This window comes from Cheilinus undulatus, linkage group 8 (assembly GCF_018320785.1).
Source record: "Cheilinus undulatus linkage group 8, ASM1832078v1, whole genome shotgun sequence".
Taxonomy (NCBI): domain Eukaryota; kingdom Metazoa; phylum Chordata; class Actinopteri; order Labriformes; family Labridae; genus Cheilinus; species Cheilinus undulatus.
Window position 1 is genome coordinate 43,977,821 of NC_054872.1, and position 144,179 is coordinate 44,121,999.

The following is a 144,179-nucleotide window of genomic DNA, read 5'->3' on the forward strand; positions in this document are numbered from 1 at the left end:
ACTTCTCTCTACTAGCCTCGGCATAGGTTTTATCCAACAACAAGCTGCATCATTGGTTGACTCTGACAGTTTCATACTGCTGAGCTTACATTATTTACCAGATCAGCACAAAGCAGGAATTCTGGGGTGGTAGTTAGTTTGTGCCCCATGTAGGGTTCAAAAACCATGGCACGTAGACTTTTTCATGTATTCATTGTATGGATGTATTTAAAAATCTCCCATAGAAAGCTTTTAGGAAAGGCAGGACTTATTAATAAATTCTCCAAAGGTGATTGGAGGAACGTTCTGTCACGTTCTGTCACGTTCATGATGGGCCAATCAAAGAGGCAAGACAAAAAGAGACTGAAGATATGCATAGATATCCAGCAGAAGCCTGAGCGATATAGATTAGTGCTACACCAGTGTTTGAGATGTGACGCATGCCAGTGGTCAAAATTCATGCCAAGCCCTAACAGGAGGCATTCAAAAACATCTCTGCTAAGAGCAGCTTTTAAAGTGCCACTTTGGCTCTTTTTCATCATTTTCTTATCTATTTTGGCCGAGAGACAAGCGCAGCTTGCAGAAAAAATAGGCAAGCCTTCTTTCTATTCTATTCAGATTGAGTCACAAGTATCATGCATATGAGATATAATGCTTTCTGAAAGCTCTGACTCGTCAACATGCAAGCTGAAATGAAAATTCAGCTGTGATGATGCTAGAAGTGACCACCACACAAAGTCTGGCACAGATCTTGCAGAAAAAATGTACGAAACTATATGTACTGTCATATTGCAAACCTTGTTTACACTATGTTGCTTTACCTCAGAACAAATGGAAAAAAATCCTTGTTAATCTTTTTTTGAGAGGCATCTGGCTGCAGACCTCTATGGTGGGCCATTTAGGGCTCATCTGTTGCAGGCCTGGGCGCAGGGGTTAGCACTGTTGCCTTCCCTTTCCGGTGAGGGCCTTCTGTACAGAGTTTGCATGTTTTCTCCATGCATGTGTGGGTTCTCTCTGTGTACTCCGGCTTCCTCCCACCACCAAGAACATGCTCGTTAGGTTAATTGGCGACTCTAAATAGGCCGTAGGTGTGAGTCTGAGCGCGCCTGGTTATCTGTCTCTTTATGTACTCCACCTCTCACCAAAATGACAGCTGGGACAGGCTCCAGTCCCCCTTGGCCCCCAACAGGATAAGCGGTATAGAAAATGGATGGATGTTGCAGACCTCTACAATGGGGCAACTGCAACTGTGGGGTGGAATGTGGTGCACTAACCCTTGTTGGGTTTTTCCTTAGCTTGTGGAGTGCTATTTTCAATTTTATCCCCCTTATGCCCCAACCTTTAGGGTCTGGGTGCCTAACCCTCTTTGGGTTTTCCTTACGTTGGGGTGTGTTAAATTTAAATTCATTCCCTTCGATGAATTTTGAATTTATAAAATTCTGCTGTTGTGAAAAATAGCCACTTACAGTAACTTCTGACAGGGAGCAGAAAATATATGCATGTATGTCACTTCCTGCCCCACGGTCAAGGTCGCCCCACTGAGGCAATGATAGGTTGTGTACAGGTACAAAACTTAATCCAAAGGAGACACTTTGCTGTGTTTATGTGAGGTTTAGGGATAGGGATAAACTGCCCTTTATTGTCTAGCCTCTCAGGATACCCCGTATCAGTTTTGCATTTACCCCATGCAAATCATTCAACTATTTTTCTTAGTTTTAAGAACGTACATTTCAGGTTTGGGTCAGGCCTATAGCTCTTTCACTGAATGTCATCTCCATTCTCTCATCCCTGTTTCCAACTCTATTCAGTGTCCTGTATTGACAATAAAGAAAAAAAGGTCTAAAATATATATTTTTTTAAATGCAGGAAAATCAAAATTCATACTGCTTTTAATGTAGGACTGTCTGATTAGTCTGTGATTGGCCTGTGGTGTTGGAAGGCAGTTCGCTCTATAACTTCACATGCTCTGGAAACGCTAAGCAAAACTTTTATTATTTTCAGACCCCTGAAACGCCACTGTCATGTAAATGGACAGCCAAAACTCCACTAAAGTTACCTTTTTAGGCTGAAATCATTTTCATGTAAACATGGCCTACAGCTCCTCTCAGACATTTTCCTGACCATGCAATATTTCACCTCCATACCCTTTAACAAGGAACAACACATCACAACCAACATCTCTACAACAGCCTGCTCTATTACCCAGAGTTCCCTCCTCCTCCCCCCTCCACCCCTCCCCTCCCTCTGGGTGTGCGTGCCACGCCAGAGTCCGGGCTGGCATCTGGGAGGCTGTGATTGAGAAGTGTAAATAAATAATAATCCCTGGAAAGGAGACCGGCACATCAGCATCTGTCGACTCCCCAGCTAATAGTTTTTATTGTGGTGCCATCAATTTAGCACTCTTTGTTTCCTCCATTCCCCCGCCCGCACCGGAGCAGATAGCTCGCTGTTTTTTAATTGAACTGAACAGATTTTTGTTTAAGGATCTCTTCCTCCTGTTTGTGGTGTTTCGGAATAAAATCCAGGCGATATACTGTTGATGATTTTTACACAGAAGCTGTTGCAGAGGGAAATCATGGGCAGTTTGTTTGTTATTCTGGCATGCATGCTCGCTTGTGCAGCAGTGCGTGTGTGCAGAGGAGCATGCACTTTAATGTAGAGTGCACGTGTTGGTTGAGGACATGATTTTGTGCAAAGTATAAAAAGAGCATCATTTTTAACACAAATTTAAAACTGTGAGGAGAGTTTTATAGCGGCTACCTCTCCCTAAAAGAACTCTGAATGTGTTTCTGCCTTGTTAGACTTCAACTGAAGATGATCACGTCCAAACTGGGAATGTTTCGCTGATTGTCCAACAATCCCAGACGACAGAAACAGCGCTCACACTGAAGAAAGCAGCGCTCTCTCTGTGTTTGCGGCTGTGCTGTGTGTGAGTTTAAAAGGTAGAAATATGCTGGTGTTTTGTGGACATGGGAAGCAGGCTGATGGGTGCATAAATAAGGCATGTTGGAACATCTGGTCTTTGTTGTGCGTTCAGCTTTTTAATGTCTTCAAAGAGCAACTCTGACGCATCGCTGACTACCACTCCTTGCTCCTGCTTCATTTTAGCATGGAATAATAAACCATCTTTGGGGAATTGAGTCCCTCTGTCTCTCTCTCTTCATTTGGATATGCCATTGCAACCCCCTCCTCTCTCCTCCTCCACCCCATTTAAGGCAACTTTCTTTTTTACTCAGTTGATTTTAAATTTTTATACCTTAGGGAACGCTGGTGTATGTCACTGCAGTCGCCGGCTGTGTTTCTGCAAGCACAATTAAAATTCACGCACACTTTCCTCGTCCCCATTCCCCGGCATGCTCAGACGCTTCGTCTTTGGACTGAGATGGAAAAGTTGTAAATTTCTGATTATATGCAGAATAGATTTAGTCTGAAGGCCCCTCTCAACACAATTAAGCACCCGTTGCCCATAAATTAAACACATATAGGGCTTCACATCCCAATGATTTTCCTGTTGACCATGAGAGCCCTGCTCAGCTTGTACTTTCATTACGACTGTGTTCAACCAGAGCTCGGCTACTCCGCACAAATCAACCAGCGACACGATACATTAGGAAATGTTCCTACCACACCAACGCTGAAAAAGTTACTCCAAAGAGACAAAAACACTCTCACAGTGTGTCATGTTCCTATTTTAACTAATCCACTTTGGCTGACGGTAATTGAGAGATGACGGCAGGCTGAACTCCCTGAGAAAATGATAATTCACCAGTGGTTTCAATGGGAGGAAGTGCTGAGGAACAAAAGGCATTTTTTACGACCAGTGCAGTGGTGTTTTGGGATCTGAATGCTGTGAAAACTGGTAGGGGTCAGGCCTGTTTTAGTGTTGGATTGCTCTCACGAGAGACTCACAAATACTATGAAGGAAAAACTCAAGAGTCAATGTTGAAACCTGTGCTGCAGTTTGAATCAAACTGATGGTTTGACTGAAACTTAGATGCCACAATAAGGAATATCACTCAGTTTTTAATTTGAAAATTAGCCAGTTCAAAAGAAGCATTCTGAGAACCAGATTAAAGCGACCTCTAGATGATGAATTCAGTAACTTTTCTCGGTTCATCTATTAAACTCCAGGAGTCTTATTTATGCTACATACATAGAAAATGGGACCTGAAGTAAAGACAGTCTGGCTGCAGACCACTTATCGTTTACCTCTGACGGCCATTCTCACAGACCACACATCTGAGACCCTGTGCATCTCAGAACAGAAATACACGCTAAAACTTCCAAAAATAAAATTGGTTTAAACTTCCACTGTAAATCTACTACTGTCAGAGCTGAAATAACACAAACCTTTCCAAATAAAACCAGATTACACTTCCATAGTAAGCGTTTCAGCTGTACATAATTCTTTGGTTACCAGTATTTAGCTTCCGTCTGAGACATGCGGCATCTCACGTAAGCGGTCTGCTGGACGGCCATTTGAGATCGACAGTCTGCAGACAGACCCCTCTCCCTGAAGCTGTTGAACGCCACTTCCCATGCAAAGTGTGTGATCTACATAAAACAGACCCAATGGTAATACTGTGTTTGCACCGAACGTGAACAACTGCCTATTCGTACAAATCTGATCGTATGAATATAGTGAGTCTACTCAAATTCTGGTTGAATGAACATCCTCACCCCCAGGATGGCCTCCTCTGGTGACATATCTCTATACTGATTGGCTGTAGTATTGCTAAGTCTTAAGTAAGGAAAGTGGCCATTGGCTGTCCTAAAAGTCACTGAATGATGTCATCAACTAATTTGCATAATTGTCGGTATGCATTTAATTGCAAAGGACGCTGTTGGAGAGAGGTAAAACACCATGAGAGACACAAAGTAAGTAAAAAGACCCTTAATATGTGTAGAACTACAAATGAACTTCCTTCTGTCGATTCTTGTTTCTATAGCATCACAATTCTAACCCTCCTCCTTTATCTGGGCTTGGGACAGGCAAAAATGACTCAAGAGATACTCTGGCAGAGTTAGTTTAATTCTTATTTTTAGTTTATTATTCTATTTATTATTCTATTTTCTTATAAGTTTTGTTTTCTTATATTTGGTTTAGTTTTATCCCTTATGGTCCACTTAAAAGCCTACAACAAATCCCAGTGAAACATAAACATTTTTAACCATAACACATATCTATCTATCTATCTATCTATCTATCTATCTATCTATCTATCTGTCTGTCTGTCTGTCTGTCTGTCTGTCTGTCTGTCTAGCTATCTATCTTATCTCTTAACAAATTTATTAGACCACCACCCAAAGTAAGGTTTATGCCACAGCTGCCCTAAATTAACAGCATTGGTAATTACCAAAATCTTTTTTTATGTCGCTGCAATGGTTAATACACCAATATGTAGAAGCTCTTTAACCCAAATGATATTTTTAATGCTAAAATGTAATTATTATTGTTATCCATGAATTTTTTAAATTTACTGATTTACAAAAAAACTGAAAAAATAGTGAAGCACATTATTATTTCTTGATTAATATGTCAAATTGTAGTTATTTACTTGCATTCCTGAACAGAAAAATGAGTTTGAGTGGTTGAATGTTATGCTTGATTCATTTCTGACTTCTCAGAGAAGCCCAGTGAGCCAGCTCAAATTTGGGTTTAAAAAGGTGAATTCAGTTTGAAATTCCTCATTCCTGTTTAAAATGGTAAAACGTGGAGAGCTCACTGAAAATGAAAAAGTCCACATTAAAGCACTTCATGATGCTGATGGTCTTTGAGACAAATATGATAGGTGGTCTAATAAATTTGTTAAGCACTGTATATATATTGTATACAGTCTTCATTAACAATCTAAAAAGAGACCATAGAAAAAACTGTCAAGGCACCTTCACAGCACAGTTCATTTGCAGCCTGGACATGAAGGCGTGAACGTCTCCTGCTCTGACTGCAGCTGAGACGGACTGCTATGCGAGGACTGGGCTGCCTGTGAGTGCTTTGGGACGGGGAGGGGCCCTCAGCAGCAATCGCTGCTCACTGAGAGGAGCAACAATGATATGTGCTTTCACGTCAGTGTCTCCAAAAGTCTTCAAGTAACACCAGAAAAAGTCGCTAGATTTGTCGATAGTCGCTTTTTTGAAAAAATGTGTAAACAACCTGCCATGCATTTCATTCTCATAGTCTCACCTCCCTTCCTTCGACCTGAGTGTTGGGGGCAAAACCATAGCTTAGTTTGGTGAAGATATCCAAACACCAAGAAGCATGAAACACTGCATACTACAGCAAAATCACTTATTTTAAATATGTTCCTTTTTATCACAAAGAGTAATTTTTTCAGTTTAGTTTTTTAGTTGTACTCTCGCACAGAGTAAAATGAGACGCGTGGTGTCTACTCCAAACGGATTCATCTTTGCCCTCTTTTCACCTACTGCAGTTTTATCACCAGCATGTATTTAATCATAATTGAGCTAAGTGTTTGAATGAAGCCTGGACAGCTCTCACATAATCATAATACAGTGCCTTCAAAGTGTTCACCCACTTGGATATTTCAACCTTTTATTAATTTAAAAATCAATCATGGTCAATATCATTTGGCTTCTTTGGAAAAAAACAAACAAACAAAAAAAAGAATTTAATGTCAAAGTGAAAACAGATTTCTAAAAAGAGAAATCAATCAAATAAAATATGTAATGTAAAATAAGTGACTGCTTAAATAAAGTGACTGACCTAATTCAACAGAGGTCCAGTCTATTGGTGCTATAGTCTCACAATCAGTGAAATGGGAATCACCTGAGTGCAGTGAATGTGTCTCAAGTGATTGTAGTATAAAGATACCTGTGTCTGTCAGGTCCAGTCATTGGCTAATCAGTATTCCTGGCTACCATTACACCATGAAAACAAAGGAACACTCCAAGCAACTCAGAGAAAAGGTCACTGAAAAGTGTAAGTGAAAGGATGGATATAAAAAAAAATGTCCAAAGCTCTGAACATCCCCCAGAGTTCAGTTAAATCCATCATCAAGAAATAGAAGGAATATGGCACATGTGTAGATCAGGCCGTCCTCACAAACTGAGTGACTGTGCAAGCAGGAGACTAGTGAGACAAAACACATCTGGCTACTCTGAAGGAGTTACAAGCTTCAGCTTGAGATGGGGGAGACTCTGCAGACAACAACTGTTGCCCAGGAACTTCACCAGTCAAAGCTTTATGGGGGAGTGGCAAAAAGAAAGCCACTGTTGGAGAAAACTCAGGGAATCTCAACTAGAGCTCACAAAAAGGTATGTGGCAGACTCCATGGTCAAGCGGAGGAAAGTTGTTTGGTCTGATGAGACCAAAATGGTGCTTTTTGGCCATCAGACGGACACCAAACGCACCATCCCCACTGTGAAACACAGTCTTGTTTCACAGTGGGGATGGAGAACAATCTTAATAAAGGGGAAATATTATGCAAAAATCACTTTTTCAAGCCACAGAAACAGAAACTGCTTGTACTGAGAAGAGATAAAACAGAGGGGATTTTAGATATACAAAAATCCAGTACTAGAGTGTTTTTTTCAACAACCGACTTCACAGGCATGTTTTGGGGACCTCTGAAACCAATATAAACTTGTCTTCAAAGGGTAAAATATGTCCCCTTTAAGCCAAATTATTTTGACCATGGTTGATTGATAAATTAGTAAAAGGGTAAAACATTTGTATTAAAATGCTCACTAAAAACCCCCACAAAATTTCCACCTTAGAATTTTTTTCAAAAGTTAAACATCACCATAGGTCATGACAAATCTCCCCCATTTTTCACATGTTAAGTCTTCTTCTCTGTTTGTAGCCTAGCTAGATGTGGGCAAAAACACTTTAAAGGCACTAAGAGGGAATATTTGTTTGAGTTCTACAATTTCTTAATAGTCAGGCATGAAATTCTAAATGAAGGGGGCCATAGCTGGATTGTTTAGGAGCCTAGGCATTTACATTGGCTGGCCTGGTCCTCTCAATGGGCCTCAGACCCCAGCTTGGAAACCAAGGGCCTATGGTATAAAATATGCCTCTGGTTCCTAAAGTAATGCTTTTAGAAATTTCAAGTAAATTTGAGTTTCGTAACAGAAAAAACAATCAATACAATGGACTCTCACTGATTTGGCAGATTTGTTGCCCTCTGATTGTGTTGCAACCACACCACCTGTTTTAAGCTTGTTTCATAAACTTTTGACCTTTAATTAATTTACTTTTAAAACTTAAATTTGATTAAAAAGAACAGAACAACCCTCCTGCAGAGTTTTCATGACTGTAAAAGAAGAGTGATATAAGGCTTTTTCTGTGTCATCAAACTTTGTGGCAGCCTCTCTTGGTTGCTGTGTTGTATCCTGACTTTATTCACTTGATCCCTCCCTCCACAGATCGCTGCAGGTCCTCAGTCATCTGGTGATTTGATTAGATGAAACAAAAGATAAGCCAGATCCACTCAAAATCAGACATGTCACTGTGGAACCAAACAATGTGCCTGTTCATTCGGTGACGTAAAACTTGAAAGTGGACGTAAATTAAATCACACAGTAACCTTTGATGCTGGGTCAACTCCTAGCAGAGGCTACAAAGTTTGCTAGTGTAACTGTAAATTACGCCATCAGATCAGAGCTGTCACAATGGAAACACAATGTACTCTAGAGGAACATTGCCTGAAAGATTTACACAAAAGGACTTACAGATATCAGCTCGCTGGGTCCAAGATTTTACAATGTCACATGTCCTAGTATTATTGATAATAAAAAAGGAAAATACAGACACACGTACATAAGAAACCACTTTTCTCACAGACCACAGCTTCATATTCAATCCTGAGCTTCAAGCTGAATACACATTTAGATAATTTTACAAAGAGTGCCATCAAGACCTAACCTGACACACTAGATGGATTTGTTTCACACATCCATCTGGAAAACCTTCAATAAACAGCGTTTAGAAAAGGGCAGAGCCTTTGAAAAAAACTCAAAGGGTGATTGGATGAACATTCTGTCTGTCACATCTTTACAGGCCAATAAGAGCAACAAAACACGTGACATCGCCGCAGCTACCAAGGAATAACACAAACCATGGCAACTGTAGACATGTCAGTGCACGACTTTTGTCGTTTTTGGAAAGAAAACAACTCACTGCTGTTCTTTGTTCTTCTTTTAGTGAAGAAATGTCGTCAAGTTCTGATAAAACTGGCGCTTTAGCAGCACACATGATGCCATAACGGCACCAGCCTCTTGTCGCTGCATTCTTACGCCACGACTCCGCCGCGCCCGAAAGTACCTCCCCTTGTCGCTGATTGGTCCTGTCACTTTCTAACAGGGCCCAAATGATTCTGACAGGAGCTTTGCAAGATGGAGTCACCAGTGAGAAACAAGGAAACTGGTGTATTCATCTGCTTCGCAAGATTAATCCAGACCTGCTCTTTGTGTGAAGTTATGCATCAGCTGTATAAAAATAATGAGTGATTAACTGAATAATAAATCTTATTTGTTTAACCATATAATTGTTCTTAAATGAATTTACTGAGTGTTTGATTTCTTCATTTCTAACTTTTTTTATACATAATAAAAAAGACACACACAAAAAAAGACATAGCGGTTGATCTCAAGTGTAAACCTAACCTTGGAAGCACAAATTTATTAGAGCTGGTGGCATTAATGTATTAATAATGATGAGATTCAGGTCTAAAATGAATGCCTTCATTTTTAAAGTCCCAATAACTGAATGCTTTTTTGTCCTTTTAGATCTACCATAGTTACGTTTCTGTAAAAGATCTACAGCTGGTTACAACCCACCATAGCATCCTTGTGTTCTCACAGTGATGGAAAATAAGGACATCTCTACTTCATTGAAGGTCTAATTTCACTTTAACCTTTTTTAATGTGTTTCTCGTCTGGACTTATTGTCTTACAAAGCTTGTCAAATCAACCCTGTGGTGCACAGTCAAGTTCTAAACAGCCTTTTCTTCAGGACAGCCTGAATTTTAAGAATATGTGTGTTGTAGTAATGCCACTTAGATTTTTAAAAAGTTATGGGACTATAAAGACAAATAGTCAACACAATAAACAGTAAACATTAATGACTAAGGGTTTTTGCACAAACTTGTTCTCCTATCTCTTTGGACTAAAGAATTAAAAAAATAATCATTCTGTGACAAAAATCCTTCAAAATATTCACATTTTAAAAAAGAAGAGTCCTTGTGCTTTTGGAAATTTGAGTTATTATTCAAAGTACAGTGACTGAAAGACACGTCACAGCCTCTCTGTGTCTATTTCTCTCTGTTATAAGTCATTCAGGCTCTTTTCTACAGTTTAAAGTGTGTACAAATGCGCTGTTAAGCAAAACATGACGTGATGACAGAACAACCTGCCATTGGTTGTCACAGCCCAGTCGTAGTGCATTCTGGGATACAATTAGACACTATGGTGGCAGGCTAACTGCAGAAATGATCAAAAATGGATTATAAATTGATGAAAAGAAGTTCAATACTAGAGTTACTGTGTGGATTTAATCTTTAAAGACCCTGGAGAGCCAAGTTCCAGGTTAGAAAACATTCAGTAAGAGCTACAAAGGTGTGGACAACGTCGTTAGAACAGCACAACAGAGGGCTTTCAGAGGATAAACAAGTGGATACAATTTATGGTTCAAAAGTTATTTAACTCTGAATAACATGTGTCTCTTCTTGTTGCATACAACTACGCCGCCCTGAAAGGGTTAAAAATCTCACAGATTAGTCGCTGGACAAGTCAAGAGTAATCTGCACAGGTCAGGTATGGGAGCATATGCCGGTTTGGCACTTCGCCTTGTCAACCTTGGCTCTGTACTCCTCTGGCCTCCTGATGACCAGTGGTTGGCAAGTTACTGAAAAATAGTAACTAGTTACAGTTACTAGTTACTGCTTGCAAAAAGTAACTGAGTTAGTAACTGAGTTACTGCTTTGTAAAGGTAGTTACTTTGAAAAGTAACTCAGGCATTACTTTTTTTGCTTCAGTCCTCATTATTTTACACATCACATTCATTTGTGTTGTGGCAGTGTGAGAGGAAATGTCATATAATATTGTAGTCATTACTATTATGTTGGAAAGTGGTGAAACAATAGAACTCAGTAGAAATTTTTCTCGACTTTTGACACTGTTAAAACATTTTTAAACTGTTGAAGAAGTCTGAAATAGCTGTACTCTACTGACAGAGTACAGATTAAATCCTAGCTGCTCTCTAAATGTCTGCATTATGGTCCTATCTCTCGCCTTGTGTCTTTTTTTCTCGTTATTTCTCTGAAGGCAGCGACTCTACAGCTTATATCAGAAGCGTGTCTTTAACAACATACCTTGCTATCAGTCTGTTTGGTTCTTCCTTAGTGACACGCTGTGCAGTTGGCAGTAATTTAAAATCCAGCCTCATTGTTTACATGGAGTGGCTCCTCCTTGGTCTGTCGGGCTAACGTGAGCTGTACCTGGGTTAGCGGTGTTTGTAGCATCCTGCTCTCTGGAAACTAGCTTAGCTGTAGCATGTTGTTAAACTCAGTACTTCGTGAGGTTGGAATATTCCAAGGAGGGAAAGTAATGCTCGTATTTCCAAGACAGAGAGCTCACGCTCGAGTGCTCAGCGATGATGTGTGTGCGCGCTTCAGTACCTGTGTTTGTTTGTGTGTTGCAGACGTGCTTACGATCCCGTCACGTCTTCCGCCGAACTGGATGTTTACTAACCTTCATCAACAAGTTGTTGGTTGTAAAAGTAACGAGTAACGTGTGATTTAAAATGTCAGTGACTGTGGCGCGCCGGTAGTCGAGTGGTTAAGGCGCATGCCATATACGCAGGCGACCCAGGTTCGAATCCGGCCTGTGGCACTATTTCCTGCATGTCTCTCCCCGCTCTCTCCCCTGTTTCCGACTCTATCCACTGTCCTATCAAAAAAAGGCCAAAAATAAATCTTTAAAAAAAAAAATCTCAGTGACTGTAACAATGTCAATGATTTAAAAAATAAACGCAGTACACTACTAGTTATCATAAAAAGTAATGGAGTTATTGTAATGCGTTACACTGCTGATGACCATCCTGCAAGCCTGCGCCAGGCCCATACCTCATCTCACCAGGTGTCTTTCCAGCTGCCTCTTCTACGGTGAACACGGACAGCCCAATGTCTGGACTAGCCCACTGGAACCGGGGCACCCAGTGAGTAGTGAGCTGGATCAGGCCCGTAAAAGCACAGCTGTCATTTCCATATCAGGCGGCTGACCCTTCCCATCCCTGCTTTCCTGAGCACGTCAGCATTGGACACACTGTCTTGCCAGTTATACCCAAAAATGCCAGGAGAAGTTACAGTTGAAGGCCACCAGCTACCAGCTCTTTCTTTAAATTGCTAAGTTTGACCGCTACGTACTTCAATGGTTACATTGCCAAAGGAGAGTGGGGGTACAAATCCTGGTCAGTGCACAATGAGCATCCAGTGTAGGCCCCTGGGTAAGGATGCCTGTCCCAAATGTACGTCACTCTGGATAAAAGCATCTGCTAAATGATAATGTAAAGGAGTCCAGTCGGCGCCTCTGGTCATTGGTTGACATCCAGATTCACAAGAGTAATAGTAAGAGCGTCTGCATACTCAGAAACTGGGAACATGACACTGTCTTGCTCAGCAAACACATCACCCCAAGTCTTCTGTTGAGCTCAGCCACACAGTCAGAAGATAGATGGATTATGCTGCCAAGGTAGGTGAACAACCCTAAAATACACACTTCATACTCCATGCCTTTTGCCCTGCAGCCGATCCGTACATTAAGGTAATCTATCAGTTTTTGATTGTACAGGTCCAGTTCATATTAAAGCTCTTATGTCTGATATATTTTACAGCCAAATATCCAATCAGTGCGATCAGCAAAGAACATTTTTAAAAAGTGGTGGTACTTGAACATGCCCTTGTGTTTTTTAAATGATTTTTTTTTTCTTGTTTATAAAGATTGACCTGGAAAAACCTCAAACTTCCATCAATCATGAGAATGCAGAGTCAGAGGTAGCTGCTCTTTTCTGCAACACTTTTCAAAAAGGTAAAGTACCGGAGGATTAAACTTCTTTTCCCCTGAAATCAGCCATTAATTAACAATAAACAATTTCTCTTCACTATCTAATTGGCATCACATTTGTCAAGATACAGTTAAAGAGACGGCTTAATTAATTAAACATGAAATAACACCTTCCTAGAGTGTTTGAGAATACAGATGTAGCTCTGGAGTTTTTTTTCTCCTTAGACACCAACACCTCCACCACCCCACCCTGTAAAAAAACTCCAGCTCAGGATTTGATAAGATTTGTTCTCTTTATCACTTTAATTAGCACCTCCCTCCTGCCCCCCCCCCCCGCAAATGAGGGGTAGGTGGTTGAGTTTGTGGTGGGGGGGGGTTAGGATTTGATGACTTAAAATGCACACGGCTAACGAGTTATTCATACCCTGCACAGCTGTTAAAGCAATTTAACTGCTTCTTCTCCGTCTTCTCTTTTCTCTCTTGATGCTTACTCGTCAAGGTGGCACTAGGCCTCGAGACTGCTCCATTATCTTCGCAAAGAAGCCGTCTGATTCAAAAACGGCCACAATTTCCATCATTCACCTGTAACAAAGAAGATTTACAACTATTCATGCCTGAAAGTTGCACCTTTCCAAGAACTTATGGCCATTTTATGCAACTCTGTCCTGCCAAAGAAGAAGAAGAAGGTGTTTGTTAGCTAAGCAAGGTGTCAGAATAAAACCCCACACCTGACTGCTTTAAAGCTGTTTCTCTTCTGAGCTATGAGCACATTTCTATGCATGCTGTATACTTGCGCGCTCCACCATTGCCCATCTGTCGCTGTGCAATTATGATCAGAGGAAAAGAAGTGCCTGAATGAAATATCCACACCTCAGCTCCCCGTGCAGATTGGCGACCAGGACGTGTCAACTTCTCCTGGATCAGCATCCCCATGATTGGAAGATCACAACTCACATCTACAAACACTGACACAGATGCAAGAGCGCTTTGCTTTAAGCCGTCGCATTAAGTTCAATAAGGTTCAAATATTGCAAAGGTTCTTCTTGGTTTAAGGACATTTAGGAATATCAAAGACTAAGACTGAATAGGATTTTTCTCCTTCTTGTTTGGGAGTTTTATTGGAACGGCCTCAGCGTGCAAACCTCTGAGGAGCAGTTTGTGAAAAAGTCGAAATCTGCAGAAGTTTGTGAAAACGCACACACCTTAAATCCACCAGTTTATCCGCTGAGCTGCTTTCAGCTCTCTGCTTTTAAAAACCTGAATATATTAAACACAATTGAGACTGATAAGTGGCGAGGCACTTTGACGAAACCAGCGGCCTGGAAAATGTGTGATGCAACTTTCACTGTTGAGTCTGTTTTGGTCAATGCATAAGTGGAACCATTGTGACAAGTGGCGTCCGCTGAGTGGTGTTGTTCATCGATGAGTTATTGCTTTAAAATGAAAGTGGTAAGACAGGTTTGGAAAAGGAAAATGGGTTCAATTAGTACTTCAAATAACAAGAGGCCACTTCAGCTAAATTCCTCGAAAATGAACAACAGGCCGCAGACTCGATAAATAGAGATGAGTTGATTTTCTCTCTCCTCTCACTACAGGCTCGACAGCGTGTTTTATTTCACAAAAAGGCCACAAAACCAACAAGTATTAATGTTCCTGGAGTTTCTTTACTTTTACCATCACTAACTTTCAATGCAAGGACTTTGTTTAAGTGAAGGGCAATTCAGTTTGCTGTTTTTTACATCCAAACAAAGCTGGGACAAAATATAAAATATGGATAAGAACAGAGTACACTTGTTTTGTTCACCCTATTCCATTGGTTCCCAACCTGGTATTTAGCACAGAAGACCTCAGCGAGGCTTTATTTACTTGGACGTTGTTAAAATTTGTCGCTTTTGTAAGAAGAATCTTTTAAGTCTATTTTGATGTGACTTTATCAAGAAAATACCTCCAGTTGTTTAATTTTACCATCGCAAGTTCTTTGTTTTTGCTGTGGATAGAGCTGGAATCAGGGATGAGAGAGTGAGGAATGATATAAAGGAAAGGAGCCACAGGCAAGACCTTAACCTGAGCCACCTGCGTACATGGCGTGACTACTCCATCAACACCCATAGATTCTCAACATTTTTAAGGTGTTTGATATGTAAATATATGTTTGCAGTTTTTATATTGTACTAAATGGCTAACATAGAGTTCAACTAAAAGAACTTCCAATAAAACCAGGACGTCATTCTTAACCTGTCCGAGTCTAGTCCTGGTGCCTAAAGCTACCCAGACTTAAAGGTCATTTTTACCTGATAGTCTAGGTCACTCGGTCCGTTTCAGAACCGAAATTTGAACACTGTTGCACTTTCTTTTGGTTTGGATCGCTTTCACACTACTCTTGGTCAAATGGAACCAAACCACCTGAACACCTACAACCTCTGCCTGTTAGGGGCGCTGTTGTCACAAACAGTGACCAAGAAGAAAAGTTGGCATGGAAGAAGATGAAAACAGAGATCCATCTCCTTCCACTGGTCTTTGTTTCCACATAAACAATGGAAAAAAAACTGAATTTACACTGTCTTGGGGTTTCTGCTTTTGCATTGGGGCAGCCAGCGAGGCGGTCTTTCTTTACATGAGACGAATAAATCAGCACCGACTACGACGTGTTGCTATGGCTACACGGACGCCAAGCGAGGTACTGACATGTATTTGAGCATATTAAATCACATATAAATCCGTTAATCATTAGGCTTTATGCCAGTTCCTTACTTTGGTTCACACCTCAAACGAACCGCACCAGGGTTTGTTACAAAGCAAACCGAGACCCCCTGTTTTCAAGCGGACCAGAGTTCACTTGTTTGGTCTGCACCAGACTTCATATGAGCTTTCACACCGCTCCAGATGAACCGGACTATCTGGGAAAATGGACCAGAGTTCATTTAAAGCAGACCAAACAGCTCTGGTGTCAACGCGCCCTAAGAGTCATGTCAGAAAAGCCTCTTCTTTCCCAGCATGCCTTGCATTGTTTCTTTGGTGCCAACATAAAAATCTGAAGTCAAAACTGGCCATCTTTTTTACTGGAAGTCCAGTGTTTGTTTTGACTCCTAAATCCCCCCCCATTGTCACCCCAACCACAGTCTCTTTCTTTGTACTCTTTAGAGCCCTCACTGGTTTTCTCTTGGCATTGTTTCCATGATTCTGGAATTTTCTTTAAACACATATTTCTCCAACCACATAAAATTTAGTCAAAAGGTTGAGGTCAGCCACTGTTTCAGTGATTTCAGGTTGCTTCTTTAAGAGCTCCAACAAAAATAAAGTAAAAAAATAAAGTTGATTTTTGATAAGAAAGTCCATTCCTGTGTTTGAAAAACACACAGCTGGGAGAATAGATCGAAGTCTTTGGCACATACTTTGTAGATAAAGGAATTCTTTGGAGTTTCAGTAGATCCATCTGTCCATTTCACAACATTATGCTTGAAAAGTTTGAGCTGTAAACAGAGGTGGAAGGTCTGAGCGCCATGGAGCCTCAGCTGAGATGTTGAGTCTGCTCCCAAACTTCAAACAAAAGCTGTTATGTCTAAGAGCGAATAAAAGGGCGGACAGAGGTGTCAGCCCTGAATGCACTTATAAGCACTGGAATGTAATACGCTAGAGTTCACAAATGGGCTGAAACAAGGAAATCTACAAAGTTTTGGCAAAAATACTTAAAGTAAGAGTCCTAATAATTAAAATGAGACAAGGGCAAGAGCCAGTTTGGTCATATATCCGTATGAATATTCATCTGAGCGAGATGTTGTTGAATTAATGCAATCAGAAGGACGGTTTGAGTCCCCTCTGAGTTGGTTCATGTTTAATCTTGTCTCCTCAAAACCAGAAGGCAAAGAGGAGCCTGGAAAGCAACTCACTGATTAATGTTATTAATTTCCACACCTCTAACCTTCTGTTTCCGCCTCTCCACATTCGGATGTGGAGAAATCATGTTTTTTTTATGTGAAAATGTTGGGATTTCACTTTGCTGCTCAGCGGAGAAGAAGGGGAAGGGCTAAGGTGGAGGTTGGATTTGCGTGGTAGGAGATCCCGCAGAGATTGCAATCATTAGAATAACTTTATTAGGCTTTCTGCTGCATTTCCTGTTTGATTTACTGCGCAGTCCCAGGGGCTTCTGGGTAGCCACTGAGGACTCCCCTCCATGAGTCAGACCTGCCGATGTCTGGTTCCTATTAATCTGGAGCTCAACGTAGCAGAAACAGAACTGAGGTGCTGCCCAATGAATCTCTGTCAGACCTCTTCATGCTCAGCGGTGTTTCCCTGTTTCTGTTAGAGAAGGGAGAACAACTGGTGTAGTCTTACAAATAGTGTTGTCACCTTACAAGTACTTTAATTAATTTCTGATGGCTGGGGTATTTCTGACAGAAGCCCTGAGAGGGCATGTATCAATGTCTGTTAATTTCACCCCATTTTCACACGCTAAAATGACAAATTCTAGTTGATTTCTTGGAATCCTGAGAAATGTACTCATTATCATGGGTGCACCAGTGCCATTTTTCTGATATGAATGACCCAAATGAGTTGGGATGTTTAAAAAACAACTCAAAATTCCATGTTATCAAGGGAAATGGGGGTAGATTCAAGTATAAGACTGTATGTCTGCTTAGGGCTCCTGTAGTTTTCTCAGCATTTGTGGGAAAAACAAAAAAGGGAAGTCCAGAAGTTTCAACATCCTGCCAAAATTACTGCCGGAATCAAATAGAAAACAGTTTTGACCTTAAATCTTGCACATTTGGATTTTTTACTTACGCTACTGTTTTTAAAAATTGCCTCAATGCATGGTTTTCAGGTCATATGAGGGTAAAAAGATTCATGAACAAAGCCAGCCACCACTGAACACTACGTGGAGCTGCAGCGCCTTTGTTTCTCCATCTCTTCAGAGTAATCTATGCTTACATCTAGGGTTGGGTTTAGGTTTTTTTTTTGTTTTTTTCCTGATATAGGTGCTAAATTGATACTTTTCATATGGTCCTGGGCCCTAATCAGTGCCTGAATTGATACTTTTGAGAGAAAAAAGTGTGATGAAAGTTGGTGGGAGAATGAAAGATGTTTGGGTAACATAAATGATTTTCAGGAGTATCTTTCAACGATGCAATTGGAACATGGGATAAGAAAAGTGTTGAGTGTACCTTTCATCTGGGGTGAGAGGGAGTCCCATTGGGGTGGCGGGGTATCGAAATGAAGTATCAATATCTGTGTTGTAATTTGGTCCAGTAGGTACCAGTTGTGTTGGTACCAGTACCATGTTAGTACCAGATTTTGATACTCATCCTTAATAATTTAAACTGCATGTTTTTGCCACTTTATACAGTACCTTTGATAAAAATGTACAGAGCAAAAAACAGAAAAGTCCAAGCCAGAACTTTTCTTCAGTGGTATTTTCCTAAATATTATCCTTCCTGTTACACAGCCACCAAAATAAAAGTCTGCCAAAGTATGAACAGTTTAATGCATTTACAATGTGTGGGTCCATAAAGCTGCGGTTTGTGTCATACTATGTATGTTGTTGGGAGGGGGTTGAACCTATTTTCATCTGAGCCTGGGTGGAAAGCTTTGGGGTTTTTTGGGATTGGGTTCTTTAGAAGTAGAACTGGTGATTGGTTCCTCACTGGTTAGTGCAGTGGTTCCCAAAGTGGACCGTGGGCAAGACAAGGCTAAGCAACACCGACCGATGACTTCAGACTGACACCTGACGTCACATCAGACTGAACAATTTGATCGCAGTTGAAGTCCAAGACATTGCCAGCATTTTGGATTGGAGTGGAAAAGGAGTGCCCACTGCTGGGCAGTAGAGCCCTGGCTGCAATCCAGTTGTTTTGCAACATCCTACCTGGGTGAGATAGGTGTTCCTACTGCTACCTCAATTAAGACAAAAAAACAAAAAATCAAGCTGGACATCAAAAATGAACTGAGAACAGATCTGTTTCACCACATAATCCCATGGTAGCACTGTAATTATTGCAGGATTGGGAGGATAAATCATGAAGATGTTCACTAGATTTCATTGTCAAGGGATTGTTAATATTCTCAAAGCTATGAATAAGGGCCTTAGTCAATACACTGTGCTTTTTGTGCAGGTGGCACCCATTATTTCATCCATACATCCATCTATCTTCTTCTGCTCATCCGGTTTTGGGTCGCGGTGGCAAGCTGGTGAAGCAAGTCACCCAATACGTCCTTCTCCCCAGCAATGTTTTCCAGTTCCTCCTGAGGGATTCTGAGGCACTCCCAGGCTAGATGGGATGTTTAATTCCTCCAACAAGTTCAGGGTCTGCCTTGGGGTCTCCTCCCAGTTGGACGAGAAGGCCCCCAGGAGGAATCCTGATCAGAAGCCCAAACCACCTCAACTGGCTCCTTTCGACGTGAAGGAGCAGCGGCTCTACTCTATATCCTTCCAGATGTCCGAGCTTTGGTAGTTTTGATGTGACATCTTACACTCATGGACCTGCACCTTACTGCTGCGCACTAAGAGTTGTTGATGGTCCTGGTTGCTACCTACGTGTTTTAGGCAGTTTTTTCTTTGTTGTTGTGAAAAGATGAAAAATAAAATGCCCCATCCTTATCTCCATGCAGTGGTAGCTGCTACAGTCCTAAACTCCTTTTGCCCTCTGGACTATTAAGCTGGACAAGTCACTGAAAGCTTTGAATTATTATGATACAAAAGTTCTGCCACAAATCTCATATATCACGGGATGTTTTGAATCAGACATCGAGGGTCTGAGCCAAGTTGAGATCTTTCCCCTTCCTGGTTTCCCAAACACTCAGATCTTCAGCAGTCAGTCAAAGTTACGGGGTTTCAGACCATATTCTACCAAGCTGTTGATGTACAGAGCATGCAGTGAAAAACACAAATATGATGCTCAATCTAAATCTGCATTTATAAGACTCAAAGTGGTGTCTCTCCAGGATTCCTCTGAGCAGTCTATGAAGTGTTAATGTGCTCTGTTGATTGACATCTTGATGAGGACTCTGGGGCTTTGTGTTCAATGGAGCATGTATGTGTTATTTAAATGTGTCCATCCTGCAGATGTGCATCCAAACAAAACTCACGTCACCAGAATAACTTCAACCTAGTTAACTCATAGTTTATGTATTTCATTATTGCTGTTGTGGTTTGAAAGGTCATGTACGGACCGTTTCATCAGCCTTCTTAAAGTGTTGGAGTTAAACTCAGTATTTACCCTTGTGCTTCTGAAAAAATGAGTATTTCTATTCAATGCTACTTTATCCTCTATGGTTTTTAAAGTTATATAAAGGTATATTTACTATAAAATGCATGTTAAATCAACAAGAACTTTTTCATCTAAAATAGTAGTTTTAAAGTTGATCTTCTGGTACACAACTTTGAACATAATGCTCTGGTCACCTGCTTTTAACATGTTGTAACTTTGCCAGCTGTGGTTCTCTCACCGGAAGTGTGTCAATCCACACGAGACAAAGGAAGACAAGATGGACAAGACTTAAAAAAAAAAAAAAAAAAATGAGAGTGGCTGCATAAGATGCATCAGTTTAATAACAGACTTTTAAACCCTGGGGATCTTATTCGTAATGAACATGGAAGTTGTGAAGCAGTTCACAATGCCATGGCAGTGCAATCTATCGAACCACCACCTGCAAGGTTGAGATCAACTGAAGACTTGGCCTCGCACATGGGCAATTGTTGTGGCATTTCCAAAATCTGAGCATGTGGACATAAGCCAGAGTCTTTCAGTCCTTCCGATCTTACTATACTCCCGGGAGGCCTGGATGCTGACTGATTGCCAGAGGATCCAGACGGGCAACAACTTCTCTTGGATGCATTTTTGGGTATTGTTGGCAGAACCGTGCGCCTAATGCTGACATGCTCAGGAGAGCAAGGATGGGAAGGGTCAGCTGCTCTTCTACAAGCACCTGGTGGACTTTCCTGGGCCTTATCCAGCTTATTGCAAACTGTGTGACCAGGACCTGGTGGGCTGGACCTGATGTCGACCCCGGCTGTGGAGAGGTCAGCTGGTAGGATACCTGGAGAGATGGGGCATGGGCCAAAGCAGGCCTGGACAATGTCCACCAAGAACCGGCATATGCTCTCAAACCTGACCTGGCTTAGGCTGTATCATCACTGGTGTCACTGTTATCTCGTGTTTAGCAGCTTTACTGAGAGCAGAACATCATCTAACCTAAATTATGTCTCATGTTTGCATTCAAACAAGTAAATAATCCCATACTATGCTGGTGGGTTCTCTCTCTCTTTGATGATCTTCAGGATAGTTACAGACTGTAGACAACAGTTGAATACACTCAGACATACTTCATTAACAGTCTCACAGGTTTTAGAGGCTACCAGGGTCATTTTTGTATAAAATCTGTTATGTTACCACACACTGCCATTTGATCTGGGGGAAACATCGGTGCTGTTGCTCTCAAAGACCTTTGCTGGATGCCAAAATGTACCAACCCAAGTTCCTACAAATTGTTGCTTTAAGTTAGTGAATATAATTTAAACTTAATTTATCCCCAATAGTACAAACATTGAGGACAAGCGCCACTAAGACCTGCTAGAACACTGGCTTTTCAAATTATTTATAATGCAATAATATACAGTAATAATTAAATAACTAATTTCATTGCATTATTAATACTTCTATTACATTTTGTTCATGCTACTAATACACTTAAAAGAACATTTTGAATATAAATATAAACCTATGATAAGACTTTTTTTTTCTTGCAGTATTGCTCAACAAGGCCTCCTACACAAAAGATACATCAGGAATGATATATAGTACATTTCTGTATAATGGTTTTTGTATTGAATAAAGGGGGGACTGGGCAGCAGGTTTTAAGTTTCTAGTTCCTTATGTACTGCCGTTGAAAACAAGCTGTCATGCAGTTGTAGTTTAGGAAACAACTCTATTTTTTGTATAATTCTACTATTTATTCATTTAAGTTATATGTGTATTGTGTGTTTTATGGCTTTAGCTGGCTGTAAAGTAAATTTCCCCTTTGAGATAACAGAATTAAAGAGCCTTTGCCAGGACTTTTTTTTATCTTAAAGGTTTTCAAGAATGAAACACAAAAAATGTATCCAATGTGTTTTTTTTTTTTTTTTAGTTGTTGTTGTTTTGTTTTTTTGTTTTTTTTGCTTTTTTTGCTTGCCTACATGCTTTCTGGCTATTTAAAATTGCAAATACTTAAAAAACAACCCTGTGAGTGTTGGAAATGAACACCACAAAAGAGTTAAAATATCAACACTTATCAAAGTGTAAAGGCAGGTGAGCGAATACTTTTGGCAATATATTGTATATTTGCTTGTTTGATGTTTTTCTAGCATGTCTGGTTGTAACTTTGTCAGATGTGCTGATGCCTGTCTTGGCCAGGACACTCTGGAAAAAGAGATCCTTAATCTCAGTGGTTCAGTAGAAATAATAAATATTAAAGGTCCAGGCCATTTTTCTTCAGAGCATGACTGAAAAGTTACTTTCTCCTGAAAGTAGTGTACAGATAAATAGAGAGGAGTAGTCACCATCTTTTAGTAGACATATATGTCCACATACAGTAGGTAGAATATGTTTGTGTTTCTAAGGGTGGCCTGGCACTTTTACAAAGCTTGAAATGGATTTACATCAACCAAAACGTTTATCTATTTCATAAAACAGAATTCCATTAGAAAAACACTTTCACAAATTACAAACCAAATTTACATTTAACAGTACAAATGTACAAAATAGCCAGTCCATACAAGTACTGAAGAGCGTAGGGGCTCAGACGCACCCCTGCTTCACCCCAGAATCAACGGGGGAGAAGTCAGAGATGGAACCACTACACAGCACCCTCTATACCAGACATCAGCTGGATCAGTGAATGTGGGATCCTGCAGAGTTCCAGGATCCTCCAGAGGGCATCTCTACTCAGCAAGTCGAACGCCTTCTGGAAGTAGGCTGTAAGCAACCCTCTGTTGAAATTCTGAAAGCACTTAGTGAGGACCTGAAGTGCTGGGGTGCGGTCTACCGTAGACCTCTTAGGTGTAAAGCCTGAATGTTCAGGCCACTGGTGTTGGAGCAGCGAATCACAGATCCCGTTCATGTCAGGTGGTACAGCTAAGGTAAAACAGCAACATTTTATCTTATTAGAAATTTTTCATTTCATTCAACATGTATACTTTCTAAATAGAACAGAAGTAACCACATGTGCCAAGGTATTTACCTGTTTGGTTTTAAATAATTAGCAAATGTCAGACAGCACAACTGCAGTGAATGAAGCCTACTGACCCGTATCCCTCGTCCACCCTGATTGCAATCAGGTGTGCTGCAGCCAGAGGAAGGAGTGAGGCCAAAGACACAAGGAGAGAGAAAACAGGTCAGTAATAACACTACCTACTACTTGCCTTGCCACATAAATGGATATGCAATGCACATCATCTATTTTTGCACAGTCATGCTTCCTGAATGTTTTAAAATGCCATCTGAGGGTTAAAAAGACGTTTATTTCCCTGTTTGACCTCAGAGACTCCACCATGTACAGCCACACCTTGTGCGTCAGCTTCAACTTTAATGTGGTTTCTGTTTATTTGCTACAACTTTCTGCAAATATCACAAGAAGATACTGTATCTGCTCTGGCCTTTTTTTTTTTCCATAAGTGGTGCACCACAGCATGAGGTGGAATCATCTATGAATGCTTCCTGGAAAACTCATCTAGTGTAGCCTGCTAATTTTTTTAAACTAAGCAGCAGCATGAGCAGCCTGGGGTAACAGAGTCAGTGATTCATCAGTCACCATTCTTGTCGTAATTATGATTTCTATTTTGACATCTGGGAGAAAGTCTTTGAAGTGTGTTTGGTGCCGTGGAGAGCCAGCGAACAGCCTAATGGAGACACAGTTTAAAAAGTCTTCTGTGCTTGCCAGTCTTCTCTGAGCAATCACCCATGATACCCACCCGTGGCGAAACTCCAGCTCCGTTTAGCACAAAACGTACAGTTTTGTGGTTTGGAAGAAGCGGTCGTGTGACCTTTTCATCTTAAATTAAACCACGTTTACTGAAATCTCTCTACAGACGGTGTTTTTAATACTACTTTATGGGCTAACTTATCTAATTTTTAAATCCAAAACTTTTCCTTTTCCTCTGAAATCTTTTCATTAATATTCCTGTGACCACCTCCAAGTTTGAGAACCACTGTTCTCGAGAAGTATTAGCCATCTGTGTGGAAAAACCTTTTCTAATGCTGAAGTAAATACGGCTGATCCTTCTGAAAACAATGATAATGAGGAGGAGTATTATATGGGAGTTCCTGTTGTTTGTTGGTGCCTTCACCTCTGTTAGTCACTGAAGAAGTCGCTTGTAATGTCAAAATGAGGAAATAATGAAGCTTAATGGTGCAGCTCCACTTTGTCATGTATGTTGTTTTTTTGTTGTTTTTTCACACCTTGACATGTTTCTTTGTAGGGCTGGGCGATATGAACCAAAAACTATATCTCTATATTTTAAGCTGAAAGGCTGTAAATACAAATGATTGCCACAATACCAGAATGTAAATGATTTTGATACTGTTTAAAACCACAGGAACAAAAACAAAAACCTTCCACATAAAATTTGGGGCTTTTTTTGTCTTTAAATATCGGCTATAACAGAAAAGTTTTTACACACCTACGTTAAACATTGGCAACATGTCTGTAATTGGAGGTTGCCACAGATTTTTATACTCTTCAATACCATGTTGTAAATGATGAAATCTCCATAATTTAATGATCAAAAGTAGTATATTATAAAGTAGTATAAAGTATATTTATCTGAGACAAAGAGTCGGTCTAAGTTGGATTAATGTGTTTGCAACATTTGGAAAAGTTCTGAAAAAGAAGTCACACTGGTGCAATTTGTGACCATAATGTTGAACAGTTTAAACAGGCTCTTCTCTTTTGGTTAAAATCATGTCTGCTTCAAAGACTTCCCCCATTGTTTGCCAGTTCAGTCAACTTTTTTAAAATGTTGCCGACACATTTGTGCAACTGAGACAGATTCTCTCTGGTTAAAAACAGGGTTTCCCTTTGTCCCTGCAAGTTCCACCAACTTTTTCAAATATCACCAACCAATTTTTGCATGCTTGTGTTATGCAATTTAAAAAGCAATTGCAATTGTGCTGTGCAATTTAGCAGGGGCTGCACAGTGGCTCAGCGCTGTTGCCTCCCGCCCAATGACAGCTGGAACAGGCTCCAGGCTTTTTCAGTGTTTCCAATGCATTTGTGGAAATGTGTTGTGCAACTGAGACAGGATCTGACTTGTTTGGCTAAAAAAAAATATTTCTCTTGGTCCTCCCTAGATCTGCCAACTTCTTTTACGTGTTGCCAACCAATTTATGCAGTTTATTTAGAGAAGATCTCTGGTTGCAGACAGGTTTCCCTCACTCCTTGCCAGTTCCCTTTCCTCTCTTCAAATGTTGCCAATGCATCAGTGCAATTTTGTTGATTGTGTTGTGCAGTTAAGATAGGCTCTCTGTCTTGTTGGTTAAAATATGGTGTCTGTCACTCCAAACTAGTTCCATCCACTTCTCTAAATGTTGCACACTCATTTGTGCCACCTTGAACAACTGTGTTGCACAGTTTAGACAGGTTGTTTCTTGATTAGTTAAAAATAGGGTTTCCTGTACTCCTTGCCAGTTCCATCAACTTTTTCAAACACATCTCTTCATTTGTGTTGAGCAGTTTAGACAGGCTTTTGCTCTTCTGGTTAAAATAATATTTTCCTGATGGGTTTCCCATGTTCCTACCCACCCACAAATGTTACAAATGTTGCCAATGCATTTGTGCAATTTTCTTGTGCAATTTAGACAAGTTCTCTATTTTTTGTTCCCTCACTCTTGTCAGCATCATCCATCCACTTTTCCTAAGGTCGCCCACACATTTTTGTAATTTTACTGTGCATTAAGACAGACTTTCTCTCATTTGGTTAAAAATAGTGTTTCCCTTAGGGGTTGTCGACGCTCCTTGCTGGTTTCATCCACTTATTCAAATTTTACTCATGCATTTGTGCAATTTAGACAGTGTGCACAAGTTTGCCTGCAATTTTTGGTGATTGAAAACATTAAATTGCCAAAGCTTGGGTGTTTTGGACCTCTATTTTGTTGCTGTAGTATCAGGTATCAGTATCATTTGATCATATTGCTTATATAAATGCTCCAGAATTAAATAAAATGACACATTTAAGAAAGGTTATCTTTTGTTCAATGAGCAGATTATTCTAAGTAGTTCTGTTATTCCAAATATTAGGTATGGCATCTGTTTTTTTCAATCAACATATTGGTATAAACAATGTTATCTTGCCCGTTATCTTGTCACATTTGAAACTACATCAATATATCTTACAAAGTTAATATGTTGCCCAGCCCTATTCACCATACCTTTAAATCTCCCTGCGGGGCTTCAAACTTAAATATGATCAGTTTCAAGAGATTTCTTCCCCTCTGAACACACACAATGATACACTCTGGCTTTTTTATTCATGAAAAAAGAGCAGAACATCAAGGGAACGCCAGCCAACACAGGCTGGCACATATCGCAGGGTGTTAATAGGTGAGGGTAATTTCCTAAAGGTGCAGACACCTGGCCTCACCTGGGGTTCACAGCCAGGTCAGAACACCTTCGCTGTTTTATATATTAGAACTCCCTGCAGAGGGCTTTGCTATTACAGCTGTTCACACCTTACATTTATTTATTTCAGATTTCACAGGTGCTTCAGATACACTCAGCAGTAGAAGAAGAAGAGCTCCGGTACAGTCGCTTTGAGAGGAAGAGGCACGACAGAATGTTGATTCGTACGGTGAGCTCTTGCACAAACTTCAAATATATTTACAATAATAAACAATCAATGATTCATCAGATGTGATATTTACAGTTATTACAAATAATGTGTTCAGTGGCTGCAGCTGAATGACTCAGAACTGATCTGTCTTAGCAGTAGATTTAAAAACATTTCACATTGTTTGGTCTTTTGTTTGCAGAGGAGGGGAATGCTCGCTCTGCGGTCAAAAGAGTCTGGTCAAGTTAATGCCAAGAAATCTGTGGTACAATACAAACAGTTTAATCGTGTAATTAACAATCAATAACCACTTCTAGTTAGAACATTTTTCTGCAGAAAGGAACCGAGAAACACTTATAAAACAGTCAGTCGTAACAAAATAACTGGTGTTCTCATTGAAATCAACTCATAAAAAAGAAACACTTTTATACAGGATATTTATACAGGAATAGCTTTTTGAATTGGATTGTTAACCAAAGGAAGACACATCGCAGACATCGATTTTCACACAGATTGCATATGTTTTTCTTTCTAAGGTGTTCTATAGGTTAGTCTTTTTACCTAAGCTTATTTGCATGATAGTAAAAATTGCATACAACATTAATTGTGAAGCTTGTAGCATGAGTTGGTTGACATACAGCACTTTTTATAGGCAACCTTTAAAGCACATTTCTCCATTTAAAACGTTTAAGACACTTTTTGTTTTTACTGCCCATTGAAATTACATTTATAAATAGAAAAAAAACCCAAAAGAATCGGTGGAATTTTAAAAAAGCTCTACGCAACATAAACTTTTAAAAAAGTAATTACATCAAAAACACTGCATGAACTGCAAATAAATAATGTCGGACAACATAAACATGGTGGAAATTCACATTTCTAACTGTGTGGCAAATTCAGAAAGTTACAGTGACAAAGGTTTGCAAAATAATCTAACATCGGCAGTGCCGTATAGTACAAGGCATTTGTTGGCATAGTTTCTTTAAGACTGTATTTTTTACAGTTACAATATAATGTCTATATTCATATATATATATATTTATATATTTATATTTCCTCCCTAACAAATAATATGTAAAGACTGAGCTGTTCTCGGAGATACACCTGGGCTGGGTGATCGCGTTCCAGAGTTTGGAGTGATCCATTATCACATTATGCGCTTTTTAAAAGAATAACTAATCTGCCAGCAGGCTCCAGACTCGATACCTCATAATTAAGGCCTTGTCAACCACTTGGTCCTCGATTTCATTTGCTATTTTTTAAAAAATCCAGTTAAACATCACATACATAAACACCTATCAAAGTCCTGACAAACTCCAGGGGGACTTTTTTTCTTTTTAAATATAATCAGTAGCTCAAAAAGATAAAGTAAGTCAGTGTAAAACAACAGACATAGAGTGCAGTCAGCAAATATCCACGGCAACATACTTAGAATAATTTTTTGTGCAGATTATTTAAATGATGCATCAGTCTTTACAGTGAATAATACAAGTTTTACAAAATCCAAAAAGTAGTACTAGAGTCTGAAATGGGCTCTCCAGTGTGTGAACGCTCTCTTCACATAGCCTTTCAGTCTGTTACAGATATATATAAACACTCCTCAAACAGTCTGGGCGCTGTTCTGATTAAAAACACTACTTTTCTTTATTTGCGGTGTGGTGGTTCTGTGTGGGCCGGAGCGTTACATTTAGCACAGTCACCAGTCTGTGTTTGTGCACATGAAAACTCTCAGTTCTACTCCTTGGCCTCGTGCTCTATCTCCGCCTGGGTCTCGGCTCCTCGGCTCAGCTGCTCCTCAATCTTAATGGAGAAGATGGTGTTGTTGGTCTGCGTGCTCTCGTCCAGCTCCTTCAGCAGCTCTCCGCTCTCCCTGAAGTCCGTCAGCTCCTCCTCGAAGGCGGAGCTGCTGCTGCTGCTGGTGTTGGTGTTGGTGGTGGCTGCAGAGCCGTTGTTGTTGTTGTTGTTATTGGGCTCTTTGAGCGCCTTGGCTGGGTGATTGACGTAGAAGCGCTGGTTCTGGAAGAACTTGATGATTGTGAGTTTGGGCAGGTCGAGCTGGGCTGAGAGGGTGTGGATGGCCTCCTCATCGGGGTATAAGCCCACGTCCTGGATGAAGCTCTGCAAGATGCCCAGAGCCTCCAGGGAGATCTTCCCTCCGCCTGTGCGAGACTTGATGTTCCCACCGCGGCTGCTCTCGTCCTCTGTCTCAGCTGGAGAGGCGGTGGAGGGCTGGCGAGGGGGCAACCGGGGGCCTGTGGTGGGCTGCTGCTGCTGCAAAGGCTGCTGGGACAAAAGGGGCTGGGAGGGGTGCTGGAGGGACAGGGAGGGCTGGTGCTGCTGCTGAGACTGGGGTGGCTGAGCCTGCAGTGGGAGAAAAAAAAGGGGGAAGAGAAAGGAGACGGGGATGTTATCAGATGTTAACACTTATCGGCGCTTTAATATGGCCTTTCATTAAAATCAATTGAGTTGTGAGGAAAAATGGGCCCACTGTGTGTAGAACAGGCTCTTGGTTGAAGGAATTTTCCATGTAATATCTCATTGAATGTAATCAGCTCTGCAGATATGATTTTTTTCCTCCATTTTTGGTAGTGTGAGATTGTGCCTCTCATTGTGGGGGTAGAAACTACATACACATGAACCAAAGAGACACAACTAGCTCTACACACAGTGGGAAACTGGCCTCTCCATTATAGCCTCTGCTGCTTATCAGGCTCTATTGCCAGGCACTGATAAACAAACTCCCTGTGCACAATTCTGGTTGCGATGGTCTGGCTGATTTGCCGCAGTGTGAGAACGCTATCGATGGCTTTCACTGGGCCGTCAGAGTCCCGTTAGTGTAAACACATGACACATTACTCGTAAAATGTCTCATTGTGTGGTTAGAGAGAGAGTGAGTGGGCAACTCGTGGTCCCTATTGACCCCACAAAATGGGTGCTCTTTTATTTTCATTTCTGAGTCAGACACTGTAGAATAGGTGTTTCATAATGAAGTTTTGCAAAACAGCACTTTGAAGAGACTCTGTTTGCCAGCTGCATAAATGCACCCAAAGATGTGATTTTACTGTACCAATATACTGAGCTATGATACTTCTGGTTGAGCAAATGTGAGATAATTTGGCTAATGTATCGTGTTAGTGAAGGAGCAGCACAAAATATTTTAACACTCGTCTCTTATGAACAGTGTAAAACTGTCCATTAAATCAGAAATTAGCCAATTTTATCAATCTACTACCATTTCTGTCTGCAGACTAAGTACTCACAAAATTTCCCTCATTCCGTTTCTGCTGCTGGAATTTATTTGTAAAAGAAATCCTATTACCTTATTTATATCCTGTAAATAGCAGCCTTTGTAAATCACAGGCCATCTCTCCAACTAACCAAATGACTCAGCTGGCTCAGACTTTTAACAGAATTATTACTTTGCTTCATTAAGACATTTGAACCTTTCACCATGCCTGTGAGTATTCTATTTATCTTCCATGTTTTTTTATAAAGCAGCTCTTTAAATAAGTTCAGGGTAATGATATCTCCGAGAACAGCTTTCACAGAAAAACCAGAACATCTAATTAAAAACAGTTTATAAAACCCCCTAAGTGTTGTTTACTCAAAAATCCAGGGAAATAAGTTAAGATTAAATTAATGTATTTAAATTAAGTTTGTCACTTCTTTGTTTTTAGTTTTGAACTTTGGAAAAAAAAAAAAAAAACATAAATAAAAGTAGCAGAGGTTTATGAGCAGCGTCTGTCTCAGTGACTTACAGCTAACCCCAAACATGAACTCGTGTAGCAGTTAACAACTATTTTCACTACTAATTTAATCACTGAATATTTTCTACACTAATAAGTTTATCTTTTAGTAAGAAAATATTAGAAAAAGAGGAAAACAGGCTATTAAAAACACCTTTTTTTTTACATGAGAAAAAGGAAAGCAAATTTACACTTAAATTTGTGAGACAAGCACAAATTTAGACAACGCAGTAATTCATTTATTGTCAAAATAGTTGCAGAATTACTATCTTGATCAACTAATAATTTAATCAAATTATCCTTGAGGCTCTAACAGTAATAAAGATTTGGTCTGTTGGTCCAGGGCTGAACAAAAATGGAAAAACTGCTTCTAATAAGTGTATTTTTATGTACACAACATCAATAAAATTTTTAATCCAAAATGTTTTTTCTCCTATTGCTATACAACCAACCCCCTTCATCACTCTGGCTCCATGCCCTGACAGTGACTATGAAAGACACAGAGCAAGAGGAGAAGTGGGCAGAGAAAAGGTAGGGAGACAAACTTGTTTTCTATTCTGTTACTGAAAACTCATCAGAGGAAAACAGTTCTGCCTTTATTGGTTCTAAACCACATGATCATTTAACCAACCCATTTGTACTGTTGTTGGCTGGTCTATGTTTCTGTGGATGTATCTGATTGGTCACATTTATGCACTTCTATCTTTTTGATTTTTTTTTTCATATTTTTTCTATATACATACTTTTTATTTAAATGTTTTCAATGTCTCTCTGGATGACCCTGATGAAGACCACAAGCTGAAATGCACTGACCTAATAAAGATGTTCTCTAAACTACAAGTGTTACTGGAGCTCTCTCAACTACCCCTTGGTAGTTGGTGAGGTTGAGCCAGAAACACCTACTTCAACATTCATTTTTTCACTTAAAGATCATTAGCCATTTCTAACAAAGCTCAACGTTATGTTCAGTCTACTTGACCAACTCTTTGGGTCTAACTTATTTAGACCTGCTGTACCATTTTGTCCTTTTTCCTTCAACACCAATGCAATTTAAGTGCACTTTTGATTATCTTTTGTTTGACCATAGAACAGTTTCCATTTTGCCTCAGTCCATATTAATCTATTTAGAACTAAGCCTGCATAGAAAAAAACACCCTCTAAAACCTATGGATTTTTTAAAAAACAACCTCTACAAACCCTTAGGTTTTTGAAAAAACTTCCCAGGATTTCTTCAACATTTACTAAAATCTTTTTTCCTCAGATAGGTTATTTCTCTAGTCATCCTTCATCTTGTCTGCATAAAGGATAAAGAGGCTAAGATATTAGATATTAGATATTTTTGATCCCATGTGCCTTTCAGCATGCATTTTAGCGAACTGCGTTGCAGTTCCTCAGCCACATGTCTTAAAAACAAAAAGATAATCCAAAATGTGCTGACACTGTATCCGGTTTTGAAGGTTAAAGAACATAAAAGTTAAATCAGGTTTAAGCCCACTATCTTAAGCTATAGTGCACACTTGCGACTTTAGAATAAACAATCAGTTGCACGTACTTGTCACTAACAGATCGTACATGTGGCTACGGCATTAAAGGTGCTGCTGATAGCCAGAATACACTCACTTAAGATCTGCCTAGAAGACTGAGCATTCACCTCAAGTACCAAGCTGGTGTATCATCTGTAGTTTGTACATACATGTAAGGGACACACAGACTCTGCATGCAGAGCTCAGGTCTCTGTTGTAGAATAGTCATGATATATAGTGTATATATAGATATATAGTGGCTTTGGTTTGCATCAAACAACAAAGAAGTGGAACATGCTTCAGGTCGCATGAGTAGCATGGTCTGCATTGTGACTACTGTGCATGCACACATCACAACTGTAACTTCAAAACAATTCTTATAGTTCAACCCAAACTGGTAACACCTTATACCGTTCCACTCGTTCAGTGCACTGTTCAAAATTATAATTCATCACATGCATTTGTTAGAGTGAAGCTCTTTTGGTCTTATCTTAAAATATTTGTAATTCAGGTCTGTCTTTGTTATATTTGTTATGCACAGTCTCTTTTGATTTGTAATGTTATATTAAATCTTGAATAACATGCACATGTATGAGCTCCTCTGTTTGCATGTGGATTTTGTGTTTCTGTTATTTTCATTTAATGGTTCTTTTCTAGCGGTAGAGAAATGTGATTAATACCCAGAGTCCAAAATGAATTCCGCCATGAGGACAATATTGATTATCTTACTGTATTGTATTCAATATCACATTATATTACTTTGTATCCTATCATATTGTATCATATCACATCATATTGTTTTGTGTTGCATTGTATTGCTCTGCATTACATTACCATTATCTGACTTTTGATTTATCTCTGATTTTGGCCAATTTTTTTTTTTTTTTTTTTTTTTTTTTTTTGGGGGCTGTAATTCACTATCCAAGCTTACAAGCATGATATCAGTGGAAGAGTGCCTCTTGCTGTCTTTCTCACCTGTAGCTGGTCAGCAGAAACGTGCATTAGGTGAGTCGGCCGCTCATTGTGGTGCTGCTGCCCAGCGCTACTCTCCTGCTCATAAATGGCATCACGTTCAGCCTGCGAGAGGCTCAGGAAGCGGCGAATCATCGAGAGGTTCTCCCAGAGTGTCCGGTTTTCCGGAGAGGGATCCTCCTTCCAACGCAGCAGCTCACAGAGCCAGCCCTGAGGGGGGATTAGAGAGAGAGAGACAGGAAGAGAGAAAGACAAGGTCAGTGAAGTGTGATCTTACCAGTCAAATGATGCACCAGTAAAAAAATGTTTTGTGATCATCTGCTGTCTAAAAGGGGGGCTGTACTGGTGTTCAAACTAATTTAAGGCCAAAGATTAAGGAAGCTTGATCACATAGTCAATCAGATTTATTGTGCTCTGCCCATGAGGAGAAAAAGATTATAAAAATGCTTCATTTGGTAGATAAAAGAATCAGAAAAGAACTAAGATATAAAACATTGATTTAACAGGTTTCTTTTAGTTTCATCCACTAAAAAAAGGAAATATTCTCCAGAGAAATTCTGGGCTTAGAAAAAAAAGAAAAAGGCAGAAACACACTCTGACAGTCCATTGTTTCAGCGCTGCACCTGTGAGTATGTTTTTCTGTCACAGCTCAAGATAAAGATGTGAATTAGCCAAGGTCAAGCAACACAGCAGGAAGGAACAATTTAACGTGACGAGAAACACACACTCGCATATTGAGCAGCACCCTTGGGAGGAGGCGAGCGACTCCCATGTTTGAAACACTCCAGCAGAGGGCCATGAAAGACAGAGCTGAGGAGCAGTATGGGACAACTGCAACCAGAAAAAGCTTTATTTGATCAATAAAGAAGGCACAGCATGTCTGACCTTATAGCTAAAGGACTATGAGACTGAATGTAAATCAAAGCCCAGAACAAAAAGACACATGAACTCACTTTAACTCACTTGTTTATTGCTTCACCAAGTAAAAGCTGCAGAACTAAAACTCACAGATGTCCAAAAGTTATCAGTTAGTTAAATGACTGAGAGGCAGACACATCTGGCTGTAGATGTTCTGTCTGATGTTTATGTTTGTGGGTGGATTTGACAAATATTTGCTGTTTAAATGTGTTATTTTGTTTCTTAATGCATTATCATTATGTATTTTGTATTCTGTGGAGTTTTTGCTTTGTAAGATTGTGCGCTGATGTCAAAAACTTAAACTGTGCTGTTGCCTTTCTTGACACTCTTGAAAAAAAGATTCTTAATCTCACATCTTTAATAAAGCATTTAAAACATAATAAAATAAACAGAGATCTATTCAGTGGCTTTGCTATTTATGTCTCCTGACCAAGGAAACATTTTAAGATTTAGATCTGAAGCAAGATATGATTAAAAATTAATCAAAAGAAGCTTTGTTTTACCTATAAAGTTGCTTCTAGTATGATGCTTAAAAAAACGTTTTAGTTCTCATCTTTTTAAATGCCTATTCAACGCAAACGGACAAAAACTTAATCCAAACAGAGGTCTTTTCCACTCAGATTGGAGCAATGTTAAAGGAGAGTCAGTCTTGTAAGATATTGTACTTTTTCTTTTGTGTTATTTAGTAAGATTATGTATTACAGATATTTATTTTTTTTATCATTTTATCATTTTATAGTTGAACTCTTACAGAGTGTGACAAGAGTTTGTCCCTACACTGATAAGCATTAAATAAAGAAAATGATATATAAATATGCAATTGTGCCTCCAAAAATTTGAAAAAATCAGTCTAGGGAAATATTTGCATTTAGGTTATACTGATTAAAATCATATATTGTCCATATGTACCAATAAGTTTGTAATGTTTTAGGCAGGACCAACAAACCTTCATCAGCTGAGGTCTTTTTCTTTATTCATCTTCATTCCTCAAATTTTATGATTCATTTTGGGGCTTTTTTGCTTTTATTTGGAGAGGACAGGCCAGTGGATGGCATCAAAAACCAGGAAGAGAGAGTGGGGAATGACAAGCAGGAAAGGGGCCATAGGCCAGGCTAGAACTGGCTTAGAAGATTAGCTTCTGTATGGGCTGTCAGTGTCCCATTCCTTAAACTTTAAAATACCTTGTAAGGACTGAAGTTTTAGGTCTGAACTACATTTATGCACAAGTATTATTATCCGTATCAGTTAGGGATGGACAACTTGAAAAATAATCTAATTGCAATGTTTTTCCCTTGCAATGCAATTGAAATTTAATATGCAGTCATTTCTTTCGTCCTTCATCTAATGTACAACAAACAAGCAAGAAATCATTCTAGATTGTAAGGAACACAATATTTGGGGAGTAAACTCAGGCTTAACAAATTTTTTGAGAAATTTATTTAGACTCATTACAAATACTGTAACAAATACAGTACTGGTATTTAGAAACACGTTTGCAACTTTTGCAATTTATAAAATGCAATAGGGCATATTGCAATTTAATTTTGTTTTTGCCCAATTAATGACCCAACCCTAGTATGAGCTAAAATGAACTTGTAAACATTGGCATATCAGATATCTGCAACTATTAAATACCTTACAACCCTATGGTATAAGGTATCCCCTATATTACAAATATATAGATTTTTGGACTATCAATGGGGCAGTCATAACTTGAGCTGTCTGAAATTATATCTTACAAAAATTGAAAGCAATATAATGCATTGATCAATAAGGAGAGCAGCAAACAGATTATTCAACCCTGAAAAGTCAATTCAAACAAGTGCATTTTCCTGATTTATTCCCTTAAAAATATATATTTTTCAAAGTTGTTCAGTTGTGTGTGGTGGGCTTTAATAAATAAAACGATTAGGGCTGTCAAAGATCCATATGTTTAATTGCAATTCATCACAGAGTTTATGTAGTTAATCCTTATTAATAACATCTTTTATTGCATTTTAAAATTCCACAATTTTGCATTTACAACTGTTTGTAATTTTGGATTTTCCTCTGTCTTAAACTAAGGGTAATTGACTTCCTGTTTGGATACAGACCTGCTTTAATAGAAAGATCAAAGATTGTGATATGAACTGTATTATGAAAAAGGAACTTGTTATGGATTGAAAAGGAAATAACGGAACAGTAAAAAGGTAAATGTTTGAATACAGATGGTGAAGATGACTTCTGGCCTGTCCACTGAGCTGTCTGAGTTTTTTTTAGTAAAGTGAAATAAGACTTTGAGGAGAAGTGGTGGACTTGTTTTCCATCACTATGGCTGCAGTGATGTTGATGTGGTTTAACTAAAGTGTGTCAAAAGGGAAAATAAAGCATGCAATTAATCAGGATAAAAAAAATGTTTGCATTGATTGTGGATCTTAGCTAATTGTGATTATTCTTGGCAGCCCTAAAAACATTAAGAACATGTTATGGCATTTATAGAGACAGCAACTTCTCAACTACAGTGACTTTAATGTGTGTTTGTGTTTGCTCATTGAATTGAGTGACAAACTGACAACCGCACAGACAGAAGGGCTCTGCAGGGGTCGAGTGACGTGGTCTCTGAGGCTCAGACATGATGACCTCAACCTCAGCAGGCGTGTTTGTGTTAAAGTGTGTGAGTAAGAGAGAAAGGGAAATAACACTATGTTGTACTGTGTGGGTGAAAAAGTGAAGAGAAGTAAATCAACACGAGAGTTGTACAGGGACAAGAGTGGATGAAGAATGAAGGACGGCCTGAGAGTGAAACCAGCAAGGAGGAAACACAGCGAGGTGTATGTGTGTGTTATGGAGGGCTACTCTTTCAGCCGGGTAGTCTGTCCTGGCAGCGTGACAGAGCAGCGCTGTAATCTCCCGGCCAGTGCGCGGCAGCACCTTTCATTTCCACAGGATTACACCGCGCTGCCTGTCCGTGCACAGACACACACGGAGGGCAGAGCCACGCCGCCACACTGCATGCAAGAGATAACTCAGCAGTTTGGTTGTCCCCTGTTCCAACTCCTCCCATAAGCCACATCAAACCCAGGAGGGGTTTTGGAGGAAGCCGAGAGGGGGAGAAAAAGAGAGAGAGACATAAAGAGAGAGAAAGAGGGAGAGAGAGAGAGAGAGAGGGAGAGGGAGGCCATAAAGCCTGCGTGCCCACCTTGTTCCTTTGCCACGTTTATTGTTGCGTTTTTAATTTGCATGCAGAGGGATTTGGACGGCGCTCCAGTTGGGCTGTCTGTGGTTTCAGCTGATTCGGTAGTGAGGGAGAACACACACACACACACACACACACACACACACACACACACAAACACCCCACAAAACAAAAACACACAAACAGACGCACAAAAACCACCACACACCATCTTGTCAAAGCCAGAGAAACAGTACCCCGGCCCAACGATGGAGTAATCCAACTCAAACACTCCCCAAACCAGCAGGATTAAACCCAAAGTAGCAGAGCCAATCAAACAAAGGCACGACGTGAACTCCATTTCAATGCCAGGAAGTCCATTTGATGAAATAAAGTACAGAGAGTTTATTAGTTCACAAGTGGGAATGTTAGTTTGTGTGGCTTTTCACTTTACCGCCTTCGTTTTTGACAGTTTCGGGCCTGACAATGAGCTTTTATAGAAAGAGTAAGAACCAAGAAACGAACATTTGCTAATCGCTTTTTATGTGATGCACGTCAAACAGCAGTTAGCTCTGCTCCTGGCCAGCACAGTGGCCAGTGGACAGTCAGCATTTTCCGTGGCAGTTTCAAGAGCTCTGTTTGTGTTTGTCTAATTGCATTGCTTCCACAGGCCAGGCAGAGGCAGCGGGGATAAAGGGAGGAGAGAGGGAACGAGATGGAGACAAATAAAGAGAGTGGGAGAAGTTAGCTATTTGACTCCTTGTTTCTAAGAAAATTATAAAAAAAAGAGCAATTTCAAGCAGCATGGAATTAATTTGATGTAAAACTTACTTATCTATCAATATCCTTTAGTAAGAATTACTTAATCAACAAGATAATATGTTCAACCTTCCCGTTCAACATTACCATACTGCTGCAAATCTGTTTTTCCCCCTTTATTGTTTAATGTAATTTGTCGAGCCTCTCCACCGCAGCTGACAAGCACCAACTGCTCTTGATTGGATCATGGAACTTGCTGCCCCTGCCGCTAAAGTGTTCCAACACGGTGCAGAAAACAAAAATCTAGGGCTCTTCAATGCAGTGTACTCTGTGTTGTGTTGAAGATCATTAAGGGCTCTCTATAAATAAATAGAACAGGTAGTTCAGCGCAGGCCTGAGTCGTGGGCCAAACACAGAATTTAGTATACATGCACAGAGTTTAACAACTACTCCTGTTTCTGCAAGAAAACCATCACTTCAGCTCACTTATACTGCATACATTTCCTTTTAAAAAGGAAAGGACTAAGCCTGTATGTACAAGTCCAACACTTTAGGGCGGCTGTGGTAGTCAATCATCCTACAACCATAAGGCTGGGGGTTCTATCTTCAGATCCTGCTGCCACATGTGGACGTTTCCTTTAGCAACACACTTAACCCTAAATTGCTCTCACTGATGTGTTAGTGGCATGTGAAAAAGTATGAATAGGATGAGTTAATACTGGGGGTGTATCAGTTCACAGAGGTCAGGGTTCAGTTCATATCTCAATTTTAGGGTCACAATTCTGTACAGGCTGGTTTATCTAAAAGTAAAAAGGCAACATAAGGTCCATGATTTATAATTCTAGATTTTACTAATTTATTATTTTGAAATGTCTGTAGAGCATCTTGCAGTTTTTTCCATCTACTGTCATTTAGAACTACATGTGATAGTAGGTACACTCAGTGGTGAATTAAACACGAAACAATAAGAGGAAACATACTGAATTAAAAGCAGAAATAACTTGATATATCCAGTTTTAAAATGATAAAATAAATATGATGTAAAAATGCAAATTAATACATCATATTTATGATTTATGATGTTTGCAGTGACACTATCACATAGCTTGCATGAGTAGTCCCTGCTGGTGCAGGGACTACTCATGCAAAATCACCACTTCTGTTAATCAGTGAAGGACCACAGACTGGCTTATGTATAAACTCAGGATGGGACACTGCAATGGAGCCTTAACAGAGCACTTAAATACCAACTTAAATACCGACAAGCATAGTGTTTTAAATATATTTGCATCAGTAGGTACTGTTAAGCTTGGTTAAGGTTAGACCAATTATTGGTTTGTCAAATTAGTGATGCCAATTATCGGCATTTAATTCCCCCGATAATTAGCCAAAAATCAATTCATTCAAAGGTTTGCTACTTGGGCTCCACTGCAAGGTTTATGTTCCGCTCTGGCTTTGTTTTCACGCTCCACAGTCCCACTTAATGTCCTGTATACAACACAATCTGACTGGCTTGATGTAACACAACTACCAGCCAATCAGCACTGAGGCCTGGATGGCACTGACACAGGGAGTGTGCTCTGCTGCTCTGTGCTGTTTCTCATGTTGACAGAGCTAGTGCTACATTTTTTACTTTCCATAATTTTTAGACATGCATTTTTAGTGTCAGGTCAGATACATTTTGTTATAACTAATGCATCGATCCCAAATATTGGTTATCAATCACATGCACTACAAATAATCAGTATCAATATCGACTCTGAAAAAACCAATACTTGTTGACCCTTAGTTGTGGTCCTTCTCCGCTTTCACATTCAGAGGCTTCTGAAAAGGGGCTGCTGGGTATTATAGCTCTGCTGCTATTGCTACTTGTGTGCTTTGTTGTACCTGTTAGTTGTTTAATAGCAGTTAGCAAACAGTTTCAACCATTACTTTCACCTAGATTTGCGTGTACATACTGCCATGTGTGATTGTCTTTTTAATCCTTTCAGGCATATTGGTCATGTGACCCTGTGGACCAAACCATAACCCCAAAAATGTGACCGTTTGGGGTACATACAAACATCCTGACCCCATAGTTAACACTAATAGATGCTTTAGATAACATTCTCTGCCATCACTGTGTGTGAATATGGTGTGAATGGTGAAGTGTGACCTGTGGTGTAAAAAGTGCTTTGAGTGGTAAGAGGACCATAAAAGCACCATAAAAGGTCAAGTCTATTTACCATTTGAAAACCACATGCATTATGGCCAACTTCTAGTAATCTGATATCCTTTAACATAAAACTTATGCAGTTCCAAGACTCTTCAATAGAGATGCACACTGCTTTCTTGGGTGGAAATCATTGACAATGCACAAGTCCTGAATCTGAAAATGCCTCCCACAGTTTAGAAAGTTATTAACTGCTTCTTTAACTACTTTGTGAGCTTTTATACACTGAATAATCATCATTTAGTTATGATGATAGTAGGCAGATTACTGAAAATGATCGAGATTCATTCTATTTCTAGACAATTAATAGATTTATAATAATACCAAACAGTTTCACTGATACTGAACATATTTGAAGCCATAATTAAGATCATTACAGCAAAATGAGTCTTTTAAAATTATTTAAACAGGATTTAGTTACTACACCGGTGGACTGACACATTATAAATGCTAATAAGAATGAGATTTTTTCTGAAATAATACGACTACAAAACAGCATTCAAAGTTTAAAACTGCTGTTGACATCTGGAGCTTACACCTTACCTTAAAGTTGATGTACACCTGGAGAAAATATTACATTTGCTCAGCTATGTGTTGTTTATTTAGCGGATTATATGCACATTTTAGGAATGTATCAGCACATTTCCAACTTTGAAGGAACAAGCTTTTCAAGTGACCTACTGAAATAAATTCAATGCAATCTCTCGACCTACATTACCTCAGAAAAAAACAACTTTTATGCTATATTCCACATTGCTCAGTTTAACTCAGACGCGGCAAACAGGTTCATTGGAGCAATAAATACAGACAGGCATGGGATTATCTTGCTATGTTGGCACACACCTGCGACAATATTGCACAATAATCCGCTGCCTCCAGGTCATCATTCCTTAATTATTAATTAGTTTCAGACAACAGAGCTGGCAATCAAGAACCAGCAGCCTTTTCTTGTTTTACAACAGGCGCAGATCTGACCAGAGGCTCATGGGGCTCTGGGGTCATAAGGTGCCAAATTAAAAGGGTAATAAACTCTTCAGCAGGCTATTGTATAACCCTGGTATAAATAGCAACCCGGTGTTGTGATAAAAATATTTTCCTCTCGACACAATAGTTGAATTCATGCGCGAGGTTCATCCAGCTATGCAGTGTGGTATACTGTGTATGTGAGTGCTGCAGTCACAAGCTGCCAATAAGAGCATAGGCCTGCTCTGTCGGAGAACAGCATGGTATTCAGCGCTCAAAACACCCACCCGTTCACCCTTACACCACCAAACTACCACTGTAACCCCCCCACCCCAACATGGAGGCTTAGAGGAACATAAATCAACAACTGGCTTTGCTTTGAGATAGACTAAAAAACAGACAGGCAGACAGACAGAGAGGTCTGTCACACGGCCTGGCCAACACCTTCCCTCTAATCTCATTTGCTTGTTATCAGCCCCATCAGGCTGACCTCGGCCACAGCAAAAATAAATTAATAAAATAAGCCAACAGATGTCCATCAATTTGCCATTCCAGTTTTTTTCTCCCCTCTTCCTCGGATTACCGCCTGAACAAAATAAGGCCTCACTTGCAACCAAAGACACTGAATATGTTAGTGCACTGAGAACCATTTGGATTTAGACCATTTGGACACAAAAGGCCAAGATGACACATCAAAATTGAGAGGAAAAAAATCTCAGATGGAGAAATGATTGTGGCCATTGTTGTGGCTGTCTGTTTCGAAGGCAGCCAGACAAACCTCTTCTGTGTCTGAACAAGGGAGGGAGCGAAAAGTGAAGGAAGACAATGCATTATTGTCTTTCCTCCTCCTTGAACCTGGCGGAGACCCAGCACTGGCAGACTACACTATGCAGATAAATGCAGCCGATAACGTGTCCCTCCTTCCCGAGCACGCCAAACTGGCGGCTGCACGTGCGCGTTCACTCCCGCGAGGTAACGTGTGCTGTGTTGTAAAAACATTAGCCATGGTGGACGCCCATCTGCTGACGACAGAGGAGTGTTGAAACCGTCCGGATGCTTGGGCATATGTGAACCTCCCGCAACAATAAGCAATAATTGACTGCACAATTCATGACCAGATTTTTTTGGGGGTGGGGGTTGGTGGGTGTAAGTCTTTTTATGCAAATAAAGGATCTCTGGGTGTCTCTACAAATAATCTTTGGCATAGTGTGAGGACGATAGGGTGATAGAAATGGGGTCAGTGGCCTTACTTGAACCGCAGTGACAACTGGAAACTCTGCAACGATGTGCCAAAAATATTGTGAAAAAGTCATTGTATCCTCACAGACAAGCTCTGACACCACAAAGCCCTATTTGTTTCTCCATTAGTGTCTTTATTTAATTTCTTCCTTAATGTCTGCACAGCCAGTGAGAGATGTTTGTTAAAAGGCTCTGCAAACACTTCATACAGGGATAACACAAGCATTGGTGTTTTATATTAACAATATAAGGACTTTTTTGGTAATATATAGCTAAAACAAGCTGATATTTTCTCCCAAAAGCCTATTTGGTGAAAATTGTTAATTCAAATGTATGCTCCTCTGTGGAGGTGTTCTGCTCCTTCAATCCTCAATGCTTAAAGCGAAGGAAATATTTATGTTTCATGGTAGGATCTTTACCCTTTGATTATTGTAGCCCCTCTGCAACACTACATGGTAATGTTATTTATTCATTATAAACCAAAAGTAATCACATTTTTATTCTTTCACTGACTATGAGATAAGGGAATGATCACTGTGAGGGCAAGGCTTGCACAAAAAAAATGACTGCTAGCAAGATCTTAACATGCTAATGTGTCATTCTATAGGAGAGGGGAAGATTACTGGCATGTGCATTCATTATATACACTAAGTAATCGTGTTTGTGCTCTTTTATTCACTCAGCGTGCAGTAAGGAGAAGGTTCCTGCTGAAAAACGCTTAGCTAAATCACAGGAAACTCATTTATTTAGCTTTACTGGAAAGGTAGAAAGATGATTACTGACAGTCTAATGTGACCACAACTACCACTACAACTCCCAGGGCTGAAAGAAAAAAATGCTCTTAACTAGAACTGAAATAAAATTTATGACAATAACAAACTTTAGGCATTCATTGCTCAACATGGGTGAGTCAAGAAGCCAGTAGAAGAATTAGCAACAACAGCCAGTGGATTAGTGTTTCCACAAGTGCTTGCCTGCTTTCCAAGCATACCTTGTGCTGGTGAGTAAAATCTGAGGGGCGTTAAGATGAACTTCTTTTATCAAATCTGAAGAGCCATCACCAAAAAGGGTTAAGAGAAGCATTTTGTTGATGCCAATGGCAGGTTTGCTGAGAGCCTTTTCAACACTGAGGAACATTGAGAAACATGGATATGCAATCTGAAAATGCTGTATTTGAATGTTTTCACTGGTTTTTAACACCTGAAACCATTTTTTCAGGGAAGATGACACTTGCAGATATACTGGTGCCTTGTTTATACCTCATGGACTGTGTACACTGAAAGAATCCTAACCTAACCTGAAACAAGCTGAGCTAATGTTTGCAGCAGCTGAGCTTGCAGCCACTAGTTTACAACATTAGACTGATTTTTTCCCCCCAGTGTTTTAACTACTTTAAGTAGTAAACTACTGACTTGACAATGTGTAATACACAACTTTGGGTTATGTTTAAGAACTGTAATCTTAGATTCAACTAATGGCTATTGCCCCGGGTTAATTTTAGCTACTACTGTTACTGGATATTCCTGAAGCTGGCATCATGATCAATTCTAAGCTGTTCTAAATATGGATATCTATCCACAGAAAAAATATGATGAAACATTTGCCAGATTTATGAACCCTCTACTTTCCTGATGTAAAGTTAATTCCTGAGAGCAGTGGTTCTCAAATAGTGTGACGAGGCAAGTCAAGGTGTGCTGTATGAATTTGTTCAACCATATGTTATTACTACTACTATAAAACAACAAAAGATACTGTAACACATGCATTAATATTTTTGAAACTTATAACGACTATGAACATATTAAAAAATTGACAATTTCAAACAAATTCTCTTAATATTTCCCAAACAAATTTTGGGGGGGTATTTCTGACATCTTCTAAGTGGGCCTTTCCATCACATTTACAGATACAATTTCTGATAATTTGGTGTAAAAACTCTGATAACAGGTACAAAAACATTTGGATTTGCTCCAAAAAATTAAATATCAAGCTGTGTGTCAGACTAATATGGCTGAAATGCACTCTGCAAAAACATAATTTTAACATGTACTTGTCTTATCCAGTGCTTCTTAAATGGCATGGAGTATGAATTTGTTAAACGATCCATTATAACTACAACTATACATTGACAAATGTCACTGTAAGACATGTAAGAGGTGATTTCGCATGGCTATAGAGATGGTGTGCCTTGAGATTCTGGCTTAATCTTAGACATGCCTTGGGCATAAAATGTTTGAAAAACCCTGCCTTAGAGTACCAGGAGTGACAGATAAATGCAGGAGCCATAACTGCCTTATACCTCTACAATAGGGATTTATGATATTGGATTTTTTCCATATCTGATACACTGACATCACAAATTCATTTAGCCAGCAATATCAATACTGACATATGCAGTTCAAAAATAACACTTCAGTCCTTAAAACACACTTTAAGTTTGGAATGAGGATTGGATCAGCTGATATAGGTCTGTTGTTTTCAATACCAGATAACTGTTTCTTAGAGAAGAGGACCCTTGCAGATGTATTGGTACCTTGTTTATACCTGATGGACTGCGCACACTGAAAGAATCCTAACCTAAAACGAACTTGTTTCTGAAACAACCTGAGCTAATTTTTACTGCAGCTGAGCTTGCAGCCACTAGTTCACAATAAAAAACTGTTTTTTTTTCAGTGTTTTAGCTACTTTAAGTCTGATAAACTACAGCCTTAAGAATGTGTAACATACAACTCTGCTTATGTGTAAGAGATGTAACCTCAGATTAAATATACAGCTACTGAGATAATTCCTGACCACACAAGTGCAACAGCTAAATACAGAAGCTAAAATCACTTTAACTCTATCAAAATCAATTTCTCCTCCTGATCAAAATCTCACCTTTCTGACTTTTACACACACCACAGAGAATACAAAGACATTAACTACAACACATGTAGGTAAAGTGAGAAATAATTAGTTACAGATAAAGTAAATTAACATATTTCTAAAAATAAACTACTTAATTCATACTGTATGTGGATGTTGCTCACCATATGTTGATCAAAGACTTAAAATCACTCTTTTTATACCTCTGCATCTTTTTTATAACCTTTCCTTCTGATTCCAATTCACACGCTGGTCCTGAACAATCATAAAGAGGCTTTCTACAAAACAGATGGATCAAACGGACTTCTCTTTGAAATGACAGATAGGCCCCAAGGATGCCTGGATTTACGACCACAGTAATGGATGATGAAATTTTTAGTTCTCATATGTACCAATTGTGAATCTGCTTCTCTCTTAAGGACGCCTTTTGAAGATTAAAAACTGAGTCATCTAAATCATTTGAAAGTTGCCTTTAAAAAAACCTTTTTTTGTGTTATTAAATCACGTTGATATGACTCTGATGTCTTGTCAAAGTGGATACTTTCCAGATTGCGGTTGCCAGTTTGTGTCACTATTCCTCTTTTGTGTGGATGTCAGTGGCTGAGCTTTAGGAGAAAAATTTGCCAGTCTGAATCATACATGCCAAACAGTTCAGAACTGTTGGAGCTGGGACATGGACAAGTCTTCGCCAAACAGGGAGCATTTTCTAAAGAGGGGTCACAACCTCTCCAGATACAATAAGTGACTCGACAACAATAACAGACTGACAGCTAACACGACACACATTGTGGACGTAAGGCATGACTATGCAGGAAATGGCCCTCTTTCTGTGTCAGCACTTGCTCCCAGAAACAATACCGACCAGTTCTGTGTAACAGTTTACGTCATGGTTCCCAAACCAATAAAGTGTGTGGGGAATTTTCAAACAACCAAATAGAGGCAGATGGAGCATAAAGAATAGCCAAAGGCAAATGACCAGTCCGTCTAAAATGAAGCACATTAAACATCTGTGTGGATTCAGTGTTATCTTTTACTGCATGTTCTGTTCCTTTTTAGCACAATTCTTCATCACACGACTTCAAATAACACCCGACAATAATATAGTCCTAGACTTTCCCAATGCAGCTGTACTTATAAGGCAGTTCTTTGGTCAAAACTGGGGAAAATCCTCATCAAAATTTCCCAAAAGCAACTTGCATGTCTTCAAATAGCATTCTGACAGCGCAAAGCCACAGACTTTAACTTTCCCTCTCAAATTACAAATAAAAGCTGTGAATCTTTCAATTTCAGTCAAAGGAATGAGGAAGTCTTAACATTTTTGCTTAGAAAAGGATGAGTGAGACCCAAGAGATTATCAAAATATCAACAGGAATCATATTTTATAACACAAGGATATAAAATTTCACTCTAAATCTCAGTCCATATCACATTTCAGAGAAATTGTTTTTTTGTCTTTCTGCACTAAAGCACCTCAGATTGTTTCTGTGTACAAAATGGCTGAAAATCGAGTCACTGATGATGCTACAGTACATGTGCCTCTTTGTATCAAATATTAGTATTGTCGAAATTGCACCATAATCTAGTTTAGCCTGGTGGTGGGCTGATATTTGGGTACTAGCGCTGTCTGCACAGCACACTGAATGTTCAAACACTGTTCTCCCACCACAAATTTACCTCTTGTTTATAATCTTTTTTTTTTTTTTTTTGTTCAATACTGCCGAGGCAGATGGAGGATGAATGCACAGAAGACAACAAACACGGTGAAGATGAACTAGAGATAAACAACAACGACGGCAACATTACAAACACACAAAGTATCTACATGGAGTCTGATTCCATCAATTATAAGAGCTTGATTGATATTTAATTCAAAGCTGGAATTTAATTGCTAATATCAAGGCGTAATTAGGCTGATAAATCATGACTGATCTTATTGAATTAGGGATTGAAATAGCAGAGAACCTGCAAATTGTCTGTGTCAGTTAAATAACTGTTCTTAATAGGTCTACAACTTTGCTTCAGACAGTAATGAAACTGAACTAATGTATCCCCAAAAAGTGATCTGAAGTAGAAGTCTTCACATGCAGTTGTTTATTCAGGGCTATGGCTGTGGGCCTTGCTAAACTTAGAAATGCTTCTTGTGTTTCAAAATAGAATATTAAACAAGTAGCAACATAGTAAACAAGCTCTTTAAAAAGCTTTCTTGTGTGCTTAAAAAAGGACCTTATATATGTCCTCCCTCAGGGTCCGTTTATGCACTGTATTATAGGAAGAGTAACTAAAGAATACAGTGTGGACAGAGTGATGAGGATAGGAAGAGAGAGAAGGACAGGGAGGAGATTGTGAAAGATGAAGAGAGAGAAATAATGCACACAAGCACCAGCATGAGCACTTGGATAGTCCTAATATCTCCCCATGCAATTCCCCCTCACTCAGCACCACACACGCTCCTGTAGCACACAGACACACACTCTCTCTCTCCCTCTCTCAGACTGCATCTGCCGGAGCTAGTGGCTGTAGTTAAATTGAAATATTTCCCGGCGTGTGTCAGAAGCATGCAGAATGATAATTATGACAGATCTGATTAGGCGGGCCGAGTCGGGCGGCTCCGGGCTGCAGGTGCGACCTTGTGCATTCCTGAGTGTGTAAATAAAATTAATTACAAGCGTAGGGGGCGCGCGGCGCGTGACATCAGCGCGCACAGGGGGGACTCCCACGGGGGGCACCCTAATGGAATATTTTCCCCGAGTCTAATAATACAGTTGGTATTGACTTGAGGTAATTAGGGGGATCATTAAAGCGCTTTTCCCGGCGTATTTGCCTGCCTGATCAGATTAGCGAGAATGGGCCTCAGAACAAGCCCTGTGTGGTCTGTCAGGAGAAGTAGAGACAGTGGGAGAGGGTTAGCTAGCGAACATTTGTAGCAAAGAAAGAGCTAGCAAAATGCTATGCCTGTCACTGGGAGAAGGACAATATTTGCTAACAAGCGAGCAAGAGGAAGGATAGAAAAGGTTTGGCTTCAGGTGAGAAAATAAAGCACTGTTCAGCCCCTAAGAACTTTTCTTTGAATGAGGGATAATCCACTGTTAGCCAGTTTGCTAGTTACCAGCACATTTCTAACACCTGCTCCACAAGAGGAAGCATTAGTCATATAATAAAGCATTAGAGGTGATGACGAAGACACAATTTGGACTCCTGACAGTCAGGGCAGATTCCTGGTTTGGACAACAGGGTGGGAGGCTGGCAAGGAGGAGGGAGTGGGTTGTGCAATTGGAGACAGATGGGGTGAGAGGTGGCATGTAAGGCGTAAGTGAGAGAGATGGCGGGAGAGACACAAAGTGCTCTGGGCATGCTCAGTGAGACCCAGGGCTCCTGCTTAGAGGAGGAGGGTTCGATGAAAGGGGAAGTGGAGAGAGAAAACAGGCTGGTGGGAATTCCACTGTCCATTAAACAATAAGAGAAAGGCTCATTTCAGAGGGCGGGGAAGACTTACCGTTTGCAAGATAATTCATTCGCTAAATTAATTATTCAGACAGCTGGGTCTCCAGTTCAAGAAATTGTGTCTTTAATAATAGAGAGGATCTGGCCTAGCCTGTTTCCCATAGCAACCTAATAACCAAGCAGGCACTGGAGATAAATAAATAAATCAATTAATAAACAGTCACAGCCCTTTTACATCCCAAGGGGCTGTGATAAACTTGCTCTGATCTGCCTAATTTGAGTGAGAGGGATTTGTGAAGAGCAGGGAGTGAAAATAAAAACAAAAATGAAGACATCTGAATGCTGGCAAGGAAGTAGAACTTGGGGAAAGTGGAGCCAAATTTTACTTAGCTGTTCTTACAAATATATTCATTACAATAGATAATTTACAAAACTACTTTGTGGACTGTGAGGCAGCAAGTTAAAAGCCATTACTAGAAAAGAAGAGTCCGTCGATACTGGTTTATCAGGGCTGATATCGATAGTGATTATAAGTAAAACATGTGACTGATAACTGACATTTAGAATCAAAATGAAACTGTTATGACGAATGAAATGTGTTAAATGTAACAGAAGTTAAACTCCATTTATAAAAAGAAGAAAAAAAAATAGCACTAGCTCTGTCATTGAGAGCCACAGCACAAAGCAACACAGCAGCAGCAGCAGCAAGAAACAGGAAGTGATGTCGTACACTCCCTGTATCAGTGCCATCAAGGCCTCAGTGCTGATTGGCTGGTAGTTGTGTGACATCAAGCTAGTCAATTTGAGGGAAGGACATTAGGTGAGACTGTAGAGAGTGAAAACAAAGCCAGAGGGGAAGACACACCTTGCAGTGGAGCAGCACATCTTTTAACTAATTAATTTGATCAATTCTTGGTCAAATACAATGCCAGTACCAATAATCTGTGCCAAATATCAGCATCAAAAATCAGTTACCCCTACTAGAAAATGGTTAAAGGTAGAACCATCCACCGTTGAAGAATGGATTGAAATGGTTAGGAATAAACTGATACCACATTTTTCCAGAGGAATAAAAAAAAAAAAAAAAAAAACTACAGACATATCAGTACACAACTTTTGCCGGTTTTGAAAAGAAAATACCTCAGTGCTGTTTTTTCTTCTTTTAACAAAGAAATGTTGTCAAGTTCTGATAAAAATGGTGCTTTAGCAGCATCCATGGTAATGTCTTCCACCATAATTGCACCAGCCTATTGTTGCTGCTTGCTTATGCCATGACTCTGCTGCGCCCGAAAGTACTGCCCCTCATCGCTGATTGGTCCTGTCACTTTCTAACCGGGTCCAAAAGATTCAGGCGGGAGCTTTGCAAGATGGATTCGCCAGTGAGAAACACGGAAATGGGAGAATCCATCTGCTTTGCAAGGTTACAAGTACTTACATTTGGGTACTTGAGTACAAACATGAGTACTCAGTAATACCATAATTGTTCTTAAAATTACTTTGACAGTTTATTTCATTTTCATCACATGTTCTTTCACAATGTATCAGTGCATAGATTTAACTACCTACTCACATAATGACAGGCAAACATCATGCTTTAAAATGATACTGAGTACAGATTATGCATGAGTATGAGTACTTAGACTTGGTATCAACACCAAAACCCAATACTAGTATTGGTTTTATCGGATCCAAACAAAATACACTTTACTATGTACTGTACTTTCTTGGGTAATAAATTCTGATATTTGTCTTCTGATGTCTAATGTAAAATACATAAAACAATAAAACACCAAATAAATATCACAAATGTATTATGAGAGTAATTGTCCTTCAGAGCCATGTCACTGGTGTTGCCCTTTTAAAAATGTCATTTATTTTGAAATTAAAACCATGATTAGGACATCACTTGACTTCCTGTAGCTTCTTCTTTATGATCTATATAGAAATAGCCAGAAAAAGTCCACTGTTGCTTCATTTTTTAAAGAAACTTTTCAAAATTGTCTCCTGATTTTACATGAAGCTTTTAGATAATGTCACTGGTGTGATCACCTTTTTGGTCTGGATATGATATACAAAATAGCAGGGATACAAGATAATATGGGTTTGATATCAAAATATATCTTAAAAAGTGAATTATTGGTTTTGGCAGATAGGAACATTTCTGCAGATCCTTTGGCAACATAAATCTGCCTGTATCAGCAGTGAATATAGGCCATACAAACAAGTAAGTTAGTGCAGTTTTAGGCTGTACCAACAGACCTACGTCAGCTGAAGCCTTTTTTCTTTATCAATCATCGTTCCTGGCACTTTAAAAAGTATTCTAAAGACACTTTAAATTGTGTGTTTAACGGAATAAAGTTTTAATTTTTAACTATATTTAAATATCGATATATTTATCAGCTAAAATAATTTTGTAAATATAAACATATTAGATACAGATTAAATTACATAATTTAGTGAGTACATCCTGATAATCAACATGTGGTTTGATGCCATGTAGCAGCCTTTTTGTTGAATGTATTTTTCTGGAAAAATGTCATGGTATTCTTAGTTACCGCTACTGGTGTTACCTCCCTCATGTGTAGCATCTTTATGATCATCAACACCAGTGACAGTGCTTGGATGAACTTTTTTCAAAGCTGATAAGTACATTATTTTGCCTAAAATAGCATCAAGATATCAATTTTGACTTTCTCTACCACTGTTTCTCCTCTATAGGTCAGGTGTATTTTTTTTACATTTTGCATCCCTAGAAGTGTATGATTCTGTAGATTGGGAAAGCATACTGGACTTCTTGAACGGCCTTTCCTAATTTTCAATGGGAAGGGGCAGCAAGACAGTTGATAAATGGCTTACAGGACACTCTGTGATGTTGTAAATGTTAAATGCAATGGAAACTGTAATATCTAACTTTTCCAAATAAAAATGAAATAAAAAACCAGGAAAAAAAAAAATCAAAAAACAATAATCTTTCTTTTCCTAGGATGTCAATTAATGCCATTGGTCGACAACTCTACATGCAAAACATGGCTTCTAACATGCTGACCCCAAGTGGCATCTCAGTAACAGACAAACCTCTGAACAGTCACAATCTAGAAACAGACACCCGAAAGGTCAGCCATCTGCCCCTGTTGTTAAGCAGCCATTGGATGGAGCAGAATGATACAAGTGGTGTGTCTGTGTGACAGTGTGAGTGTGTGTTTGTGTGTCAGAGTCTAGTTGGATTGGTCATTTGCCAAATATCAGAGATTAAAGCTAGAAAAAAAAATCAACCCAGCGTAAAACCTCTATGACCACCAAGCAGATTCCCCCTGACAGGAAATAATCGTTTACAAAACATGAAGGAAGCAGCTATTCCAGTTATTCTGTCACCCTCCCTTCCTGCTCCCTTCAGTGTCCCCACCCACCCCCACCCACCTCCACCCATTCCCCCACCTCTCCAGACCAACAAGGCACTCACCCCCCGCCCCCCTTCCCTCACCCTCCACTCCAGGGACTGCCGTGCCAGGCGGGTGCAGGGTGACAGATGGCATACACCAACCTCCCCCTCTCGCTCTCCCCTCTCCCCCCTACTGCACCAGCCCCCCCTCCGCCCGGCCCCCCCGGTGGCGCAGCGGCGGACCAGATCAGTGCCATTCTGTCTCATTAGAGCCTGGCTAATTAGCGTAGCCTCTTCCAGGGGAGAGTGAGCAAGTGAGCGAGAGAGACGAAGGGATGGGGAGAGAGGGCGGTGTTGGTGGCGGTGCTGGAGTTCTGTACTCTTCTGGTCATTGAGGAGTCGGAGGGCTTTGAGCCCTGTGGTGTGCACGGCTCCCGGGGTGCTTGTTTTATGACAGCAGGGACTCTGATTCTACCCGTCGTGCAATTCCTCTCAGGAAGTGTCAGGGATGTTCGGACATAAAAGTCGTGTCAAAGGAATGCCCCCCAACCCTCTCCCACCCCACCCCTCAGCTAACCTCCCATCGCTCAACTGAACATGAGCCGCCCTCTCTGCCAGGCTAGCCAACACAGCAAGCCTCCCCTGTTAGCGTGAATGAAAACAAAGCACAGTAGATTGCTAGAGAGCGCTCTAGCCCCAACTGAGCCAGTTAATAATGTTGACATCAACTCTAGGCTATCCATATCATAGCTCACACCTCTGCAGGCTAAAATAAAGGGGGCTGTTTGGTGAATGTAGCTGCTCCTGGCAGTGTCAGTGCTGGATTCAAACCAGTTGTGCACAGATGCTTTCTCCAAGTCTGACATCTCCTGAAGCTAAGCGGAGATGTAGCATTCTTGGGGTGATTGATCAGTTTGAATTATTAAAGAATCAACTGAATTATGTCTCTGATTGTACTAAGAGTAGATTCCTCAATAACAAGAATTGAATTATTGATTACAAAGTAAATACTTGTGATAAAACTTAGAGTGAACAGAGATGTATGATCTGATACAGGAATATTACTTGGATTAGATTCACTGCTTTATAGTTACTAGTCTGAATATATGGCAGTAAAAGAGTGATTGAAATGCAACATTGAATATGAGAGAGAGGGGAGGGGAGCAGTTAAGGGGTGGCAGAGGCCTACTGCGGTTACGAGCCCTAAGAGAGGACAGCATGGCTGCGTTCCAGGAACCCCCAAATGCACACATTCAAATATGCCTAACCCATACTGATGCACAGAAAAGCTAATACAAATCCATATAGAGTATATATAGGCTTAGTTAAGCATGAACCAGTCACTAAACTCCTGTTTACTGCTTCTTCACCCAAAGGACAAACACCGCCTTTGACCTGATTCGACTCCACCTCCCTTTTTATCTGTTTTCCACATCTAACCTCCTTCTCTTTTTAGCTTTGAGAATAAAACAAAAAGACTGTTTACAAATACATCCACGAAGTACATATTTACACCGACTAGTCACCTGACCCTGTGCTTGTGTAAGCATGATGGGAAATCCTAAAGAGAGCTAAAGACGCAGAAGTTGAACAGCACACTGATCTGACAGGACTGTGCCAGCCTCTGGTGATGAGGCCTCTCCTCCACCCTCCCCCTACGATTATTTCCCTGGACCCCATATGGGCATCCTGCCAGTCCTGCCCATCCTCCATCCTCATCACCATCCACATCCACACTGCTCTCCCAACCTCCGTACCAGCAGTCTCTGCTGGCATGGTGCTCTACCCGAGGCTTGGATAGTGGTTATTTTCTTCCTGTAAGGCTGCAGCCCTCTCCGGGTTTCAGCTGTCATTTACAACACAGCATTTAAATATACATTTTGCTGTTCTTCCTGGCTAACTGATCATACTAGAGCCAGCTCTTTAACAATTAACAGTGACGTACTCAACCACCAGTATCCTGAAGAAAATGTTCTTTTCCAACAAAAACTCCCTGGTTACATGAAGTAAACGCTTTTCATTTCTAGCAGTGAAATCAGTTTGGAAAAAGCAGAAATTAGAAGATAGCCAAAGCAGGAATTTAATACTCTCACTGTCTATTTTTTACTTCTTAAAACCAGGAAAACCTCAGCTGTACAAGACTAGTATAGCTTGTATTCTGTTCAATGGATAGTAACCATTAGTGTGAACAAAGGAAACCAAGGTGCCTGGGGCTTCAATCAATTGTTCAGTCAATATCAATGCATCTTATTTGTTTATTTCACATTAAAGTCTTGCAACTTAACTTTTATTAAGTATTATTTTTTTGCATGTAATTTACATTATATCTATGTACTTTATAGCTCTATTTTGTATGAACAGAACAAGCTGTATGTAATTTTGCCATCTTTTCCAATTGTAAGACTTTTTTACATTTTTTTAATGATTATTTGAAATAGCAAACAATAAACAATCTGAAACTCATCAAAAGGACTTCCAATAAAGAAGCTGGAATAATATTCAGATTTCTTACCAATAAAGAGACAAGCAAAATAGCCTTTGAATAATTTTCTGTATATCGACAAATGGATTATTTGACAAGGCATTGTTGTGGCTTTTTATTGTATTACAAAAGGAAAAACTCTACTTTTCCAACCACATTTTCATGCTGATGAAAAAAATCCAACTGTAGTATTGTTTGCTCAGAATAACCACTAATGAAGAACTACAAACTGTCCCTCTACAGAAGGAATAAGGTAAATGCTGGGTTTTTAATTTTTTTTTTTTTTTTGTGAAACGGCAGATGATTACAAGGGGCCTGCCTCTGATTTTTAGGGTTAAGGGGTCCTGAAAGGGAGGAGCGGGCCTGGCCTGGCATTGCTGGTAGCTGTGGTGATGCCGGCTGGGTAGCAAGGGGGGAGACCAGCTGCCCGGGGAGCGCCCATTACGAGATGGAGCCAGAGATAAGTGCTCTCCCAGGCCCCCTTTCACAGGCATAATTAGCACACTTCTTATCTGCTGCTCAATTCACATTCACACCCGCCTGCCATGAATGGAACGTGAAAGAGAGGCAGAAATCGGGGAGAAATGGGAGAGGTAGAGGGGGCAAGACAGAAAGATGGGAGTAAAGTGGAAAAGGCATCGGTGGAACCCTTTTCCCAGACAATCCTTCATTTGAGAAGAAAAAGACGTGCTCTCCCCCCTTTCTCTTTCTCCATCCTTCCAAGGAGTCTTTGAACTCTTTAACAAAAACAGTGGTTTGTGCATCAAACTGCAATTTGGTAAAACAAAGCTATCTGGGGGTATAATCATCCTAATCAGCAAGAAAAAAATAAAGCCTTTGCAGATATTTCTAGATTATTCCGCCCTTGGTGATCTATTTTTCCCCCCATCTTCTTCATCAAGCACAATTGTGGAAATCTTCCCAACTCTGCCTCCGACAGGCGTATGAAAACCTTTAATAATAACTCCTTAGTGCTCCATTTTTTAAATTACTTTTAATAAAGAGTTAAACTGGTGCTGTTTCCACCACACACAGGCTTGTATTGTGTGAGCGCCCTGCTCTCTGGGAGAAGATAACAGGGGCCCCATCGTCTTACTGAGCAGAGCTAATATAAACAGGTTTGTTTGGTGTCGAAACAGTGTCGACTGCTAAACTCCAAACCCACAATAAAGAGGATGTGTCATTATAGTGATAAATCATCACAGTGATGCTCTGAGGCAAATTTTGCAACTAGGCAACCTCTATACCATCTATTTTGTTATGTTTATCAAGTATTAAACATTTTTTACTTTTTCAGTGATTTCTATGGCCTCATTGTGTGCTTCTTTTTATCCCTGTATGTTAGGCATCAAAGAGCACAGGATACCTCTTGGGTCAAGGATTTGCCTTTTTGGACATTAATGGGAAGTCTTAAAGCTCAAGGATTTCCATTATCTGCTATCAGTCTGTCTGTGTTTGGAGACTTTGAGCGAGTATAGATGCATGTTTAGAATTTCTATTTTAGATTTATGGCACATCAAAATTGCTGAGCAACTTTACAAGATTTATCTTATAAAATAATTACATGAATTTACATTTTGGCTGCTTCTAAAACAGTAAAAGTACTAGAAGACAAAGTTTAATCTTGCTTTGACAAAATGTTAAGATTTTACGCACTAGATTTGAAAAATGAATGAACATTAACACTTTTAAGCCTCTTTTGCTGTAAAATTAAGCTTCATGTGAGTGTGTGCTTTCGTACCTGGCTCTTGGATGCAGCCACTTTTGCAAACAGGGCCTGGGAAACTTTAGCCCTCTTCATCTCCTGCTGAATCTCATCATAGATGGTGGAGTTGATGTTGAGGATGCAGCTCTCAGTTTTGCCATTCCACTCGCTGGGCAAAGGAGACGGTTTTACCTTGATTATTGGAGGAAAATAGAGGAAGGAAATTAAAACATTCCTGCACAAAAATCATACACATTTTTCCATCAAATCTAAAATACTTAAAATTCAGTGTTGATTTAAATGATTCTGCTTGTGCACCAAGACTGAGTTACTGTACTCTGCAGTATGATTTTTTATGCATTAAATAACATGCTTTGTGCAAAAAGTTCTTTTAGTACAAAAACAGATTAAACATACACTTAAAGGTTTTTTTTTTTGCCCCTGAGTCTGACACAAAAATACAACTGAATCAAAATTCAAGGCTTTCTAATCACGCAAACTGCTGGTTTTAATATTTTAATTATATCTTTTTTTACACAGACACTAATAAAAAATGCAAATATTAGCCTTAGACTTGAAGGTTAAATTCACATGCTGCTCCTATTTAAATGCCCTGCTTTCCAAACATGAAAATTCTCAACCAACAGTAGTGATGGATGATTAGCTCCCATGTGTGTACTGTCTACTAAAACATGTGCATTCAGAGGTGAGGTGAGGGTGCAGTTGTTTGCTCACAGGAGAAATGCCCACAGGGATCCTGGGATTCCAGTCCTCAGGCCTCACACTGTTGCAGTCTTCCCTTCGAGGCTGCAGAATTGGGAACACAATAACCACACTTGTTCATATGCACATTTGGAAAAAAACATTAAAAGTTATCTGGCTAAACACTCAGTAAGTCACCCATCTCTTTCATGTTACTTCGCTCTAAAACACTTAGACGAGATGTTATTATTCTCTAAGCAAGCTGGTGATTAAAAAATAAATGCAAGTCAAGTGAAATCAAATCATCTTCATTTAGCGGCTTGTTGCATCTTGACAAAAATCCTTTGACAAAGTAACAAGTATCCTAATAAAAGCATAACCAAAGAACCATTAGCATATGAATCATCCATACGCGCCCTTTGAAAGAAGAGGGTTGGGTATGAGTACAAGTACACAGCAATAAAATAAATCATAATAACCCCAACAGCCACTGGCTCATGATACAACCTGTGCTTAGAAAAAACATATACATTCATGTATTGGTCTAGACACTGAATATGAGCTCCTTTACGTGTTTAAAAACAATCTCATAATCCTTAAAATTGTGGTGAAACTGGAATGTCGGATCTTTTCCGTGTCTTTCATCCTGCTCTTTTATGACAGTTCGAGGTGGGCTTGTCAGTCTGAGCGGTAGGTTACCATGTCAGGCTAATTGTTAAGGCCGGGACGTGCACTAACTGGCTTCGGAGGAGTTGAGCCGACCCATCAGACACACGTGTGAGAAACATACCTCTGCATCTGTTTTTACGAGGCCAATAAAAAGCCTCCTCTGTCTCGGGCTCAATTGCCACCCTGGCTGATTTATGTGCTTAAATTCACACCGCATTGCTCCATAGGAGAGGCTGGCAGATGGCCAGGTGTATGAGTGTGCGAATATGTGTTTGTGTGTAAGTGAACAGCCTTGTGTAGAAACAGGTCTATATGATAAATGTCAATGGGTTTAAGTCATACAGGTGAAGTGTATGAGGCATCTACTGTATATACTCTATTGATGTGCCAACAGTACTCTGAGTGATGTGCAAATAAAAAACACAAACATGAGGTGTTCAGTTCCTGGTCATGTTTGAAATCTTTACAGATTGTCTGTGGTATAGAAGTCATTGTGTTTACTGTTCAGCTTGCAAATGTATTCCTGCTCTGTTATCAATCTCCACAGCTCTGTAAACTAGTCTCTGATATGCTAAAAGGCCCTCAAACATTAATTCTGTAAGTACATCAGTGATCTGAAATACACCTGATGTGATTATTCAAAACTTGAGGCTGTAATTCTCTACTTCTGCTTCTGGGATATTTATGAAAAAAAGTATTACAAGGCTGAAAGACTCTTCCTGTTTTCATCGTCATTGCAATATGAAAATGCACAAAAAACTCACTGCAAAGGATTTTTGAGAGGCAGTGGCCTAACACACCAGATAGACTGTTTTACATATTGTTAGCCTCATAGCCTCAGTAATTTTTTAGCCAAATCGTGATATCTGCCTAACTCTACTCCCCTAACGATGCTGACTCATTGTGCCTTATTGCCTATATCCTCAGCCAATCAGAGTGAATGGTACAGTCCATAATCACAGTATGCCTATTATCTATAAAGTCACTTTTATTTGTTATGTAGCTCTTGGTGTGTTTTTTTTTTTTTAACTTGTTCATACATCTGGTAAAACTTACTGTTATAGTATAGACAAAAACATCCTATGTGTTTGCCAAAGGATGTGTTTTTCTTTTTTTCTGAAAACCTTAAGCAATTATGCTATGAGGCTAATGTTATCCATATTTCACATCTATCTGGGCAACAGTCAGTGTTGGGGGAGGACAGAACCTTTCAAAAAATCTTGGAGGGTAACTGGACAACAATCTGTCTGTCAGAGGAAACATTAGACATAGTAGGCATGAACCAGCCTGGAGAGTTACATAACCTAAACCTGATAGGCAGCCATTATCATCATTAACTGTCAGTGGAGCCATTTGGTAAATCAAACTCCTGCTAAAGCCAGTCAGAAGAAGAAAAGCAAAACATCTTTTCTACCAGGACAAGATGTCAGTGCAGTTCTTGTTGCTCTTCTTAAAATAAAGAAATGTTCAGTTCTGATAACACTGCTGTCATAACTACATCCAAGCTAACTGCTTCACCGGTCTTTATTGTTTACCAGCTTCCATTTGCCTCAACCACACCACACTCTTAGCTACCACCTTGTTCTCCTTGAATGACACTGATTGGTCCATATTAGTTCTCTAACCAGGCCCATAGCTTCAGCTTGATGATTCGCAAGAATGATCTGCCTGATGATAGACACGGAACCTGGTTGGTCCATTGGCTTTGCAAGGTGAGAGAGGTGATAAATTACAATAAACATCACACATTTTCTAAACACAAGTCTTGCACTCTGTCAGCATGCAACGTTTGACCTATATACTGTGTAATAATTGCCAAGCAGTTGTGGCTATTTCAAAGGACAAATGACAGTCCTCTATCACCAGCTGCAATTCAACCATAGAGAGAAGAAAGATCTCCACGTAACACTCAAAACTACTCAAACAACAAAACCAACACACAGAGTAGCAGCAAGTATCTGTTATTGACTGAAAACGTGATGCCAATAAACATGAACATCTAAGATCAATTAGATGAATTTTTCTTTTTTTCTATTCGAAGCTCTTTTAATTTAGTTTCCTGTCTACTTGTCCTTTCCCCCCTCATATAGTGTAACTCTACATCACCTTTCAAGCGAAGGTTGAACAAATAAAAAGCTGTTTGAAAACAAATCTGTGCACAAGGTTTCCTTGACCGTGCCAGATGCCATGCGCACCGTCTGAATCCATGAGCGCTGGCACACATAAGAAGAAATGTAATGTTTGGGGCCTAACAAAATGATGAAATAAGAAATTTAGAGCTAATTTGCACACTGCAATATCAACCATGTTATCTCATATGCCATATTGTCCTTATATTGTGCAGGCCTTATGTGTTAAAAGCTAAACTCTTCTTAACTTTCATTCTCTGCAAAGTCCACTCTCTAACTCTGAGTTTCAGTCCTGTATTGACACAGCCTCTTATTGTAAAGATGAGCTGTCAACTGCAAAGTGGCCCTGCTTAAGTTCAGCACCGTTGCTTCAGAAAGGAACTCTTTCTGTTCTCTTTTTGAAAAGACAGCGTCTGCCATCCTGCTGAGTAATCCAAGAAGGAGTTTTTATATTAGAGATGGGTGGGCCTGTTCTTTCTTTCTCCTTCACCAAAATAAAAGCCAAAACGTCACCGAGGACAGGACAGAGGAGGCTTTGTCCGCCACCTCTCACCTCCCAGATGCAGCTGACCGCACTTCAAATGGCTTAAGTGGTAGAAAGTTGCCACATACCTTTTAGATGAGAGACATTGATTCGCTTTGTGAGGGTGGAAAAGTTGTGCTGTGGTGCATAGAGATTTTGAAAGGGGACAGACTAAAAGATGTTTGATCTTTCAAAGAGCTTGTCATCACTGAGTGAGCTTTATTTTTTTTTTTTGAAAAAAGGGAGGGCTGTTAATGCTGCCTAATGCACAGTAAAAGGTCAAAATTAGCACAAAAAATTATCTGTCATTTGTGCACCATTTCCACCTGTGTGGAGAGGGCAGACATGATGTAGATCTGATTTACATGCAGGAAGAATGAAACCTAAATCTTCTACTGAGCATGATAACTGAACAAATGGGCCTTTATTTGTTCCACATGTTTCTCAACAGGTTGAAGCCTGAGTCAATTGAGGGGAATGTGAGGTGTGAAACATAACAATGTGCTAGGGCGGTGCTCACAGGCTGCTTGCAGTCGTAACAGTGTTCACTTAAAGACATTACGTAAGTTTTTTTGTGTTTGTAACAACAAACCCACAAAACAAAAATCTGTATATTTTTAAAGAATAAGACAGTAAAAAAGAACTGTGGTTTCATTTCAGCTTTCTGTAGCCAGCCTGACATCACTGTGTTTGTTACACATGTCTTTGGAATCAGTCCATGACCACACCGCAGTCAGACAAAAAAATTCCAGCATCTTCAAAACACTCCAACCTGCTCCACACCTGCATGCCTGTTTTCAACGCTAACTGCATGTTAACACGTCCACTTAATAACATCATCTATACACAGTCATCCAAACAGTTCACAGGACTAGATAAGATCCAAATGAAGAACCAAAAAAAGCAACAGCTGCTGGGTTACTTCCAGTCAGACAAACTTTAGCCCAGGCCTTGTCTTTTTGGTGCACCATTTTACGTTATTGTTGTTACTTTAACATGATAAAAAGGTGTGCTTGGGGTGTCTGAAGATCTCCCAGATTTAACCTTGGAGTATTTTTCATCCCGTCTCCAAATCAGCAACCCCACACCTAAAAAATCTTAAAGAAAACATTTGTATTGCTAAAAATACACAATGTTGTGGTAATTCCAATAAGCTTTAAGGGATATTAAAAAAGGACTAATTTCATTATCTTTATGCTTAATTGTGATTAATCTGCTTTGTTGCATTTTGAAATTCTTGAACTTTACCGCTGAAAAAGTTATGCAATACAGACTAAAAAAGAAATAAAAGAACTGCAAAAGTGAGGGGAGATGCTGCAGTTGCTGAACCAAAGTGTGCTGTAACGGACAACAGACCATGTGATCAATGTGATTTAAAAAGAAAAGTTACAGACCTCAACATAGCTTTTTTGTAAAGAATCAATGCATTAATGACTGCCCAGTAGCAGTTTAACATTACTAAAGGAAAACTTAATAATGCTACACTGCTTGTTTGTTATGTAGTGTTGATGTAATAAAATGCTCATGTTGCTATCCTGTAACATTGGCTAACTAGCATTAACATGAACTTGAACTTAATATTAACATTATGCTATCTAGTAAGGCAGATTGGAGCATAAAACACATCTTGTGATCTCTTTTTGCAAAGCAAGCCCTTTGTTGATGTACTGTTGGAGGACAGCCAATGTCAGCCACTTCCACCAAGTCTTAATATTTTAACAATTTCAACAAGTTTTTAGAGATTTCAACTTTTTGTCATACAACATTTATGTACTCTTGTCTATGTAATTTCTCTGAGGTCTTGTTTATAAAAGAATTAAATCAAGTAAATAGGAAAAAAGGTTTGTGAAATTGTAGGGTTTTTCAAACATTTTAAATGGGATGGAGCCTGAGGACAAGGAATTTCTAACATTGTAATAGTAACCAAGGCATTTGCAATGGGTTGGACAAAAGGTCACCTCCTGGTGAGGGCAGGGGGTGGACAACTTGCTATTTTTAGAATTTCTGCCTTGTAATCATTGGGCCATCCATACCACAGTAATCTGACATTTTATTGTTTTGTATCTGAATGTCAGCTGCTTTAAAAGTTAAATTAATGTCATCATTGCTTGAGTACATATCTGTCTTTACCCTTGACAGAAAACAAACATCTCTGTGAAGTTTTTATTTCTCCTGCTCTCTTTAATGTTTGTCAAGCTCCAGATACCAGTCAAGTAACACAATATCTGGATAGTGAACAAAGAAAAAGAGGGATGAATGCAAAGCTTAAACTAAATGTCAGGTACCTGTACAGGTCGGCTGGTTGGAGTGCTGATTAGAGGAGCAGCACCCATCGCTGAGGCTGCTGTCAGGCTACGCTCCCTCTCCTCCTGGTAGATACGATCCCGTTCGGCCTCTGGCAGCTGCAGGAAGTTCTGCATGGCGCGCAAGTTGACCAGCAGAGACTGGGACGCTGTTTTTGGGTCTTCTTCTTTGCGTAGAATTTCAGACAGCAAGCCCTGAAAGATGGGATTAGAGAGGAGAAGAATAAACCACACGGAGTAAAAAGATTAAGAGGCAGCAACGATATGAAGGAAAACTAGGAAAAACAAAACCACAGTCCAGTCTTGTGTGACATAGTATAACACTGAGTCCTTGCTGTGGCCCCTGCCTTGCTATCACTTTGTTGAACGTTATTCTGAGATCTTGGACATTTTCTCTGAGCCATATGTTGCTTTGGATAAGAGCCGCAGCTACTCGCCTGAAATATGAAATCTTCTACAGCGGGCAATCAGTGTATCCTCTGTTTACTTTCAATAGCGCTCAATTCCATCATTATGAGACAGCGATGACTCTATTATCAGAGATGTGTGATTGGGCCCTTTCATCAGCTCTTGGCCACACACTGTGCAAACCATCTCCTCGCTTCTCTCCCCATCAATAGGTGTGATTTGGTAATAAATCTAGGTGCTGGGGAAAAGATGCTCGTACTATCGCTGTTATTTATTTATTTTATTTTTGTAGAACATGGTGCTCTTCAGGAATGAGTGTGGCTGCAAATATGTTCTTGGCGTTGCTTGCTTGACTAATAATATGTACACCAGTACGTATATGTGTCATGTTCAAAAAGGTATGTTTGTGGTTTCCAGGCAAGTGTGAACAAGTGAAATCTGACTCAGTGAGGTTTTTATGGCGAAGGGGACTGTGTGCTTAATACACACAAGTATTCAGGGGATAGATTAGTGGCATTTATGTTTTCACTGTCTGTCTGTTGGTGTCTGCATTCTTCAGCGTGTGCATCATTCTTTGCCATCAGTTCTCGCTGTTTATCTCTGTGGTCAATCAGTTTCCTCTCTAAAGTGACAAAAAAGCCTGCTGCAAAGACATAAGCCCTTCATGTCACCACTCAACATCCCCCCTTTCTCTCCCCTGCTCTCTTTTTATTAACACAGACTCGTGGAAGAGCCACATGCCTAATAAATAATCCTCCAAAGGCAAACTCTCCAACGGCACATTGAGCTAATTCCTCATATCAGCCACAGATAAGACTCTGTTTGTGTGGGAGCTCACCAATCTGCACTAAAACACCGCCATCACTCTCATACACACATTTATTATTGGGGGTGTTGTATGTTCTAAGTCTAATAGATCCATATCGGTTTCAGTGTTTTTCCTTTTTCATACACAGCATCTTCAAAGCAAATGGAGTCGTAATGAGGTTTGCTGTCACCTCCTTCCACCCCCCTTTAATACAGACGGTTCATCTTAAAACATTATCACTGCCTTCTGTTTGTGTTTGTGTGGGTATGTGTGTGAGGCCTCTGACTATGAAGTGAAACCACATATTTTGGCAGGGAGTGAGAACGCACGCGATGACCGAGCCCCGGTCTCTCACATGGCAGGCTGCCAGCTGTCTTGAAGTACAGTAGAGGTGCTGCGTTACTGGAGTGAGAATTATGAATGAGGAATGAGCTGTGGATATAAACACATTCAAACTCCTGGCTTCAGGTTTTTTTCATCAAAGAAGTTGCAGAAATTTGTTCTATTACTTCCTTAATGTGATACTTTTTTATAACTTTTTTAAACATGATGTTGGTGTGCAATCTTAGTGAGGGGCATAGTGATGGCTTTTGCAGATTTCATTTAAAAACACTTTTTCTATTGATGCAATGAAGAAACTTCACTTTTGCCTGTACTTAATTATTATGATATTCTTTACATGCATGCTACACCCCCCTGTGTTTTGTATAAGAAAGTTAGTTGATCTTCCTTGTACAACAGGAGGATGAAACATTGGTATATTTTCCTTTATGAAGCCATTTACACGAATTACCTTCTTTTTTTATGTTCTCTACTGATTTCAAAAACTGTGAGATGTAGCCTTCGTTCTTGTGGATTCATCATGTATGAAATTCCACAAATTCACTCACTCTTTGGTGAAAGAGCTTTAATGTTTTTGCTTCATCATCTTAGTCTGAGCTGCAGGGTCATCTTGAGCTTGAGTGTTGTATTGGTTGGGAGATTTTAGAGCCAGAATTAGGTAAAGTTTGTCCGGTGTTAGCAGCTTATTGTACAAAATAGAGCTGTGCATCTTAACTGATGTCACGATTCAATTAAGGTTATTAGGCCAATGATTTGATTCGAAATCCAGATGCATTACAATCAAGATTCATCCAGTGCATACTCCATTTTCCATAATAACTGCACATGGCTACTTTTAATCAATTGAGGCAAGCAGTCTGTTAACTCCCTGAGTCAATGTTAATTTCTTTACACAATAAATCTCTTCTTTTAATATAATTTACCTGAATGATATTAAATAACATCAACAAAAAAGATACATTAAATCAATATTCTTATTTTAAATTAAAGGTTTGCATGAAAAAATATTAACAGCCTTTGAAGAGGGCATATTGAAACAGGCTTAATATTTCAAAGTATAAATAAAGGTTTTGCTGTTTTCCCTTCTTTATTAAAGTATGGTTACCTTATTTTCTAAAACATTTAAATAAACAACACATTGAAATCAAATCAGCTTTATCAGCTCCTCCCTGTTCCTACCTCACTCTCATACACCTTATTTAATGAGCAATGAACTTCAGAGCATCCTGTTAGGATTTCAAAAAGAGCTGAAAATAAGACAGGTTGCCTCCTATTATTTTATTTCATTCACTCATTAAAAGGATTCGTATATCGACTCAAACTAATGTAGCAGACATTGCTGGCACGTTGTTAGGAAGTGTTTCACTGTTTTGGGATAATGTTAAATCAATCATATTTGGCTCTTACTTCATTTCACATCTGTGTCATCGTAAGTTCTGTCAGCTCCACAGGTGTTTTCTGTCTCATACAGTATTTATGTTTGACATTACTCCATTTAGCGATCGCAACAGTGTTGAACAATAACGGACACAATGGTTTTAAACTTTCAGTGAAGAAAACGAATGTACAGAGTCCGTCCAACCGCAATTTTTCGCTGTCTTCTTTTTTGTAGAAAAAGTTGTAGTTGTCTCTGCAGTGCAGGCCTAGCCTGTAAGGCACAATGAGTTTTTCCAGGCTGACGCTCCAGTAAAGTCATAACACAGGAGTTGATTGGTTGAGAGGCATCACGTGTGACTACTACTACCACTAAAAGACACGAAAAGCTGTGCCATTTAAAAAACAGAATGCCACTGAAATGCATTGAAAGAAGCCCCATTTGAGGGGAAACAGGTCATTATTTGAGTTTTTATGGCAGGTCCAGCTGGAGGGTAGAAAATACTCAAGCAGCATCTATCTGCATTGATTATGAGCTGCTTCCGCATCGATGCAGAATTGTCCTGAAATGATTATCTTCAACACCACTAGCACAGAATGTCTAACTTTTATTTAATCCTTTGTGATTTTTTTTCATTCTTGTTTCTTTCAGCCTCTTTTAATGCAAAGTCTACTGTATTTTGTTATTAGGTAAAATACTGGCAGGGTAAGTTTTTCATTGCATGGTTTTAGCTGACTTTACTGTGCATATGACAATTTACTTATCTAATCTTATCAGTGCATGCCCATGTTTTTGTACTGAACGCTGGTGACTTGTTGGTTAATAGAATCTTTGTTGTGTTCTGTTTTTGTCAGATGTGTGTAGTTATCGTGCAGTAGTCGTGCAATCAGGACTCCATTGTGAAAGAGATTTCTGTATCTCAATAATAATGATAATAATAATAATAATAATAATAATAATAATAATAATAAATGAATAGTAAGACTTGCTGAAAGGTGATGTTACTTTGTTGTGTTACATCAATTTAATGCTGGACAAAGAAAGTAATCCAAAAAAACTTATCTGTATTGCCATCAGCAATCAGCTTACTTGGCTCTGATTTCTGCAGCTTGTGCATCTCTATGTTGTAATATTCCATTTTTGTCATGCTACACAACTTAAAAATTGCTGCATAAAGCCAGCTTCAAAGATGTGTAGCATTCCAGGGATTTACAGTGCTCATTTTATTGGATTTCTGAAAAGTGTTGTTTGCACTCTAAAAGTTTTATTACATTGTGAATATGAGTCAGCAGGGTGGTGATATTGGCGATAAAAAGTGATATGAAATTAAAATTACATTAAAAAAAAAAACATTTTTTTTTAAATCGGCCTTAGATGATAAAGCAATTACTGGATTTTCTCCAAATAATTTTAATTTCCGTGTCTATTTAGTCCAAGAGAAGACATTTTAACTCCTAATTATCTCAGATGTGGGTGTGTTGGAAAATAAAAATGCAGTCTTTAAGAAAGAATAAAGTCCTGCACACTGGATTAGTAGCTCAATAATAGCATTTACTCATAAAATTGTAGTTAAGGTTCCTCTGGATTTTAGTAAAGAGTGTTCTGTTTAGATATAGGTCCAGGGAAACCAACACAAATTCTACTGACATTTAAGTTCATGGTTATCATTAACTCCACTGTCTTGTATTTAGGGCTGAATGAGTCCTGCATAAAAATAAAGTTATCCAAACTGTGAATTTATGTAGGATAAAAATGGGCAATTAACATTTGAATCTTGCAATCATAATTATAATTATTTGGACGTTTCAGCTGGCATGAAAGGAGACAAAAAGGGGTTGTGCAGTAACATTGTTCAGTACTAAGATAACGATAAAAAGTGTCATGAATCTTTATCGATGCTCACATGTTTTTGGTCAGTTATGCACTTCCAGAAAGTTTTATCAGGAGATGTATTGTTAAGATAGTTCTTTGCTGCACGTGTCTTTAGAGTTCAAAATGTATTCAAAAAGATTTTTGTTTTAACACTGGCATGAACTAACCTGAGGGTAGCTGACAGATAACTTAAGTTTCATCTAAATGCATCAGAATAGAGTGAGAGCATATGCATTATACCCAGGACCATCGGCAGACAAAACAGACATGCTGGGTGAAAAGACAATGTTTGCTTTCATAGAGAGCTTTAAGTATTTATTGCAATAAAGTCATAGTTTTTCAATGCTTTTATTTTAAATACCCATAAAGCAACGATAAAATTGCGATTTATTGTGCAGCCTTGCCAGGATTAGTATGGGATGTGAGGGAACTCAATCAAAACTTGCAGCTATATCAGGAAAAAAAAAAGAATTTGGTTTTAAATTTCCCTTCATTTTTTGTTTTAAAGTTTGGAAAATAAAAAAGAGGAAATTAAAACAGACAAATAAAAAAAAACCACTGAGCTTACCTGGGTTCTGTTAAAGGCAACGCGGGCAAAGACTGCCTGTGAGATTCCAGCCCGCTTCAGCTCGTCCCTAACCCACTGGTAGATCTCGGAGGACACCTCTGTGTTGGACGCCACCTGTGGCTCCATGGGCTTGGTATGGGAGCTGCGGCTGACAGGTGGGTGGTTGAGGTACTGCTGCGACAGGGACTGCTGTGCCAGCAGCCGGTTCACCGCATACTGCTGGTTGAGGATCTGTGCCATCACAAGCTGCTGGTTGACCAGCTGGGGGCTGATGGGAGTAGAGACCAGGCCTGGGTGGTGCAGACCAGGAAGCTGGGGCTGTCGGCCGCCGGTCTGGCCTCCGTGCGGTGGAGGGGCGTGAGACAATGGGGGTACGGGTGAAGAAGGGGTCTGCTCTGCGGTGCTGCCAGGGATGGGCTGCTGCTGCTGGGAGAAACCCAGGTGGTTGTGGTTGTGGTTGTGGTTGGAGCCGGGTGGAGAGAGGTCGGACAGACCGTCCATCTCTGCTGCAGGAGGAGCAGAAAGACAAGAAAGGGAAAGACGAGGTCAGTTATCAGTCGAAAGAAACAAGAGAGGGGAATGTAGAAAAGAGAAAAAAACAAGAAGCTAAAACTTAATCTTAAATACATAAACATCAGTTTAATGTCATCAAAGCTATGATCTTTTATCAGGAGAAATAAAACAGATCCTCTCTGTATGAGATCAAACTTCCGCCTTGAGTCAATTTTGTGCTGTCAGCTAACAATCCCATTTATGTTAGCGACAGTGGTAAGGGTGGAAAATTTGCAGCAAAATCCCAACCACAAACAGGAAAATACAAAAGTTTAGTGTCTTTTTCCCTCACAGGCCTCTCCCTCTCTGATTGGATATGAAACAGCTGATCAGCCAACGACTGGTTAAAAAAAGAAAAAGATGGAAAGGCAGATAAAAGAGCTCCATTGTGTTTGACCTGTGTCTTGCACAAGCCATGCCTTCGAAATTAAGTTCAGAACGTCTGTGGCCTCATCATGTGAAAAATAAATCCCATAGAGACAGTAGAGCGAGTGTGTGTGAATAGGTACAGTATAAATGAGTGTGTGTCCATAAAAGCAGGAGAATCTGATTCTCTCTTTACATCCTTAATTCTAAAATAAGGAACACAAGCTCGCCACTATGGCATTAAAAGTGGAGGGTGGTCTAAATTTAAATCTAGGGTGCAGTGAATGGTGACATGGGGAGAAAATTGGAGGATATATTTTGTAACCTAAGAAACACCCTTGTTATGATCTATTAAAAGATTTGATCTGTCTGTAAGATAAGGGGAAAAATTGAATCCATGCACTCATTTGGTGGCGTTTCAGAGAATTTTACAGCATCTCCTGCTTTGGGAATCTTAAAGTCCATAATGGCTGCTAGGGAATATTTTAAGGCAGGTTTAAATTATGTGCTTAGTGGGTGAAAACAATGATTTAACATTCAAAGTGCTACCCACAGAGAAGTGAACAAGCATTCGTAGCAGCTGAACGTTTTCAGGTTTCCGCCTCTCTTTAAGGAATATCACATATGCTGGGGCTTTTTGCACGCACGATGCTGAGCGAGCGAGTGAGGGGGCAGCGTTTAAGAATTCATACGGATGGCAACATTAACACCTTAGAAGTGTGCTGCGGCCTCCACATCCCACAGAAAGAGATTGTGAAAAGAGTAAATTGCTGTTATGGGGAAGAGGAGGGGGTGAGGGTCTTCAACAAGCTGAATTTTTCAGCAGATGAAAGATTAAGTGCATGGATGTTTTCCAAAAATACCCACAATAATCGTGTGTTTGAGCTGCCTGTTTCTTAACTGTCAGCATGCACAAAACATCCGGCCAAGACGGGTCTATTGAGCGTTTGTCGAAAACAAATGATGTGGGGGAAAAAACAAAACAAAAAAATCTTGGTAATAATCACATCTTTTTCCATAATCCCTGGCATTCCCTGGCTCTGATGGTATGGCGTGTCTTTTCACTTGTATGTGAATATGTGAATGTGTGTGCATATGCTCGCTCGCACAGACTGCTGGGGGGCATGCTCACAACACACAAACACACAGGCACACGGAGGCATTTCCATGCAAATTGAAAAGAGAAGGGGTGACAGAAGAGCATGGCAGGCCCTGGGAGAAAAAGGCTGCCACAGAAGCGGGAGTCCTCGTGTGGAATCCTGCCACAAAAGAGCCCCGGATTAAACACACAATGGGAATGGGATGTGGGCTAAGGGAGGGAGGGAGTGTGTGTGACTGTGAGAGAGAGAGAGACATACAAAGTGACCCAACTCTCTCTCCTGTGTTGGCTTCCCTGCTCTAACACTGCCACGTCAAAAAGAAAAAAAAAAGAAAAAAAAAGAAAAAGGAGACACCATATTTGCCGGCGGCTGCGAACACCACTTCAGCTGGCAGAGCAGTGGAGTCGCTTGCCAGTACCTGTGACCAGGTACTTATTCCCCTTGACTTCAGGCTCAAATGCATTGTGGTGAAGTAAATGCAGAGTCACACTTAGTACCACTGCCAAGGCACAATGGGATGACAGTGCCTCATTCTCTCCTTTGGCCTTCAAACTTTTGTGTCCAACAGCAGCATATCATGAATATTGAGGCTGGGGTGTTTCTGTGAGTGTGCGGTGGGCATTGGAGACCCTTGTGCCAGGGTTTTATTTGTTGATGAGGTTTGGTTGACACGACACATTTGGCTAGAGTTTCAGATTGAGTACATATCAAGATATTATCGCTTTTATTCTTATCGGGGTTTGCTGTCTGTACAGAGAAACGGAAAAACCTTTTGAGTCAACACTTCTACTGGCAGTGTTTCTTTAAAGCCAAAGATAACAGTATTTCTTCTATGATAACTTACATAGGATATTTTATAAAAAATGGGACATTTATGTCATTTAAAAAGTAAGGTCACAGGTGGAGATGAGAAGAGTAGAGGGAGGATTTGTTTCAAATTACAGCTAACAAAGTGAAAAGTCATCTTTCATTTTAAAAAGACTTCAAAGTTATGTTTGGTTTTTGGATTATGTTTTTTTTTAAAGATTAAGTTTTGAAAAGACAAGAATTTAATATCAAGGTTAGTTATCAAGGAAGGAATGAAGCCTCTCTGAACTCAGACTAATGTATGAATTTAAGTCCTCTGAACTCAAAACTATTTGCAGTGTTTGCCACAGACTGAGACTATACGTGGGTGATGGGGGTGGCAGAGGATCATCCATACCCCCTAGTTTTTTTAGGTTTTTTTTTTTGTGTTTCTGCTCCTACAGGTGAAGATGCTCAAATATCATCATTTGCCTCTTGAAATGCAGCAGCAGAAATAAATGTAAAGAAGCTGAAATTCTGGCATGAAATGTGAATTCTCAGTGCATTTATTTATAAGCGGACAGTTCTCTTATGCATGGATGGCGATTGTATATGGGTTTCTTTCTGTTTAAAGAAGACGAAATAATGTCCAGCGAATATAGTTGGGTAGCTGTTAATATACCTGGATCGCCCATCTGAGTATCATCCTTGTGTCGGAAACACCAATCTGTTCACAGTGATAAGTTTAAGGTTTAAAACTTGTTTGGGTTAACGTTTGAGTCATGACTGAGATAAGCACAGAGGGGTTGTTATTTAAAAGTAAATATTTAAAAGTCTAAAGATATGTGAACATTACGGCTGTCAAAGAAATACAATTTTAACCGCGATAAATCTCAGAACTTCTGTAGTTAATCATGATTAATCTTTTCATGTTCAAATTCCACTATTTTGCATTAAAAATGGTTTCTGGTTTCATTTTGGATAATTGAACTGTTTTAAACTAAGGGCTACTGACTAACTTCCTGTTGGAATACAGGCCTGCCTTTATTTTGAAAGAAGATAAGGAAATTCAGGCAGATCTAAGATTGTGACATGAACTATAGTACAAAAAAGGAACTTGTTATGGATTGAAAAGAAAATAAAGGAATGGTAAAATGGTGAAGTTTCGATAAAACAAGGCACAGATCACTTTTAACTTGTCCATTGAGCTGTCTGTGAGTTTTAAAGTGAAAGCAGTTGTTTTTTAACATCACTTTGGCTGCAGGGAGAAGCTGCAGTGGCTTGACCATGTACAGAAAAGGACAATAAAGCATGCATTTAATCACAATTTTAAAAAATAATTTAGTGTTGCACAGTTTGGTAATAATGCATTATTGGGATTATATTGGCCAATATTGCCATTTGAAATTACAATATAATACATAATGGTATCATCAGTCTACTTGCTTGGTATTCAAGGAAAATGCAGAGTAATGATAGTTTGAATTGGGCATTTCTCAACTCAAAACATACAAGTATTAAATAGCATGAAGAACTGAAGTTTTACAGTAACTGCTTTTAAACTAATTTAACATTAAAAAAATATATATATTTTTTTAAAATAAAGGTACCTCTACAAAGTGCAAATGCAGTAGTACTATTGTAAACTTTAAGGTCTTTCTCTAGACATTTTTGTAAACCTTTCAAGTACTACTAAATACAAAAACAATTGCAGCCTTCTATGTGGTTATGTAAATGCACAGCCTGACATCACAATCGCAACTGTGATTAGAATTATTGCGTAAAACTAATATAACGTGCTAACTATGGGTTTTAACCAAACGCGATTAATGCATTAATGCATGACAGTCTTGGTAAAATATTATCTAAAATGTCTAATTTGGGGCACTGATGGCCTACTGGTTGAGTCACATCCCTCATACTGATCCAGTATATTCCTTTTAATGCTCTAAGAAGGGGGCTTACGTTTGCGTACAACCAATGGCTCCTTTTCTGCTTGTCATTCACCACTCTCTCTCCCTGATTTCCTACTCTATCCTCTGTTCAGTTGTACCCAAATAAAGTCAAAACCCCCAAAATATATTCTCCCGAAGGTCTAAAACCAAAAAGATCAACAGTGAGACACCAATCTTACCTTGTTCTACAAGACAGGTAAGCATTCATTTGGCTAACTTTACAACCTAATCTGTAAGAGTAATAACAATCATAACTTCTGAATATCATTATGTAGATGCAGTTTTGTAAGCAAATCATCCTTGCATCTATTGCAATTCATTTTAATGCCATGACATGAATAAGCATTAAATGTAACATGAATCTACTTTTAATCCATTACATTTTCTGTTAAAATGATAGCCACATCTTTTGTTATTGTTTTGATTGAGGGATCTGAGAGCCCCCTTAGAAATTACACACTGTTTAGTTTGAGGTTATGGTTCATTTGTCAATGTCCCTCAAAGTGAAAACAAATCAAAGGTGTGTTTGTGTGCGTGTGTGCGTTTGTGTGTGTGCCCATGTTGCAACGTACCTAGTGCATTGGCACGCGGACTCTCACGGAGGACACATGTCCCCAGGTAGCCCTCCAGCTGGGAGGGTTGGCGCATGCCTGCACAGTTGGATGGCAGGGCACGCACATGCACACACATAAACACACACACAAACACACACACACAGACATACAGCACACAGTGTGGAGTAGTGAAGAAAGAAACACAGGGTTAAAGCTTTCCACAGTCTTCCTCTCCCACTGCAGCTGAGCAGAAATATGACATTTAAAGCGCTAGCATCACTGAGGCCATACTGGCAGCTGCAGCAGCCCCATTTTGGAGGAAAATAAAGCCAGATCGAAAACAATTATGACAGAAAATGTGTAGGAGTATGCAGGATAATACACAAGTACAGCAGGTCTGGAGTAAGTAATGTTCCTAGCGTATGTTAGCAGACACTTTAACAGAAGAAGAAAAAAACATCAGATAAGATATGATCACAACACGCTATTTGCATGGAGACTGTGAAAACATTTTGATATAATATCTCATCTGTCATCATAGCGAGCAGTGGCGCACTGGCGAAGAGAAAAGATTGTTCAACAGATTGTTAAAGCTAATATCTCAACATTACACTGCCTTATGAGCCCTGCAACAGAGTGGAGTTGTGCTAAATCAAAAGACATAAAAAATTGTGGATTTCTATCTGCAGCTGGGGTGATACTGGTATCATATAACCTCATTTCCTGGTGGGTCAAAGGGGATTTTTTTTAAGATAATATAAAGCATGCATTGTTAGAGGGTTGATAAGAAAATCTAATTGAATTCCAGACTAGGCAGTGTCTTGTTAAAGTCATTGCTGCCTTTTGTTCATGGAAAACTAAAGTTCACAAACAAAAATAAAAACAATCAGGGCCCGCTGTTTGGCTCTGCTTTAGTTTTAGTGAGAGCAATAATGGATAAATCAAAGATAACACTGTGTTCTGCAGAACAGACTGGAGTAATCTTGAATTATTAGATAACAAGATAAAAATGTATTTCTGCTTCATGCAACGGCAGGAAGACAAAGAGACGGTTGGTTAGAGAACATATTGTGATGGCGACTAGTGTGTGTGTGTGTGTGTGTGTGTGTGTGTGTGTGTGTGTGTGTGTGTGAAAAGAGACAAAAGTGTGAGCGCCATACTTTGCGCCCCTCCGTTTTGCTTACCCATCATATCTTTTGTCTTCTTGAAATGTTTATACCAGCGCCCAAATTCCTGACACTTTGCCGCCGACACATTTGCATAGTAAGTGCTGTTCACAATGGAGGAAATCATACTCTGAAAGAGAGAGATTGATTGAGAGGGAGAGAGGACGAGAGAGAGACTTTAGATTCTCATTGTGGAAAATATACAGACATAATATAAAAGCTTGTGAAACATGCAGTAACACTGTAGCTTGTCAAAACAAATAAAAGATAGGGACACGGTAAAACCCAGCACTAAAAATGGCACGTGAAAACTATCAGACATGCAGATATTTTTGGATTTCCTCTCCTTAAAGGTGAACAAATTAAATCAAACAAGGCTTTGTCTGTTCTTTTTTATCAAATGCCGTTGAGTTTGTCTGAACCTTTTTATTTCAGAGTGGGTAAATTACAAAGTCAACTGAGTGCTAAGTCTGTTGACATAAAAAGCAGGCGGCACGGAGGATATTTACCTTCAAAAAGAAAGAAGATAGCGCCTTATTGAATATCAGCATCTGGGGAGTCATGCGATGTAAACAGATAAACCTCTTTTATTTTCCAGCTCTTTATTTATACAATCTGTTAAAGACAACAACTTCAAGCAGATCGAGGGCCGCACTGAGTATGTTATTCTTTACAGTCAACTCTCTACCCTCTCTGCATTCATTTCAACCTTCCTCTTTGCCGTGGAAAAACAAAAAGGCGATATTTTTCTCCTTCTAGTTTCATTAAAATGAATGTTTTAACACCTTGCTGGCCTCGGGGCAAATAGGGAGGCTGGTGCAGGAGAAATTGTTTTTGATTGTTATAAATATTCAAAAGAACCAAACCATCTGTTTTCAAATTACAGGTATGCCATCTTTATCATTTTTTTATAATATATGCGCTCCGAGGATGGTGGGGGGAACCTTCTGGCAGAGCAGAATGGCAGGGTGAGCACAATGAACTGGTTCAGGATGATTCTGGTTATTTGGTGGCAGATTTTCTCCACAAAAGGAAGGCAAAAATAGATGCTTCTATTTTCAAGCACTGAGCCCCAAGATTTGGTCATTTTAGTACATCTTTGGAGACCCAAATGTTAACTTACAGTAAAATACAGAAAAGGTAGAACAATCAACTTGAGATATGCCTCGCCAGGACACCTCATTAACTGACAAACAGTGTCGGGAGTAAGCACTACAAACTATACTGCTTGAGTACTCAGATTATGTTTTTGCTGTATTGAGTAATATAAGGTTCGGCAATTCAAATAACCTATTATAAAGTTAAATTATCATGAAAGCCATCTGTCTGTAGAGATTTGTCATATTTCCTTAGCTTTGTCACTATCAATCACACTTCTGTCCAGTTTTCGTTTCTCTCTGACTTCTGTTCATGACAACAGTGGGTAAACCTACAGGTGTGTCAGAGCGCATGAGTAGCTAGCTCATTTTTGGAAGAAAGGGATATCACAACATCGTGATGAAACACAAGCGTTTTTTGGAACCTGTGCTGTCTTGATTTCACTGACATGGCTGTGACTGGTATTGTATGCCTCTCCATGGTTCATTGTCTGATTTTTCTCCATAATAAAGAGCTGTAAAGGTTTCAGTTTTTCCCGATGATAGTACTCCATCAGGCCCCCCAGGTATACTTACAGCCACCTAAGTGTATTCGCCAACCATTATTTATTCCTTTTTAAAAATCCATACTGAATCACCATGCATGCACGATACAAATGGGTCCACTAGTATATCCCTTCAGTAAATGCACCATTTAGGAAAAATGTCTCATATTAAAAATCAAGCTTCCTATGCCATTGTTTTCACATTGAATTTTACTGCTGACACTATCCTGTATTCTTTCACTCAAGAGACTGCCTCCTCAATAACAGTCATACATGCAGCTCACCTGCTATGATTAAAGAATATCTAGTGAAACATTTTAACAGGTGAGTGATGTTTTAACCTGACATGTCAGATCGACAGTTTCAAATATCCACCGCATGGATATATTTCACATTCATCTGGGAAAGCTCCCATAGAAAGCATTTGGGCAGGGCAGGACTTTTCAAAAAATTCTTGGAAGTTGATTGGAGGACCATTCTGTCTATCACATTCATGACGGGCCAATCAGAGCAACAAGACAAAATGAGGTTGTACGTATGCACTTCTCTTAAACTGATAGGTTACCGCTGCCATAGATTGTTAATGGTGGACCTTTTCCGTGAATAAAATTGATGCCAAGGCCAGTCAGGAGGCATGCAAAAACGTCTTCTGTCAAGACAAGTTTTTGTGTGACTCTCTGCTCTTGTTTAAAAATAAATGTGGTCCAGTTCTGATTAAACTGCTGCTTTACTACAGCTACATCAGAGCTAATAGCTACTATAGCAGCAGAAGCCATTGGATGCATGGCTGTCATGAAAAGCTTTCACTCTTGCGTTCTGCCCTTGTTTTAATAAAGAAATGCTGTCCAGATCTGACAAAACGGCCACTGTGGCTAAGGTCCAAGCTATTCACTCCACTAGGAGCCAGAGGAGAGAATACATCTTTTCCATCGTGAAAAGCTTTTAGTGTTATACAATGTAGTTTTTATTCTTTATTTCATGCAGAAATGTGGTCAAGTTTTGGCAAAATGAATGCTTATTAGAGCTATATCTGAGCTAATCACAACAATGGAGGCAGCCATTGTAAACTGCTTTAGGTACAACTAAACCCTGCCCATAGCTACCGCCTCGTTCTCCTTAAATGACACTGATTGGTCCGATCAGTGTTTGGTTCGGCACAAATGTTGTGGATTAAAGCTTTTCAAGATGAATTTGCCTAGTGGCCGACATGGGTCCGGCCCGTCCATCTGCTTTGCAAGGTTAATGTTGCTTGAGCGTCTCTATACAAAGTACTGCTGTTGAATAATGTCAAAAGGGCAGAAGCACGCACACAAAAACCTATTAAATCAGGCAGGGTGGGATGACCCCTGTAACACTGGGTTATAGCATCTGTTATTATACTGCAGAATTATTGATTATAGGCTGTAAACTAGGGGAAAATAGGAAAGCAGTAGAGTGGACACATTCAAAGGTACAGTAGGCTTTATGCCATCTGGATGATATCAGCAGTAGTGTTAATTTCGCTGACTAAAACTATGACTAAAACTATTTGTCGACATCCTTTTTTTCCGTGACAAAAATTAGACTAAGACTAACAAAAATAGATCTGTTATGACTAAAACTGACAAAAAATGATTTAAGTTTTCGTCAAGACGACAAAAACTTGACTAGAATCGAATGTAGTTTTTGTCAGACATTAAAAATCTGTGATATTTCTCCACTTGGGTAAATCTGTCAAAAAACAACAGCTCTATCTCTTCTGCTTCTCAGCTGTAGAAAGCAGGAGCCCCAGATTTAGCAGGGTGCAGAGAACACACTACCATGACTTTGTATCAAATTTAGGCAAGAAAATTAATGCTTGGACTAAAAGTAAGAAACTAAAATGTGAGGACTTTTTATGGACTAAAACTAGATAAAATGTTTTGAGTTTTCGTTGACTAAAACTAGACTAAAACTAAAAAGGATCTAGACATGACTAAAGTATGACTAAAACTAAAATGCATTTTCATTTAAAGACTAAAACTGAGCCGAACATTAAAAATAGCTGCCAAAATTAACACTTATCACCAGAATATCCAACTAAACACAAAAGGATTTTGATTTTTGGCAATGCAAACGTTCTCTAACACCTTACATTTCCTTGTGAATAATGCAGTAATGCAAGCTATTTTTAGGGCAGACATCTTGTAATGTAAAAAGTTACTTGTGAAAGTAACATTCCCAACAGTGCTGGCAAATAACAGAGCCGAGATATACATGTTTTCTCATCTATCAGTCTGTTAGCACAGTTAGGCTTCCTCATCTACATTAAAGTGTACGGTCAAATTGTGCAAGCCAGAATCAGATGTAGCTCTGTAATGGTGCAATAAAGAATACTGAACACCTTCTATGAGTTCTATAATGAAACAAGCAACAGCAACACAATAGTTTGGCTTCAGTGACCAGCTACTTTGTTGTATTTGCTTTACATGCTCAAGCTCTTTGCTGATGGAGCAATTCAAAAGCTGGAGGCTTTTGTGGTCTGATATCAGACAGAGTTGTCAGCTCGTGACATTCTGTTTTTATCCTGAATCATTCCATGTTGACGGATATAAAAATAACTGCAACCAGGTTCTGAAACCAGACAAGGCAACTAGTATAAAGCGATAGGAGTGTATAAACTTAACTTTGAGGGCACCCTGGACTGCACAGGAATAGCTTTTCTGTGAGAGAAGCTGATCTTTCGCTAAACTCCTGACCCTTCTTTTGAAGCTGTATGTATCTTTTTCTATTAGACAAATCCAAACACATTACCAATCAGAACACACCAACAAAAATAAGTTTAAGGAAGGATACAAAGGAGCAAGATAGACACAAGATTTCAGTGCCAAACTGCAGGGAGGGATGTGCTTATTTAAACTAGCTTAATGGCGTATCAAGATGTCATAGTAACAGGACAAAACATTTTTGAGGCCTACAACAGCATACAGAAGTGAGGTGAGAAACTAAATGTCTGAGAGATCAACTCAGTGTCTATTTGTGTAAGTATTCAACTAAAACTTGTGCAAAAGAAAAGCAATCAAATGCTGAAGAAGAGTTCCATCATATGTGCTGCTTTTCAAGACTTTTCAGAAAAAGTCTCAAAAAACCCCTCACTTCAATAATGATAATCTGCGACTCTGATCATACACACCTCTACAGGTTACAGACTGTTGTTTCACTTTTTATAGTCCAAGTTAGCTGCCTATTTATTTGAAGTCAAATACAAGCAAGTGAGCTGAGAGTCACGTTGAAGGCCATTTATTGGTGTAAAACTGTACAACCACACTGTGTTGCATCGTGTCATGATGAAAAAATTGTGAAGGGGGGTGAGGATGTCTGCATTGGGACTTGTATGGTATAACAAAGCAGGCTTTTGTAGAAATGCTGAAAAGGCTTCATTTAATGAAAACCCTAATAGAGTTCAGGTTAGGGTTAGGAAGTCATAATTTCCCTTTTAATGGGTCATACATTTTTGCATGAAGCAGCTCCTTCTTTTAGATTTATGAAGTGTTTCCTTTAGGAAACAGTAACTGTAGTTCAATCTACTATGGCTTTAAAATGGTAATGTCCTGTTTATTTCTCATGACATATTAAAGCTAGAGTAAGGATGGCCATTCAAGTCTTGTTGCAACAGATTATTTGTTCAAATATTTCTCAAGTGCATTCTGTCAATATGATTTTTTTAGTCCGTCTTACTGAGTCCGAGCCTCCTGATCTCAAATGGTAAATATCAATCATTCCAAATCAGGCTGCCTCCTATGGAATATCTGAAAGAGCCAATGAAAACAAGCAACAGGATTTTTTGTACTTTGACAGCTCACAAAAAAAAAAAGGCAGCAAACATAAACAGGAATACTAAAAAGAGGGCCAGCTTGCAGAATTACAGCAACAACAAGAATCCCTTTACACATATGATACAATATAGCTGTGTTTCCATCAGGGGGTCCGGTTTGATTCAGTATGGTTTGGTATGGTTTGGTACACTAAACCCCAAAATAGTTTGCATTTCCACAGACATCCATGCCCTCACTTGGTGGGCGGGCTGTAAAGACATGTACGTGAAGTCCCATGCAGCACGAGTCAGCTGGTCCAGCCGCAGAGTTATAGAAAGAATGAGTGACAGAAATCAGGAGGGAATAAGCATTAAATAGCTTTATTTCAGCTGAAAGTGCTTTTAAAAAAAAAACTACATCTTAATTATGTTAACTGCTGTCAGTACAGCTCCTCAGCTGATCAAACACCTGTGCAGAGATGTTTTGTGTCATAACTGTACGTTAATACGTGAATATATCTAGTCTATAACAGCTTATACGACAAAATATGAAAGTTCAGAGCTGTACTGTGAGAATTCGCCACATTAAAAATAAGGTAAAAGTTTAGTTGGTGTTAAAATCAAACTAGATTAAGTCAGAAATCCTGGATGCACTGATATTGTTTTAAAATAGGCTGCAGCCTTGTGAGTCTTCAGGCTCTGCTTTGTGTTCTTAAAATCAGGTCCAGATAAACGTCAGGAAACTTGATTTGTGGTCAGATACCAATATCCACAGACTAGTGAACAGTTTGGATCACTGTTGAGTTCAAATATCCCCGATGCAGACAGTTTGAGCACAGTAAACCAGCTGCTGGTATTTCCCTTCATGCTCCAACTCCAACTAAGCTAGTGCACAGATGCAGCTGGAGGTGTGTGGCTCGTTAGCTGTGCTGTTAGCATAAGCAGCACTACCTCTGAGTGCATGTTATGTTTACAATGCTGTAAGCTGTCAAGTTACTGTTTTCCAATAGAAAATCATTAAGACTCACTGTGGATTCTACAATTGCAGGTTAGAGGAAGCCTGACCTGACATGTTCGCTAAGTGTGCTAAGCTAAAGTAATGAAGCGTACTTCAGGAACAGAGTTCACATTATACATACACATTCACCCCCTGTGAAAATAATTAAAACATCAACCACTAACTGGTGACCAGCACAGAAAATAAAAATAACAAGATCATCTGTTTCATATCAAAAACTGGTGTAAAGGTTTAGCGAGATACCACGTGATCTTTTGTCGTATGCATCTGGGCTAATAACAGATACTTAGAACTTAGAACCATGTATCTTCTACGCATATATCTGATACCTATTGGACTGTCCAAATGAAAGGCATGACATATGCAATGGAATCTGTGCAATGTATGTACACATGCTTTATTTCAGGAAGCATTTTTTCATCATTTTTGCCTTCAAAACAATATCTGTGCTCTGCCCATGTTTTCAAAGGGCACAGTCACCTTGACTGACCCATCTACTTTGTTTGTCTCTGAGGCAATACCAGTATATGAATTTTGGTGGGGACTATTCTCTAAAGTTAAATCCATTTCCTTTAGAGATATTTCTCTGAATCATTCACAATACAAAGACAGCTTTATTTCATCCGCTGCCTTTAACACACTATCTTTATTCTCTAGAAAGTACTGATTCAGACACTGTTAAGCACCGACACTGTTAATAAAGTATCTATTTAGTGCCGGCATTGGAAAAAAAAAAAAAGGGATATCCAATTATCTATAAATTAAAAATAAAGGTAATTGTTCTGTGCTTTTACAATGTTGAAAAATATGAAGACACTGAAAAGTCACCAGCTAACATAGTCACCTGTTAAAACATAACACCTGCTACCCTACACTGATAGTGAAGTCTTTAGATTTAGGATCATTTTATCGCTGACAAGTTTCTGATGTTTCCTGCCTAAGCCCACACATTTTACTCATATTAAATGGTTTTGCAGTTTAAAAACAAATAAACTGTTTTAGGTGTTACTTACTACAGTATGAGGTAGATGCTGAAATAATCAACAAGAAACAGGAAACGTGTCAATTTTGAATCGAGTCATGACCCCAGAATCAATATTAAATGAATCAAGAGATACTGGAAGATTAACATCTGTACTTATAATGTATGTGATTATAATATTAAAAATAGTTGAAACAGTCCTTATGTCTGTGGTTGCCATGTTTTATAATCAGATTATCATCTAGTATGCAGCCAGCCCCTAAATCAAACAACTGCTTTCCACTCACTGGGAAAGAAAAATGAGTATTTTCAATGAATATTGGTTGAGCAGCAAGCCACAAATTCCACTTTAACCTGGTTTCTGGAGCCAACACCCAAACCAAAGATCCATCTGAAAACCATAAATATGAAGTGAAAGAATTCTGCTGTAAGTCTGTGGGATAATGAACTCCTCTCCTCTAGCCTGCCATCTTTTATTTACAGTATATCTGGGCTAAGGCGGCTCCAGGCAACAAACAAGAGGCCTGCAGAAGACAGTATATTCTCTCTCTCTCTCCCCCTATCTTTGTCTCTATCTCTCTTGCTCCCTCTTTCTCCGCCATCTTTGACACAGATGTTCTAATAAACGCTCCTCATTAATCAGCCCTCTCCCTCAATACATCACTCTACCTCTCACAGGGGGCCCTGCGTGGATGTGTGAAGGAAACAACACACACACTAACACACCTATTCTCTGTCTCACTCTCTCCCACTGCTCTGTCACACACACATGCATACGCACTAAGTGAAATCAAGCAGATAACCAGAGCCTCTGCTGCCACTGCGGAGCCAGCAGGAGGGCTGTGCTAGGGCTTGTCAACAGGTAGTAGGACTGTGTGTATGTGTGTGTGTGTGTGTGTGTGTGTGTGTGTGTGTGTGTGCAGAAGCATGTGTGTGTGGACCCTCTAAGTGATAGCCATCTGCAGCACAGAGAGCTTATCGGCAAGACCAGGAAGTGGCACTGGGCTACTATCGGTCCCCAACATCTACTCCACTCCCCATCGTGGGAGACAGGAAGAGAGAGAGAGAGAGAGAGAGAGAGAGAGAGAGAGAGAGACTGTGTATGTGTGAGTGGATGGTGGTGCAGCAGTCAGGTACTGTAGGCACCCAGCTGCCAGAGTTAGAGTGTGGAGCACACACTGATAGAGGAAAACACACAAACTAAAACCCCTGCAGACCAACACACATGGAGCAGGTTAGGACTGGGCAGTATATCCAGTTTTGAAGATACACTGGTGTATTTTCAAGCAAGATAATGGGCAAGACATTATCAATGTGGTTAATGTTGTGTTAACATGATGGCATATGCTTTTCTGACTTCATGTGGCCATTAGTAAGTGTAATGTTGAATTAATTGCTTTGAAGAAAAAATAATAGACAATAGGCATAATTTTTAATAAACAGTTAAAGGATGTATGCTATTGCAGAGAAACTGCTATCAACTGACTTAAAAGTTAATTATCAGTGTCATCAGATATGAATATTTTTGTGGAAGTTCTCAACTGATGTATCAGCTGTATATATCAGCCACACACAGAGGTGGGAAAGTAAAAAACTATCATGCTTAAGTTCAAGTACAGTTACTTTGGTTAAAATGTAGTTAGGTAGAAGTACTAGTCATTAATTCAACTCACGTAAAAGTAAAAAGTAGAAGATCATTTCAAGTTTACTCAAAGTTCAAAGCAGCTATTTTTGATAACCAAGATGCTTGTACAGTGAAATATGGTCTTTTCTTTATGTGCAGTAACAACAAGAGAATATGAAATCTCCAATCAGATTGGCTATTAGAAGGTGTGACTTAACCTAAAGAAAAATGCAACAGCTGTTTTGGGAAGATATTTGGAATTATTCTCTCACAATGTGCTACTGACTGCCATGTGTTGTCAAAGCCAAACTACTAGACAGTTTCATGTTGTTGGGCCTCCTACTTTCGGCTTTTAGTGCTTAATTTTTTACTCAGTACTTGATGCTTTTAAAAGGCAGTGAAGTAAAAAAAAAATAAACTTAAGCAAAAGTAAATTTACTTATTTTAAAAAGTACAACTAAAAAGTAAAAAAAACTAATCAGTTACTATAATTTGTACTTTCTACCCACGGCCACATGTCTGAACACATTTTTTGAGTTTTAGGCAGGACCAACAGACCAACATCAGCTAAAGTCTTTTTCTCTTTTCATCCTCAGGGTACAGCCCCACGGAAAACATTCAAGCAGATCTTTGATGGAGCGTTGTGCTCCACTCTCTCCTGTTGTTTTCTTTCTTTTTTTTAATTGAGGAGTTACATGCAAAGCATTTTGGGAGCCTAGAGCAGTGATGGCACTTTTAAACATCTTTTCTCACTCAATATGTGAAACTCATCTACAGAAATAAAATGTACTGAACATTTTACAGAGTTCAATTTTTATTGAACTAACTCCTCAATTCAAAAAAGGCAAACAAGAAACAGGAGAGTGCTGAGCAAAAAGGCTCCATCAGGGATCCGCTTGGATGCTTTTGGTGGGGCTATATCGTAATTTCCTAAACTTTAAAGTGTGCTTTAAGGACTGCATTTTTAGGTCTGATCATTTATATATCAGTATCAATATTGGTATTGGCTACAATGAATTTGTAAATATCTTGTTAGATTTCAGCAAAAATCCCCTATTGTGCAATGTATCCTTAAAACAGATTGTTTACACTAAAAACCAATTGTAATGATATTCTTACTGACTGCAAGATAGTTTATTTAAAATTTTACTTTAAATTGAGAACTTTTGTTTAATTTACCTTATTTTTAAAACATTTCTATTATTATCAAACTTCAAATGGTTATTGAAAGTTCCAATGATAACGCAGCAGCAAAAATAGAGGCCCTGATTTAGGGCATTTAGAGTTTTTAACTGTAAAAAATTGTGTAAACTCCTGAGTGGAAAGCTTTCCTTTTCATTTTGGTAGGTGGAACAGAGCCACACATCATTCCAAATATTTTTGTGCAATTTAGACAGCACTGTCTCTCATCTACAGGCATCAATATCACTGGATTTTTCTAAATTATATGAAAGTTTCTCGTTGTGGTATTGTGATTATTAGTTGTTAAACATCTACAGGATAAAAACCTAAGATATATGTTATGTGAGGCCATTCAGTAAAAATATGGAGGCATCATTTTTGGTCCATACCTCCCAGCCCTAGAGCAGGTTCACAAACCCATGCATGCAGACAAACACATACACACATACACAATTAAATCCACATACACATTTTCCAACTTAGCCTGATGTCTTGAATCAGCTGGGGAAAAGCGCATCCCATTTGCAACACTGTGCCTTGTCTCTTGCCAACATCTAACACAGCTCAATTATGGCACAAACCCACCTCAACTGGGTGACCCCCTCCCCCTCCTTTTATCTAACATACACACATGCATAAATACACACTCCTATGAACACATAAACTGGCAGCCACATTGGGCCTATGGCAGCAGAGGTGGTGAAGACCTGCAAAGATGGCATTTTGATGACTATCTGCTGCTACGCAACGCAGCAGCTGGTGCATCAGGGGCCGCCCAGCAAGAGTGAGCAGGGGGCGGGCGAGGAGAGGTGGTGGCAATGAGAAAGACTGGGGTGATGGAGGGGGGGCTCGTTTGTTGCCATAGTTTCTGTGAATATGGGCAAGGGGGTCGGGATGCTTTGTAGCAACCTGAGAAAAAAATAATAAACCTGATACCTTGATCACAAGAGAATCAATGAAAGTTTAGTTTTTGTGTTATTTCTTGAAGCTTTAAAGGACACTTAATATGAAAAACAGGGTTTTTGTTATTTTTACACAAAATTTGGGTATCCAGAGTATCTACCGAACATCAAAATATGGAATTAGCCAACCCAGTCCTTTGTTCATGGTCTACTGATAACTAAAAACATGAAATCTGAAAGTCCATTCAGGATCTGCTCTCTTGGTGGCGTGACAATGGCAGTCATTATAAAGACCCTGCCTCTCAGCTGGCATCTCCTGGCTGCAAGTTCAACATGTGTCTTTACATTTAAATCCAGCCAAAGAGGACTAAAGAGTGATCTTTTGGACATCATTGGCAATGGAAATATCCCATTCTTAGTCAAGAAAAAACTTGTTTGTGTGTGCTAACCACTTTGGGTTTGACTGCTTCATCAACCTTTGGCAGTGCAAAGCAGGACTTGCTGCAACACCCCTCTAGAACAGTGGTTCTCAAACTGGGGTCCGGGGACCCCTGGGGGTCTGCAAACCACAGCTTGGGGGTCCCCGAAATATTCCATAATAAATTATTAAAGTAATGCCCTGTCATTCAAAATAAAATAAATACATATAGGTACCACAGCGCCATAAAACAACCATACTAAACCAGTGACTCCCACATAAGTCAGGTTTGGGCCAATAAAAAAATTCAGATATGATTGTGACATGTCAAGTAAATCTATCACTCGTCATGCATCAGTCACTTTGCTAAGGACGCATTTGGTGTGCTGGTCCAGCTAGCAACAATGGATAAATATTTAAGTGCGTCCACTACATCAAGCGAGACTAGGCCCAAACCAGCTAAACTGAGAAAATATGATGATGACTTTCTTGAGTTTGGTTTTATTGAGAACAATGACAGAAACCCAAAATTTTGTGTGCCTTCTTGTGTTTGCAAATGAAGCCATGAAGTGTCATCTGATAACAAAACAAAAGATACAGGATACAGGAAAAGTAGCAGAATATACACCAACACTTTAGTAGTCAATAGTACCATCAAACATAAAATTAAATGGTAGTGTATCCCTTTAAAAACTTGGTGCAGAGAAAGTATCAAAGCATTCTTTGACAACCTTAGTAACAACTTTCAGTGGCAAATCTACCGACAAGGGAACTATTGAAAAACACCAGTATATGTTTTGCTTCTCTGAACTTTAAGTACAAGACAATATTAACAGCTCACCTGCATACAATCTTGTTTCAATCAAGTGGTCAGGATAGCAGTGTTTGCCTCTGGCATGTACATTTCAAAAGACATAGCATTGCCTCCAGCTGCCATGTTTCTCCCAGGAACACTGACAAGTTGCCACGGAAGCACCCAACTTTACTGTGTTGGCACTCTCCGCAAAAGAGAGGGGCAGGACTAAAAGGAGCTCATTTACATTCAAAGAAAACCAATCTTTCTTAGAAAGGCTATTTAGGGCAGGTTTATACAGGGTCTGAAACCTCCTCTGATGCTTGATCCATGTAAAATTTTGACCCAAGCACGACAGATGTTTCATTTCCACCACAGGGGACTGTGTTAAAAGCTAGAAAAAGGGTACAAATCCGTCACCTTCTAGCTAGCTGTGCATGAGCGCAGGTCTGACTCAGTTCCCCTCAGCAGAACGACAATGGGCATGAGTGAAATCAGTTGCGCTCTTTGAGTTTCCTCGTGCCATTTGTAGGCCAAACACACAAAGCATGACTCCCTGCTACAAAAGAATGAAACTAAATGTTTGACAAGGCCCCAGACAAAAGCGGAGTTTCACAAAATAACCCCCCACCGCCCTCCCCTCCCCGCCCCGCTCTACAAACCCCTTCTCCCCCGTCTCTCTTCAGAGCACTGTTCAGAGGTGAGCTAATTCTCTTTCACTCTTTGCTGTGATTCTCTCATCTGTTAACCTTTCTTTGCAGTCTGGGATTACGCAGCAGAAATTCAAGAAAACACTAATCCTAAAAAGGTGCCAATCTTCTGCTGACTCCTGCAACGCCCCTTCCCCTCCTATTCACTCCACTTTCTGCTGGTCGACTCAGAAAGCTGAGAGGGTTGGCGATACACTTCATGGCTTTTCACCTCGCCGTCACACTACACACAGGCAGTGACATCACCAGTGACAAGGCAGGGAGTCCGTGTATCGAGGCAACGTTGGGACAGCCCTCGAACGTCACAACCAGTCTGCTACACCAACTGGGTTTGGAAGGAACAAACTGCCGCTCCACGGGTGAAGCAGGCCACATTAACCCCCACAGAGTAACAGATGTCAAACACCATCATGGCAGCCATGTTTGAAGAAGACATATACATGTAGATAATCAGGGGCCACTTTCACAAAGACAGACCACATTTTCATACTACTCATACAAAGTAGGATGTCAAAATGAGTACGTAGTAAGTTATGCATTCACAGTATGCAATGTTGTGTATGCACAGTCTTCAGATGTGTACTAGATCAGACAGATTTTTAATGACACTCAATTGCCCAATAATGTATCATAGCAATTCAATCAATCCAATGTCAGAGCTCACCAGCCTGGCAACATGTGGCATAGAAATATGTTTCTATATAAATTTTGCACAGAAAGTATGGAAATTTGTGCTTGGTTGGTTATTTCTTTGTTGTAACAATGCTTCTTGCCAATAAATCTTACACCATTGGAAAGCTTGTTCATTTCCCTTTTAAATGGTGCCACATTTGTAAGGAACATGCATAAGTGGGATGAGCAGCAGAGCTGAGTATGTGGGTTGGGCAAAATTTTCTAAATCTTCTCTGCCAATGCCAAACAGCTTATTTTGTTATTAACTCTTGTTTTTTGGATTGGATGATTGAAGTCTGAATAAAAAAGACATAATGGCAACTTAACAATGTATTCATTTAACAAACAGGAGCCTCAGTGGCAAGAAGGTGTGGTCTGGAAGAACTACCCAACAGCCTGTCCACACACTGCTGTGGGAAGGCATCCCACTCTTCAACCAGTAGTTGTCACAGGTCAGCCATACAGATCTGGAAAGGGCTCGCTTGAAAAAAAATGCCACAATTTGGTTTTAAGGAAAACCAGCTTGGAGTTGTCTTATTGCGCAGGCCTGATCCAGATCAGTCAAACATGGCATACCAATTCTTGGAGCAGACACCTAGTGGCCTATAGCAGGGCCCATCCAGAAGCTCCAGGTACCAGAAGCTCAAAACAAGTCAATAGCAACAGCAAAATAACGCAGAAGAGATTGGGCTTATTTTTTAGGGGTGCAACCCCCACACTCAGCCCTGCTGCTTATCCCAAAAATGCACGTTTCTTGGAAATGTGGCATCATTTAAAAAGGAGTTTAAAAGGCTTTCCAACAGTGTAAGATTTATTGCCAAGAAGCATTGTTTAACAAAGAAATAATCAACTAGACACATTGCCTTACTTTTTACGCTACGTTTAGATACTGCTTTCACCACCTCTTAACTATATAAACTGTCCAACAGCTGAGCTAGCTTGGTCCTAGCTTATTTGATGAAGCTTGGACTGGAAATAACTCCAAGAGGACAAACATTAGTTTGGTGATAACAGCATATTAAAAGTCATGTTCATATGTAGTGTGTAACAAACACAGCCTTTGGCTAGGGCTTTTTCTACGACAAATATCATTCAGATAGATACCTAAATTAACCAAAAAGTGTCTAAGTTCATGATTGTCTGAAACAGTTATGGTAATGTTGTAAATGGCCTACTTAATAGCAGTTTTTAACTGCTCAGCAGGGATGCAACTAGTTACGATGAAACTACCAGGGTTCTCAAAGGGGACAGCTCAAAGTACTGGCATGGACAAATCACCAAAAAATACCTATTATAGCTCATTAGGCCACAAGATCTCTGGTGATTGTATGGCAGCACTATCAAAAGGTAATGAAAAACAACTCTGAAGATTTCTGTAAGCTTATTTTGAGGTGATTGCCAGATAGCTAATGATTTAGCCATATAGAAACTGAAAATAATACCAGTGAGTTACTCATAAAAAACTGTAAAACCAGAGAGGTTTCAGAGGAAAGTGAAAATAAGGGTTATCACAAATTGAGATGTCTGGATCATTTCCATTAAGACTTGTGAAGTGTTGAGGGGTAAAGACAATGAGGGTTTTTTTTTTTTTTTTTTTTTTTTGCCATAGCCCCCTGTGGAGGATTTCCAGGGCAGCTTAGGGCTGCGCCCAACACAGACAGCACAAATTGTGAGCCTAAACCCGTCTGGGATGAACTGTTAAACAGAATTCTTCTCAATCAGAAAAGACCAGTTGGAGAATCTGTTTTCATGTGGGAGGTAAGACTCTGAAGTCAGGGCTTTCAGAGCATTGAAACACTGTAAGGCACACAGGGCAGTACCCAGTTTGAGAGTATTTCTAAATTCTAATCTTTTTGCTAAATATCTGTGCTTCGTTTAATCTTAAATTTTAACATGTTTCATACCAACACCTTTTAAGCTGTTTTAATGCTCCTGATGTTATATTTTCTAACTCTGTAAATTACTTTAACTGGCTTTGAGTGTTTGACTGGTTCTCTATAAATAAACTGGGCTTGCCCTGCCTTTACAATGAAAACACTATGATTACCTATAATTAAACTACTGGCTGAGCAATGAGAAGAGAAGGATACTCCTAACTAAGACTGCATAGAAGGAAAAATAAGATTTAACAGTGACTGAAGCCACCAAGAACCACACAACCAAAAGATTTTCTGCCTGACTGATGATTTAGGGTTTGAAAATACATACAAGAACTACAGAAACAGATTCAGTTGAAGATATTTTAAGAAGCCTCTTTCATTCTCACTGGAAAGCTTAAACAATCTTCATTTTAATTTTGGACCAGTGTGTCTATGTGAAAATAGAAGAGTGTGAGACTGTGTGTGTGTTCGATCCTCTGAGCTGGTGTGTGCTCTCCTCTGAGTCGTCTTCACATATGGACCGTAAACAGGGTGATTACCAGACCGGGCTGGGCTCCGCCTGAACGCCACCCAGGGACTCTTTACATCATCAGCGCACTGCTCATGCCCGGCTAAACACACAAACACACACACTGAGAGCAGCCGCTCAAACACACAACACCACAACGCAAATGAGGGTCTCCAGGTGACCATACGGTGGCCTAGGAGGAGAGCTGGCTTCATACCGAAGGCACCTACGCACACATTTTGATTCAAATACACACAATGTGTGCAAAACACAAATAATTCTTCCACACGTAAGTCTTGTACATTGATATACATTTCAGAAACGTACTCAAGCGAATACATATGCACATATTTCCTCACACTCACACATTATTGGCCCCTGTGAGAGATATACTGCCGTTTCATTCCATTCACTCCAGAGCTGCCTCCATGATATACTGACTACACCGCCTGTTAATACAATATCTGCACTAGAGCTTTCTATACAAACCTCCCAGCCTACAAAGAAAAAAAAAAGCACTCACAGTATGTAACACCTAACATGTTTGGCTCTTCGGTCCTGATGCTATGAAATGCTGAGAATTAACTAAATGAGAAAAAAGGAACAAAAACAATCCAGATCATTCTGGGTTCTGGCCAATGTTTATCTAACAATAACCATACGTTCAACAACACCTCTGCTTTTTGGCTGCCGTTGCATACAACGTGTGTGTGTGTGTGTGTTTGTTGGTGCGTATGCGTCTGGGCTGAAAAAGAAACAAAAATCATCTAGCAAACAAATGACAATAGCTATTGATTTGGATTTTCTATGCCGATTCTCTTTCCCACTTGATCAAACTCAGGGCATTTGATAAGTAAAGGATAAAAGGTGGAGGTGATGGAGATAGTGGGTTTGTTTGGTAGCAAAAGAGGGTAGGGGTTGGGCGCTAATCGTTTTCATTTTTTCATTTTTTTGGAATAAGCAGACTGGGCTTCAGCACCTGTGATAAGGGACATTCTTTAGCCAGAGAGCTCTGATTCATGTCTTTGAGTAACTCCTTGAGGGCGTTTCTTACTGTAGAGTGGCTCCATTGCTCAGGCGGCAGGTCCTCCAGCTTAGGACAACTGTGGAGAGAGAAAGAGAGGAGACATGCGGGAGGTGTGGGGGGGGCGTAAGGGAAGATAAAAAAAGGGGGGGGGGGCATAGGGATGTAGAGAGAGAGAGAAAGAGTGGGAGAGAGGAGAGTATGAGAAACAATTCAGATGGAGAAGAGAGAGGTAGAAAGGAAAGCCAGCAGCTCTGATGGTATCTAGAATGAAATGATAAAATACACAAGCTACAAATTCAGCAACACAATATCAACATTATTTTATCTTGGTCTTAGGATCGGACAGCTCCCTGATAAATGGAGCAAATGAGTAATAACAACAATCCTTATATCTGGAAACAGTTCACCCAAACAGCTACCGAGGAAACGAGAGAAGATTTTCTGCAGCTTCCTCACCATCTCTGACTAGAAAACTTCCTCATCTAACATCTTTCATTTGATAAAAGCTTTGGACTCAATCTGGCAAAACAGGCTGATCCATAAATTGAATGAAAATAGTCAATTGCAACATATTTCATACACTGATAATAACAGGATCCTGGCTAAAATGATTGGCCATTATTATTGATCAGAAATAAGCCTGTCAAATTTATAGACTAGGGGTGTCCCCAACAATGGACTCATGTAGTCAGATCTGATTGGTCAGAATTTTCCTATAGTCAACTGATTGTGAAATTCTTCTTTTTTGAGTTTGCTAATCTATATTCTCATTTGTAACATAAGAAAATAGATTTGGAATAACAACATATTCTATGATAGGGCTTGATCCATCCTTTTGACAACTCATTAAGTCTGCCTTATGCCTCAACAGCCTTCATGAACCTACAGGCTACTTATTTGCTTTAAGTGGTGGCCGTGTTATTTGATGTTGAGCGGTATGACAAAAGCTGTTGACATAGCTTGCAAATTACTGTTTTGGATCATTTTTAACTTAGCCAAAATGCTTAGACACGTCTGTAGTTTTTCCTAATGCTCTGAACTGATGGTAAACTAGAAAGATTTAAAGTTCAGCTGAGATGCCTCTAGAGCGACTCCAAAGGCCTGGAAAAATGGGATATTCCTTTGAAAATGTATTTATGCACACACTAAGGAGACTGAATAGAAGAACAAGAGTCATTTTCAGATTTGCATTCAAAGTATTAATAAGTTGATATTTATCCCAAAATAGGATATGAGTCATGATGTATTTGAAGAAAACTGGCAAATCTACTGTTTGTAAAAATAGAAATTTAACACCTCCATCTAGCTGGAATGGAAGGATCTTTGTTTCATAAGTAGGTATTTTAACTGTTGGATCATCAAAAACCAATCAATTAAATCAAATATCTGGGGTCAACTCTTTAATGTAGTATATAGTTGATATTTCCAAATTTGAGCAGTCTTCCTACAGAGTATATGTTGCCAAAAGCAATGCTTATGAAGATTTAGAAATAGTACCAACACATGATGGACCACAACACTCTCAATGCTGTCTACAGCACATGCAGCAGAACATCTTTGCCTGAGCAGACAGTGGTCCAGAACTGGTAATAACTCAAATCTAAGTATGGAAATGTAACTAATTTCATCAAATATCCTATTGCATTTATTGTAAGCCAAACTGAGCTGGCAAATCTAGATAAAAAGCAAAAAGATGAAGCATACATTGCTTTGAAAAAAAACAACAACAACAACAACAAAAGAAAACCGAAGAAAATTTCCCAATAGGCAAAAAAAAAAAAAAAAAAAAAAAAAATCTCCAAGTGTTGTGAAATAATAAGTACAGACTTATGTTGATGGTTCACCTTATTTCAAAACATTCAAGTAATTTTTGTTTGCTGCACTGTTTGCTGCACTGATTTTTTTGCACTTGTTCAAGCAATTCAAGCCTTAGTTTTTTGTTTTTCTTTCTTTTGCTTTTTCTAGCAGAAAATAATATTTTTATCTTGACTGGACAGGTGAATGCAGCTTCTAAAGTTCACAGTAAGATATTTTTGATAAGGAATTAGACCAATAAACATGACAATACCCATATCAGAATTCATTGATTTTTTTAAAGTCTGGAATTGACAAACCAAAGCTCTATTTATACTTCGGTATAAAAGAATCTCTATATTAGATATGCATAACCAAAATTGTGAACTTAACCCCCCAAAATTTATACTGGAAGTCTTCCTAATCCTGTGTTAGTCTAAGTGTGAAAAAAACCATCAAGAGCAAACTATGTTCATTACAAATGATGAAAGTGAGGGTTTAATTTTTGTCAAAGGGCAGTAAAAAACAAGAATACAGATAACAAGAGCTGGATACTCAATAAAAGATGAAATTGTGAATTCAGAGAAAAGCAGCAAACCTCTCATATGAGCAGATATTAATAGATGATCACATTTTTTTTCTAAAATTCTCATCAATAAGTTATTGTTTCAGCCCTTCTCAAGTGTTCTCTTAAAAATTGGGAACAAATTACTTCGCCCACATCAGAGATTGTAGCATTAGTCCAAGCCTGTTTAAAACATGTATTGATGAATTGGCCGAATCACTGGAACAATCAGATAGACAGAGTGGTGGAGACAGAGCGAGGAACCAGAGAGAAAGAGAGCTGAACACACACGGGCTCACGTTCTTTTTTCCCTGCTGCAAGCGCCCCTCCAAGACAGACAGATTTCATTTGGCGCATCAAGCAGATGCATCTGGAGATTGCTCTGTCTCTCTCTCTCTCTCTCTCTCTCTCTCTCCCTCTGCCTCACTCCTTCTCTCTCTCTCTTTCATATTCTCCCTCTCTCTGTCTCTCTCTCCCTCTCTCTCTCCTGATTGTTCTGATTAGTTAATTACTTTATACAACACATCTGCTGGATTGATGCATGAATTATACATCAGCTGCATGTGGCGACTATTATTTCGTGTTACTTCTACCTTCCTGGCTCGTTGTGCTCGGCGAAACAATTTAAGGTGTTACTGGCTAGATTTCTGCGGCAGCCGGGGTGGAGGGAGGTGGATGGAGGGATGGTGGGGTAGGGAGAGAAAAAGAGGAGAAACAAATATAAAACAATAACAATACAGACAACAATATGCAGCAAAATCCAAATAGATTTATATATCAAATAAATTGACTTAGGCGTTAGCTGGTGCTGGAGTTATGTGCCGCAGGGACTGAGCCCTACCTGAGGAACGTTTCTGGGTTCTACAAATGTGAAATGTATCTACATGCTGGGTGAAGTGTGGTGTAACTAAAGCTGCGCTCCAGTAAGAGTGCCCAGTTGGCTCTGGTTGAACACTTCATGTATGTTAGACATATGTTCGACATGTTAGCGTAACACAAAACGCTGAATTACTTTTCCTTAAAGCAGCATTGATGCCTGACAAGTAGGGGAGATGAGAGATAGAATGAGGGGTGATGGAGGAGAAACAAGTGTAGCAGACAATGTGTGTGTCCATAAATCTGTCAGTCTGTGTGCTGGAAATGTTACAAGCAAGCTGATAACAGGAGAGAGGAATAAAAAAGGGGATGCGTGCCACGGTCGAGGCTAACATCTGCTTGTAAGAAAACACACTCACACGCAAACAATGGATTTTCCAGAACACCTTAAACTGCTCCAGCAGCTAGAAAGCCTCTGGGGAGACGGAAGTGAGCAAGAGGAGGGAAGGAGGAAGAGAAGGGAAGGGGGTAGTGGAGAAAGACAGCTATCTGTGCATTCAGGGGCTAGCATGCCGGAAATAAACACAACCTTCTGTATTCTGGCTGGTGAAGGTGGGTGGCGGTGGTGACGGTGGGGGGGGGCACAGAAGGAGAGGAGAGAGAGAGGAAGAGTAGGAACAGCAGCTGTCACAAGCCTCCACACCAGCTCCACTCGACTGTATGAGAGTGCGTCTGTGTCTATGAGCACATATGAGCCAGTTGGAGTCCATGTCTATAAATGCTTGTATGTATAAATACAACGCAGCCTCACACCTACAGAGTAGCATTTAGCATACAATATGGTGAGTGATGGCACAAGACAGCTAGCAGCAACCCAGTATAAGAAGGTCTTTTTTATAATATGTGATGTAGATCCAGAGGAAATATATTGCACTTAAAATAGCCGGAGCAGCCAGGTTTATTTATGGAACTATTTCAGGTGAACAACCTTGCATTCATCTGCTGCAGAGTCATTTTTAGCTGTGAGCAGTCTCCAGTTGCCCACCACATTCTTTTTTCATGAGAAGGGCTTAAGTCAGTTACTTTAATATCATATATCACTGAAGGAATGTTCATATCAAAATCAAAAATCGTCATTATCATCTTCACATTACCTAGAATCAACCACCTATGGAATGTGGAGCAGCTGCACAAAATAACCCATGTACATAATAAGACCTCACAGTGTTAGCTTAACTCACTGATTCAGCTATCTTAAATGGACAAATAAGTCATCATTAGACAAGAAGGTTTTCTATATTTGAATGAGATTATCCATTTCAACTGAAAGGTCAGTCTGTTGTGTCCATGTTTATGTTTTTGAGTAACGCTATTCTCAGTATCAAACATGCAGAGGGCATCTGCAGATTGGCAGCTGCCTCCGGGTATGCAATACGTGCTGTGTGTGTTAGTGTTGGAAGCACAGTCTATTAGATGAACCTGCCTCTGTATATATGAAAGTTGTCAATACTAGAGGGAATTTAAGGTTAGAACCACTGTATTTTTGCAATGGTAAGGTTGTAAAAAAGTTACACCAGCATGTTGGATTGGCACAAAGTGATCACGTTCATGAGATTTGTGTGCAGGTGTGCGTTTCTCACCTGTGCAGCTGGATCTTAAGCGTGACCACGTGGTAGACGTCCTGCAGCATGTCAGCCACTGTAGCGTCCGGTGCATCTGTCACATAAGACAGTGGGACGGGGTTCCACTTCCCCACCTGAATCATGCCTGGGAATGCAACACAGACACTATGAGGCAACATGGCCTGGCATGTGGCATTGATATGTATGAACTCACTATCAAACATAAAAAAGAAATCAAAAATCCCATTTTAACACCATAAAGTGGCCTCACACTACATAAATCTTCATATATCATCAATCAATTTTTTTTAAAGAAAGCAGACCAGAGGCATCAATACAGTTTCAGCTAGGATTACATGTTGGATTTTTGTCATTATCTGATATGCTGATGTTTACAAATTTATCTGAGCCAATACCAATATCTATACTGACATATAAACTAAGTTCACACCTAAAACATTAGTCTTTTAAAGATTCTTTAGAGTTGAAAGATGAACAGAGAAACAAACCTCAGTTCTTAAAACACAGTTTAGTGTAAGAAATGAGGATGAACAAAAAATAGTCTTCAGTTGAAACTCTATACACTTATTCTTACATACAGCTGATATTTACTGATACTGACTGATATTTACAGCTGACACAGACAAATATTTACAGTTGATACATGCAAATATCAAGAGGTGATATGGGACGATATTTAAAGCTCATTTAGGCCAATATTTACAGCTATTATAAGGCAATATTTACAACTTAAATAGGCCTATATTTAAAGCTGAAACAGGCCAGTGTTTACAGCTGTTATAGGCTGATATTTACATTTGCTGTAGGCTGATACTTACAGCTGATACAGGCCGGGATATGCAGCTCTATAGACAGATATTTACAGCTGCTATGGGCCATTATTTACAGCTGATACGCACTAATATCTACAGTTGATAAAGGCTGATATTTACCACTGATACAAGCCAATATTTAAAAGGGACATATTATACAAAAATCATTTTTTCAGGCTTTTCTAACAAAAATATGTGCCCCTGGCCTGTCCACAATCCCCTCAAGTACCAGAAAAATCCATTTCCTTCCACCCTCTCTTTCTCCGCCTTTCAGAAAATGTGTGCCAAAACAAGCCGTTCTCAGATTTTCCCCTCATGATGTCACAAGGGGAGTAAGCACAGCCCCCATGTTTGGTTGGCCCTCCCCATTTGGAACAAAGTTCCACGCTCCTCTGCTGATCTTCCTCTCAACTGCCAGCTGAGATGCTGGATAGCTGGATGGGTTACCCTGCTGACTTTGGTCAGGGAGATTGATGGTTCAAATCCCAGTCAAGTCGTTAACTTTGGGTAAAAGTGTCAGTAACATCAATTTCCTTAGAGTGGTGTGGTCAGGGGTGGACTCAGACAACTAATTACCATTTAGAGCCACAGACAGAAACGGCTCATTCTGAGAAGAGCTGAGGGCTCTTTAGACATGCAAAAATCCTATACTGGAGTGTTTTCTCAGCAACAAACTTCACAGATATGTTTTGGAGACCTCTGAGACCAATATAAACTTGTCTTAAAAGGGCAAAATATGTCCCCTTTAAAGCTGAAACATGTCAATATTTACAGCTGATATAAGCTGATACTTTGCGCTGATACATCCTAGTGTCTACAGCTGATATTGGCCAATATTTACAGCTTATACAGTTAGATATTTACATCTGACACAGGCCAATTTTAGCTTTAATGGGCCAATATTTACATCTGCTCCATGCTGATATTTACAGCTGCTATTTCAAAGTATATATGGCTCATATAGGCTGATGTTTGCATAGCTTTAGGCCAATATTTATACCTACTATAGGATTCCATTTGCAGCCGATATAGCTGCAGTAGCTCTCTTCAGAAATTTTCCTATCTGCCGGTACTGATATTTAACTTTAAGCTAATATTTGCTAATGCCACACTTACGACAATAATATTTAGCATCAACTTTCAACTATTATTCACTTAACAATGATGTAAACACACACTACACAAGTCAGCAAGACCTCAAGACCACACCTGCTGTTTTTAATAATGATTTCACAGTGGCAGTCCGACAGCTGTAGGATCTCAAAGCTATACGATCTCACAGAAACCTGTGTGATCAAATGTGAATTCATAAGAAAAACAAAGTTGTATCATGTGTTATGTTTGCCGCTATGTTTGTGAGCTGTAGAAGTATGCAAAATCTAGTTGGTGATGCTTCAAAGTCAGCTTGCTCCTTTTGGCTACTGCTTGTATTTTGATAAATCGGGCCTAAAATTGTGTAGTGTGGCCAGCCTTGCCTAAACTCTACCATCAAGGACTAAGTTTGTCTTTATCAAAACAGTAGTAAAAAGAAAGTCAAAGAAACTACCTGAAATGAAACAGTATTTATAAGATTTGATACAGTAAATTAAATAATAATATCAGGATACTCAAAACGCATGTGTATTTTACTTCCACTACTACAAGACAAGGTTTGCTTATTACCGATAACACGTGCACATTGTGCATTAAGCCACATATACCAACCCTGAAATATTTTGGTGCCATAAACGCCCTTTACACACGTTATGCCCCTTCTTAAATCCCAACAAGCATGTGAAAATTCCTCCTGAGACTGCCTTAAAAAGATGCAGCCCACACAGCAGGAAGTTAGCTTATAGGAGAGGAGGACGAGTGTATGTGTGTGTGTGTGATGGACAGGCTATAATAAAAGAGCACACTAAGAGGCACCTTGAAACAGCCACCCTCGGCCTGCGTGCGCTCAAGTGCAATTAGTAGACCCTTTCCTCCACCTGCCCCTCCCACCCACTGACTCACTGAGGGTAAGTGTGTATAAATATATACATTATGAGAGTGTATGTGTGTATTTTTGTGTGTATTACTTCTATGGACAGTGTGTGCACATGCACATAAACATTTTGTGGACAAGTCTGTACATTTAGCCTCTGTGTGGGAATGTTGGAGTGTGACCTCGGGGAGACTTGAGCATCTCCTGTCTGGGATCAGTGTCAGGATGTGTTACTGTGGCTTCAGATCTGCTGGCGGTCAGCTATTATGGTCACATAGTGTGTGTATGTGAGGCATAAAGAGTGTATGTCTGAGTGTGTGCAGCTTGTCAGAAAACGCTGTGGAGACGACGGTAATGAGCATTAGAGAGATAAAACAAGAGGGCAGAGGAGAAATAGATGATGATGGGAGTCAATGTGTGACATCAGCAGGTTACCTTTGGCCTGGGCGGCTGAGCTGTGGGAGTAGCCCAGTGACAGCAGGGCCATCTCGATGAGCTGGTTGAAGAGCATGTCCTTGCGCACCAGGACAAACTCAGCGTGCTCCTCCTTGCTGTCAAAATCCAAGGGATTCTCATAGTGCTCGACCACGCAGAACACAGGCAGCATGTTGCCTGAGGACACAGAGACAAGAGTGAGAACTGGATGGGTTCATATTTCCTCACACGCAAACTTTGACCTTCAAGTATTCTGCATTTGCTGAAAGAAGAGATTAATATTTAGCACTGATGATTAGGTTACACTGAGGTTGAGTGTCAGGGGATTATGAGTGAGTGATTAGATTGCTACTGAGTGGAAGTTCTGAAGAGAAATGGAGTTCTAAGTTTTGACCACACAAAGGCATTTTTCATCTTTTATAGGGCAATATCTATCTGAACCTTCACTTTTTTGTCTCACTGCCAAACCATCACATCTCCGTGGGGAATCAAACAGTTTCTATCTGCAGGATAATCTGCACAACTTCAGAATCTATGCTTGTTATTGCTAGCTTCTTTGGACATAATATGTTGAGTTTATCATGATAATGCCAGTCCAATTAAATTGTTTCAGCGGCTTTAAATTTATCAAAAATTGTTGCAAGAGGAGCTTTTAAATATCAACAATCATAGATATTATTGAACAAAAATTATCAACTTTGGCTCAGTGTTGACAAACAGAAAGACATCCTGTGCTTTTGGCATTCATAAAAACCTTTAGTTCACTGTCAAGGTTTCTTGAATCACATAAGCTTTCCTTCTGCCTGCCAACCAAACTCTTCCCACAATGCAATGCTTCAAATCTTGCATTTTTCTTCTGAAACAGCATGCATGAAGTTTAAGAGAGTTTAATGACATTGGGACCACTTGACCTTTAAAAGCTTTAGTCTGAATAAAATAACTGAAATTAACACTTGTTGAGGAGGAAGGTATTATTATCATTCTTACAGTATCTACAAGGTTCTCTGTTGCCTTCCTCTCTGAGTAAGTCTCCTCTATTCCCTCACCTGAACAAATTTCTCAACATTTATTGTCTTTGCCGATTAACATGATTCTCATTCTTATTTTTTTTCAATCCCAGGCATTCCAGAAGATGCACAAAGCTCTGGCAAAACAATCAATAAGCCGACAGATGCCAGGGAATGTGCTGAAAGAGCTGCTTTTCTCCTGCCCTGATTTTAATAGATAAAGATCTAACAATAAAGACTGCTGTGTAGGTTCATTTGGGGGATCAATACTGGCTTTGTTTCCAGGGCGCCCAGAGAGGGCTGCGGTAAATATTGTTTCGGGCCCGGACACAATGCCCACTGTGGGCCCTCTCTGCGAAGCCTCCACGGCGGACCGCCTGCCTCTCCTCTGCTGGTTTACCCTTTACCAAGGAAGAAACTGAAAGAAGAAGACTGGGGGGTGAAGAGGAGGGGAGGAGGCTTGGAGGGAAGAACATCATAGGAGGCCAAGAGAAGCAGAGATGATGAAGGTGAAAAATTAGGTTCTCTCAGCTGGAGCGCGACACGTAGATTAAAGGAGCAAATAAGAGAAACGGCCCATCTGAGGACACTCACACAGCCACATTCCAAGAGTTCCTGAGTCCCTGTTGCCCGAAGAAGACCAAACCAGCCAAACAAACAAACAGAAGAATCCTTGCTGCCAAGCACTATTACAACTCAAACCTGCAGTTTTCATTTCAGAACCACTAAAAGAACAACACTCATAAAAAGATACATATTTTGGATGGCTTCTCCTGCCGTGTTTTTCACCAGTCGACACCAGTTATATTAAAAAGCTATGTCATAATCTGAAAGTAAAGGCTCCCTTTAAAACAGGAATGGCTCTTAAAGGACAGAAACTTTCTCTTAATAAACAAACGTTGGAGCAGGAGGGCTGCGGCTGGAGAGGGGAGCGGTGACACAGCGCCATGCAGAATAACTCTCACTGAGCTCTTCTATTAGCTATTGTCTCTGCAAATAAGTGGGAGTGTGTGCACTGTGTGTGTTTATGCAGAGATGACTAAAGATGCATTGTAAAAAGGTTTAAGAGTTTTTGAGAGTAGGCAGGGGGTGGTGATGGTGGGTGGAAGGTGGTGTGTTTGAGTGTGTGGGTGGGGGGCGTTTTAAACTGCATTTAAATAGCTTTCCTCTGTTTACATGGGTTACTTTTCATAACATGTGCCCAAATGTGTCTGCAAAGTTACTTTAACTGTATTTATTTCATAGTGTTGTAGTTTTAACAGAGAAAAAGGCTGCAGTTGAAAGGACATTTTTATTGATTATTTAGGCAGTATTTGATGCAGTAATGAAGTCTATAAGATGTAAGAATTTGGGGATGCAACTAATTCTAATAGCCTAAATTTTCCAGAAAACTGATAAATTGTATCATTTAATATTTTAAGATATGTTTGTGATTATTCTTTATAGCCAAAAGCAACTGCTCATCTTGCTGTTCAAACAAAATACACTCAGTTTCATGTCACATGAGACAAAGAAAAGCTGCAGATCTTCATATCTGAGAAGCAAATGTGTGCTTTTGTTTGAAAATTGCTTGTTTGTTGGTAATCAATTTTCTTTCTACTATCAAATCATCTTCTAATTTTTTCAGTAAAGTTAGAAAAAGTGAGAGATTCCCCTCACAAAAACATCTGTAGACCTTTATATTTGAAATGCAACATGTTGAAAAGGTTTGCAGTTTTTGCTTGTTTGATGCCAACATAAAATAAGACACAATGGTTTAAAAATGCTCTTGATTGACTGATAATAAAACCTCACACATCCACACAAACACCCCCTCTTACCTCTTTTGTGGCAGGTCTTCAGCAGGTGCCCGGTGGGCTTGTAAGAGACCCCGGCTAGTTTGGCCCCAGTGCTGCCCAGCCTGGCCCGGCCCAGGGGGCTGCCGTTCTGCTCCAGCCGGGGCAGCTTGGCCGGCGGGGCCTTGGCCTCGGACATGCTGTTGACCAGCTCAGAGTTCTCCTTGCCCAAACACGCCTCGCTGAGATGTTCCATCATTCTCAGCACCTCTGCTCACTATCACCTGGGGAGACACAAGGATTCAGCTGTCAGAGGAGGTATGTGCACGGTATAAAAGAAGCACAGAAATGAAAAGGAGGAATGAAAGGTGATACGAGAGGGGCAGTGAACTCGAAATCTTTTGTGTTGATATCACTGACATGTGAAGACGTGAAAGGACATTTTTATAGAGCAAAAAATGTGCTTTAAGTAATTGAAACCTCTGAGAACAAAACCCATTACGGCAATAACTGTCAATTCGCTTCAGTTATGTCGACGCACAACACGGTGACGTTTCCGTGCTGCTGTAATGTTCCCATTTTTCAAGACATATATTATGTATGGGTGTCCCGCTAGAGATTCCCATGCAAGAGGGGGCAAACAAGCTCCAGTTTTAGTGCAAACACATTAATTTGCTGGGAGATTCCACTTGAATGGATACAGTGCAGTTCAAGGAACAAGGTTCTGCTGCTGCGGTGCACGCAGAGAGGGGAAACTAACGTAATTCAGTTTCTGAGTCACTTGGTGCAGCTTCACATTCATGACACAGCTCAGGAAGAGGAGGAAGGTGAAAGGCGACAACGTCAATTTTCTATGAGTGACAGACGAACACAATCAGTTACATGAAATTACAGGCGTGAAGTTTTATTTTTAGACCCTGCATGTGCAGAAGGTATTCATGTCAAGCAGGAGGTTTACAACTTGAGGATGGTGGAAAAAGGCAGCGTTGTAAAACTTCAAATGGCAAGTTGCTGACTCATGAAGACACTGTGAAAAAGTTAGGGAGGAAAAGAAGACAGAGAAATAGAGAGGGAGGAAAGATGGAGTTTCTACCACAGCTTTAACCACAGGTGCTTTTGAGGCTGAACTTCAAAATAAGATCAATCATAAAACGTGTGGATTTATAATCTGCAAAGGGAAAAGTTATTAGGGGTGACTCTACATGCACGTTGTGCTGATGAACATGAATAGGAATGCTGATTGTCAAAGAGTGAAAAGGGGCAAAATCATCCACCCCCACGCAAAAGATCATGAACTCCCCTATTCATAACATGCAATGAGGCAACTAATTCCCCACAAATAGGGGAGGAAAGAAAGGAAGGATGGGAGGTTAAAGGAATCCAGACCCAGATCCAGGTCAGGATTTTTAAATGACCCTTAAAACACAAGATACAGGAGCAATAGTTCAAATAGACACATTAAGGTCTAATCTGGAGGAGTTAAGGGAGGATAAGTTGAGAGACAAACCAACCTTGAATGAAGCACTTGAGCAGTGGAGAGCATATAACACCGGCTGGAAAACGCGTCTTCTTCAAGTTTGGCCAGGGTAAAAAAAGAAACCCCAAACAACTCCTGCTTCCCGGTCCCTCTCTTGTTATCTCTCCCTCTTTACGTGTGCATGACAGCGACTTAAAAAAAATAAATCAGTGTTTAAAAAGACGCTTCCTCCTGCTCTTCTTCGCGGAGGACTGGCAGGCGGTGCGAAAAAACAACAACCCGGGTCTGTGGGAGAGACGGCGAGGTCGAGATGGACCGTGATAGGCGAACATTGGTAAGCGGTTATGTGTGTGTGTATGTGTGTCCGTTAGCTAATTCCGTCCAACTGGAGGAAAAAAACGGCAACCGTTAGGGCAGAAACCGTTGGAACCTGCGACATTTAGCATTAAGTGAGCGGTTAGCCGCGTCCAACGGTTACAAGTGAACCCGACTTCAGCTTTAGTTCGCACCACAACATCCAAATAGACAGGCGGGCAGTACAGTTAGCCGTCGCCAGTGTGAAAACCAAAGCACCTCGGACTCAGTTGTGATGATAATAACCGCCGCCGAGACCCAATAAACCCCTCGTTGTGTATGTTCACGAAGGGGACGTAACGTATATACAGGAAAAATAGCTCAACGTCGGACTACCGGCAGAGACTGACTGCAAAATAATAATAATAACCGACAGTGTGAGCTTGCTATCGAGGCGATGTGGAGACGATATGCGGACAGTCGGAACAGGTTCGCGAAATAAAACAGGGGGTCAAAAAGTGCGGTTTACTTTCCGACGTCGCGGATAAAATAAGGCTTGCTGTGGATGCATAAGAGAGCTGCCTGCGATAGTAATAGTAGGAGGTGTCCTGTTGGTTGGGGATTGGCGTCCGGACGGAGCTCCTCTTTCTTTCTTTCTATCTCCCTCTCTGTCTCTCCCCCTCTCACTCCGTCTCTCCCTCTCTGTCCCCATTAAATTATTAGTTGTATTGACTCATCACTCCCCCCCTCTGCTCTCTCTCCTCGCTGCTGGTGCTGCCGCTGCCTGCCCGTGCTTTCCCTTTCTCCTCTTCATTTCAAATGGCGTGGTGGTAGAGGGGGTAAAAAAAATAGAAAAAAATAGCAAGAAGATCGGAGGGGGATGACAATGTATGTGTGTGAGAGAGAAGGGAGAAAATGTAAGGTGAGGAGAAAGAAATAACCCCGTCTATTCAGTAAGAACTACATGATTCCTCCGCGTGTCAGGCCGGAAAAGTCCTGACAGGAGACAAATAAAGTGGAGAAAGTCTACAAAAGAGGGGGACTACACACGTACATAGACACAAATGCGTGTACACACTGTCACAAAACACACACATGCATTTACACAACAGACAAGAACGGTGGTGCGATTTCCGGCTGTGCGCGCAGGAATTTTTAATCAGCTTGATTAGAGTGAGGCGGTCCTGCATTTATTACCACGAATTCACAGATGTTCACGCGCACATACGTACATACTTAAACACTTTAATTAACGTTTTTGTTAAATTTCCTTTCGTCCTATATACTTTAAACTTGACCAAACATTTCTACTTAAACGATTTAAATAACAAAATTAGCTATTTGAACAACTTAGTCTCAATTCTTCTATTGTGCAACGTCCTTAGAAACTACTAATATTCCAAATAATGTGTCCCAGTGTTCTAAATCACCCTACAACACATAATAAATTGCATAAAGAAATTCATTTTGCGGGGGAAAATCATTTAAGCCACATTATATATCTTTATTCTGCCAACTAATATGATATTTTCATACTTTTATACCCTTTTGATCAAGCAAAAGCTGTAAAAACTAAAAAAGGAGCTTGATATTTCAATGGGAAACTATATTATATCAATTTTACTTCCCATTATTTATCTGAAGCAGTAAAAAAGAAAGTGTTATGTATTTAAGCAAGTATATTATATACATCTAAGTCTTTAAAGTCATATACTATTTATGTTTAAGCATTTTAAATCTCTAGGAATGCTTTAAAAGTTGGAAGGCTCCTTTATTTTGCATGTTGAATGTACAAAACTAGATTCCTGTGAGTAATTGGGGGGGGGGGGGGGGGGGGTTGCATAGAAACGATGCCTGCTTGCTAGTAGCCCAAACATCATAAATAATATGGCGTAAATCATATTTGAAGAGGTGATACAAAATCCAAAAAAAGAAAGTAAAACAAATACACTTTTATTCTGTTTTTGTCATAAAATTGAGTTAAGACTTGAAGTATTTAGTGTTGATGTTTGTAGGTAAAAATGAAATAAAAAGCAGTTTATACATTACATAAAACACTGAATATGGGAGAGATTCTGTAACACCACATCTACACAGACTCTGCTCATGCAGATATTTCGCGTTTCATCATTTAGCTTTTGTTTTTATTCTGGCGTTATCTCCAAAAATTTACCTCCGCAGCATATCACAGTGTATAATGTCAAACTGGATTAAACCAAAATATTAGACAAGCTAATCTCTGTTGATACTGTCAACAAAACCCTGAACTGTCACTGCGGAGGAAGAGCTGAAGAGGAGGCAAGAAAAGGAACGGAGGAATATTTGGAGGCTGGAGAGCGACACACAATCTCTGCAAACAATGGCAAGCTGGGAGGTTTTCTCAAGTTGATGTGTGAGCTATTGTTATTATTTAGTAATTATTTCATGAACCTTCCCTCTGCTGGAGGAGATTTGACGCTCCAAAGCAAACTGTGAAAATATCAGACAAGCTAATCTCTGTTGATATTGTCAATAAAGGCCTGATATAGTGTTTGTACCTAACCTTAAGGTGGCCTAATAATATCTGCTTCCCTCTGACTTTATGAGCAACGGCTGGACTAATATCCTGTGACATACACGCACACGCTTAACACATAAACAAGTGACCCTGCTGCCTGCTAGAGTGAGGTGTAGATGCATTTAGCTGTCCATGTTTAGGTACTTTTGTGGGCTGAGAGGTGATAATGTGAGTTAAATTCTCAGCCAAGACCTCAAGAGACCTTTGCACAGACTTGAAGTACAGTGATATCATAAAAATAGACTCCATGCATATTGTTTTTAGGATATTCTATCTCACTAAACAAAGAATGCCTTAAAAAACCGACCTAGTAAGATGCATATTTGCCTAATTCTCTGATTCTGTTTTTTAAACATCAGGAAAATTAATAGAGAAAAAACTGTGTCTAAACCTCATAATTTACTTTAAATATACTAATGCATCCGTAAAGATAACTCACAACTCATATTTTAACATTTTGGCCATATTTGAAGCTGAAAGAAAGAGGTTCATGCATTCAATATGAACCTTTTGTTTTGTCCTGCTCTGGTTTGGTTTTTGCAACAGCAAGGGGCCTAAATTGTGTTCCACCTTATAAAACCAATATCTACTCTAAAAAATTAACACGCAAGACTGTCCAGATTGTATAAGAACAAAAACAGGAAACCAACATGAAACAGGGAGTGAGAACACCCATCACGGTAAAGCAGGACCATAGGTTGAGGTTGAGCGCTGAGGTCAGGTGCGTGTGAAATGCTACATAACTCTACGTGCTTTCTAATAAATCTTTGCAGGGCTCATAAACTCCCTCTGTGTGTGACCGTAAATACAGTACAGTAACGGTAAAATGGCCTCACACAAAGCTGTTGTTTCATAAACAATGCAACACCACAGACGTGAGCCTCTCGGCTTAGCTACAGGAACCACATTCAGGTGACGGAGACGGTCACGGAACAACTGTGGAGAAAATCACACAGGTTTACCGAAGGTGTTTACACCTTAGATTTAGGGGAAAAACTACTGGAGTCCTTTTAAAAGAAGCTGACACGGATAAAAGAAGGAAGAAGTGATGATGTTATAGAAACAGTGCAGTTAAACCTCTCATTCAGGCTCTGCTTGTGAAACCAAATCATTGTTCCACCCACCAAAGTAAGGTCAAAAGTTTTCTCATTTCTAAATATCTTTGTGTCCGAACAGACTGTCACTGCAGAAGGCCGGCGGAGAGGCTTTTAACAGAAAAACACCTTCAGACCTCTGATAGAGTAATGCATGCAATATTGACACCTTCTACGCACAAGATGTGTTGTTTTTATAAGGGTCCCATGTCTGTGGTTTTAACAGGAAATGTAAGACTTGTTGAAACATCTTGTATGAGGCCCTGTACATGTGTGAATTCATGAGCAGAGGACTGCAGCACAAATTAAGTGATTGATTCTTATCTGAACCGTTCTTTGGGTCTAAATAAGCTGCCAATAATAAACACAGCTGTGGTGAGCAGTGTGGTTGAATTGCTCCGTTGTGTGTCTGAATAAAGGAACAAAAAGTGGACAGCAATTATTTTCACACATTCACTCAAATATGAGATTTTATTCACACAAAGTGACACGAGACATAGAGGTAGATTTCCCACCTAGAAATGGTCAAATTTGTCTAAAGTTGTACACAATAGTATCATTAAAGAGGATATATTTGCCATTCAGTCATTTCTTTTCATCATTTTTTAAGAATGAAAATTTGGTCAAAATTTGTCACCAAAATAAATGTGCTTTATAAGCCAAATAGGTATTTTTGCCAAATTGTGTCCATTGTTCTGCTTCTGTCAGTGTCACAGTAGTAACATGAAACACACACAACGCTGCAGCTCTCCCTCTCACCCCTTTTGCATCACCTCCACCTGCACAGCATCGCTGCACAACATCCTCCATGTTAACATGTTTTCCACGTAAACATGTTTAACACAATGTTCCTGATTCTCTCTGTTTTTTCTCTTTCCCTTGGCTTAGCTTAGCAGCATTCGGAAAAAAAAAAAACAGGAGCGACGGTGAAAGCAAGCCATTGTCGGCAAATGTTCTTTTCTATCTGGCATGACGCAAGCAGCCGCAGTCATTTCCACTGTGATTGTCGGGCACCATCAGAGAGCATCGATAACCCCTGCCAGGCCTTGGCACCGCCAACAGGTGCCAGCACTGCCAGCGAGGTTGGCACCGACGTGGCTGTGAAAACCCTCTGACATCCAGAAGGGCACAGATTTGCACTGAATGCACCACTGAATCAACACTGCTGATTATCAATTAACATATACCGTTTTGTATCGCACAGAATAGAGGAGGAAAAATGGGTTTTGAAACACAGAAAGCCTGTTTAAAAATACTAGCCGTGTGCTGTTATAATCATGTGTTGAATGCAGATTTAGCTCTGTTCAAGGTGGGTTTTTACAAGCCTGTGCGGCTTTGTGTCGGGGAGATACAGTGCGCGGTGAGCTGTGCACGTACACAAGTGTAATTGTTCAGGGAAGATTTTGTGCCTGTTGGCTGCATTTGTAAAGAAAACATGAAAAATGACATAGGAAACATGACGGACTGGATGCTACATCACAACAAAGGACACCTCATATTTAAAATGTCAGGAGTCATAGCATTACACCGCAGATACATGTCGCCTTTTCTGTGTAATACCACAGGTACTGTATGTTTTCACCATAACACAGTTATCAGAACCATCACATCTGGCCTTTTGCTTTTTAAACCATATGTGTACGTCTCAGGAGGATTAAATATTGTCTTTTTCTTTATAAAGGCACTAATAATCAAAACACAAAGACCGAAAAAATTAAAAAGAAGATGTATAATTGTCGGCTCAGCATCAGAAAGCATCTTTATTTAGTGTGTCAGGCGAATCCTGTGCAATCACTCACTACGTAGGTGTTGTGATGTCTTCATGCTCGCCACTTGTGATGCTTCTAATAGGCATTAATGCGATTATTTGGATTACTAATACAAATTAGTCTGAGCATCCAAGTCTGAGAGAAAATCACAGACAGCACGGGGATAAGAGCTGTCACTGGGTTGACTTTGAGCTCTTTCTGCAAGTGTCTACCTCAATAAATACGCACATATAAACATAATGGTATTATTAGAGGCTGCAAAGGATTTAATAATCTGTCGGGGAACACGTCACAACATGTGTGGGTGCATGGATGAAACCAGAAGAGACAGGATGTCATGTAGATTGGAAAAAAGAAAATGAAGGTGGTGTACTGCAGACGCCGTAGAAAACAAACAAGCAGTCAAATGACTTGTTAGGTGACAAAGGCGCTAAATATGCAAACCTTAATAGTAATTTTTGTTTTAAATATTACTGATATCATTTACATTTGCTTATAATGGAGGCTTTTGACTTTAAAAACAAAGAAAAGGTCTAAGTGGTTCGTATTTGTGGCTCATTATGGTGGTTAATACTTCACAAGACCATGTTTAAGTGAAGGGAAATGTTGCATTTAATACAAAATTAATACAAAAATACAAGAAATTAATCATACCAATGATTCCTTTAAGACAGCTTCTTGCCATCCTTTCTTTTTAAGTGATATTTTTCCAGTTTAAATGACTGATTTTGCACAAAATCACAGCCGAGGTTCACCTCTGCTGGTTTTATCAATGCTCCCTCATAAGTCATCTAAGGACCATGAAAAATAGCTTAATCACTTGTTACGAGGTAAGCTCAGATAGACTAAATATTCCATAATGAACATATCCGCTAAATCAAATTAGTTCTGTGTTTCCCATTAGCCTCTCATACAGCCAGCGTGGCTTTCAATTACTTGTGAAAAAAAAGGTGATTTCTACATTTTCATAGGTCCATGCTTCGGTGTGGGAGGAGGGAGAAAAGAGAGAGAAAGAAAGAATAAGACGGGGAGGGTGTAATGAACTGAGAGTCGACTCCTCTAAGTGCTTAATTGTTTTATAATCTCATGAAGTCAACAGAAATAGAAGCGGGGTGAGCGGTCTCAGGCTCAGGTCTGCTGACAGGAAGGCCTCAACACCAGTTGGCCTCGACAGGTCTCTGCTTCCATCGCTGTTGCTTCTGTCGCCGTGAAAGGAAGGCAAACATTCGATTTTTTTTTTGTCTCCCCCTCCTTAGGTGAAGAATGAAAGACAAACTTCTCCTTACTCACATTATAACCCCCCCTCTGCTTTGACACCCACCCTTTAGTTTTGCGGTGTTTCACTGTACACATAACGACTCCCACGCCGATGCACGCCACACACAGCTGCAGGGAACGTGCTTCCGTGTTGAGCTAGGGCCGAAAATCATACCTTGAAATTTTTCTGCAGAATGGCGATGCTCGTAATATATTGCATGGTTTTATTCCATAATTAAATACCGAATGGTTGCCACAATACCTGAATTACAAACTTTGATATAATGCAAGTAAAATCCAAGAGATATTGAAACCTATTTGATACAATTAAGGGAAAAATTCAGTCCAAATTGTGCAAAAACATTGGCAACACTTCTTTAAAGAAACTCAGTGATCTTCAGTCCTATTTTAACCTGAAGAAAGAACACTATCCAAATTGCAGAAGAACTTACTCAACATTTGGGAAAGTTGGTGGAGCTGGTGAGGAGCGAGGGAAACCCTCGCTCCTCACCAGCTCCACTAACTTTCCCAAATGTTGAAAACATATTTGCACAATTTAGGCAGTGTGCAATAGCTTGCCTACCATTTAGATACTTGAAACCAATAAATCATCCAAAACTGGGTGTTTAGGACTTTCATTTCTGCTGCTTTGGCATCAAACAGCTTTTTTATCAGCTTTAATCAATATCAGCAATAACTTTATTGATATAAAGGGTATTACTGCATTTGAAAATACACCAATATATCCAAAAAACTTGATGTTTCCCACTATGAGGCCTTGAGTCAGGGACCCTGACACTACAGTTGACCTCAGAGTCAAAGGGTTAACATCAACCACGAGTGCCATCATGCCAGGTCAACCCAGGCCAAAATCAGGCCGTCTGTATATCAGAACTTTAAAGCCTCATCCCTTGTTTACCCCCCATCACTCTGAATAATAAAAGATTAAAAGCAGGGCATATTTTACAGAAATGACTTTTCTGTCACTCCCTGCTGGACTCCCATCATCACATGGCTGAATCATTATACACTAATTTCTGCCTCGTGGTTGCAACAAATACACAATTAAAATGTCCAGAGAGACAGCGGTGTTTGTGTGTTGAAGAGACAGAGAGACATCCCGAAGATGAAAATGAGAATGGACGGACTGGACGGGGTGAGAAAGGTCGCCGTATCCTGCTGGGTTTCCCTGAATTTGTGGCGAGGCGGTGAAGGGCACAGCAGCCGGGGCCTTGTGGGGAGTTCTCGGGAGTGTTAAAGAAATGAAGGCAGGTGATGGGAGGGTGTTACTCGCCTCAGTGTGCGAGAAAGTGGGCGCCACGCTCCAGTCAGATGAAAGGAGAGATGGGATGTGAGCATGTGGGGAGAACGGCTCTTAATATGGAGGCTTAGGCAGAAGTATTGAAGAAGAGGTGCAGACTTAAGGATGCCGTTTCTTTATCTACATATTTTTCTTTGCATATTTAATCCCTTGTCAAAGGATGCATCATCCATCCAGTGAGGAACAAAACAGTTGATAAGGCAAGGGTGTGTGTGTGAGGGAGAGAAAGAGAGAGAGAGGGAGAATCAGTATCTGTTGAAATTGTTTCATTGGAGTATGTGGGTGGGTATTAACAACCTGATCTTAGCGGATGCGCTTTCCTCTAAATCGCTTCTTTTTTTCTCCATGAACAAAGGATTCAGAAAAACCTACACAGATTGGATAAAGACAAGCATCGGAATAAAACACAATGAGTTTTTTTCCAGTGAAGAAATTTTGAAAAAATTTAAACATATGTTGAGACCTGTAATAATGTGATTTAGATTGTGACAAACTTAGATGTATGTGCTTTCTTAAATGATATTTGCCATGGTAGCATGAAGCGCAATAAATAAAAAGAGCAACAACAGAAAATCGAACACAGGAGGGATGTCATTTTGTAAAAGCGTGACAAAACCAACATGACGGACTTTGGGTTTTTTATTTTTCTCCCGGCGAGGACACGCCAACCCAGCCGACGAACGGGGCTGATTGTCAGGACCCAAAAACAATGTGACGCTTTTATCGCTAAGCCAAGGAATCTGGATCAACAGTATGCAAAGCATATGCCAGAATAAATGCAGTCCAACATGCTGGGACAACATAACCCCCCCTCTTCTCTTTTCCTTTTTTATAAAGAACTTTCCAGATAATGACAAAATGAGCTGTAACTCCCGAATCACACACTAAGCACTCACCCAGGGTGGTATGTCTGAAACTGTCTGAGAGGGGTGGGGGGGGGGGGGTTCTTACATTTTTCAGCCCAGGAATGCAGCCGTCCCTATTAACACACCAACCTTTTCTTTTTTTTTCAAAACTAGTTGCAACATGTTATTAAGAAAAAACGCTGGGAATCATTGTTATCTTTCTCCTCTATTAGCAATCATAACAGAGCTATTTCATACAGAGCAGGGATGGAGGGTGTGTGGTGGTGTGTGTGGAATCCCCAAAGAGCCACACATTAAAAAACGAGACAGGCCTCTTATTTACTGGCGACAGTCTAATAAATACATTTGCTGGCAGCTAAACAGGTATTTACTCTGCTCCCTACCACAGGTATAATTTCACTGTTTGCTGAGCTGTTATTTTGCTACAGCGATAATTATCGAGGTGGTAAAGGGAGGACGATTAATGGTTTTAGACGAGATATCAGTCTCAGCAAAGTGAAGCACATAGACCTAAACTCTGGAATATAAGCCAATACTTGAAAGCAGAGCTATTTCACACAGACAGTACAATTTAAAATAGAGGATTTTGAACTGTTTCTACATTTGTTACCCTGGAGGAAAGCTGCTTTTTAGAGAGTTCTTATCATTCACATGCAGAGAGGGTTTAAAGAATCTGTTTTTATTTGATATTTGGAATTTAATGCTCAACTTAAACACAAAATCATAACATTGAAGCTCCTGCAAACACAAACAAGTTTTTGTTTTAACTAAAGATGCACAATTTTCTCTGTAGATGTTGATTTGTCTGATCATATTGTTTTGCATCTGCTGATGTTGATAATAAACCGTTTTAGTTCTTACCTTCAGATACCGATGTGCTGATCATATCGTGCATCCATACTTAGTTAATGTTGGATTTTTGCAAATAATATAACAAAGACTATCGTCTACACTTCATCTTTTTGTTGAGTTTTGAGGTAACATTTTCTATAAATTGGTGCAATATATCAAATTTACAGATTGGATATGAAGAACATTGTGTTTCTCTGTGCATGAAATGTGCTTTGTAGATTAAGTTTGGCTTTATCATTTGGAAAAATATTCATTTTTTTTTAAAAGAGAATTGAACAAGAGTTGTAAAAAAAAATCATACTTTGAGTATAAAATTAGTTTTTTTATTAAGTGTTCTTTTCTTTAAGAGTACTGCAACAAATAAAAATAACTTAAAAGATCACAACCTAAATAAAAAACATCTTTTAGGGTAGAAGAAGATGGTGTTGTTGCTCTTACGCAGCCTTTCTATATTTTCCCAGACCTCTAGGACACCTAAAAAAACAGGACCTGAATAAAAAATGTCATTTGGAAAATACTGAGTTTTATGTTGCTGTTTTACTGCCTTTGAATATTGTTCTAGACCTTTACCAAAAAAAGTAATACCTAAAAAGATCAGAAACTGTGTAAAAAGTGACTTTTAAATTGTAATATGTGTTTTTTCTTGCAGTTATGAAGCATCCTCAATATGTCTCAGACAACAAAAACATCCCCTCCCCCCAAAAAAACAGCGATTTGGAGTAAAATGTAAGTTTTGTGTTGCTCTTATGAAGCATTTTTCTTTCTTTTTAGAGCACTGCAACAAAAATTGACACCTAAAAAGACTGCAACCTAGGTAAAAATGTCTTCAGAAGAGTAATATGTCTTATATGTTGGAGGTATGAAGAATTCCTATATTGTTCTAAACCTCTACAACAGAAAACAACACCTAAAAAGGTCACAATCTGCAGAAAAATGACTTTTGGAGTATAGTGTGTATTCTATGTTGGAGTTGTATTTGGTTCTTCTATTGTTCCAGACCTGTACAACAGAAAATAACTCCTAAAAAAGGTCACAATCTGCAGAAAAATTACTTTTGGAGTATAATATGTTTTCTATGTTGTAGTTATATTTGGTTTTTCTATGGTTCCAGACCTCTACAACAGAAAACAACACCTAAAGAAATCACAACCTGCGCTCTCCAGCGTGCAGACTAATTGGTCTCTCAGGGTCACAGGACAAACTTTGTTTCACTCTCATCTGACAACCTGAGACTAAGTGAGAGCTTAACACGCTAACCTGCGGCTGCTAAGTTCTTCTTAAACAATCTGGTTTACACCGCAGGGGTCTAACTGGTTTTACAGAATTTGTGAATGTCGATCTTATAACCTGGAGCTGTTTTCCAAAGACCTGGAATCAAAGGTGACACTGGAATTTTAAAGGATAAGACATTGAGTTTTCATTTGTGATTATCACAATCTGATTTCCTGCCATTACACCCCTCCGGTTCGTTAATGCAGTGTGCACTAGTTTCGATTAGTTGTAATGAAAACAAAAGCGAGCTCAGAGTCGGAAAAAGGAAAGGTATAACAAGGTTAAAGCTGTAGTTGTAAGAAGAAAGGTAGAAAGGTGCAAACACTGAGGTGTTTTCCCAGCTTGCCTCCTAATTGTAAATCACAGTAGGGTTATTGTAAGAGCTGTGAACACGACGCGATGCATTCAGAGGAATTAATTACACACTAATAAGCTGTGACAGATGTTTAGGCTTTACTGCTGCATGTGTGTGACCTGGCAGTCACACTAAACACCGCTGCCGCCACCATCCTCACTCTGATTCTTATCATTCCTGCCAAACAAGTTTAAGTGCAGAAAAGGATTTATGCCAATGAGATCAACACGCCGCTTAGGATGTTTGTTGTGCCACTTTCAAAACCAGAAAGTGATCAAAAAAGGGATGTTGTAATGAAAGCTCAGAGGCGAGTAGTAAAACCGAGAAGTTTTGCTTCTCAAGCTTTGCCTGAGGACTCTTACAAGAAGTGACACATGGCAGCCTGAGACAGGAAAAGAGCTGTGTCTCTGCTGTCAGAGGTACTGACCAGATAAGCCACAGCACCTTGAGCTGCCACAGATCTGCACAAGATAAAAGGGGAAAAACTCACCGGCTGCTGTGCCATAACCTGATTCTTTTTTTTTTCCCATGCAGAGGTGCCAGGCTTGACCTCGTAATCGCATGTGAGCGAGAGAAACGAACAACCTGACAACAACAGCGAGGTGATAAACAACACTCAGTGACGCTGACGGCTGCAGATTACATCCGGATAATCTTGTAGCTATTTAATTATCTGATCAAGTTTCTGATTTAACACAATCTTCACTGGGTTTTGCTGCTTTTTCATGAGGCTTTGTTGCTCAATTTACAAATAAATTCTTCAAGGCGCATCGTCTCCTCAGTCTTAAATGAGAGTATTTGTGCTGATTTCTTTATTCAAATGATCTCAAATATCAGAGAGAGAGCCAGTGGTCGTGCCTGTGTGAAATGTCAGCTATTTTGTAAAGAGCATAGAGTGAAACCATTAAAAACCCGTAAACCACACAACATCAGTGCCCACGCATTTTTTAAGATGGCAATACATCTTCTCATAACTGCTCCTTCTCACACAAATACACACTCTCTCACACACAAAGAGGTCTGGTTGTACCTGAAATTACTTTATCAGCACTGTGACAAAAGCCACAAGGCAGCCCAAGCAGCATTACTACACTGTTTCTGTATCATCTCATCTATCTCAACGCCTCACACCAAGTCAGGCAGACAGAAAGTAATAAATTCTTCACGTGCTTTCTGTCTCGCATGATTTTTTTTAAAACACCTTGCTGCATGTGCTGGGTGTGTTTTTTAAGAGTTGTGCAAAGTGTTTCATGCTACAGCAATAAAAGTGTTGAAGCAAGTTGACACGTAATTAAATATTAAGTATGGGGAGAGAATAAATGAAGTGGCTCTAATGGCCTAATAAAAAGTAGTAAAAGTAGATGGGCAGTTTGGCTGCAGCATTTCTAACAGGCATGTCAGCGCTTTGAGAACAACACATGCTTTATTATAGGAGGGAAAGGAAATTAAAGGCCTGATTTAATTAAACAAAGATGTAGCAAATTCCCTAAGATTCATAATTAAGGATGTAAAAATAACTGTATCTTCATGTATGTAGTTTTTAAATTGATGAGCAGCAGTGGCAGCATCACTTCTTGCTCCTGTGCTGCCTGCACTGAATAAGTTGTTAAATGAATTAGAGGAGATGGATGTACTTAACCCCGCCAATATCACGAGTGCTTTGCTTATTCGTGCAGAAATGACACAGGCCTCTTTCTGCACATTAAAAATTAGACGGTAAAAAAAAAAGTTCTGAATGCGTGCATTTATATTTACCATTAAGCATGGCTTTCATTCTGCCTTTTTTTTTAACTTTATGAAATATTAAACCCCAGGAGCCACTTCTGGAGTGTGGGTTTTGAGTGATTTAGGAGGCTGCAAACTGCTTTTAATTCATGAAGAACAGAGAATTTATTCTTCTAAATCTTCTGAGAAGTGCATTATTTTATGAGACATGCAGTAAAATAACTGTGATTTATGGTGAGTTTAAAAAGACAGAATGACAGCAGAGAGATTGAGACGATGAGAGCGTACCTTTAAAGTCAGCAGTCGCCCGACCTCTTGTTTTCCATCAAAAGTTGAGCAACCTCTTGTCACTGCTCCACCACGAGAGATCCAAAAATAGGCAACTGCTCTGTGGGAGGAAAAAACTGCTTTAAAAAAGTCAAAAGTCCTGTGTTTGAGGAGGAGGAGAAGGAAGAGGAGGGGGGGGAAGAGAGTCGTCTTGTAGAAACCGCACAGGCGGAGGTTGAAGTTGCAGAGCGCACACGCGGTGGATGGAGCGCAGAAGTGTGAGCAACCGTGCGCTGCGGGCAGCGGGGGTGAAGTAGAGGAGAGAGGAGAGTAGCGGCATGTGAGGAAGGGCTGCTTTGAGAGGGTGGCAGGTAAACGAACCGCCCCTCCCCGTTTCTGATGCTCAAATCGATGATTTGCCAGCTGTGGCGCAGCTTGTCTCATTGCCCCACTTTGGTTTTTACAGCCGCTCCTCTACGACGCGCTGCTCTCTGGAGACACGGAGAGAGAGAGAGGGGAGAGAGAGAGAGAGAGAGAGAGAGTCAGTGCCAGGAGAGCTCATTCATTTTCATATTTACACGCCACATGTTTGCATGTCAAGAGAAGAAGAAGAAGAGGGTAAAAAGTCTGCTAAACAGTCGATTGGGCGCAGCGTTGTGCGTTTTGTGCCATACAGAGTCAAAGCGTGTTGTTTTAACAGGAGGGCAACCTGCCAGCTTCACTCTCTCAACAGCTAAAGCTGCTATACTCTCATATACTTTAGGAGCTCACGCTGACAGGCAGAGCTGTCTATTAACAGGCTTCAAATATTAAAGAGTGTCGAGTTTGAACAAAACATACAAGTTCGACGAAATTATAAAGTTTTACCTTCGAAAAGACAGTCAGTCTCCTGGTTCCTTTTTCTGGCACTTCCTCCAGTCCAAAAAGGCTGTTAGAGAGACAGAATTAGCCTATCAATGAAACTGATTCACTTAATTTTACAGCCTTAAGTTAGCAAGATGCTACTACACCTTTCCCTTTTGTTAAATTGTTCTCATAGTGCCTGGTTGATGCTCAAAGTGTCACGGAAAACACCTTTTAGTTTCTCTGCCGAAACAATCAAAACTTAACACACTTGTACCTGTGGGTCAAGTCAAAAACTTTTCTATGTTGTCGCCATTTTGTGTTATCTTTTATTCTGCATCGCTGTGTTTCTTGTTTTCTTTCGCTCGCGACATCCTTGATAATAAGGGTTTGTTCTTGCTGATTGTTCGGGATTTAAATAAAGGTTGAACGACTGAATTTCGCCTGTGAACCTTTTCGATACATCCTTTTTGAACCAAACTCACCTTTATTTTATCTCTCCCAGCTGTTGCTGTTTTAATACTGTAACTTAGTTGAACCCCTGCCATCACGCACACATACATTCAGCCTCTCCATCATATTTCAAAATCCACCGCCGGGCCTATCCTTAAAAATTAAAAATAAAAATAGACTCTTTAGGAATGCAAATTTGTTAAAATTTACGTGGAGAGCAGAATAATTTGATTTTTTTCCCCCTCTTTCTTGGACATCTTTAAGAACACAGCCCGGAGCAGAACGAGCCGAGGCACAGAGGACAGCGACAGATAACGGAGGGAAAAACGCTTTATTTGCGCCCTCACACTGTCACATGTATTTGTGCTAATTGAATTGATTTTCAGCTGTTGACATACGGAGGGAAAAGTACAAAATATATATGTCTCTGTTTTCTAATTTCCTGCCAAAGTCTGAAATCAGAAAGGGGAAAAAATGAAGATTCAGAGACATTAAATTGAATGTCCTTGATAAATAAAACGACGTTATAGGCAGTGATGAGATGATAAAGCCTGCTTTAATACCTCCATATGCTTTTGTTTTAGTACTTTTCAAAATCATTTTTACATTAAAGAGTAAATATTAAATATTCATGCTTGAGGAAACGATTCTCCCTCATTCTCCATCACCCAGCCTGCGTGGATTGATGTGTCTCTATCCATCCATGTTTGTCTATGAGGTAGGGATGGGCAATGATTTATGAACGTACAAACAGTCATTATTTTACAGTAAGAAAATATTTCACGCAACTATTACATGAAATTAATATTTTTCTCTTTTTTGCCTGGGTGTAATGCATCACTACCACCAGATGGTGGCTGTAGCCAATCTGAAGCTGTTTGCTAACCCTCATTAAATAACTAAAGAAGAAGAAAGAAGTAGGCTTTAGCTAAGGTGCTAAAAAGCTAACTTAGCTTCTCCTAACTGAGTAAAATATCTCTTTACTGACCATTTTTGTCGAGATAATCAATTAAAGGACCTATATTGTCAAGTGCAGCTTATTTTTTGTTATTGTTTTGTTAAAATTAGCAGCATGCAATGCTAAATCACCTAGCTCTTTAATGTCACTTCCCCCAACTTAAATCCTGTTTAAAAATCCATCAAACAACTTTTATTCACAAGTGAAATACTTTTTTGTTGAGTTAAAATTAGCATGCCGCAATGCTAATTCTGTTAGCCCTCTAATGGAAAATTAAATTATGCATTAGCAACAGTTAACACCACCTACCTACTGTAGAAAAACATCTTTAACAAACGTTTTTATGTACATGCAGTTTCCCACACATTTTGTCAAGTGAAATACATTTTTTCTTAAGTTAAAATAAGCAATGCAGATGGCAATGTGTTAGCGTCAGCTAACGCCACTTCTCCTAACTTAGGAAAATATCTGTTTCATGGAAACATTTATTAAAACCAAACAACCTACATTGTGAAGTGAAGTTTCTTGAGTTAAAATTAGCATAGTTAAATGCTAAACCTGTTAGCCATGTAATAGCAATTTCCATTGTATACTAGCATCGGCTAACACCGCTTCTACTAACTGAGGAAATGATCTGTTTGATGAACTTGATGTTTCTAATCAATCAATCTCTATTGGGCGATTGGAATAGACTTTTTCTTAAGTTAAAATCGGCATGGTACAATTTTCTGTTAGCCCTTTAATGGCAATTTACATTATCAAAACGATCTGTTTAATAAACCTTTTTTTAATTTGCAGCTTAACCTGTATAGTAAAGTGAAATGTGTTTCTTATTGAGTAAAAATTAGTACAGTGCAATAGTGAATCTGTAAGCACCTTAATGGTAAATTCTATTGTGTGTTTGCTTTAGCTAACATTGCTTCTTCTAACTCTAAAAAAAAAAAAAATCTCTATACTGAACTTTTGTATGTAAATGATGTATCAAACAGCCTATATTGTTACTAAAACAGATTTTCTTCAGTTTAAACTGGCATAGTGCATTGCTAAATGTATTTGCCCTTTAATATAAATTTCCATTAGGTGTTAGCATTAAGTTAACAAACAGACTGGGTCCAGGCTTATTAATTTTATTGTTATTTTTTAGAGTTTATTGAACCAGGACAGCACTCATTAGTCTAATTAACATATCTCCAGTACATGTCAATATAACTGTGCTGGAATTACCACAAAAACATTTCATCCATTAACCTCAGGCAGGTTTATCTCTTGAAATCTTTAATTTACTATGAATAACTACCAGTGACTGCGATCACTGCATCAAGGACTGTAGCCTCTATATATGGATGCCTGCTCTACCACCTGAAACCAGCACCCTACCAGTGACTTTTTAAGAGTAATTCCTTCATGCGGGCATCCCTACTATGAAGCTCCTGCACATGTGGTTAGTACATATGTAAGCCCATAATGTCAGTGTGCTTGAATAAAGCGTGTGTGCGTCACAAATTGCGGTTTGAATGCACATATATATTTGTGTCATGCATCTGTTTTTAGACTCCCGTGCACCCTTGCACACATTTCCACTCATTTGTTGTGTGCACGGCTTTATTTGTGCGTGTGTGAAATGATTGACAGTTTGCATCTGCACACAGGCTAACTGCTCTGCTCTAGCAGGTGTGCAGGAGCCCACAGGTAATGCAGCTGTTTACTTACAATATGAATGTGTTTCTCTTGCAGGGTTTAGCATAAATAACACACTGATCCATTTACATTTACACTTAATTTACACGTCCCTTTGAAAATAGAATCAGCGTGGAAAAAAAAGGAGCTAAAAGCAGCCAACGCAAGAGAACAAATGAAGGCAAGTGAGAGCTAGAAGAAAGGTCTGAGAATCATGAAATTTATTCTGATTGTCCACAGCGAGTGTGTTTTGTCAGAGAGGATACAGGAGGACTGGAGCTCTTATTGTAAGCCGATACGTATGAATACTTCTCAGAAAAGTTCATTTGTTGTGGTTTTGGGTCTCCACAAAAGTTTCATTATGAAGCAACTGAAATCTGCATTTAAAAAACAAAGACAGAGAGGAAAATCACACTTACACACACACACACACACACACACACACACACACACACAATCTCTGCATATGATTCACACCCGCTCTCGCTCCCTCTCTCTTTCTCTCCTGGGAGGTTGAATGGGAATTGAAAAGTTCCAGTAAAGAGATTCAGATTTGCTTTCTGCATAATTATAAATTCATGCTAAGTTAGGGATGTTTTCATCATTACAGACAACAGCTGGTGATTTCAATGCAGCCTGTGTTTTATCCAACAATTCATGTTGCTGCCTCCGAAAGCCCCACATGTGCTGTAATTGCTGCTTCAGCCACAAGGGGGACCACTGAGTCTCATTTTAAATAGAGAGCAGAGGGAGAAGGAAGAAGAGGAGGGCCCCTAATGATGACCTCCTTCTGTAAGACACTTTTTTGTGCCAAAATTTCTGAATCAGTAGATGTAAAAGCAGCGATCCTTGACCTCTGCGTTCAAACACATGGTGCAGCAGCGTTGTGTGAGAGCCGTGGACCAGTTCCAAAACCTTAATGCAAATTGATAATGTGCATCTATGTTGGAGAAGCATAAAGAGGGCACAGAAAAAGAGGAGCAAAATGTGTGAAGTGTAAACAAATCAAAGCAGACCTTGAGCTGAGATGTTTCAATCGTCTGCACTTTTTTTCCCTCTTAAACAATAAAAAGCACTTGGAAAATTACAAGGGTTATACACCCCTGAATTAATCTTTCCAACCCATAACTAAATAGAGAGACTCTGCTGCTTCTCCATCAAGTGGGTATATTTTAATTACAGGCTATTGACGAGTGAAAGTAATTTGTCTCAGAAAGATGCCCACAAGCTAAAAGACAGACGTCTCGTCTAAATCTTGAATGCTCAGCCACTTTGTGCTGCTCTGGTTTTGTGGTTAGCCTTTGCAACTTTCTTCTGTAGCTCTTTTATAATTGCTCACCTTTTAAAGATTAACAAGGATTCCTGAGGAGACGAACACTTGTCTGCTTTATCCGGGGTAAGCACTGGATTTTCAGACTTTTGTTCCTCTGATCACTTGGCAGAAATTGAAACTGAAGAGTGGATTTCGTGCCTTTTCCTTTCCGCTCTTTTCTCTTTGAGTTCTGAAACTGAAGTACTCAGGAGCTCACCTCTCGAATGAAACACTATTAATCCTCATTTGCACGCTGCCAAGGAGGACAGTGGGGATGAGAGCCAATCAGAACAATAAAAGCTGACCCACAGCGGTGCCTCAAAAGCGCACACGCCTCCAGATGTTAATGAGATGTCAGTCAGCTGGGCGAAAGAAAACAGCCCACTGGAGTAATTACTGTGTGGTGTGAACTCTCCCATCAGCTGTGGCAGCTCAGTGTCACTCCACGCGTTACTCCGAGTGGGGAGTCTCAGATGAACGCAGGCGGCAGCTGCCCAGATGTTAGGACTCTGTGAAGGGAAAGTTACTGGTTTCATTCTACAGGCAGGTGTTTCTATAACACTTAAGACAGATCTCATGTCAATCAAACAATGACAGATGTAGTCTGATTAAATCAAATTAATCCTCTTATATGCTGTATCACATTTACATTCCTGTGTGATCACAAACGTCTGTCATAAGGTGGAACAATAAAGATCATTTGTAACTGTTATTCCTAACTGGTCAAGCCTCAGGACCCACCAACAACTGAAATTTTCAATGATTCAGATTTATTCTATGAAAAATGTTGCAGTTTAGGCCTTGGATGAAACAAGACATGCAACTGAGCAAAGAGAAAGTACAAAACAAACACATCATAACAGAGGTACTCAGAGGACATCAAGCATTCATTTTATTTTTCTGTGTTTCCTGTGATAACGTTTGAATTTGGTTGTTTATTAGAAAACCAGCTTTATTATATAAGGGAAAAGAGCTAAATAAGTTGATATCTAAAGAAATCAAGCATATTTACTCATTTTAAAATAAAATGTACGGATAGCTGTCAGCTTAAGGTTTCAATACATCATAGACCCTTTGCCACAACTTATTTTCCAGGCATGCATTTGCAAACATAATAATATCTGATTAAACGTCTGCCATTAAGCGAGTCCATCTCACAGAGCTTTAGGAGGAAACATCTGTTCCTAGTCAGAGAATGATTTGACCAATCAGCATCAGTTGAGGAGAACCAGGTGGAAGCTACAGGTGGGATTCAATTGAAGTGACGGCAACCTGTAAACAACGGCGGCCAGGAAAAGGTAAACTTTGGTTTTAGCAATAGCATTTACTTTATCTGAACTGGACATTTCTTTATTTGAAAGGAGAGCAAATGGCTGAAATGAAAGCTTTTCTTGGTGGAAGATACTTTCTGGTCTTCTTCTGATTGGCTTTAGCAAAAGTGTAATTTACCAACTGGCTCCACTGATAGTAAATATCTGCCTGTCAAGCCTGCCCTATGTAGTTTACTCCTCACCTCTTATCTCATATTTTTTTATGCTCTGATTGGCCCGTAATGCATGTCCAATCAACATGAGTCCTTTTTTCTTTTTTACAGATTCTGCTCCTTCCAGGCTGTTACCCAGAGAGATGTACAGTGATATGCTTAAGATTTAGGCACTAAGGGGGGTCACATGGCAGCAAAGGTCAAAGTTTATGGCATTTCTTTTGTCCGGGCCTTTTCAGCACTGGCAATGTGCCTGGTTTTCAGGCCCTTTGGGATGTCCACAGCAGGACCAAGGGTTTGTGGCAACCCCACTACCTGCCTGGACAGTACACTAGGCCATACCATTGAGGTTCTGTAGGTAGAGTCAATCATCCCGCAACTGGAAGGTTGTGGGATCGATCCCCAGCTCCTGAAGTCAAGGGCTTTGAGTAGTTAGATGACTAGAAAAGCACTTTACAAGCAAAAGTCCATTTACCATTTACTTCCTCACATCCACCCCATTCTCTGCCCTAAATGTGTAGAAAGTGTCATCTTTACAACAGATTATTTTCCCACGTCCCTGGTAATATGCAAGGACATTCAGCACATGACTGGAGCTGTGCCAATCCCTCTTGGCTTTCTCGCCACATCTACACCTTACTTAAGCCTCAATTTTTGGCCCAAACATTTCCTAAAAGTTCTGCACAGTACTGCACATATTTCTGTATATCCCATGCAATGGGTTTGTGGAACTGTCAGTCTGATCTGTACAGATGCACTTATGTAAACATCAGGGCCAATAATGGTGTTTAATGTAACAATTTAGCCAATTTCTGATACTGACTCCCTCCATTATTTCTTTTCGGTGTAACGCTTCCACTATGACCATGAAAACCCACAAGAGTTTGTCCAACAGGTCACATCTTTCGCCAGATAATAAATCTCTTCTCTCAATAAGTCATTAAGCATGATAAATGCCTGCATCAAACTGGCTGGACACAACAACAAAGAAACACTGGCTGCTGATATCTGTTCATGCTCATATCATCTGCTGATGGCTGATGTTTGCCAAAAGGTTCAATAATGGCTGATAGCAATGGTAACCTGATGCATCTGTTCAACGCTAGCGCACTGTCAGGGTCGGTCTGGTATTGGAGCATATGCTGGTTCAACAGCCTTGTTCCTGTACTGCTCTGGCCTCCTGATGGCCTTGTCCAGGCCTGTGCCAGACCCATGCCCCATCTCTCCAGGTATCCTCCCAGCTGACACCTCCATGATGCACTCAGTCACCCAAGACACATGGACATAGACACATGGTCTTGCAAACGATACCCAAAATGTGCCCAAGAGAAATAGTCACAACAGAGTCAAGCTGGAACCTCTGGCCATCAGTCAACATCCAGGCCTCACAAGAGTATAGTAAGACCAGGAGGACCAAAGACTACAACATTGTCCGCATGCTCAGATACCAAGAACACCACACTGTCTTGCTCAGTGAACCCACTGCCTTATGCATGAGTCAGAGTCTGCAGGTGATCTCAGCCTTTAGTCAGCGGATTGCTGGATTACACTGCCAAGCTAGGTGAACTGCTCTACCACTTCCACGCTCTCACCGTTCACAGACAGATTTGTCAGCAGCATCCAGAAGTCTGGATCCTTGTTTTGGCTCAGGAGACATGCATTCCCAATGCTTCAGCCATTGACAGCGAAACGTTTTTTTGTTTGAATGAAGCATGAGTAAATTCCTTTTAAAGCAATTCTATCTGCACACAAAGGATGCCAAACTCTTAAATCCTCAGCATCAAGAGTGAAGGGAAGTTCAAGATGTTGTAAAGTCATCATACCGTTACGAATACTACAAAGGAAAGTTGGTGTTAGACACACCGCTGATACTATCCATCCTTCTGTTTGTAACCTTCATCATTTAACCTCTGGCTTGTTTATTTCAGGCCTGCAAACATATCAGACACGTCTACCAGTACAGAGCTGTGGGAGCTGCGGTAATATCAGGCCTCTGTGTTTGACATGCATCTCAACGCAGCGCTGCCGTCACAGTGAGACACCCTATCTCCTGGAGAGTCTATTAGCTGTGCTTAATTAAACAAATGTGATTAGACTGATCCAAACTCACACAACTGAATCCCCGGTAAGGAGTCAGCCATGAGAGGCGGCTGCAGAGAGAAAGAGAAGTCACGCATGGTTCGTCTTTATTAATAGCGTCTATTACACACTAACACACACCTCGGCGAGCTGCAGAGTTAACATGAGAGAAATGTGTGCAGACAGCGATGTTTCTGAAGTTTGTCAATTACAGTTAATGCTGGCTGTCAGGAGAAGATGAAGCTGGGAGTGTCAGGATAAAGGTGATAACTAATAACAGAGTGATTACTGGTTATTTAGTGCCGGGGATGTGGGTGGGATTTAGACACGGCTGTCAGTTATAACCTGGTGGAAAGCAGCAGGGAAATTCTCACTAACTTGTAAAAGATGAATCACTGACAGAGACGCAGAAACATGAGAGAGAAACTGAAGTTACTCCATGTGCTAATATTTCAGGGGGATTTTAACTGTGAGTCATTCAATTCTCCTTCAAGTGCAAACTCTTCCTGTCAAAAAAATATACCTTGCTACTCAGAAGTACTAAGTTGAGGAAACAAGTCACAGAAACTCAGTTAAAGTTTGAACTTCCTCTGCCCTCTGAGGCTCCTCAATTTGATTGTGCACTCGTTACTCAATCACTGACAAACTGGATGTCCAGTGCAGGGCTATTTTCAAAACAATGTCAGCCTATGTCCGGGTGTACCGAGGGGTTTGGGATGAGATGTTGCAGGTAATATGGCTACGATATGCAACTGAGTCAGAGCCAAATCAAACTAATGAGGTCTTTAATAGCTAAAAAGTTCAAATAACAGTTCAGAGAGTAAAGTTTATTTAAAATGATGCATTCAAGCTTTTCTCTTGATAATAGCTCAGAGCTTTTATGGTCAGTCTCATGAAGATGATTGTTTCTGCTTTTATCTATCCATTTAGATCTTTTGCAGTAACTTTTCAATCAAATATAAGTAACCCAGAAGACCAAACCTCAGACCATTTGCCATCAGTCCTTGGCATTACTTCCTTGGGGATAGACTTCAGACTTTGCAGAGCTGGTGTGTCTATGAGTTTTTAATAAAGGACTTGCAAATGTTTACAGTCCATTTAGCAACTTAAGAAGTGACAGTTGAGTAGGAGTTGGAGACAATGTCAGAGCAGATTGTTATCTGAAAATTCCACATACTCTGTGTCTGCATCATTCCTCTTACTCCACAGTGTTACCTGACCGACAGCAGTCGCCCGTCTGTTTCTGAAGCCCAGTGCAGAAACTTGGAAATTGAAAAATCACATGATTGCAAATGAGTACAAAGTGAGAATAACATGTAGACCACTGGTTCTCAACTGGTGGGTCAGGACCAAAAACCTGGGTCGTGAAGCTCTCTCTACTCGGTCGCAAATGTATGCTAGGGAGAAAAATGTGACAAAAACTCTATTTATGGAAGTGGACACAGAAATTGTAGTTACAGGCTTTTTTTAAGGTTTTCCTATAATTATGAGTAAAATTCAGTATTTTCTTAAGATTTGTACCTTTTTATCTTCCTTTTGTTGGAAAATAAAGCTGGTTTACCCAAGATAACGAGGAAATTCTTCAGGGGATTACAAAACTTGAACTCACGGGAAAATTGATTAAAATAAGATGTATGCATTCAAAACCTTCTGAAACGATGTGTGATGTTTTTGTTTTGTTCTGTCTCTTTGTGTAATAAGTTTTTCCATTTAGAGTCCAAACATCAACATTTTTATGTGTTCTTATGTCTTCATGGTGTAATGGTAGCTAGGAATACTGATTAACCAGTGAGTACTGATTAACCAACATTCATGAACTAATGAAGAATATCTTTTTAAATTTGGGTCGTGATTTCTCTTAAGGAGGAAGTAGTGGGTCCTGATGTCTGACCAGGTGAGAACCGCTGATGTAGACAACAGGTTACGTTTCCTTTCTAAGGTGGTTTTGCTGCTCATTTTGACATTACACTGTGATTTTTTTTGCTCCTTCCTTGGGTGAGAACAATGCAAACTTAAAAGTTTTATGCTTTGTAAAAATGATTTGAGGTGTCATATAAAATCCTGTGGTTTGCCACCTCAAAAACATAATTTTCATATCCCTGGCAGCGTATTACCTCTATGGTGACCTCTCTGACTGGCTGATGACCTGTGGCTCATGCCAAAGGATGGGGCATAATATTAATATATTGATGAGATATGCAACTGGGAGTTTGTACATTGTGCTGTAGTTTGAAGTTGAATGCACTGTTGACTGGATGTTTTCTTTCTTGACCATATGAACAATTCAACAACATTCAATTTATGCTGTCTTGGGATGTCTGCTTTTGTTTTGGTGTTATTATGAGTAGCAAGTGACGCACCAAGCTGCCCAGCATGTAGTTTTTTACATGAGACAAATGAATCAATGCTGAAGAAGGTGAGCCAAAATGAGAGCAGGAAACAACATGTTGTGATGGTTACACAGATTCCGAGCGAGGTACTGACATGCATTTAGGTGAATAGATGACTTAAATATACATAAATCATTACGCTTTATGCCACTTCCTGTCTTTGGTTCACAAGTCGGTTTCACACCTCAAACCAACCACTTGGGGGTTTGTTTGAAAGCGAACTGAGACCCCTGTCTTTAAGAGGGCTATAGTTCACTTGTTTGATCCACACCAAAGTTTAAATAAGCTTTCACACTGCTCGAAATGAAATGGACAATTATTCTGTGAATATCTTGAGCAGAGCACAGTGGGGCACTTCTGACACACACCGAAACAGACCAGAGGTTGTGCTGTGGAACTGCAAAAACTGGACGGGGTATGTGAAACTGGAGGCTGAGTCTTTTTAAAAACTTCTAACTCAAATATCTTACAATAACCTGCAAGCTTTGCAGAGCCCATGTTTACAGCTTTCTGTACACACTATAGTTTTGCTCCAACCAATGATGGCCCTTCACCAACAGGGTCTGTTTCTGCACAGCAAAGTGCTGCACTGAGCAACTGACAAGTGATTACAAAATCAAGAAGGAACAAGAAGTTTAGACAGGAACTGTAAGATCACGTGATAACAGCTGACTACAACCAGATTAACATGCAAATAGCTCAGCTTTTTATTTACTTTTATAACAGGTGAATATATAGCAAATTAAAGGGTGTATCACCTTCTGAAATGACTGTACGGTGTCATTAAATCCTGTAGTCTTCCACCTCAAAATTAACTTTTCTTCCTCCACGGTGTTGTATTAGCTTTGTGACCCACTGGTGACCTGTGACTGTTTCCAGCAGCTGTGGCGTAATTTTGATATAGTGATGGGGATTTACAGTCAGGAGTCTGAGTATTGTGTTGTGTTTTGAAATTGCTCTGTGCATTCATATATTTTTTGGTGTCAGATTGCTCTACATGGATTGATGTGTACTGGCAGCAGCCCCTGCTTAAAAAAGGCTCAGCGCATATTTCAAGGTGAGAGAAGTGGCGTGGTGATTCTGGCAATTGAAAGATTTGGAAATATTGATGAGAAAGGGAGCGATGTGCTCTGGAGTGTGTTGTGCAGACAGAGTACCTGGAACTTAAGGGTAAGTATCCCAAATGACCAAACCTTGGAACAATTTAAGATTGTCTTGTTTCCCTCACAATTCATTTGGGTTAGTGGCCGGCCACTCCAAATGAAAAGCACAGAACACCTAATCTATCGAATATACTTAATTTACTTGTTTTATTTCAGCAGAGCGTGAACATCTGTTACATGTTGAGCTCTCCTAAACATTATCTGCTCTGCTCTTATGATCTGACAGCATTTTTATTTTTATTTTTATTTTTCAAATAGGACCAGGTAGATTTGGATGGCTTTTTACCCTTAAGAAAAGGAATCATCTCTTAAAAACTTAAGTTTGTTTTTATTTTTCACAGCACTGTAGATGGTTGTACTTCATGTCTGTTTTGTTTAAGTGAGACAAAAATGTTCCCTTATGGAACAAGTATATAGGCTGCATACAGAGGATCTACAACCCAACAGCTCACATGGAGAATGGATGCACGTGATTTTACAAAAATAGACTTAAAGGCCTTTGCACTACGATGAGAATAAATCTGTGAGGGTAAACACAGATGTCTGATAAAGTTGCAGTGGTAAAATGGTCCCAGTATTATTATCAGAATTTTAGCCATATTGGTTAAAGCTAAACACCAAAGACACTGGGGTACAGTCAAAAACGCTGATAAGTAAATATATCAGACTTTGTCCATAATTAAATGTGCACATAGTGTGAAAATGTGTGAATGCTAAAATGTTTGCAAAAGAAAAAAAAATTTGGTGGAGAAAATTTTTTCTTATATTACATAAAGATAAAGAATACAGAGTGTTACATATCATAAGTACAGATGTTCACAAATGATGTCTCGTCATAAAGACGCAAAAGAAGAAAGGACGGACAGTTTATTTACACTGTTTGCATTGTGTTCCATGTTATGGTATGCCCCATAATTACAGGCTAGGTAGGCATGATGTAACCATGACAACCTCTATGGGCATCAGGGAACACCTATGTTTGACTGAAAGGAGTATCAGTGTGTGTGGCCTGGAGTGCTTTACAAACACAGTTGAAGTTTGAGCTTCATTGGAGATGTCAAAACACTGAAGTGCAGTGCTGAGATGCTAATTTAATTAACTTTAGCCCAAGTAAGCAATACTTTAAAGGTACAACAGAGTTTAACTGCTGTGTAGGGGATGTTAATTCAGTCAAGTGTACACAGTATGTTGACTAGAAAGTCTTAAAGTACGAGGAATGACAATAAAGAGACACTTCATTTTTCAATATATTTTTGGGGCATTTTTTGCCTTGTTTTCAGAGGAGGACAGCAGACAGAGTAAGAAACGGGGATGAGAGAGCAGGGGTTAGATATGCAGGAAAGGAGCCAGAGGCTGGACTTGAACCTGGGCCACCCACGTGTATGGGGCGTACCTACACCACAAGGCCATCTATGCCCCACAGAGACACTTTTTAAGTTTTTTATTTTTTTTAAGATTTATTTTTTGGGCTTTTTCATGCCTTTATTAGATAGAGGAAGACAGTGGATAGACTCGGAAACAGAGAAGAGAGCGGGGAGAGACATGCAGGAAATGATGCCACAGGCCGGACTTGAACCCGGGCTGCCCACGTACATGGTGCGCGCCTTAACCACTCGACTACCAGCGCGCCCCACAGAGACACTTTTAAATGCAACTGGATCATCTTTGATTACATGAGGCATAATTTGCATGGCTGCAAGGCGGTGCAGTTGTCAGTGCTTTCTCCTCATAACAGACACTCAGTTGGGAGTGTGCCTCTTGGAAATCTTAGTTTGAAGGGGCATAACTCTAGAAGAACTGACTTTGACACCATACCCCTACATGTCAAAGTGCAACAGTGGTAGGGGGCAAAGAATGTACCCTTGTGATTGACTGGCAACCAATCCAGTGTACCTCGCCTCATGCCCTAAGACAGCTAGGCTCAGCTCCAGGCCCCCACATCCCTAAACTGGACAAGTGATACAGATATGGATGGAAAATTTACTCTGAACTCAACCGTTTTAGAGATATTCACCCAAATTAACTTGGGTTAAGATCTTATTTGTGCTGTTTTCATTGACATGAAACATAGAGATTTCTGCTATCTCCCTTTTAACAGGACCACATCTGTATTGAACCATTTATCCAGGCTTGCAATACCATTTTATACCGGTGCATCCATCACACTACCATTAAGAATTGAAATGCCTTTAAGCCTCTTATGTACATTTCCCTTTAAGCCACCATGATTTTATTGATACCACTACAACCAGAGGAATCCTGCATAAATATTTAAACAAACCTTGGCTAACCTTATTGTGTTAAAAACAGTTTGTTGCTGTATGAGTGAAGACAGCAGGTTGGTTGACCTGAATTCAAGGTAATTCATTGGTTTTTAAGGATTATATGATGGCACATGTGCAGGTCATGGTAATGCAAACTGTTCCAGCGGTATTGATTATGTTATTGGAACCTTGAAAAAACAGCTATATTTTACACTGAATGAGACTTGAACAAAATTATAACTGCTTGACAAATTCACAGATTAAAGTGCAGTGTGTGTTTAACTACGTCTGATCCACAATCACAGCGGAGCTGTAATCTAATTCACATAAGTTATAATCATATGTCACCACATACTGTGATTCTTGTTCTACAGCAAAAACATTAAATTCACTGAATTGTTTACATACTGAATACAAAGAGCTCTCACAGTTCAGTCACCATAAAACATGAAATGATCATGACATCCAAACACTGTACATGATGGGGAAATTAGTTTCATATTTGCTGTTAGTTGCATTCAATGCTGAGCCAGGGTAGCTTTCAAATTGGTTTGTTAGATTCCTGCTGGCTGTTTGAAAGCTGTGTTCCTGTTGGCTACTTTAGTTTTGTGTTTCAATTGGTTGTTTAAAGGCCTTTCCTAACCTGACAAGCCAGATGGATGTGTTCCACACATCCATCTGGAAAAGCTTCAATAGGAAACGTTTGGAAAAAGGCACAGGCTTTGAAAAAAACTAGAAATGTGACTGAGTGAACGTTCTGTCTGTCACATCTCTACGGGCCAATCAGAGCAATAAAACATGTGACATTGCCCCTATCGAGCTGCGTGTGCACAGCTACCAAGGAATAACACAAAACATGGCGACTATAGACATTTAAGTACTCAACTTTTGTCGTTTTTGAAATCAATACAAATCAATGTTGTTCTTTGTTCTTTTAACGACTAAAGGTCGTCAAGTTCTGATAAAACTGGTGCTTTAGCAGCATCCACGCTAAGATCTTCTGCCATAACTGCACCGGCCTCTTGCTGCTGCTTGTTTACGGCACTACTTTGGTGCGCCTGAAAACACTGCCCCTCGTCGCTGATTGGTCCTGTCACTTTCTAACCGGGCCCAAACGGTTTAGATGGGAGCTTTGCAAGATGGATTCACCAGTGAAAAACAAGGAAACGGGTGTATCCATCTGCTTTGCAAGGTTAGGCCTTTCCCTAATAGCTCTTAAAAGCTGTGTTTCTATATAAATGTTGTAATCCTATTGGATATTTGAAACCTGCGTTCCCATTGGCTACTTTAGTGCTGCGTTTCTGTTGGTGATTTGAAAGTTGTGTTCCTATTGGCTCCTTTAATGCTGCATTGTTATTGGCTGTTATAAAGTTATGTTCCTTTGGCTGCTGTAGTGCTGCATTTCTATTGGCTATTTAAAGGCTGCACTCCTATTGTTTGCTTTAGTGCTGCGTTTCTATTGGCTGTTTGAGAGCTGCATTCCTGTTGGCTGTTTCTCGTCCATGAAATTTCATTTGCTGCTTGAAAGCTGTGTTCCCATTTGCTAGCTGAAAGCTGTTGCTTTAGTTGTGCGTTTCTAGAGGCTGTTTGAAGGCTGAGTACCTAGTGGCTGCTTAAGTGCTGTGTTGCCATTGGCTGTTTGGAACTTGCATTCCTTCTGGATTCTTCTGTCCATGCAAATCTATTGGCTGCTTGTAAGCTATGTTCCTATTGGCTGGTAGAACGCTGTGTTTAAAATGGATATAAATATATATCCTGCTTTCCAATTGGAAAACCAGTGCAGGGTTCAATTGGTTGTTTGAAATCATTTTCACGACTGGCTGTAAGGAAGCTGCATTTCTATTGGCTTTTGGAAAGCTACTCTCCTATTGGCTGAACCAATACTGTATTCCTAATGGCTTTTTGAAATAATCTTCTCTATTGGCTGGCCATATCCTTCAATCCTATTGGCTGATTTAATGGTGTGTTCATACTGACTGGTTGATAGCTGTGTTTATGTTCAAGGCTGCATTCTTATTGGCTGGTTAAAATCTGTAAGTAAATGTAAGTTTACTCCTTACATTATTTTATCTTTTAATATTTATTTTATGACTTAGAGTATTAATTCCATACTGTAGGTATTTATCTCAGGTTGAAGTATTAAAATTTTATACCCTTATACTTTGTATGTGTATTGCAAGAAACATATTAGAGAGTATTTCATTCACACATCATACATTTTGGTCTTCTTGTAAATCTCCCCGTTACAACACAGACCAAAGTTGGCCAAACTAGATATCTAAAACCCCCGTAGTCTTGTGTATTACTTAAGTATTACTGACCATGATGAGCAAGGTTTATTTTTAGATTTAATTTGTCCAACTTAGACTTATGTTCCTTTTACTACTGGGGTTGAACTGATCTGATTAACCAACCGACCAGTTTAACCAATTTGATAAAGTTACTTCAAAACAGTGAAAAAAAAAAAAATCACTGAACAAGTGGAAATCTCTATCTTCATTTTTACAGAAAATTTAAAGAAAATTCTAGGGCAAAATGCCCCTACAATCTTCTTCACTTGACTGTGACAGTTGGAGACTGACCCTTTGGTAGGGGTCTCAGGAAGCACAACATTATGTAAAAGGGATGATGTAGCCAAAGCAACAGAGTGAGTTGCTACTATAGGAGTTTTAGTCACATATCAGTGCTATGTGTTAATGAAATTATTCGCACTACAACATTATGAGTGATAAAGAACATACTTGAAAGCAGAAAAACTGCATTAATATGATTTCCTCACCTTACCTTGGAAATTTCTGGAATTGTTCAGAAGTTTTGTACTTTTGTAAAACCCTTATTATACAGCACATGGAGACACTGCTCCATCTCTCCAGCATGAAAGTGTTACTGGATCATTTGTCAATCCATAGACATCCATACGGTGCAATGCATCATTTCATTTCTAACCATCACTCATAGAGTGAACCTCTAATCCAGCACGCACTCTTGAGTTGCCTTTGACAGCAGCTTAGCCGCCCTGCCATCCAGTGTAACTCAGCGGGTGTGGAGAGGCCCTCAGGGGTGAGATATCCCCCCCCCCCACACACACACACACACACCTCCTCCACGATTGCCCCCGGTGACAGTGACAGAAGTCTGTAATTGCCACCTCGTCAGACGGCTTCATTAAGACGAGCATTGTCTGCGCAGCTGAACGGCGGTGGATGGGGAAGAGAGGAGAGCGAGCCGGGGAGAGGAGAGAGCCCGCAATGCAATTACTACATCGCTGTGACAGGTGGGGCCTCCAATCCTCTGCGTCTATGGGGCCCTGATGCATGTTGGGGAGCCGCTGCGGGCTCGCATCATTTTTCAACCCCCCTGTCATTAACTGGTAATGATTGGATTATTTTGCAGATGAATCGTAGTATATGTCTTCCTCACAAACATTTCATGGATGTATTAATCAAAAGCATCAAGGCAGAGCAGTCAGAGTGAATTAGAAAAACAACACATCTAGATTAAAAATTACCCTAATCCTTCATCAGTGTGCCTTTAACCCTGTGATTGGGGGCTGCTTGGTGTGTGTCATCTTCTGTAAATGTTTTAGACATAATAACAGTCGTTACTGCTGATAAAAGCAGCATGATGCTCCAAATTCCACCTTACAAAGAGCAGACACACTGATAAAAACTGAACCCATAACCAGAATGTCATTTTCTTTCTCTTCATACTGATACTTGATGAATCAGCAGCACACAGTTTCTATACTGCGATCATGCTCGCCAACAGAACAGGAAGTAGTATATCTGTCATGCAGCAGGGTAACTCTTAAAGGAGAAATAATGCAAGACGAGGCTTGTGATTAGCGAGAACGACAGAGCTGCTGGCAGGGCTAGTTCGCTAACAACAAATCAACTTCACAGCCAATTCTAAGTCCCCTTTGACCCCTGCAGTACTCATGCTAAGCAGGGTTTGATGAATGGTTCTCAAGATGGACAAGCACAGAGGTAGAGAGCCCAACTATGAAAGCTGGATTTCTCCAGACAATCAGTGATGGTGTTAAATAAGCCTTTTGATCTGAATGACACACTGAAACATGGTACACTCGTGGCAGAAACCAAAGGCAGAGTGAGGGGGTGGCTTTAGCCTGGAATGTCTTCTATGAAGCCCTGAATCTTTCAGGTTAGTATATGTATGTCAGTGTTTTCTTAGTGACAAAATTTATATGACAAATAACTAAATCCACCCAAGTATATTTGCCGACCAGTTTTTCTTTCATTTTTGAGATTTGTATGTAGCAACCATATGTGCCAGAGGGACAGACATTTTCTAGTCTCTTCTTTCTGTAATGCACCGATTGATGTGCAATGTCTCATGTTAAAAATTAAGCTTCTTATAGTTAGCCTCATAGCATAATTGCCTAAGTCATTTTTTAGGCCAAAGTGTGATATCTGTCTAATTTTACTTTCCTAACGCTGCTGATTCATTGTGGCTTATTTTTCTGAAAACCTTAAAATACGACTTAGGCAAATACGCAATGAGGCTAACGCAGTTATTCCAGTATTTTTCTATAGCTTCCTGCTGCCAATATCATCCTTTACTCCTGCACTGATGGCTGTGACGTGCTACCTTAGCAACAATACAGGCCTTTGCACACACTGTTTGTTTAGTCGTCTGTTTTTTCACAAGTTTAAAAAGTAAAACAAGGTCATGTTGTTCTAATTGTGTTTACACACTGACACTATATCCGTTTTTTTTTTTTTTTTTTTCGGAATCAGTTCAGTTTGTGTTCCGTCCATCCCTGGTCTGGTTTCAGTCAAAGGCTGCCTCAGCAGGCTTGGCTGTGGTACCTCTCTGTTCTGACATGGCTTCGGCAGTTTGGAGCCCTTTACATCAGATATGCAGGACTTCTAATTTTGTGAATGCCAGACAACTATGCATCAATTCAGCAGATTGAGCAGACTGAGCAGGGCCGAAGTTTTGCTGAAACCAAATTAAAATAACCAGTTAAATTTCAGAATAAAATACTCCATGTTGATGTCAGACAAATGACAGATTGTAATTCACGTCACTACATCGACAAAATGTCATCATGGGGTGTAGCCAAGCCAGAGTCACCAAGTTAGCGGGACAGGGAGGTAGCACATGTATTCATAAACAGGTTACTTACCCATGGTAGAGGCACAAAAATCCACATGAAAGGACATAAACAGAGAAATCAAAGCACCATTCTCCAGCTTAAGCAGTTTGGAACAATAGCCTCACGTGCGTTTGCTTTTATAACACTTTAGTGTCTTCTCACACAGCTGGGCATGATTCTTTTATCCCCATGTGCACCCACTGGTTTTCCAGGTTGATCAGTCCAGCGGTGCTGCTCTGTGCTGAAAACGCAGGCGGTGACACAGTCAAACTGCAGCGCAGCCATTACCGACCGGAGACGGACCAGTGGAAGTCCTGCATCAGGGTGCATGGACTCACTTTTTTTATTTTTATTTTTTAAGATTTATTTTTGGGCATTTTTGTGCCTTTATTTGATAGATGGGGACAGTGGATAGAGTCAGAAACAGGGAAGAGAGCGGGGGAGGGACATGCGGTAAATGGCCTCAGGCTGGATTTGAACCCCAGCCGTCCGCGGACATGGGGTGCGCCTTTAACCACTCAACCACCTGCGCCCCTGACCCACTGTTTTTTAAAGAAGTTAAAGAGGGACAGAATCGTTTGTTTCTTCACAGTACAAAACAATTTGACACATTCTACGAACTTTTGCAAATGCAAATAAAACGCGTCAGACTAAGTGTGCAAATGTGTGATTTTTTAAGGACTGAAAAAACCAAACATCCTAAAATAACAGATTCAGTGTGAAAAGACCTTAAGACTTCAAGCAAGCATCTCACCTGCTATGATTATGGAATACACAATATTATGTCAAAGGCGAGTGATGTTATCAGTACGTCTTCAATACAACACACTGCTGATGAATACTGTAAAAGAGCACAAACAAAAAAATTAACCAGAAAAAGGCAGTGTGGCCATCTCTACTGCCCACTACAGTCATTCTATGTGAAATGCTTACATGCCGCTTTTATGTAAGATAAATGCAAAAACAAATAATTATAATAAAGGAAGGATCCTGCTGATAATGTGGTAGTTTAATTCTTGTAGCCAAACTGAAAACAAATTGTACAGTTTAATTTACTCCTAAGAGCTTATACACAGTAGTGTGTAGTATACACAGTAGTATAGTATAAAATATTTTAAACTTTTTAATGAGGGTTAACAATTTCTTCATTTTTAAAAGTTAATCATTATCTGAAACCACACAGGTTGCTAAATTTTTTTTTAACATCCTGCTACCCAAAAATTAACATCAAACAGTTTCTGACAAAGTAAAAATGATCACAAACATACTGTATTGTGATTTTAGAAAGATGATGACACTTTGAGAACAATAAGTTAAAAAATATTTATAATTTTTCTCAGTGATGTTAAAAATCTGTGTTGACAAGCAAAACATTTCTGGGGAATCCTGTGCCCCTGATAATTTAACACTGCTAACTCTGCCTGTAGTCGAGCACATTTCCGTAGAAAATTAGACACTTATGAAAAAAATATTTTTTCATTACAACAAAACATAGTGGAACATTTAAACGACCTCAGTGACCTTTTAGAGGAGCCAATGCATTGTTTTCAGTGTACTTGAAAATGTGACTGCAGGAGCAAAGGATCAAACCCTCTTGTCTAAGAATCATCACCTGATGATCAAATTGCAGCAAATACACTCCATAGCATAGCCTAAGGAAGCAATGGCCAGCTTTTCAGAACTTATTGTGTCAGTGATATAAGATCCAGTCAAAAATGTACTTATTACAGTTTGAATAGCAGCTTGAGTAGTAGGAGTGGAGCCAGTGTTCAGAAACTGCGTATCAAGTCAACTATTCACTAGACTTGTATGCAGATAGCGCTTAATGACATTTATTAAAGCTAAATCCCTATCAGACTGTAGTTGATTAGTCATTGGGTCGCCTTGCAGCAGACTGTTTCTCTACATGAACCATTAACTTATAAAGAGTAATGCTTTGCTGAATTGCTGGTTGACTCCTACTATTCTGGCTAGAAAAGCTCCTGAGAAAACTTCTGGTACCAATCATTTTTACATGCAGAATCTGTAAATAGGTACATTTGAAGTCCAAGCTGTATTGACCAATCACATATCAGCAGGATTTGATGCATGTGAATTAATCTCCTTGTTGACAATTTTAAAGAAGCAAACCTTTACCCACACTGATGAAACACCACCTAATGTCAATGATACTCCTACAATTTGTCTATATATAATTGCAGCCTGCAATCTCTTATCAATCAGACATTTAAACTTGAGCCACAAATCTGCTCAACACTGTAAAAAAACTGATCAGTGGTTAGATTCTCTTGCTACCTGAAACACATCAAAAAGGACCAAATTAAATTCCATTTTGAACAAATACAATTTAAAGGTTTTTTTTTTTCCCCCTCTTCAGGAGAGACCTGACAAGCTTTGACTTTGGCTTGTTGGTAGAGTGGGTTATCTCTTAACCAGAAAGGCAGGGGGTTCAATTCCAAGCTCCTTCAATCACATGTGGACGTGTCTTTGGGCAAGGCATTTTACCCCAAAATGCTCCCACTGATGCAACAGTGGTGTGTGAATCTGTACAGATGTGTATGAATGAGGTAAGTAAATACTGATGACCACTATGCAGCGCAGCCTTTCAGCCATCAGTATGTAAGTGTAGAGTGAAAAGGAATGAATGGGTTAAAGCGACCTGCAGTGTAAAAATCCCCAAAGGGCGCAGCTGTATTGGCATTTTGGCAGCCTTTCTTGGTAGAAAAGATATTTTTGCTCTTCTCGTGACCGGCGACCGGAGTTTGATTCCCCAACTGGCCCCACTGACAGTGAACAATGATAACGGCTGCTTGTCAAGCTTGCATAATGCAGTTTACCTCTCAGCTAACATACTGATATATGTTTTGTTGCTCTGATCACACTGTAATGAATGCGACAAACAGAACAAAACAACAAGATTTTCTTGAAATGTTCCCAAACAATGAGGGCTGTTTTCCAAATAGATATTAAATATATCGCATGAAATGGATAAGTGAAATGCTCTATGTGGCATATTTGGTGAATGAATGACACTAACCAGGGTAAAAAAGAAACAACAGCCGGTTTATTGTGGACAGAAATGGCGCACAGAACTAAATAATAATAGACATTGTACCTCCTTTCAACCCTAGTGATACACAAGCTAACTAAATTTCAGTTTGATCAGTGGTTCTCAAGATGGATGGACCGAGAAGGAGATATTCTTTCCTTTATAGGAAAGATTTGATGATTGAAGCTGATTAAATCATTTGAACATCATGTGTGGTTATTATTGGACCAAATATTAAAAAGACACTGAAAACAATGATAGTTTGCTCCAATTGCATTGATATTGTCTAGTTTTGAATTGTGATGATACTGGTCACCACCATAAGTATGTCTATTTAAACTCTTGTCTTAAATATGACTGGTAGATATGTGAGGGTGCCATTAAGAACAACATAGATGGTCTAAGGAGCTTCTTTCAACATTGTGAGCTATAATTGATCTGGATCACCCAAAATAAAGAAGACACTTGTGTTTCGATTGATTTTTTCTTAACAAAAATGTTCCGTCTTCAAGTAACTGTAGGCACTGTAAATCAAATGTGTTATCATCTTGAGTAATAGCACACTTAAATGAATATCTCAGAGCCAAGGCAAATAAAACCAAACCCATCCTCATGGAAGGTTTCCACTTAATATAGTCAAATACCATCTATCTTTTGGGTAAGGTGAATGTCCATTCAGTGCTCCAATATTAAGTGTTTTTCCTGAATTCCTGTTCTTTTAGCACTGGATTTGTTTCTCTTTTTACAGAGGTACCTTCTTTTTCTGCTCTGTTATTTGTTAATGTGTGAAAGCAGCAGCTCGACTCGCTATCATTCAGTCCACCCCGAGCGAGAACACATTCCTTTCATCCATCGAAATTCCACATGATTGAAATTGCCCTCGGTGGAAACATATCATAGCCATCCATGGCTCTTGGACTGCTCCCATTGGGCGGTTCGGTCCATGCCAAGCGTCTGGGTTGGCCGAGAGCCTCCAGGGAGGCCGGGGCTTATGTCTCCATGGGCCAGTAAGCCTAGAGGCCCCGTAGCCCTGGGAAATGTAGCAAATCAGGGGAGCACCTTGGCAATGGTGCCCCTCCCCTCCTCCCCCATCTCTCCTTAGCCTTAGGACTGTCAATGCTAAAAGAAGGCTAATGATGGCCAACTGTGCAGCGAGTGGGTCTGGGGTGTTGGGGAAGCGTGTCTGTAGGTTCATCTGGATTGGCGTCGATAAGGATGTGCTCTCTTCGTCCTCTGCCTATCACTGCCGTGCACAGGGTGGGAACTGAGTGTGACGCGTTTATGTTTGTGTGTGTTTGTGTGTGTGCAGCAATGGCACAATGATGAGGGACTGGCAGACCATCTCCAGAATGCCAGCAGTGACTGATGCCACACCAGACATTCCTTTCAGAGGAAACGGCAGCATGGTCAGCACCATGCCAGCTTCCACAGGCCCTAAGGACACCAAACCCCCTCACCCCCATCTCTCCTTTAAAGCAAAGAAAATGGCAGCAATAGCACGAGCCTCCAACTGATGTGTGGAGCTGCAGATGTGGGAAAACAAACAAAGTAGAAAGATGTGTTTGGTCTCAACTTTTCAGATTTTTTTCTTTGTCTTTATTATTGTACTGAAGTTTTGGTTTTGGTTTGACTTTGATAGAGCAAATTATTTAACATGAAAACCAGAGACTAAAGGAAATGTCCACGACTTGACATTTTTCAACTGAAAATGGTAATTATTTCACTGACTGATTAGTGAACACCAGCTAAACTCTTCACAGTTTTTAATGCTTCAATTTCTCAGGCCTGTCTCTTGTATTTTGATAAACAGATGGATCCGCACCATAATTTTAGCTACAACTAAACACAAACTCTATGCACAGAGCTTTCTGAGAGGCTGCATGAGAATGAAGGGAGTTCAGTCTTTTGAGTTGTTCTCTAAATAAATAAGGCTCTACCCCACAAACACCAAAGTGAGAGGGCTTTCCAGTGGCATACACCAAACTAACTGTTATGGGAAATCTCAGAGAATATCTTGTTAATCATTCGCAAGATGGCTGCTCAAGAAGTTTACAAATGGCAGTAGTTCCTCTAGGATAAATCAGATCAGATCTGAAACATCCCTCAAAAATCATAATTTAATGTAGTAATGTAATATGGCTTGTCATAGAATTGCCTTCTAACTTTGCTGAGTCTGTTTATGTCACGCCTCATTTCCTCAAGATATTTTCTTTTCAAAAACTACAAAAGTCGTGTACTGACATGTCTACAGTCGCCATGGTTCATGTTATGCAGTTCTCTATGGAGTTTACTCCTTGGTAACGGCTACATCACTGTTTTGTTGCTCTGATTGGCCCGTAAAGACGTGAACTTTCATTCAATCACCCTCCCTTTTTTTTTTTCAAAGCCTCTGCCGTTTCCCAAACGCTGTCTATGGAAGGTTAACCAGATGGATGTGTTTTACTACCTGTAGCCACTGGGGAGAGGATTCGCAGTTCGCAGCTTGGTCAGCAAGCACACTGCCATATGGTCTCTCTGAAATCTACCACAAAAGGTTTTTCAGCATATACTCTTAACTCATGTTCATGAAGGATTTTCATAGGCATGTTGGACATCACTGAGACTCCTATAGGAATGACCAGACTTCATGTTGACTTGCCTCTGTGATCATATGTATGTGGGAACGAGGCGTAAAAGCTGCCAAAAACTCCTGGTGGTGTACCACAAGCTTGAAGGGTTGCCAAAGGGAAGATTTCACCACTACCCCACTTTTACTTTGTTTCGATAGGTAAGGGGGCACTCGAAGTTGAGGGGTAGGGATAAAGTCAGAAACGGGACTGAACCTCAGATTTTACATGATAACAAATTTTTAAAAGTTTGATTCAATTTTTGCAAAAGCGGAACAATATCAATACCCGTTTGGATACAACTGACACTAAAATAAAGGCACTAGCAGTGTACATTTAAAAGTAACTCATTACATTTCAACATTACTGCCACTAAGAAGTAACCTGTTATGTTACTGCATTACACAGTGAGAACAACAGTGTGCTGCAGCATATACAAATATCAAAACCCTTTTGCAACTCATTATGCATCAGATTTTCCAGAAATCACTCAGCCAAGTTTATGGCCTATAATCTTGAACTCTAAAGCTGCGACATAATAACTTATGAGATAAACTTGACTGCTGTTTATTAGACTAACAATTTGACAGTGAACAGGGCAGACGCATACAGTATTAGTCAGAGGCAATTAAATGAAGTCAGTACAACATGGGCTCAATACAAACTAACGTTTGCATGTGACCGCAGGATCCGGGGATCAAACCCACAATCTTCTGATTGTGTGATGGCCGACTCTCCCTACTAAGTCACAGTTGCCCCAAAAATGGGACATATTAGGAGTGAGCTGCCATAAAGAGTAAACTATGTGACCCAAGCTCAATAGGCAACTGTTGACATGCCAGTACACAATTCCTCATTATCAGTGGGGCTAAGTTGTAAATTTAACTCGTACTGGGGTGCAGATGGAATAGCAGTTAGGTCCTGCTCAATGTACAGTTGCAAGAAAAAGTATGTGAACCCTTTGGGATTTCTTGGATTTCTGCGTACACCGGTCATAAAATGTGTTCTGATCTTCATCTAAGTCACAACAATAGACAAACACAGTCTGCTTAAACTAATACTGCACAAAAAATTATATTTTTCATGTTTTTATTGAACAAAACATGTAAACATTCAGTGCAGGGTGGAAAAAGTATGTGAACCCCCTAGGCTAATGACTTCTCCAAGAGTTAATTGGAGCCAGGAGTCAGCCAACCTGGAGTCCAATCAATGTGATGAGACTGGATGTGTTGGTTAAAGCTGCCCTGCCCTATAAAAAACACACACCAGTTTTGAATTTGCTGTTCTCAAGAAGCATTGCCTGATGTGAACCATGCCTGGTACAAAAGAGCTCTCAGAAGACCTACGATCAAGAATTGTTTGATTTGCATGAAGCTGGAAAGGGTTACAAAAGTATCTCTA

General features: G+C 39.8%; 1 protein-coding gene across 6 annotated transcripts; it reads right to left on the reverse strand.

Annotated features, from left to right (window-relative positions):
* Window positions 1–26,550: 26,550 nt before the first annotated feature.
* LOC121513812 (DNA-binding protein SATB1) lies at window positions 26,551–118,275 on the reverse strand. Of its 6 annotated transcripts, XM_041793793.1 has the most exons (14): window positions 118,250–118,275; window positions 117,404–117,873; window positions 102,322–102,560; window positions 99,495–99,671; window positions 96,279–96,405; window positions 91,416–91,539; window positions 74,352–74,463; window positions 73,186–73,263; window positions 67,855–68,360; window positions 62,464–62,676; window positions 56,891–56,962; window positions 56,192–56,347; window positions 33,042–33,248; window positions 26,551–29,158 (listed from the first exon to the last, which is right to left on the reverse strand). In XM_041793793.1, exons 3-14 carry the CDS (start codon window positions 102,533–102,535, stop codon window positions 28,532–28,534), a joined length of 2,613 nt encoding a protein of 870 aa, XP_041649727.1. In that variant the 5' UTR covers window positions 102,536–102,560; window positions 117,404–117,873; window positions 118,250–118,275; the 3' UTR covers window positions 26,551–28,531. The 6 variants fall into 6 exon arrangements, with proteins under 6 accessions (XP_041649727.1, XP_041649729.1, XP_041649728.1 ...); XM_041793795.1 differs by lacking the exons at window positions 117,404–117,873; window positions 118,250–118,275 and adding an exon at window positions 103,788–105,017 and having other exon boundaries at window positions 91,491–91,539; XM_041793794.1 differs by lacking the exons at window positions 117,404–117,873; window positions 118,250–118,275 and adding an exon at window positions 103,788–105,017 and having other exon boundaries at window positions 67,855–68,357.
* Between the last annotated feature and the right edge of the window lie 25,904 nt (window positions 118,276–144,179).

Coding starts and splice junctions, on each gene's coding strand:
- LOC121513812 (XM_041793793.1), bottom strand. CDS start 102,535: ATGATGGAACATCTCAGCGAGGCGTGTTTGGGCAAGGAGAACTCTGAG. Junction 99,672..102,321: donor GAAGACCTGCCACAAAAGAG/GTAAGAGGGGGT, acceptor CTGTGTCCTCAG/GCAACATGCTGCCTGTGTTC. Junction 73,264..74,351: donor GAAGACAAAAGATATGATGG/GTAAGCAAAACG, acceptor CCAACTGTGCAG/GCATGCGCCAACCCTCCCAG.